The following is a 144,179-nucleotide window of genomic DNA, read 5'->3' on the forward strand; positions in this document are numbered from 1 at the left end:
TGCCACGACGTTCTAGACCGTTATTCCTCTGTGCAATGGGTATACCACTGGTGGTGGAAGAGAAAAATTTAGGCGGTAATGGATAAATGTTTAATTGCTATATACTATCAATGCGTATAAATATATTAGTTTTCCATTTATGACAGTGATGTAAAGTTCCTTCCTTAAATACATCTAAATGAAAAATATGAGTTATTTAAAGATGTTTATTAATAAGATCTCAGGTATGGTAAAAAATATGAAATTGGCATGTAGCTACTTGAGGTTAGGGAAGCACCGTCATATACTCTAGGCTATCTCCTTACTTACTCCTAGGACCATAAACTAGTCAGAGTCTCTCAAAAGTCAGGATGTCCTTGGCATGTTGGCCTTTACCTTAAGAATGTCAGGAGATGATGAGGAAATATACCTCAGGAGATTCTAGGAGATCTTTGACATAGAGAATGGTGATAAATATGAAAGAAGGAGTCACAAGGTACAACAGGGGTAGAGGAAAGGACATTGACATTTAGCAGTTGGGATATTGGAAATGTTTACTGAAAGAAGAAATCTTTACTGGGATGAGCAGGAGTTAGCCAGGTGGAGAAGAAAGGAATGAGGTAGTCTAAGCTTATTTCTTAAGCCACAGCTCCCAGTGGTGAGATTTTGGGCTTTGTCTGGGGGAGATGGGAAGAATTGAGCTATCTGTAACTTCATTCCTATTATTCAAGTGTATGTACAGCTTGATTTTTACTGATTCTCCTGCAGAGGATGGAACAGGGTGGTGATCTCCTCTATGACCAGTCTCACCCAAGGGGTGACAAGGAAATAGCAAAAGAGGTGAATCATCTAAGGGATCACCACTCACCTGAAATTAAGGAGCAGGAATGAGAAGGGATTTCTCCTTATATTTAATACATTCCAGAAATGTCTCATTTCATTGTCTGAGAGTGTCTCGCAGCAAGGAAACTATGCATTCCTAAGGGACTCGACTCAAACCTCTGCAATACTTGGAGGGGTGATGGAGGAACAAATTTTGGCAAGCAGGCTCTTCTCAGTGGGGTTTGCATCTTTCCTTATGAAGTCAGGCATGTTTGATAGAAAAGTCAATCACTGGCAGCCTTAGCTTGGAGAGAGAGGTTTGAGTTCCTTTTCAAACTTTTTCAGAATGACACAGAACAGGAGTGTCTAATAGAAATATAATGTGAGCTGCATAGATCATTATAAGTTTTTAATAAACACATAAAAGTAAAAAGAAAGAAGTGAAATTAATCTTAATAATATATTTTAACTCAATGTATATCTAAAATGTTTTAGAATAAAAACATATAAAATACTGAAATATTTTGTATTTCTTTCCATGTAAATATTTGATATCTGGGGCATATTTTCCACATACAGCCCACATCAATTAGGATGCTAAATTGTCATTGAAAATAATATTTAGATCTCATAATGTTGAAAAACTAAATTTATGTATCTAAAATGTCTTAAAGTTTTCTCAAAACTGAGTTAAATATTAGTTTAAATAAAATAATTATTGTTTTTCAATTAAGTTAAAAGAAAATAAAATTTCAGTGCCTCAGTTCCACTATCCATGTGTCAGGTACACAGCTGCACATGAGGCTAGCGGCAACTCTATCTGGATGACAGGGTAGAAGAAAAATCAAAATAAACTTTTTGGGTCATGTTTCATTCCTTTTCTTCTGTAATGACTACCAAAGCAGGAATTTCTTAGCAAGCTGGGTAATGAAAGTACCTTAGACAAAGGTTTAGAAAACCTTGCTCTAGACCAAGCTCCATTGTTGATCATGCTCTCCTGTAATTTGAGGAGAATGACAGCTGCTTCTCTGCCTTGTTGGGTTTTGCAAAAGATGCTCTGAAGATCCAGAGAAGTCCTAAGTGACAAATTTATGGGGCCTGAATGGTCTTCAGATGTCTTAACAGATGGTTCTCAAAAGCTTGTCCACAGGCCAAATGATTTTCTTCCATATTTTTGACCTTCTTTTTCATCCAAACTTTTCTTAAACAAATTGGCCAACTCTAATTCCTTCAACAATTCCCCCTTACCCTCCCCAGGTGGCTATGTTAATTTCACTATCATGGTTCTTCTCAAGTGAGCGTGTTCTTGTGTTTGTCTCTATGTTTCTTAATTGCACTATCTTGAACTGAATGCACTTAAGATAAGATGTGACAAGTGTAAGGTTGAGTAGGGCAGCCTCTAGCTTTTGTACTTGCTTGCTTTTCAATTTTTTTCTTTTTTGGTAGCCGCAGACATTTGACTCATATCAAGCTTATCAGTAACTGAAGCCCCTGTTTACCCTCTTCCTGTACTTGTTTGATTAGTTTTATTGCACTTTCTGAAATGCCTCCTTTTTTTTTTTTTTGAAAACAAAACAAAACAAAACAAACCCCTCCCTAGAAACCCCAACAGTTGGTCTTCTCTCTACACTATCGATACATTTTCTTACCCATCTTGGGCTTCCCATGTGGCTCAGCTGGTAAAGAATCCACCTGCAATGTGGGAGACCTGGGTTTGATCCCTGGGTTGGGAAGATCCCCCGGAGAAGGAAAAGGCTACCCACTCCAGTATTCTGGTCTGGAGAATTCCATGGACTGTATAGGCCATGGAGTCACAAAGAGTTGGACACGACTGAGCGACTTTCAGTCACTTTACCCATGTAAAGTTTTAAGCCATATTGTGATCAATTTAAAAAAATATTTTTAATTGGAAGGTAACTGCTTTACAATGTAGTGTTGGTTTCTGCTGTACAACGAGAAACAGTCATATTTTCTCCCTCCTATCCTCTAGATTGTTACAGAGTGCCAGACTGGGCTCCTTTTAACAGTGGGTGTAAAGTGGCTTGAGAAATCTTAGTGAAATGCCTCTCAAACTTTAGTGAACACACATCTATACTGGGGATTATGTTAAATGCTAATGCTGATTCAGGAGATCTGGGGTAGGTTCAAGACTTTACATTTCTAACAAACTCCCATGGATCACGTTTTGTACTATAAAATCTTTTAGGATCTCTGAAGGGTTTTCTTTCTCCCATATTTTCTTCATTATGTGATGAACGTGCATTTTCTTACTGTTAACCAGCTCTGAGATCCTTTACAATCTTAGCTGGGGCTTATGTGTGCAGCATTTTGAGATTCTCAGTTTCTTAAGGGAAGAAGCCATCTATACTCTTCTTCTGGGTTTTCTCATAGTCTGATAACATGAAGTGTTAATAAATGGTGCTGATTTATACTGAGTTTGTTTGGCTCTCTGGTGAGAGCTGGACAAGGCCACAGTCATGCAAAACTTACTGAGGAGGCAGGGGTAACTAACACCAAAGTGGCTGTCAGTCTCTGCAGAGTATTTTTCCAATTCGCTTTATGGCATTTTTGATTTCCTCAGTCTTAACTCATTTCATTAAAATTAAAAAGAAATAAACGCAAAACATCAATATCAGAGATTCTTTATTTTCATTTGTGTGGGGAAGAGAGGAAGGCTGAAAGAAGATGTGAAGTTTGCTGTAGATGAGGAAACAATTTGTGGAAAAGTGAATTTACTGGGTTAGAAGGTTCTGAGTTCCTCAGCGCCGTTTATACTCTCAGATGTAGACTCAAAGTGAGGTAAAAAGTGGGTGGGTTTTTTTTTTTTTTTCCTGCAGAATGGAAATTTGCCCCAGGTTTTCTTTTCTTTCCATTTTTTTCCCCTCCTTTATCATCTATAGATCTACATTTCCCCTGATGCCCCTGTCCTTCCTGCACTGTTACAGCTTCTTTTTCTCAATCTCCTTGGATTCATCTAGCCGTGCACTGCACTTGTCACACTTCTTTGAAAATCTACTGTGTGTCAAAGTGTCTTTCTAGTAATACAGATAGCCTTCACTCACTACCTTTGTTGTGGTTTCTGTAGAGTCATATAGAGCAACATTGCTTTATGGAAATGAATTTGAATCTTCAAGGGTGTGGAAAATCACATGTGTTTCACCCTTACGTGTCTGAAAGGTGCCACTGGAGTATTTTTTTGCTCTCTACTAAATCTCAGAGGGGTGCTGAGTTAAGTACCTGCCAAAGGCATGGGTTGGTAAGGAGACTCAGTTAGGCTCTGTGCACTCAAATGCAGCCAGCTGGGTTTGTGTATGAAAGGACTGGGTTTTCCCCAGGCTGCTGGTAATGATGCAAGAACAGACTTTCCCCTCCCTGGCTTCCTGGAGTAAAATGGCTGCCAACATATTTGGAACGGAACTTGCAAATGTACCAATCGCTGGAAGACAGTAACAAGGATCCTTTGACAGTTTTGTGTTCACTGTGATCACCTGGCATCCACTTCCTTCTCAGGGAAGGGTTCTGGAATATCATTAGCTGATGCAAGGTTGTGACATGGCTTGTGGCATGACATTTGCTCAGGATGCACTGTTGGCATGGGGCAGGGGGCAGTCCTATTTGGGCTGGGACTCCCTCAGGAACACGAGGTTACAGTTCTCGTGGAGCCCATCAGGCAGCAGAGAGAAACCAGACACAATGGGGAATGTTTAACAATTAAAACCAGCCCTTGCTTGTGTGGTCCTGTGTTTCAACACATCATTCTAATAAAATGGACAGCTGGGAGGAAGAATGGATTTCTGGTAGGTTATGAAGCCAAAAACCTGTTGAACATTCTTTATAAGGTAGTGGAGAAAATGTCAAAAGCCTTAAAATTTCAGGGAAGTTACTTAACAGCTCTGATTACCACAGGCCACCAGGCTGTTGGGTCATGGGATCATGGGTGCATAATGAAGAAAATAAGAGGTGGGCTGAGTTAGACTCAGAAACAATTTCAAAATGTACTAGGACTTTCTAGGAGACTAGTTCTTTTTATTTTTTAAAAAATAAAGCTTTTTTTTTTTTGCATTGAGAAATAACTATGCTCATTAAAAATACTGTAAGATGTCACTTATGAAAAATAAACAGTATGATTTCTGCTTCTACCACCCATTCATAATGTGGTATATTCTTTCAGAGTTATCCTCTATGCTTTGCACAAAAACATAATTATGTCCATATGGTAGATAAAATTTTGACTCCTTTTGAAATTTTAGCTTATCAAAGTCTATTTTCTGTTGTTTCAAAGTTGGCAGGCACAATTTGTCATGTGAGTTTTAATGACTGCTTTTGTAAGTTTGAGCCAAAAATTACTTATTCATTCCTATGATGTTAGGCTTTTTTTTGGTACTATAACTACTGAGGCCTCATGTCTTGACTATTTTGAATTAATTCCTCAAAATTAATTCTTAGGGAGGTTATTTACTTTTCTGTGATGGGCAGAGTCTAGTGGATTTATCATAGAATTCTTGTGTGATTTAAGAGCATAGTGTTGTCTAGGTCAGTGTCTACAACTATATTGTCCACCTAGTGGCACTTGAATCACCCAGGTCACTCTCTGCTCCAGCCTCACTTACAACCAGTGGGCTCAGACCTGTCTGGCTGGACTAAGAGGAAGGGATTCTGGGGATGAAAGAAACAGGAACTAATTGCTCTTCTGAGTGAAATATGCAAATTGATTGAAGAGAGCCCCTGGGACATGTGCTCAGTGAGCTGAAATCCCTGCTTTAAGTGCACTTAACAGTTAGTCTTTTGTGGGGGAATTGAGTTGGGGGGAACTGGGGGGGAGTGGGTTTGTTCAGCAGCCATGTAATCTTGGGCAAGTCTCTTAACCCCCTGAGACTCAGTTTTTCCATCTGGTACCTAACCTCTTGAAGGGTTGATGAAGCAATTAGAGGAAATGTTTGTAAAAGAATTAACATAGCACCTGGTCTAAAATGAAAACTTAATAAAAGTTAGCAAGCATCATCATCGTGATAGTTGTTGCTGTGTCTTGCTAATCTCTTTTCTCAAGGGCTTCACTCTGCCTCCCTAGTCCTTCAAATATCCCCAGGCACAGTTTCTGGAATTGGGGATGTTTCACTCCCTGATAAAGAATATTGGCATGCTTTCAAACTGTGATGCTGGAGAAGACTCTTGAGAACCCCTTGGACAGCAAGGAGATCAAACCAGAAAATTCTAAAGGAAATCAATCCTGAATATTCATTGGAAGGACTGATGCTGAAGCTGAAGCTGAAGCTCTGATACTTTGGCCACCTGATGCAAACAGCAGACTCATTGGAAAAGACCCTGATGCTGGGAAAGATTGAAGGCAGGAGGAGAAGGGTGCAACAGAGGAGAAATGGTTGGATGGCATCACCAACTCAATGAACATGAGTTTGGGCAAACTACAGGAGATGATGAAGGACAGGAGCCTGGGGTGCGAAGAGTCTGACATAACTGAGTGACTCAACAACAGTAACAAAGCTGATCTGACCACCAAACTAGCCCACCTCCAGAAAATGAACTCTCTCCAGACTGTTTCCCTTTATTTCTGCCTGCGCTTACCTGAGCTTCTCCTTTTCTTTTCTTCTGTCTGAGCTTAAGCTTTAGGTATTGCTTAAGGCAAGAACACTCAGAACTTTATGTTTAGAGAGGAGAGTATAATTATGTACTGTATGCCCTTTATCTGTGGTAAATTGGGCCTATACAAGACATACAGAGAATTGTGTTTATTAGCTTATTTAGTGTCAAGGCACCTTCTGGTTAGGTGGTAGTTGGGTAAGTCAGACCTGGGCAGTGGATGAACCAAATCACACAAATTCCCACTTGGCTGAGTTGTATAGTCTGTGCAGGCCTCAGGTATGAGTCCTGGGAAGAAATGTGGAAGAACAAATGCCACATCAGAGGAGGCTTCATGACTGGTGATTACTAGAGGTCCAGGCAAGTGAAGTGACTTGAAAATTGCTCAGTTGTGTCCGACTCTTTGTGACCCCATGGCCTATACAGTCCATGGAATTCTCCAGGCCAGAATACTGGAGTGGGTAGCCTTTCCCTTCTCCAGGGAATCTTTGTGACCCAGAAATCAATCCGGGGTCTCCTGCATTGCAGGCAGATTCTTTAACAACTTGAGCTATCAGGGAAGCCCAGAGGTCCAGGTAGGAGAAAGGCAATTGGGATGAAGAAAGCCTAACTTGGGATTTATTCGCTGAAAAGGAAACTAGGAGCCAGAGGAAAAAATGAAACAGAAATTACATAGATTTGTGCCATAATAGCAAAAAGAATTATATTAGCTAAATAATTCTAATAGCTTGCTATCTTCCAGTCCCTGTATCTATATTAAGAGATTTATAAATTTCATCCATCCAAATCTCATTTAATAGGTATTAGTATTATCTTCATTTTCCTGATGAGAAAATTGAATCTTAGAGAGATGAACTAATTTGCTCAAGGTTATAGACATGTAATTAGCAAAGCAGGGATTTGAATTTAGATGTGTTTTCCTCTAAAGCTTAGGTTCACATAGATCTGGCAGCACTGGAAAGATAGATGAAGTGGGATGGTGGCTGGGGAACTAGATGCAGAGTGACCACCAATTCAGTGACTTATGGATTCAAGAGAGAGATGAGGGGCTTCCCTGGGGGCTCCATGGTGAAAAAAAAAAATCTGCCTATCAATGCAGGAAACATGGGTTTGATCCCTGATCCAGAAAGATCCTACATGCCATGGAGCAACTAAGCCCAGGTGCCACAACTACTGAGTCTGTGTTCTAGAGTCTGGGAGCTGCAACTGCTGAGCCTCTGTGCCCTAGAGCCCATGCTCCACTTAAGAGAGTAGCCCGCACTCGCTACAACGAGAGGAAAGCCCCTACAGCAATGAAGACAGCATAGCCAAAATAAAAAAATAATACATAGAATTATGTTTAAAAAGAGAGACATGAGGGTATAGAGTAAAGGAGCTGCCGCAGGAATGGAGATGAAGATACATATACATAATCTCGTAAGACTGTGTGCTACAACAGTGGCTTCCAACTCTTGAAGAGTATCAGTTCTTTCTGGAAGTTCAGCATATTTATTTTTGAAAGTAGATTCCCACAGTATATATACCTCAGTTCAGTTCAGTTCAGTTCAGTCGCTCAGTCGTGTCCGACTCTTTGCGACCCCATGAGTCGCAGCACACCAGGCCTCCCTGTCCATCACCAACTCCCGGAGTTCACTCAGATTCACGTCCATTGAGTCAGTGATGCCATCCAGCCATCTCATCCTCTGTCGTCCCCTTCTCCTCCTGCCCCCAATCCCTCCCAGCATCAGAGTCTTTTCCAATGGGTCAGCTCTTCGCATGAGGTGGCCAAAGTATTGGAGCTTCAGCTTTAGCATCATTCCTTCCAAAGAAATCCCAGGGCTGATCTTCAGAATGGACTGGTTGGATCTCCTTGCAGTCCAAGGGACTCTCAAGAGTCTTCTACAACACCACAGGTCAAAAGCATCAATTCTTCAGCACTTAGCCTTCTTCACAGTCCAACTCTCACATCCATACATGACCACAGGAAAAACCATAGCCTTGACTAGACGGACCTCAGTCTGCAAAGTAACGTCTCTGCTTTTGAATATACTATCTACGTTGGTCATAACTTTTCTTCCAAGGAGTAAGCATCTTTTAATTTCATGGCTGCAATCACTATCTGCAGTGATTTTGGAGCTCCCCAAAATAAAGTCTGACACTGTTTCCACTGTTTCCCCATCTATTTCCCATGAAGTGATGGGACGGGATGCCATGATCTTCGTTTTCTGAATGTTGAGCTTTAAGCCAACTTTTTCGCTCTCCTCTTTCACTTTCATCAAGAGGCTTTTTAGCTCCTCTTCACTTTCTGCCATAAGGGTGGTGTCATCTGCATATCTGAGGTTATTGATATTTCTCCCGGCTATCTTGCTTCCAGCTTGTGTTTCTTCCAGTCCAGCATTTCTCATGAGGTACTCTGCATAGAAGTTAAATAAGCAGGGTGACAATATACAGCCTTGACGTACTCCTTTTCCTATTCGGAACCAGTCTGTTGTTCCATGTTGTCAGGTTGCTTCCTGACCTGCATACAGATTTCTCAAGAGGCAGGTAGGTGGTCTGGTATTCCCATCTCTTTCAGAATTTTCCAGTTTCTGGTGATCCACATAGTCAAAGGCTTTGGCATAGTCAATAAAGCAGAAGTAGATATTTTTCTGGGACTCTTGCTTTTTCCATGATCCAGTGGATGTTGGCAATTTGATCCCTGGTTCCTCTGCCTTTTCTAAAACCAGCTTGAACATCAGGGAGTTCACGGTTCACATATTGCTGAAGCCTGGCTTGGAGAATTTTGAGCATTACTTTACTAGCATGTGAGATGAGTGCAATTGTGCAGTAGTTTGAGCATTCTTTGGCATTACCTTTCTTTGGAATTGGAATGAAAACTGACCTTTTCCAGTCCTGTGGCCACTGCTAAGTTTTCCAAATTTGTTGGCATATTGAGTGCAGCACTTTCACAGCATCATCTTTCAGGATTTGAAACAGCTCAACTGGAATTCCATCACCTCCACTAGCTTTGTTCATAGTGATGCTTTCTAAGGCCCACTTGACTTCACATTCCAAGATGTCTGGCTCTAGATTAGTGATCACATCATCATGATTATCTGGGTCATGAAGATCTTTTTTGTATAGTTCTTCTGTGTATTCTTGCCACCTCTTCTTAATATCTTCTGCTTCTGTTAGGTCCATACCATTTCTGTCCTTTATTGTGCCCATCTTTGCATGAAATGTTCCCTTGGTATCTCTAATTTTCTTGAAGTGGTCTCTAGTCTTTCCCATTCTGTTGTTTGCCTCTATTTCTTTGCATTGATTGCTGAAGAAGGCTTTCTTATCTCTTCTTGCTATTCTTTGGAACTCTGCATTCAGATGCTTATATCTTTCCTTTTATCCTTTGCTTTTCGCCTCTCTTCTTTTCAGAGCTATTTGTAAGGCCTCCTCAGACAGCCATTTTGCTTTTTTGCATTTCTTTTCCATGGGGATGGTCTTCATCCCTGTCTCCTGTTAGAACCTCTGGGGCAGGACTTGATATTTTCCCAAAGTACCCTAGTTCTGAAGCTCTGCCAGGTTTAAGAAACAGAGTTCTACTGCCCTTGATTCAGATGTTTAGGGTGGAACATGAGAGATGGAGGATTCTAGGATGACATTCAAATTTCTAAATTTTGTGACTGAGTGAATTACGGGCACACTCCACCGGGCTAGGAAATAACAATGGTTTTGAAGGGTAAGATGCTGAGTTCAGTTCTGGACATGTTGAGATGTAGTAGACCTGTGGGGAGCTGGATATCAGAGTCTAAAGCTTGCAGGAGAGGTCAAGGCTGCGAATTTAGATACGGGGATCGTTGGTATTCGGAGGGTGGTTGCTGTATATCTCCAAATACCAATGACCCCATATTTGGAATATTTGGAGAATTCCATGGGCTGTATAGTCCATGGGGTTGCAAAGAGTCGGAGACGACTGAGGGCCTTTCACTTTCTGCTGTATATCTTACATGGAATTTTCAAAATATCCAAACCTCCAATTTTTTTCTCAATAATCAAATGGTCACTCTACATGTTAAGTACATTCACTTCCTGACCTGTGACTGAGTCTATTGCTTTTTAAATCTAAATAGCCACTTTTTAGCTCCTTCAGAGTCACTCACTGTTATGAGTACTCATTTGCATCATCTCATTGGATTCAAACTAACGATTTGCTAAAGTAAAATTTATTATCCCTATATTTTAGATGAAGAGATTTTGGGAAGTTGTGTAACTTGCCCAAAGTAATACAGAATCAAATAGTTGAGTCAGAATTTGAAAGATTCTTTCTGACTCCAGCTTCAGAGCTTTCTAGCTATTTCACAATAGAGCTGCTCCTAAGTCAAGCAGACAATATTCACAGTACCTTTATTTTTACAGGCTAACTCCAAATTATGTTTAAATACAGAAAAATACATTTAGAAAAAATGAGTTCAATGCTTTTGAGACACAACCATATTTAGTAAAATGAGTTTATGTGTACTTTCCTGGGGTCAGTAGCATTAAACTGATCCAAGTACCTTTTGACCTTTGCCCAGTAGCCTGTAGGGTAGTTTCCTTTGTCTGTGCACTCAGAGAAAGGGGGTAGGGAGGGGTATGGCATTGATTTTTCTGGCTCAGGAAATTCTTTTGCATGGATTGATCTTCCAGGATTTTTCCAACTTGCTTTGGGTTATATATCCAACTTTGGGCTATAAATGAAACTAAATGGGCTCTTGGTACACCCAAATTGAAACTATGTCTCAGGACTAACATTGTTTTTCTTTAGATTTGGCTAGATACAGATATCTGCCACATTGTTTCGGTAGCACTGATAAGTATGAGAAAGTGAAAGTAAAAGTGAACTCGGTTAGTTGCCTCTGACTGTTTGCCACCCCTGGTAGCCCACCAGGCTCCTCCATCCATGGGATTCTCCAGGCAAGAATACTGGAGTGGGTTGCCATTTCCTTTCCAGAGGATCTTCCTGACCCAGGGATCGAACCCAGGTCTCCCTCATTGCAGGCAGATACTTTAACCTCTGAGCAACCAGGGAAGCCCAAGTATGAGAAGACCTGGTCAAAAATATGCAGGCCATTATGAAGACTGGCAGGTTAGATTCGATACACTGAAAGAAATTACATTCTTTTCTGCAAGATGAATCATACAGCTGAAACTATGTGGTATCATCTGGGCCAACAACCATAATAATAATATTTACCCTCCAAGTGACAGATATCAAAGATAACAGCTACACCCAGATGACAACTCAGGGAAAAATAGCCCAGCTTTTTGGAATGAGAACAGAATAAATGCTAATTGAGCAATATTCTTTCCAGGGGGATCTCAGCTATGGCAACACTATTAGAGATTTAATAGTCCCCAATACACTCTGGTTACTAAAATTCAAGATAAAAGTAAATTCTACCAGTATATAAAATATGGAAATATTTGGATGATGATTAAGGAGAGAATGTCTGTCAGTTAATTAAGAGTTGGATAGCTAGAATTTGCCCTCAGATGCACAGAAGTATAAAGTAAGGGAAATCTCACCCAGCTGTGAAAAGGCAAGCTTACCAATAAGGTTGTTTTCGCCAACCCCATCCAGCCAAGTGCATTCCTATTGCCCAGGTGTGCCTGTTTATCCCCAGGTCCCAGCCACACCTACTCCCTGTTCTGGCCCCACACCAAGGAACACATAAAAAGCCCCTCCTTTGAGATCGTAGAATGTCTCGGGGTCACTATTGAATCTCCACCTACTTCCCCTTTTCCATCATGTCTAGACATGTATCCCAACCTCTCTTCTATTCCACGGCTTGGCACATAGTAGGGGTTAAATATCTGTTTGTCACCTAGATTTGGGTTTTGACTCTTGCTTTTCTATTCCTTCACATCTCAGCCTGTACCTTGGATCTCATTTCATAACCTCTTAATTTTGTTCTTTGGTATTTGGTTGCACAGACCCTCAGGAGGCAGGTTAGTTCAATGGAAAGAAGACAGGATTTAGAGTCAGAAAAGCCCAAGTTCAAATCTTGGTTCCATACTTACCAGTTCTGTAAACTCGAAGAAATCACTCCCTTACTTTTGGCCCTGCATTACCATGTGTAAAACAGATAGCCAGTGGGAATTTGCTATGTGACTCAGGGAGCTCAGACTGGTGCTCTGTGACAACCTAGAGGGGTGGGATGAGGTGGGAGGTGGGAGGGAGGTTCAAGAGGGAGGGGACGTATGTATACCTATGGCTGATTTATGTTAATGTATGGCAGAAACCAACACAATATTGTAAAGCAATTATCCTCCAATTAAAGATAAATTTAAAAAATGACTGTATTATGGAGTAATTGTTTGGATGAAAACAGAATAAATACAAAGAACTTGGGACCCTTTATGTGCTCAATCAATATGTCAATATTTGTTGAATGGCCATTTCCTGTCGCATGTCTCAGTCCAGATCCAGCTTCAGTCATTTATTTGATTCCATTCATTCTGGAGTGGGGAATAAAGCCAAGAATTATGCTTAGACTGCATTTATAACACTAGTAACTCAACTGAGATGAGTTGGAGGCTATCAGAACATCTCATTTGCTGGAGCTAAAGTTATCTGTCAGGACCAGATTAAAACATGGACAAGGCCTCTGCACAGGCAAGATAAAGATGCCCCTTCACATACTCCACGTGTAAGTTAAAGTGTAAAAAAAAAATCTAATGAATTTCAATGTTCTCATTTTCCCTCCAGGATTTCTACTCTGCAGCTTTAAAGAATATTGTATTCTTAAAAGTAATAACAATCACAGCCACTTTAAAAATTGGCCCGGCATTGCCCTTCAGGTCTTTCCTGCTCACAATAGCTGAGGCGGGTGGAATAAAGGAGGATTTTCAACCAACCAGTGTGTTTTAAATCCTTGAGATACAATTTTTTGAGAGTTTACTCTATTTGGACTCTTAAAAACAAAACAAAACTGTTAGCTTCCATTTTCTGTGTGTATCTTGTCCGTTTGGCCCAGGTTTCTATTACTTGTGACACTGAAATAAGAGTTTTCTCCAACATTAATCCTTAGACTTTCTGCATGTCCTAACTTGTTCCAGTCTTGTGTTAATGCAAGCTCATGGCAAGCAATGTGGACTGAAATTCAACAGCCATAACCCTCCTACTTCCTTGCCAAGAGAATCCCAACACTGTTCAGTTACTAAGCCCATAATCTTTTTTTTTTTTTTTTTTTTCAGATAGTGGAGTGCAGTTTATTACACTGGTGGGCCCAAGGCAGAGTCTCCTCTTACCTAAGAACCCTGACCAGCTTTTGTGAAAACCTTATATACTCCATGAAAGCCCATCATCTTTATTGGTCCCTCCTTGGCCTCAGTGGATGAGTGAGCATTAGGTTAAGGCAATCCTGATGTAATTCCTTTTCTTCCTGGTAATGTTTGATTTTATACAGGTGTAATCTTGCTTAAGAAATGTGGAGGCAAATAAGGGAACTTTTGGGTTTCTTCTGCTCTGGAAAGGGACAAAAAAAGGTTCATACTTTTCTGAATCTGGTTATTGTTGGATGAGAGCTGGTGCCATCCAGCTCTCCTGAGACGAGAAAACAAATACAAGGACAAAACTGACATGCTGAGAACGGCAGAAGAAACGATGGCGAGGACCTGGACCCCTGATGTCACCGAGTCACTGACTGAATCTGTGCTGAATCTATGCTGGAGCCGTTAGGAATTAGTTCTTATCAAGATACTTTTAGTTATGTTTCCTATTGCTGGTGTTCAGTCACTTAGTTGTGTCTGACTCTTTCGCGACCCCACGGACTGTACTCTTCTGTCCCTGGGATTCCCCAGGCAAGAATATTGGAGTGGGGTGCTGTTTCCTTCTGCAGGAGTTCTTCCCAATGCAGGGATCAAATCCGTGTCTCCTGCATTAGCAGGTAGATTCTTTACCACTGAGCCGCCTGGGAAACCCTGCATGTTTTCTATTATAAGCATTTAAAAGCATCCTAAGTAATTAATATTAAAGCCATCTCTCATAAAAATACTTTTTTTTTTTTCAGGAAAGCTTATTAGAAATTGCTATTGCTGGTTATAAGACATCCTAAACAGACCGAATTTTCTAAAAGATTGTTAATCTCTGTAAAAATAAAAGGCATGACTTGATTAGCAATTGTTTAGTCTGGTGCTCCTCAAACTGCTATTATTTACATCCCAGTCTTATGATTTTATCATATCCTTGTGTCATCTGTACTAATAAAAACATTTTTAAGTTGTTCATTTTAAGTTGTTCTTTTTAATAGTGTACTTATTTAAAAAGTAAACGTTCTTATTAACTAAAAATTGAAAACCGGGATTATTTGCCTTAAATCGAATAAAAAAAGAAATACCAAAAAAAAAAAAAATACCATGAGCTAAGTAATGTTATTAAATTCTTGTCAGATGTAGTTTCCAGTGAAGACTGAGCTGGAGGCCTGCTATTTCTGTTGAAAGGAGACACTAGGGAGTGTTACTGAAGTGGTAAAATAATCCCCATGCCAACTGGTACTATGCTCCTGCTGTAACTGGAAGCACTAAAAGAGTATGTCAACGGAGACATCCATGACTAGCTGAGTTTATCTAAATGTCAAGCTGGTGCCATCTAAAATCATCTGATATTCCACCAGTGCTCTGATTGCCCCTAAAACTGACTTGGCAGACAGCCCTCTCAAGGGCCTGGCACCCTGAGCAATACCTCCTCTGGAGATGCTCACATTAACCTTGAGGAGAGGAAAAAAGGCCTAATAATCAGCCTTTGATTGTTGTGATTATAAAAGGACATACGAAGTCAATGTTACAATGTTGTATCATACTTTATACTAAAGCAAAGACAAGTAATCATTGATTATTTTCTCTATGTCTGTTGTTTTTTACTTTTTGGAGTTAGTTGACCCATTGAGAATTTTTGGAAAATTGTGGTTCTTCTACCCAGGAAAATGCAAAACATGGTTTTCTGAATATGCCTATGAGTGAGTAAGAGTAGGAGGATAATTTAAATGCACTAAACTAGGGACTTATTCTCCTTTAAACATCTACTTTGAACAGAACTAGGTTATACTGATATTGCCTTCCAGGAGGCTTTAAGAGACAAGGCCAGGTTCTACAAAAAAGAGTATTAGCCAACTCTGTATAGTCATCCTTCTGAAATTTGGAATGCCACTGAATGTACCCAGTAAAATTATTCCTGGGCAAGCAGACTCCCAGGCCTGGGTGGAGTTCACAAGAGTTACTTTGGTAAAATAAACAAAAAATGACAGGAACTTTGGATTGCTTTTGTCTGAACTTGAGTGTCTGGATAGATCAGCAAAAGCTGCAAACCACACACCTGCTTGTCAAAGCAAAGAGAAACCCAGCAGGCACCTGTTTCTTACACCGTCAGCTGTGCAAGGCTCTCACAGGATTCTTATTTATGATGGCCCCTCAGTCCTTAAAAATACTCTCTCCTCTTTTTTCCAGCCAAATAGCTTTACCTTTAAAAGACATAGAATGAGACTGGTTGTTTGTCAGTTGTTTCATTTGCTATTATTTTCTCCCATTCAGAAGGCTGTCTTTTCACCTTGCTTATATTTTCCTTTGTTGTGCAGAAGCTTTTAATTTTAATTAGATCCCATTTGTTTACTTTTGCTTTTATTTCCAGAATTCTTGGAGGTGGATCATAGAGGATCCTGCTGTGATTTATGTTGGAGAGTGTTTTGCCTATGTTCTCCTCTAGGAGTTTTATAGTTTCCCAACAATCCCACTGCTGGGCATACACACCGAGGAAACCAGAATTGAAAGAGACACATGTACCCCAATGTGCATCGCAGCACTGTTTATAATAGCCAGGACATGGAAACAACCTAGATGTCCATCAGCAGACGAATGGATAAGAAAGCTGTGGTACATATTCACAATGGAGTATTACTCAGCCGTTAAAAAGAATACATTTGAATCAGTTCTGATGAGATGGATGAAACTGGAGCCAATTATACAGAGTGAAGTAAGCCAGAAAGAAAAACACCAATACAGTATACTAACACATATATATGGAATTTAGAAAGATGGCAATGATGACCCTGTATGCAAGACAGCAAAAAAGACACAGGTGTGTATAGCGGACTTTTGGACTCAGAGGGAGAGGGAGAGGGTGGGATGATTTGGGAGAATGGCATTGAAACATGTATACTATCATGTAAGAATCGAATCACCAGTCTATGTCCAACACAGGATACAGCATGCTTGGGGCTGGTGCATGGGGATGACCCAGAGGGATGTTGTGGGGAGGGAGGTGGAAGGGGGGTTCATGTTTGGGATCGCATGTACACCCGTGGTGGATTCATGTTAATGTATGGCAAAACCAATACAGTATTGTAAAGTAAAATAAAGTAAAAATTAAAATTAAAAAATATATATATATAAAAATAAAAGGCATAGAATGAGTAGCAAGATGAAAAAGACCATTTTAACCTCTAATTTCAAAAGATAATATTAAAACCATTTAATAGTAGGACTAAGCCATTAACTCAGATGGTAAATAATCTGCCTACAATGCATGTGACCGAGGTTCAAACCCTAGGTCAGTAAGATCCCCTGGAGAAGGATATGACAACCCACTCCAATATTCCTGCCTGGGAAATTCCGTGGACAGAGGAGCCTGGTGGGCAACAGTCCATGGGGTTGCAAAGAGTTGGGCATGACTGAATGACTAACAAGACATTAAATATATAATAAGAGAATAGTTTTTGGAACACATTTTAGTGGATTATGAAACCACAAACTAAGCTTCTTATTTTTTCCTTTAAATTTGGTATTAGATTGAGCTAATAATTCATTTCAAACATTTGTGAATGATTAAATTAAAACATATTTCTTCCAAGCATTGCAAAAAATAGGTTAAAAGTACTTGGTCTTGAAGGGTAGATCTAAGTAGTGAGGGCTATCTAATATAATTCTTTATATAACAAATGCTGGAAAAATACTAAAAAAATATGAAAGGTGAGTTTTTCATCATCTTCAAGTTAGTTGATTTATATTAACAAGGACCTGCAGTTTTCCTTTAGCTTGTAGTTTATTTAACACTTGGCCAGAGACATCTAAAAATATCGCACGTCTGAAAAATTTTTTGAGATCAGTAAAGATGAGTTCATCTGCTTCACTGAGGTGTGAACTTAATTCTGTATCTGGAAGAATTTTAGACTTCTTAATAATACCATGGAAGCTGTCACAAAGGCCATAAGTAAAATATTATGCAAATGTTATCTTTTTCTTTGAAAATTCTTTTTCTCCAAAGCCAACCAAAGCTGAACAAACTTAGGTGATGGTGTGACTTGAGCACAGAATCAGTTTGATGATGGTTACATTATCATGGTGCCTTTCTCTGTGGTCTGTGAAAATGCAAACTCTCCCCTCTCAGCTTCTTAATCTTTAGGGTGACACTATCTACACATAACTTTTGTTTACTAGTATTGGAAACTTGTTCACTGGTGAACTTTGAGAAGTGCATTAAAACAGTCTAGATGAATGTGTGAGGAATATAGTTTGAATAAAACAAGATTATCCCTTTCAGGGTTATATAAAACACAAATTCATTATCCTTCCAGTAACAATAGGTTAATATTTAATGACACCATCTATCTGGCAGGGACTAAAATTTAAGACTAGGCCGTATGAGATCCTGAAAATAGACTGCAAGTTTCTTTAAGGATATTTCAAACTGCTGGGATCGATGCCACATATGTATATATACTACTCTCTGTGTGTGTGTATACATATATATGTATATATATGCATACATACATGTATATTTGTTAAAGGAGTGTCTTGTTATTTATTTTATTCTCAAGAATAAAATTGTGAGGTATTCAAACAAATATTTTGAGTTGGCAAGCAGTGATAAATATTTCCCAATAAGTAATCCCTTTAAAGTAACAACCAATCTTAAATCTCATTAAAACTTTCACTTAGATTCTTAGGAATAATCTTGGTTCAAGGAAAATACATATGCTGATTTAATCACAGGACTGTTTTTTAGTGTGATCCCAAGACTACCAACTCAGCGTCACTTGAGAGCTTGTTTAAAGTGTAGATCTCTGGGTCTCTGGACCCCATGCCTTTTCTATTGACTAAAATTCCCGGGTGGCCCCTGCTATCTGAAATTTTAGTAAATGTCCTAAATGATCTTATGCACTAGAAGGTTGAGACTGTTGTGTTTGAGGATAGTCTCTGGGGACTCAAGTAATGTGTCTCCCTCAAGGAAGTAGCAATGTCAAGGTTTTCTGTTTCTTATAGTCCTGAAGGCAAATGGCAGTCTTTTTTTTTTTTTTTTTTTAGGTGAAGAGAGAGAATTAAGCTGGAAATATTATCACCATAATTCTTAATAATCCCCTCCCGTTCCTTATCATCACCATCCTTATAGCTGTTATCATTTATTAAGCATTTACCATATGCCAGGCACTGTGTTAATTGCCCTTCAAACATGATCTCACTTAATCTTACAATGGGTTTTATGATTGCCAGTTTACAGTAAAGGAAATGGGGGATTCATTTCATACCACTAGTACAGGACAGGGCTGAGAAATAAAGCGTATGGTTTCTAATGGTGGCTTTCAAATGGTCGTGATAACCTAAAAACAGAACTAACTGGGTGGAGGAGAGAGAGAAATGACATTTGTCAAGCACTTTCTGTCAGCCAGATATTTTGCATGTATGGTTGTATTTACTACTCTCAACAAACTGTGAGGGATCTTGTTATTATCTTCACAGTACAGATGTCAAAAACGAGAATCAACAGATTCACCCAAAGTGCCCTCTAATAGTAGATGGGCGCAGATAAAACTCTTTGTCTTTTCTCTTGCTCTCCCTCTCCACCAAACACTAGCTCTAGGTTAAGAGTCAGATTGCATAGGTTCAAAGCTCTACTCTGCCATATATTAGTTCCAGAATATTTGTTATTGACAAACAACTGAATTGCTCTGTGCCTCAGTTTCTTCATCTGTAAAATAGGGATAATAATGATATGGATGCCATATGGATTTTGTGAGGATTAAATATTTGTATAAAATGAGAACCACTTAGAACAGTGCCTCATATAAATCCAGCACCCTATAAGCATTAATTACAATTATTAAATGTTGAGAGAGGAAATTAGATGGCAAGATGGAAAATGGCCAATTTTGGGAAAACAGAAAATCAGTGGTTTCTAGGTTTTTTTCCTCCCACATATTCTAGTTGGAAAGAGTAAGTTGTACTTCATAACTTGTTGAGCAGGACTAGGGTAACCAGGGCTGGAAGAAATCCTTGCAGGGAATGGGTGGCCATGATCACAATTAAGGAAAGAGATACTTGGCAGGGGACACTGCACTGGCTTTGAGCTCTTGTTTATGAAAAGAAGGCTGAGCAGTCATTGCAAAGACTCTAGTTTGATCTATTGCTTTTACTTTAGAAGCCAACAAAATCACGATCATCACTGGAAAAATTTTGCAAATGAGGCAAAAATATATTACCCTCTATTTGTATAATGATAGGGAGCTTATGTATGTCCCTAGAATACTGTATGGTTTTGGCCTTTATACCTATAGGAGAGTTTAGATAAAGGTAAGATCTGAAGGGCAAATAAAAAAGGAGATGATTATGAGGATTCCTCATCAGACTTCAATCTGCAGACATAAAAGTTAAGAGGACAGAAAGAAATCACAAATGAAACTTATCTACAAACCAGAAATGGACTCACAGATGTAGAGAACAGACTTGTGCTTGCTTAGGGGAAGGGGAGGTAGAGGAGGAATGGGTTGGGAGTTCGAGATTAGCAGATGCATACTACTATATATAAATATATAGACAACAAGTTCCTACTGTATAGCACAGGGAACTATATTCAAAATTCTGTGATGTACCATAATGGAAAAGAATATATATATATAAATGAATGTATATATATATATGTATATATATATATATGTATAACTGAATCACTTTGCTGTACGTCAGAAATTAACGTTGTAAATCAACTACATTTCAATTAAAAAAAAGATGAATGAGATTAGATACCCTACATCCATCCATCCATCCTTAGCTAACTGTGTGCTAGGCATTGTATTAGGTACTCAGTTCAGTTCAGTTCAGTCACTCAGTCATGTCTGACTCTTAGGTACTGGAGGTGTAATAATGAGAAAGCAGTCATGCTTTCTGCTCTCACCGAGTTACAGACTAGTGTGGAGACAGATGAATGCCTATCACAGCATAGTATAGTGAGTGCTATGGAAGCAGCACTCAAACCCATGATCTATATACAAGTGGCCTTTCCAAAACTTAAATCTGATTTTGTTATTCCCTATTTGAAATCCTGCAGTGGCTCACAGTCCTGGGTTCAAGGTGAAATCCAAGATCTATTGCACGACCTCACAGGATCTTTCATTGTCTGCCTCTTGCCATTTCTCCATCATCATCTAATCTCTCACCCTGATGTTGGCCCTGTCTCCCTCTTCTTCCATCCATTCACAGGGAACTATCTGGAGTTATTTAAAGACCTTGTTATTTCAAGACTTAAAGACTTAATAGTTTTTGCCACTGACTTAATACTTTTTGTGACCTCTGCCCTCCTCCATCTGGCCATTTCCAGCTCACTCATTAGATTATTCTACTATTATGGCTCAAGCACCAAATAGTAAATATAGCATGCCAGTATCTTTATGGTTTGTTGAGAAATTGGCTGTTAATGGGCTTTACCTGATTGCTCTAACAACCCTCCCTACTCCCCTGCCCCACCCCTTGTTAGAGTTCATGTCTTTGCTCTCTGGCTTCCATAGCTCCCTGCATTTTCCTTTGCCTTGCTGGGTTTGCAGCGTTTGTGGCCAGTACAGTGCAGAGAGCTGACTCAGGTTTCCACTTTTCTCGGCTCATGCGGTCAGACACAGTGCTGTGCTCCCATCTCAGGCCATCAGGAGTTTCTGTGCTCTTCCCCTGCTCATTCTTAATCCTGCTAACTCTTTTTGCCTTGTGTATACATGATGATGGGGTCAAAGTGACAGTAATCTACCGGGCATGAGATGGTGAATCGGCTGTCTGTACTGACTGAATCACTGGGCAGCTCCTGATGAATCTGTTTTCCTGCCTACTGGGTAGCTTCAGTAAAGGCAGTGGGCAGATAGGGACCTGGGAATGGGGAACATAGTGGTTAAATTGGGGCCATTCATATGAGAGTTTAAACTTCTCAGGTCATCAGCTCAGGTACAGATGCCTGAGAAAAAAGTCAGAGAAAGGGAGAGAGGACATGGGTAATCTGGGCCATAATTAAACTTGCCAACAAAATGAAGGCCTATATATCCACATTTTATAACCTTGTACTTATAATCTTATCATTTATGTGATCAGCAAAACGGAAAGAACTACTTCCAAAGCCCAAACCACCTCCTTGTACTGCCATCTCTTGATTTCTAAACAGACATTGCCTTCAAAAAAAAAATGCAAATCTTGTTCCATATCTGAACCAGAGTCCTAAAACGGAAACGGTTTGCAAATACAAAAGTAATCTTTTCATTTAAAAGTGAAGGCTCTCTAGGGAGCGTTATCAGTCATTGGTGAAAAACCAGTAGGACACAGCAGTACTGAAGACTTAGTAGTCTGCTGTATGCAGATTTCTTCTGATTTCCAGGTGAGACCTTTGCAAATTGTTGCGATATTCCCCCCGCAGTTGGTCTTTCATTGTTTTCGTCAGTAGTTTCTTTGTAGTTCCCTTTTGAAGGAGGTGAGGCTGTGAGTCAAAACTTTAACCTTTTGCTTATAGTTCAGAATTGTGATGTGAAGAATAAAGTCTGTCTTTCAACCTACCTGTCTACTTGATTGGACTTCTTCTGAGCAAACTTAGAAGTTCACAAAGCCCCTTTAGTTATTAAGTGAATAAAGCAACATTCAGAACAGTGTGTGTTTGTGTATATATGTGCCTCTTTACACATATATTAAAAACACAGTCCCTTGTATGTCAAAAAGAAGGGGAAATAATATTCAGTTTTATTGCTTTTGTGTGTGTTAATAATAAAATATGGGATAAAGTAAAATAATAAAAATACAGGAAAGATTTAAAAGAAACTATTAAAGGCACTTACTGACAGGGGTTGGAAGTAATGATATCACAAGAACTGGGTGTGTATGCATTTTATTTAATCACACTGATTTCTGGAACATGGTGTATACCACTTTCTTCAAAACTGAAGTAAAATAACGGGAAAGCAAAGTCCTTTCAGTACTAAAACACATTAGTGGTGTGTTTGTTTTCAGGGGATGTTACATCTGTTCAGCAGTGTAGAGTGTTCCAATCACTCTAAAAAAAGTTGCTGTGTTCAGAGTGCCAACCCCATGCTGGTGCCTTCAGGTGCTTGCTTCATTTAATCTCTTCAGCAGTCCTTCTAGGAAGCTACTAATGTGCATGTTTTTGCACGAAGAAACCAAGCCTTGAAAACATTAACTGACCAAACTGAGATCAGAAAGTTTAGGTATCAGAACCTATAACCAGCATCTTGTGATTTCAGACCCGGTGTCTGTCCCCTACACTGAACTGACCACACCTCCACTATTGCAGTTGTGATGATTATATCCAGGGTCCAAAGTACAAATCTATTCAGTAAACATGTATTCAGTGCTGACCATGGACTAGGCAGAGTGGCAACCCCTTGTGATTCAAGAAAAACAAGAGGAGTGAAGATAGACAAGGAAACAATGGAGCCTAGTACGAGGCAAAAAGTGCTTTCAATGGAGTTAAGCACAGAGGGTGGCATCCCAGAAAGAACTTTTGATTGAACTGTGGAAGCTCATGGCAGTTTTCCCAGAGATGAGTCTTGGAGGACGCAGGGTATTTAGTCAGGAGGAAAGGGGTCAAGTGTCCTCCAGGCAGAGGGAACAACATGTAAAAAAACACACAGTTTTGAAAGAGCACTACCTCTTTGAGGAATTCAATAGTCAATAGTTGGGCATGCCTAGAGCATAGAATGGTGGAGAGAAATTAGGCCAGAAAAGGAATGAATCTTATAAGTCGCACTAACATATTTGAACTTCATCCTGTAGCAGTGGGAGACCATAAAGAATTTTTAATAAAGGAGTGAAAAGATTAAACCCAGAGCTTAGAAAAATCACTCTGACAGGAGCCTATAAATTGATTTTCTGTTTTAAAATTTTTATTTGTTTATTTTTGGCTTTGCTGGGTCACTATTGCTGTGCACAGGCTTTCTCGCAGTGAGCAGGGGCTACTCTTTGTCATGGTGTGTGAGCTTCTCATTGTGGTGGCTTCTTTTGTTGCAGAGCATGGGTTCTAACCCATGTGTAGGCTCAGAGGTTGTGGTGCACAGGCTTTTGTTCCTCTGAGGCATGTGGAGTCTTCCAGGACCAGGGATTGAACCCATGTCCCCTGCATTGGCAGTCACATTCTTATCCACTGTAGCGCCAGGGAAGTCCTATAAATTGATTTTTAACTTCTGAAAATTGAAGTACAATTGATTCACAATATTGTGTTAATTTCAGTTGTACAACAAAGTGATTCAGTTATGCACATACATATATGTATACATCTATATTTGGGGGTTTCCATGATAGTTTATTATAAGATGTGGAATACAGTTCTCTGTGCTATGTAATAAATCCTTGTTGTTTATCTAGAGGCTATGAAGTGAAGGGCAGCCAGGTATGATGTTGGAGAACTGGTTGAGAGAAAGTTATATATTTTATTGTTTCTGCATATATGTATATAGTTAATCATGTTTTCTGACATTGGGATGCATCCTACAGTCAATGGTATGTCATAATTTAATTGGCAGTTTTATTTTCTCTCTTACTGGCCCCCAAACACCAATATGTCTTACCACTGATGGGTCTCAAGTTAGATGAAATATACTGGTCTAGGCAAGAGGTAATTAAGGGTCCTACCCATTTTCCTGGCTATGGGATAGTAAAGAGGGGAAATAATTGAGTGATATTTAGATTTTGATGTGGTGCTAATTATTTATCAAGTAAAAAAAGAAATGTGCCGAACACTACAAGTTGTGGAATAAAAGGTAGGGGTGTGTGTGTGTGTGTGTGTGTGTGTGTGTGTGTGTGTGTCTGTGTGTGTGCTGGGGGTAGAATACACACACACACACATTTCTGGAGATGCATAAAATGTCTCAAGAATGATGCACAAGAAACTAGCAACATTGCTTCCAGAGAGAGGCATTGGGTGGCTGAAGGACAACAGAAGAAAAACTTTCCACTGTGTTCCATTTTATACATGTATTTTGAAGTATAATATATGTATTATGCTCTTGAAAGATTAAAAAAAGAAGGTGCTTGATAGGAGAAATTGATGAATTTATTGACAGAATGGGATATGAAATAAAGGAGAGAGAATGTTTTATATTTTATGTTTTATTCTTTTAATGATTCTCTAGGCTTACTTTTTAAAACAACTTTATTGAAATATGACTTATATACCATAAATTTATCCATTTTAAGTGAACAATCCAATGATTTCTAATAAGCTTACTGAGGTGTGTAATCATTCCGACAATAGTTTTAGAACATTTTCATCCTTACACTCATTTAATTAGTCCCCATTCCCATCCCAGCTCCAGACAGCCACTCATGTCTGTTTTTAAGGTTTTACCTTTTTTGGGCATCTCCTATAAGTGGAATCAGATAATACAGGGTGTTCTGTGTCTGGCTCTTTTCACTTAGCATAATGTTTTTTAGGTTTATAAATGTTACCATGTCTTTCAGATGTACTTCATTCTTTTTTTGTGGCTGAATAATACGCTATCATGTGATATACCACACTTTGTTTATCCACTCACCAGTGTGTAGGTGCGAAGTCCCTTCAGTGGTGTCTGACTCTTTGCGACCCTGTGGACCATAGCCCATCATGTTCCTCGGTCCCTGGGATTCTCCAGGCAAGTATACTGGAGTGGATTGCCAAGCCCTCCTCCAGGAGATCATCCTGACCCAGGGATCGAGCCTGCATCTCTTACAGCTCTTGCATGGGCAGGCTGGTTCTTTACCACCAGTGCCACCTGGGAAGCCCCATTCACCAGCAGACGGACATTTTGGTTGTTTCTATTTTGGGGCTATTATTAATAAAGCTATTTTGAACACTCATATTCAAGTCTTTGTGTGAGAGTATTGTTTCACTTCTCTTGGGTAGACACCCAGGAATAGAATTGCTGTGTTGAGTGGAAAATTAATATTTAACTTGTAAGAAACTATCAAATTGCTTTCCAGAGAGGCTGTATCATTTTACATCCTCATCAACAACGTATGAGGTTTCTAGCTTCTTCACATCTTCGTCAATACTTGTCATTGTCTATCTTTTTGACAGACACGATCCTAATGGGTGTGAAGTGATACCTCATTATGTGTTTGATCTGCATTTCCCTAATGACTAATGATTATTGAGAACATTTTCACATGCTTGTAGGCTGTTTATATACATCTTCTTTTATGAAATGTCCATTTAAATCTTTTGCTCATTTTAGAACTGAGTTGTCTTCTTTTTGAGCTGTTAGCATTCTTTGTACCCTTAACTTTAATTTGACTAAAGATCCTTGTCTGCCGGTAAGGAGACTCATTTCTCTATCCATTCCTGAAAATCTTAAATTCCTATACCTTCTAGAGGGCACTTCGAGAATTTCCCCTATTTATTTTTAGATTATTTCCAAGAGAACACAGGGATCATTCATGAAAACTGGTCACAACTCTTTCTCACTGCAGACTCAATAAGAATTATAATATAAATTTTTGTATTACTTTCATTTTGGTAATGCTTCCAAAGCTCTTAACTGTCTTCATAATCATTTTCACAGTCAGACTGAATTTAATCTAGTTGAGCTATGTCTTCCTTTGCTGTGCTCCAGAGGACACTGACTGTATGGAATTAGGAAACAGATTGCTCTAGAGATGTGATAAATGATCACAGAAGTAGCTACCTTTAGTAAATTAAATATAGAGGCCGTGTCAATGTTAAGCTATATTTCAGTTTTATATCTCATGCTTTATCTGACTTATTAATCCATTTAGTAAAATATATTTTAATGCTCTGTGATAAAACAATCACCGAAGAAGCCTTTTGATTTTTAATTCCCCGTGATGAATAATTTTTTTCTTTTATTTTTCCTTCTGAAGTAATTACACATTGCAGAGTCTCTACCACTAATTCTCTTAAAATCTTTCTCTCTCTCACATATCTCCTAGGTTTCACATGGTCAGGGGTATAAAAATTCCTCTGCCTACACCAAGGGTGGGAGAAATTTTGAATGCAAGTGGCCTAGGCTGGTAGGCCAGATTCAGCAGGAGAAAAAAAGGTCCTGCTCTTAGATTTGTCTTAACTGGTCTGTGGCACATGCTTTAAATACTGTAAGGGTCAATTGGCTCCAGAGGCAGCAACTGGCCACTTGTAGTTATAATTCAGACCTAAAGCATATTTGGTTGGGCCCACAGAGAGCAGTTTGCCTGTTTGATTTTTGAACCAACCTTTAAAATGCAGGAGATTTAAAATAAAAAAGGCAATAAAAATGAGAAGATCTGGCCATACTGGGCTTATTTTCACATACTACCAACTGGATGGATCTGAGTGATGTGCTGTACTTCTTTTGGCTAGGACTTTTGTTCTCGGTTTCCCTGCAGACTACTTGCACTTTCTCTTGTTTCCCTGCTTTGAGACAAAAGTTCTAGGGGCTGCTAAAAGAGAGTTGGACTGTGAAGAAAGCCGAGCACTGAAGAACTGATGCTTTTGAACTGTGGTGTTGGAGAAGACGCTTGAGAGTCCCTTGGACTGCAAGGAGATCCAACCAGTCCTTTCTAAAGGATATCAGCCCTGGGTGTTCATTGGAAGGACTGATGTTAAAGCTGAAACTCCAATACTTTGGACACCTCATGCGAAGAGTTGACTCACTGGAAAAGACTCTGATGCTGGGAGGGATTGAGGGCAGGAGGAGAAGGGGACGACAGAGGATGAGATGGCTGGATGGCATCATCGACTCGATGGACATGGGTTTGGGTGAACTCCAGGAGTTGGTGATGGACAGGGAGGCCTGGCGTGCTGCAGTTCATGGGGTTGCAAGAGTCAGACATGACTGAGCGACTGAACTGAACTGAACTGAAAACTAGAATTTCCCCAACTAGACTGCTTGCTCATTTCATTATTTGTATGATTCCTATAAGGCATTTGTGTTTGTAAATGTATTTGTTTTCTATGGATGCTATAACAAATAACTGCAAACTTGTTTCCTTTAAAACAACATAAATGTATTCACAGTTCTGCAGGCGGAAAAACTGAGATCAGAGATGTTAGCAGGGCGCATGCTCCCAGTGGAGGCTCTGGAGGACCTTTTCCTCACCTCCTCCAGCTTCTGGCGGCTCCAGGAGATTCCTGGCTTGTGGCTGCCCCTCCTCTTCTGCCTCCATCTCTGTAGAGCCTACCCTCATCTCCCTGTGTCTCTTTTCTGTATGTTTCTTACAAGGATAGTTGTCATTGGATGAAAGGACTGCCTGTATCACCCAGGGCAATCTCATCTCTAGAGCTTAACTTTTTCCAAAAGAGCTCATATTCCCAGGTTCCGGGGATTAGGATGTGGTCATATCTTTTCAGGGATTATAAATACCACTACGGTAATCAAACTAGAAGATCCTGGAGGACATTCAAACAGGATGGGGAGTTAAGGCTGGTGCCATCTATCAGGATAAAGAAATGGAATGAGAACAAGACTGTAGAGAGCATTTCTGCCTCAGGTCTCAATGTAACGAGGGAATCAGACAGACTTAAATCTGGGGTACCTACCCTTCAGCAAGTTGAATTGGCAGACTCTAAGTTTCAGAGATTCATCAATTTCACCTTGGCTTAACTATACTAGTTTAATTGTCTGCTTGACCTTGGCAGTGATGATGTTAGCTAGGTGATGATCTACTATCTGTGTAAGCTTTCAGTTGCCTAAAACTATAACTCATTGAAAGCGAAGTGAAGTGAAGGGAAATGAATCCTCTCAGTCGTGTCTGACTCTTTGCGACCCCATGGACTGTAGCCTACCAGGCTTCTCCGTCCATGGGATTCTCCAGGCAAGAATACTGGAGTGGGTTACCATTTCCTTCTCCAGGGGATCTTCCCCACCCAGGGATCGAACCCGGGTCTCCTGCATTGGAGGCAGACGCTTTAACCTCTGAGCCACCAGGGAAGCCCCAACTCATTGAAAAGGTAAAACAAATATGATGAATATTTTAATTAACTTACAACCAAGTCTCTTTTTTTCCTGCTCAGCAGAAAGATGGTGGGAGAATAGATGTGAAACTAGGTAATACATAAAAATATGTACTCATAGACTAGTTCCTGGGGGGCAGGCAGCTCTGCCACATCTCATGAGCACCAGAAAGCCAATCCTTGCAGAAGGCTCCTAGTTGTCTAATTTCTTGGGGTCATAGAAAGTTAGAGTATAAAGGGCTTCAGGGATAGTTCTGGAGGCTTCAGTTGAAACAGTCAGAAATATGGGGAAAATTGAGGCAGATTAAATGTGAGGAGTACAAACTGCACACAATCTGTCTAGGATCTAGAATTTTTTCTAGTGCCTATTTACAGATTTCTTGGTATTTCACTTCTAGAAAATACTTGTATGAGTGTGTGTTAAAGAGGGATGCCTGGGAAACCATACTTAGTCTCCCCAACATCCAGACCATCACTGGGCAGTTATATTGAAATGCCCAGACACACATAGCTGGGAGAGTTTAGCATTCTCCTGCAGAGAGTTGGTGGGGGTTTTCTTAGCTGGAGCATGGTAACCAGGGCAGCGAGAAGCCCTGGAGGCTGGTCAGAGGCTAACCCAAACAGCTTTGCTTAATTCTGGGCTACTGCTGGGGGCTGGGGGGAGCGGCTGGCAGAGAGAGGCGTCTGACATTCTTGCCTGCTGACATCAAGCTGCAAAACTGCTGCCCTCTGGTGAGTCAACGGCAAAAGGCCCACATCGTTCGAGATCAGCTGCCCAATCAGAGAAGATGGTGCCACACCTCAGAAATCTTTCCAACCCTCAGCATTCTGCAGCCTTCAAATAGTTCCTTCCAGAGAAAGAATGCAGAAATGATTAAACTCATAAGCAGCATAGAATCTACAATAATAATAAGATAAACTCCATGTTTACTTTTAAAGTAATTTAGGACAGCCAGCACCCTGGTTTTCACTCATTTTAAAAATATTTAAACTTTTCCTTTTATGCTGAGGCAAGAGGGCATACTGAAGGACCCACTGGGGCTTTGAGGTCTTTTGGATATTAACATTGAGATGTGCTGGAATGACATTGACATCCTTGGCTGGCACTGTGGGAACTCAGCCAGTGTATCTAGATTTTTAGCATTAGAGTTAGAATTTTATGTATACATTTGTATATATGTAAATTCTATGGTGAAAATGAAAATTAAGTGTAGACTGTCTCTTCTCATCTTATTTTTTAAAAAGTCATTTATTTTATTCATTTGGTTGCATTGGGTCTTAGTTAAGGCTTGTGGGATCTTAGTTTTCCAACCAGGGATAGACCCTGTATCCCCTGCACTGCAAGGGGGATTGTTAACCCCTGGACTACCAGGCAAGTCCCCTCTTCTCATCTTATTAATCAAGTTTGTGTTGCTGTTTGGTAATTTCTCTCAATTTCTCTCTGTTGAGCAGAAGTCAGTGGGGAAATACATGCACGAGGCCAGAGGTGAATTATTTGCTTAGTGCAGCACAAACCTGCTTGTTGGCTAAGAGCAGAGTCCCTTCCACAGTGTTGCCACCATATGGCACTGGCATATTGTGGAGTCCATAAAAGGGACTGACATTGTAAAAGATTAACAGGTTTTATTTGGCAAGGTCAGGTATCTGGATGGCATGCTATAAAATGGTTAGAAGAGGGAAGGGAATCTGTAGCTGGAGGCCGCCTGAGATTTTGGCACTGGCTTTCCTTACAGTCCTGCCATCTGATTTGGATTTCAGGGGTAAAAAGTTTTACTTAGTCAAGTGAGGATGCTCTCTGCATGGCCGTGGTACTACAGCGACACTAGGAAGAGAAAGAAGAACTGGACTGGAAGAAAAGCATGCAGTCAGCACTGGGACTGCTTCCCACAGGGTGGGAGATCTCTATCAATTTTTCCTCTCTGACATGTGGACAAAAAGAGTTGAAGGGAGGCTAGATTAGACATACTCACTCATTTGTTCATTCATTTATTCAATTAATAAAAATATTTCTTGCATATCCTAGGTGGCAAGCATGAGAATACACTGTTCTTATTCAAAAGAGGAAGCAGAGAAAGAAATAGATAATTACAATTAAATACATTTAGTTCTCGAATAACAGCAACATGTATTGAACTCATGTATTAAATACCAGGAACTTTGCTTGGAGCTATAAACCCTTATAACACCAATATAGGGGTTTGGTCATTACTTCCTTTTGGAGGATCAAAGGTTGAAGAGATTAACTCCTACAGCTTGGAAGCAGTGAACCAAAAAATTTAAGCTTAGATACTTTGACTTGACACTTGGTCCTTAACCACACATTTCCAGATTTGGGGAAAGATGACTAAAACTACAACAAAACTACCCTACAATGACTCTTGAAAGCAAAATAACTCTCTAAATGAGGATATAGGTGGGCTGGCTGGGGCATTAGGGGCCAGTGGTGATTAGTAGGCAGAGGCAGCTGCATATCTGAAGGCCATGGGAGGTGTGTTGTCAGGGGAAATGAAAACGATTAAATAGTGTTGGAGGTTTCTGTGGGTGATCTGGTTTTTTTATTGGTGCATAACAAAACATTCCCAAACTTAGTGTCTGAAATAATCACGATCACTTATTTAGTTCACAGATCTGCAAGTTGGTCAGGGTTTGGTGGGGACAGCCCCTTTATAGTCTATGCAGTGATTGCTGGGGCTGCTTCAAGTATGCCTGAACAACTAGGGCTTCTTATGAATTTTTATCTCTCTGTGATCTCTTCACATAGTGTCTCAGACACAGCAGCTTCAAGGAACTGAACTTACATGGAAGCCTAGGGCTCTAAGGTGCATGCTCCAAAAGAGACTGCCAGACAGAAGGCATGTTGCCTTTTATGACCTAGTCTCAGAAATCATATAGCCTGACTTATCCCAGAACTCATTAGTGGAGGCAGTCAAAAGATCCTGCCCAGGTTCAAGTGGAGGGGACACAGATTATAGGTTTTACTGGACAAATAGCAAGGTTCTGGAAAAGCTAGGGACAGAAGTACTGTTGCATACTTTTTTCTTTTAGGGGGAGGTGGTGGGGTGGAAATAGAATAGGATAAAATGCAGCATCAGTTCAGTTCAGTTCAGTTCAGTTCAGTCGCTCAGTCGTGTCTGAGTCTTTGTGACCCCATGAATTGCAGCACACCAGGCCTCCCTGTCCATCACCAACTCCTGGAGTTCACTCAAACTCACGTCCATCAAATCGGTGTTGCCATCCAGCCATTTCATCCTCTGTCATCCCCTTCTCCTCCTGCCCCCAATCCCTCCCAGCATCAGAGTCTTTTCCAATGAGTCAACTCTTCGCATGAGGTGGCCAAAGTACTGGAGTTTCAGCTTTAGCATCAGTCCTTCCAAAGAACACCCAGGACTGATCTCCTTTAGAATGGACTGGTTGGATCTCCTTGCAGTCCAAGGGACTCTCAAGAGTCTTATCCAACACCACAGTTCAAAAGCATCAATTCTTCGGCACTCAGCTTTCTTCACAGTCCAACTCTCACATCCATACATGACCACTGGAAAAACTAGATGGACCTTTGCTGGCAAAGTAATGTCTCTGCTTTTTAATATGCTATCCAAGTTGGTCATAACTTTCCTTCCAAGGAGTAAGTGTCTTTTAATTTCATGGCTGCAATCACCATCTGCAGTGATTTTGGAGCCCCCCAAAATAAAGTTTGACACTGTTTCCACTGTTTCCCCATCTATTTCCCATGAAGTGAAGGCAGCATAGTTGGTCCTAAAGAATAGAGTTGGATTATGATGGGCTTGGATTCAGCGATGGACTTCACACTTATTAGGTGGGTAATTTTGGCCAAGGTGCTTAACTTTCTTGAGTCTCAGTTTTCTTATCTGTAAAATGAGGAAGCTAGGACTGATCTTACAGAATTGCTAATGATTAAGAATATATGTAAATCCTTTGGCATTGGGGATTGGCACATATTTCATAAGACCTGTGATTACTGATGGGCTAGTAGCAAGAGAGATAATTGCCGAGGGAGAAGGGGTCAAGTGGGGGGTAGGGTTTCATAACTAATAGTAAGCTGGTGAAATTATAATAGTACTAATAGCCAAAAGTTACTAAAAACTAGCCACAGTGCTAAGCTCTTTCAAAGGCATATCTCACTGAATCGTCACAACAAATCTATGGTGAAGGACGTTTGTGACCCCGTTTTATAGATGAAGATATTCAGGACCAAAGAGGTTAAGTAATGTTCCTAAGTTGGTAAGTAGCAGTGACAGAATATGAATGAAGGTGATTGCGTTACCAAAGCCTATACCAAGACAGCTGGGATTTTAACCTGAAGGCTATTGGAAGCTACTAAAAATTTGTAAACTGGGCAGTCCTGTGGTCAAAGTTGCTCCATAGACGTCAGTGTGGAAAACAGGGAGGAACATTTAACAGATGATTGCTTTAGTCCAGGTGAGAAATACTGAGACATGTAACATATTGAAGATAAAATAGTGTGGGAGACATGAGAAGTGGAGGAGGGCCCATGAAGGTAGTGGCAGTCAGCCTTGATTTTTGATTGGATGTGAAAAGAAGGAGAGGGAATTTCTGTCATCATTCGTCAGCCCTGGGTGCAGGCACTGGCATGTGGGTTATTACTCAGGGCTCTAAGTAGAGAAAGAAAACAACCCCCCGGGTGCCTTCTAACCTAAAGCATATTTCCTAAGTCCTTCCACTCTCAGTCTAGACTGAAAACAAACAAAACAGACTCCTCTTGAAGCTCTCAGATCTCTCACCTTGCAATTCTGGCTTTCAAACTCCACGCCAAGCTTCCTTTCCCACACCCTAAACCCTTGTACTGGGGATTACAATGATCGTTTGTGTGTACTAGGTGATTGTTCCTTCCACATCAGGGGCCTTGGGAGGATGACCTAAGGCTGCTTTCTCCTGTCCTTACTTCCTCTACCCAGTGCTGTAACCACACATGCAATCAGCTGGTTCTTATAAAGGATGCTGACCAGTGCTGTGATGTTGTCTTCAGGAAGCAGGGGGATCTCCAAACAAGGTACTTACTGACTGTGTCATTTAGCTTCATGCGAATTTCCTTTAGAGGGACAATATGTGCTTTGAAAGGCAGAGGCAGAATATGTGTCATTAGATAAGGCATTCCAGGTCTCTGATTAAGGACTTTTATCTGTTGCTGGGTCAAGGTCTGAGAAATAAACTGGCCCTTGACGAAAACTAAAACAAGTGAAGAAACCAACAGACAACCCCCGAAACCTAGTTTTTCTGTATGGAAAATATGTCTTTTCAAATTACTTCCTTAAAATTGGAATAATTTTTGAGATTAAAAATATTGCCATGATCTTTTGTGATAGATGTATTTACTCTTATTTACTTGTTTGTGTCTCATCCTTCTGTTTCCTTTATAATAGGATTAATTTCTGAAAAGTGACTTTATTCTGATGCTACATTTTGAATAAATTACTGCCTCTCTCAATGAACAATGGAGGCTGGCATTTGACTGAATAGCTTTTGTCCACTGACTGGTACATTTAGGTATAGTGGGAGCTCCATTTAACTCAGTGTTCCTGACAATAAATCACTTGAGGAGAGAGGATTGCTCTCATTGTTTGAACACTTGTCTATGCACGTTGCTTGGTCATTCACTAGATAGTTATTAAGTCTGACATTTGTTGTCAGTCTCCAAAGGCGTAAGCTAGCACAGCTGTACCAGTGCATGAGGTCACTAGCTGCACACACAGTTTGGTCACGGTCTTACTTTAGGATCTCAAATCTCTTCCCTTAATAATCAAGCAGGCTTAAACTTGGCTTTGCCCACTAAATTATTCCTTTCACGAAATCATCCACTGTACCTCAATTACAATTTAATGTTTTTTTTTTTTAATTTATAAAGAACAACAACAACAAAAAAGCGAGCTATTTTATGATTTAGAAACTTCCCCTAAATGGGAGTTTCCAATGAAACATTAAATTGGTGAATGGCAACGAGTAAACAACTAATGAATCCCACTTTCTTGTTAGGACAGTATGAAAGTATGTTATTATGAGCCCTGTAGAGTGGGAACAGATTAGAATATAAAAGTTAGAGAAGGGTCTAGTTTCTGCTTAGAGGTCTTTTTGATTGTTTAATAAAAAGCTCCCAAACCATCAAACATCAGACAACAAAAGGCACATTTTGATAATCTAAGCTATTTTCCCATTAATTAAACCTTATGTTTAGGGGATTACTTTTCTTTTGTCCCAGAAGGAAACCTCTTGCTTGGGACAGCTTCAACAATTTAACCACATTTTCCAAGCATATAGGGCAAATTAGAGGCAATCATTCATCGGTTATAAAGATAAGCCAGGGAATGGGAATACTTCTGTAGGTCACGTCACCTGATAGAAACTTTGGACTGATCCTTTCCTGGTTCGAGAGTTCAACCATAAGACCTACTTTCCCTATCAGCTGGCTCAAGCTGATAAGGTCCTGAAGTAAGCAAGATTTTTTATGACTTTTATTTAATTGTCCGTGTGATAAAGGGTTGGGGGTTAGTCTGCATAGAGTTACTTCTCATTGGTCTGTTTTTCTTTTGAATAAATCACGGTCTCCCTGATTGGACAAGTTACAAGGAGTTTGAGTAAATACTTTTCATCAAATTTCTAGTAGCCAGTACAGAGCCTTTATCCTTAACAGGCTTCCTGTAAGTACTATTGAAGAAAATAATTATAAACTTAGCCTTAGACTGTTGATTGGTTAGGGACAAACATAATTCAAGAGCAGAATAAGTAACAGCAAGTATTGTATTGTAAATGCCCATCAAGTGGATTAGCTGCAGGTGATGGAAACAAGGGTAAAGTTGAAGGTGCCAGAGCTCACTGAAATTGCATTTGAGATGTTATCTGCTATTAGAATGAGCTGAGTCTGTCTTTTCCCAGGAATCTGACTCAAAAGAAGTTCATAAAGAGGTGTTACCCCAAAGCGGTATGCTAGGCCTATAACCTAGGGAAGTTTCAATGGATTCCAGTCCTGTGCTCCTTTGAAAGGAACTAGGTGTTTCTGATCTCTTTTAGCTTCTCTTCTATTCCCATCCTCCTACCATCTTCCCTTCTATTTGGTCTGGTGAACATCAATAGTAGAATGTTTTTGGCAGCTTCCGTCTTTGTGTTCTAGATCTGAGTGTGTCACAAACTTATTGTTGACCTTGAGGAAGTCAATTAACGTCCCTGAGCTTTAGCTTCTTCAGCTGTGCAACAAATAACTGGATGAGATGATGGTCAAGGTGCTTTACTAATTCTATGATTTTATTATTCTTTGACTAGACACCAGTTAGAATACCTTAAGTTCAATCCTTAATCCTCTAATAAGATGCAGATATTAATCAATCACTTTTTCTTTAAAGATTGGGCTTAATTCTCTGGTATTAGATAACTAAACACCTCATATTCATTAGTATAGATATCCATTAGGCACCTGATGTTTAACCAAGTAGGATGCTCACCTGTGGCTGAGAATCTAAGATTCCCTCTGGTATAATCCCTTGGGTTTAGTGAAGGTTAAAAGCCATCAAGTTTCATTTTCTAAGAGGACTGTGGTTCTAACATAGATGTTCAAGCACTTTGGAATATAATAGTATAAACAGATGAAAACACACTTTTTGGTATTTTCTTCTAAGTGGTAAAAACATCTCCATGTCATAACATCATTATGGCTCCTATCACTTATTGAGAGCTTATTATATGCTAGACACTGCTGCTAAATGTCTATGAGCTTGTTTAGTTCTCAAAATGTGGTGAAAGTGAAAGTCGCTTAGTCGTGTCTGACTCTTTGCCATCCCATGGACTATAGCCTGCCAGGCTCCTCTGTCCATGGAATTCTCCAGGCAAGAATATTGGAGTGGGTAAGCTGTTCCCTTATTCCAAGGATCTTCAAAGCCCAGGGATTGAACCCAGATCTCCCACATTGCAGGCAGATTCTTTACTGTCTGAGCCACTTTATAATTATTATTTTTGTTTTGAAATGATCATGTATATATGATTATCATAAATACACACAATTTGTAGAATAATTAGAAAGCAAATACCCTGTAAACATTTCTTAGTTTAAAAAATATAACTTTATCAGTCCTTAGATGTCCTTGTGCGCCCTCTCCACTCACATTCCCTTCTTACCTCCAAAAGCAACCACTATCCTGGATTTTGTGTAAATCATTACCTTGCTTTTCTTTAGTTTTCCATCCCTGTATGTATCCCTAGATTTAGCTGTTCTTGTTTTAGAACTTGATGGAAATGGACTCCTATAGAATGTATTCTTCTAGAATGTACTAGTTTCTCAATATCTTATTTTGAGGTTTATCATTATTGATGTACAAAGCTTTTATTCATTGTTACTGTTGAATAATATTCCACTGGATGACTTTGCTACAATAATTTATTCTACTGTTGGTAGATATTTGAATTGTTTTCATTTTATTTATTTTTTGGCATTATGAACAATGTGGCTTTGAATATTCTTATACATTCCTGGTGTGTATAAGTACATACATACATATACATACTCACATATATATGTGTGTATATGTGTATGTGTCTGTCTTTGAATACACTTAGAACACACTAGAAAACCAATGCCCACAGTCACCAAACAACTCATTAAAGGTCAGAGTGATGAGGACAAAATCGGAACCAGAAAATTGTTGTCAGAGTTTGTGTCCTTAGCCATAACACTCCATGGATCCCCACTTTAAGGCCTTGGGGAATTTAAATCACTTGCTCAAAGAGCAGAGACTCAACAAAGTTCAACCTAACTAATGCTTTTCATTATTTCTATATCATCTAAACCACATATTATGATTCATATGTGAAACTAACCAGTCACAGATGAATGAAATTATATTGGGTTGGCCAAAAAGTTCGTTTGGGTTTTGCTGTTATATTGTATGGAATGCCCTGGATGAACTTTTTGGCCAGCTCAATACTCAGCACCCTTATCTCTCCTTTACAAGTGATCAGATGTCAAAATGTAAAAATATAATTTCTTATTATCTGTATGTATTTGACATGAAGTTATTATAGCATTTTTCTGTTAAGAATATGAATAGAGATGAAAAGAAAAGCAGGTTTTTTAGCGGAATAGTTCTCCCTCTGTCTGTCTCAGCCTGCCAAATCTCTTTAGCAATATGTAGCACTTGTAAACATTTAGGTTCACTGTCAGTTAAAGATATTCAAAAGTAGATGTACTAGATAAGGGAGACGTGCATCTAATAAATGTTTATGATGTGACACTGACAGAATATAGGCTGCCATAATCAAGAGAGCAGCAATTACTTAAAAGTTCTTTTATATGTGCAAAGCATTTGGGAAGGAGTATTTGGTGTGGTGAGCAAAAACAACCGAGTAAGTACGGCAGCTGGTGACATGAAAGGAATCAAACTGTAAGCCCTGCTGAATCATCAGTGTCCTGGAGACACTTGAATGAGTTTCTTTGCTAGAAGTTTTTCCCACCACATGATGATAAATGTTCTCAAGGAAAAATGAAATGAAGTTCTGTGAGTCATATCTCTCTTGGTTGCAAATGACTGAACTCATCTTGAACTTGTTTAGGTAAAATGAGAAATGTTGATTCATGGAATGTCATGAAGACTTGAACACTTAAGACTTGAACACCATGGGAACTTCAGGGATGCAGATGGATGGTCCGGAAAAACTGAAATATCTGGTCAAAACTTCCTGGGGACTTTCTTTCCAAAAGCTCCTGCTTCTGCTTCTCTCTCTGCGATGGCTCCCTTCTCTTTCCCTGGAGACTAGCTTCTTCTGTGTGGCAAGAAACACTGCTATCACACTTCCTGAGTCCTACATCCTGCAACTTCTACTATGGGTGATGGATTCAATTACACTTTCTCCGGTGAAAAGTTAAAAATTGCAAGGGGAGGGAGGTTTTGTCCACTTCTAGACCAGTTTACTGTTCTCTGGGGAAGGGAGGATGGAGTTATCGATGAACATGGATATTTTCTCAGAACCACTTGGTTTGACTGGGGGAAGAGCATTTCCAAAAGAATGGGAGTAAAGTTTATAGAGAGAGGTACAGTGGACAGATAAAATAATAGTTTTTCACTAGTTTAAACAATCCCCATGATATTTTTTTCAGTATTTTATAAAGAGGGTAAAAAAGGCTCCCAAACTATGACAACAAATTTAATCTTATCATATTTTCTCTTTGAATTATTTTATATATAATCTACCTGAAATGTTTTCAAACAAACAATAAACCTGAGGAAATGGGTGTTCTGTCTTCTTGAAAATGAGTTCTGAGGCAAAGAATTAACTTTCTGATTTATGCTTTCTAATTATGCAAAACCCTCTAGCTACAAACATAGTAAGCAAGACACTGCAAAGCAAAAAAAAAAAAGAAAAAAAAAGTTATTTTAAAAGGCTCCAGCCCACATATATCAGCTTAACTATCCATGTTTCCAAAAGACAGTGAAATCTCTTTAAATTCTCAAATTGGTTTTGGTCTTAATGTAGCATCAGGTATACAAATTAATAACTTCAGACCTTGATTGTTACCTCCACTCCCACCATCCAGTCCTCTGAGAAGCAGGTGCTAAGGTGAGGTTAGACATGCAAGAGATTTGCTGAAGGAGGCCTTGTGGGAGAAAACGAGGTGGGAGCTGGTGGCGGCTGGGAGGGCTGACAGAGCGCAATGCAGGACTGATCCCTGTGAAGGAGCGAGGCAGGGAAGGCAAGGAAGAAAGGCCTGAAGAGTTCAATTCTGAGAAAGTTTTGGCAAGGCTACCTGGAGTACTTAAGCTAAAGTTGCCCGTCAGAGGAATCCTGCATCTTCCAGGAATGGGCCTGCCTTAGCAGCACTGCTGTGCTTAGTCATGGCTGGGGGCAGCCACAGAAAGCATGGCCTCAGAACAAATGTGGTGATGAATTTCAGAGGGCAGTAGTTGGAACCATCAGTCTACTGTGTTTCCTGCAGTGGCTACCATAATTACTATCCTAGCAATCCGTTTTCTGGTACATCCATGGGATAAGGTTCTCCTCTTTCATCCCTTCAAATGCTAGCTCATTGAAAGGCTAGGTCATTCAAATTCATGTGGCATCTCTGACTGACTGAATACTTTCCATTCATCACATTTTATTCTATTTAAAAATACTTTTACTAATTAACCCAATTCACCATTGTCATCCTGGTTGCTTCTTCTGTCTCCTTATAAGTATTATTGTAAGGCATGCACCGTAGCCTGGATCCTAAACCTCTAATCTTCAGTGAGCAACAAGAAGTGACTACAGATTTCTAACAAACACATCATTCCCTGGAGTTCACTCAAACTCATGTCCATCGAGTCAGTGATGCCATCCAGCCATCTCATCCTCCGTTGTCCCCTTCTCCTCCTGCCCCCAGTCCCTCCCAGCATCAGGGTCTTTCCCAGTGAGTCAACTCTTCACATGAGGTGGCCAAAGTATTGGAGTTTCAGCTTTAGCATCAGTCCTTCCAATGAACACCCAGGGTTGATCTCCTTTAGAATGGACTGGTTGTATCTCTTTGCAGTCAAAGGGACTCTCAAGAGTCTTCTCCAACACCGTAGTTCAAAAGCATCAGTTCTTCAGTGCTCAGCTTTCTTCACAGTCCAACTCTCACATCCATACATGACCACTGGAAAAACCATAGCCTTGACTAGATGGATCTTTGTTGGCAAAGTAATGTTTCTAACAGGGAGGCCTGGTGTGCTGCGATTCATGGGGTAGCAAAGAGTTGGACACGACTGAACAATTGAACTGAACTGAATTGAACAAATACATCAGACACAAAATTTCATTAGTATGAATTTGGATTTGGACCCCAAGTTCTTTTGGGATTTTCTTAATGGACAAAATGGATAACTAATCTGAGTCACAAGGACTCCTTTTTGCCTGTGGTCTGACATTGACCTGGGAGAAGACTTACATTCTATTATCTATGATTCCTTTAGTTTGGTTCCTTTAAGTGGAGGGAAGAGCAGGAAAGCTATCCCTTAGAGTGACTATATATTGCACAAGTTAAAAGGAAGCACTATTAACATTGCCAGGACAACAGTCATAACCAGGATGGTTCTGAGAAAATTGGATTAAAAGCTCACTCTAAGGTCTCTCTTCTCAAGAGTGGAGGAGACTTGAAACTCTTATCTCACCAAGCACATGGTAAGAAAGAGAGCAGTGTGATAATTTAAGAGAAATGTCTGAAAAGAGAGATGCAGAAAGAAAGAATTTTTGGTCATTTTTTCCTTCTCAAGATATGACACTTCTTGGAACTCCCAGTTCACAGAGGTGATTTTGTTCCGGAGCTCTTCCTTGTTGGGGCAAAGATGGGAATAGGTGGGTGGGCCATCAAGGCGTGGGTGGGGGCTGTGCTCCTTTCAAGGCTTTTCCAGTGTCGTTTCTAAGTGATTATCATCTTGGACCATATGTACTTGGGGATTCTTGGTTGTTTTCCAGGGTAAACAGGACACATCTTCTTGAAAGGCACTTTTTTTCCCCCAGTAATTTGAGGGGAAATTTCTTTTATATTAAACCAAACCCAGATATATACTAGTGGATTAGAATGTGAAATTCATCTGGATTTTAAAAATAAATCATGAGACTTCAAAGATGTATTGTCCTTAGGGGCCACTTTATACTCCTGTTTAGATCTTCCTCTAAGTATTATTATTCACTATTCTAAGCTATTATATCTTATCAGAAAAGTTTGAAAAGACCTACCCAAGAAATTGGAATGTGTCTTCAACATTCTCTTAGCTCTTTTGTCTCTTTCCAAAATTGGATGACATTGGACAGCACCAGCTTCCTACTGTTTTGACAGCCATTTGAGGATATCATTGTAATTGATAATTCAGTCCAGATTATCTAATGTGTAACAAGATTCAAGGCAGCCAGAATGCCCCAGGATAGATGTTGTAAGTAGGTGTGGAGATGAGCCACGATTTAGTCCTTCAAGAGTATTTATTGAGTGCCTATGTACCGGCAGCTCTTCTGGAAAGTGTGACAGAGCAGGGAACAAGCCAGATAAAGGGCTTCTTCCCACACAGTATAACAAACCTGAGAGAGAACAAAAATTGGTAAAAAACTAATACATAAGAAAATAAAGCATTCCAATAGCTTTAACCGATGGGGTGAAAATAAAGTAGATAAGTGTTCTAGCCTCTATGGTGTATACAGTGACAGCTTCTCTGAGAGAGTGACATTTGATATTAGACCTAAATAAAGAGAAATAAGCAGTCAGTCCGACGAAAATGAGAGAAGAGTCATTCAGGAAGTAGCAATGGTGAGTGCAAAGAACTGGAGACAACTGGACCCTTTGGAGCAACAGAGAGGAAGCCTGCATGTGGGGCACAGTGGATGAAGGGGAGCTTGGTTGCAGAGAAGGGCTGGGGCTCAGTCAAACAGAAAACAGTTTGGCTAACATTCTAACTACATTGAGAATTTACTGGAAGGCCTTAGCTGGGGAATGTCATCACTGTCCAAATTACCCAAATAGTAAAACCATCTCTTCCTGAATTACTTGGCCAAAAAGGATATTATGGCTATGGATATGCATGACGATTAAGTGGAACATGGAAGAAGGGCCTCCAATTAAAACTGACCTCACTTCAACATGATAGGAAGATGAAATGATAGCTAGCAATGTTTAAAGGATGTAAAGATGACTTTCAATAATGAATAAAATGTTAAATTTTATTATGGAGAAGAATGTCATGTATGTTATACAATCCAAAAGGAATTCTCATTCAAAATAACTGAAAAAAAGTCTAGGATGTTTATAACAATGAGCCTTTTAAGATAAATGGAAAATTCGCATATCTAGAGCCTGACTTCTAAAGAGCTCAGACTTCATTGTATATAATATGTTAGGAAATTTTGTTTATTTATAATTTAACCCACTTGAGTCAAAATCACAAGGAAGTTTAAGGAATCTGGGTAACATTTAAAATGACCACTTAAGTAGATTCAAAGTTGAGCGTATCATCACACTGTTTCTTTGATATGATCACCCCTCCTCCCCATGATTTTAAATATGAGGAGGGGGTGAACTCTAACCTGAACTCTAACCTGCAATCATATTTCCAAGGAAAGAGAAGTGAGATGGGAAAAACAAAAACAAAAATCACCAACTTATTTAGAAACTCATGAAAGGCAGAATAGAGTTTGCATATATCAGACCAATTTGCCTCGGCGTGTGAATCATTTAACAGGAAAAAACAGACTGACTCAGCTTGAGTGAGCTCTTTCTGTCTCCGCTGAGGTCCTCCCTTAGTGTGGCCCCTGTCACTCTCTTCAAACCTTGCTTCCCTCCTCCTTTCTCACTGGAGAGAAACAGGAAGTGTTGTTTATTAATAAGCCTGACCAGGGTCACACCCAAGGCAATATCAGGGCTTTACCTCTCCTGGGCTTGGGGAGAGGTTCAAAGATCAGGGACATGCTCCTGGTTAGAATGAGAGGGAAGGCCAGACTCCAAAAAATAAACTCACAACTGGGACCTTAGCTAAGTCCAGTGACTTAGAGTCACTCTGCCTATGAGACAGCTCACCGGTTCCTCCCAACCCTCTGGTGACACTTAATCCCTTCTAACAGAGAGATGGCTGATGCCTCAACAGAGAAGCAGCTTGCCTAAGCCCATGGGGGGAGCAGCTCTTGGATCTAGACTTTCTGACTCCTACAGTTGTGTCATCTCCCATTTATCACTGCTCCTCGGGAGACCTTTACAGCACAGAGGAAAGCTGCCCAGCGTGGGGTCTCCTAGCTCGCTTGTCATGAGCTGTTCTTTTCCCTTGCCCTTTCAGTTGTACCTCATGGCTACCTTCGGTCAGCTCCTGGACTGGGGTCATCTCTGTCTGACATAGGTTGAGCCACATTAAACTTGAATGTGGCGGGTGAGCGAGAGAGAGAGAATGCCTGACATTTTATGGCAAGTTCCCTACCTCACCCCACCCCAACTCCTTCTCAACAGGGAGAAAGTACCATAAGAACATTATTGCTCTGAGGGGCATAACAAACTCAATGGGTATTTTCTAGCCTGAAAAATCTTAGCGATGTCAAAAAGCCACTTGAGACAACAAGGCACCAACTCTTCTGTCCTCATTCCTTATCAGCCCTTTGGCTTTGGGAAGAGGAACTTTCTGAAAGAGGAATCTTTGTGGAGAAGAAAAGGAGGGGAAGGTGTGTGCACTCTAGGCTCTGAAACAAGTCAGTGACAAGTTGTTCCATAGACTTACAACTTTCCCCTCATCTTTCTAGCAGTTGTACATCTCATTGTCAGAGACATAGTAGAAAAGTAATGGTTAAGTATATAATGCAATCCCTGAAGTACGTTGACCATCACATAGCTCCAACCATACTAAAATTGGCATTGTGATTCCAACTCAACTGTGGTCTGTGATCCAACAGGTAAGTGACCTCACTGAGAAAATTCACTGGTCACGGTGGCTTTGGCTTTCTTGGCATATATGAATTGTTATGTTCATTTTCTTCACACCAAATACTTAGTACAGAGTTAAGTGGATTGGGAAATCCCATGAAAACCATTAACCTCAACAGTTCCAGTTTACAGGCACATCTGACCGTTGTGATCAGTAACTTGCTTTGAGAAAGCATGGGCACTGGAGTCAGGTTGCCGGGGGTGGGGTGGGTGTGAATCCTCAGGCTACCACAGTTATACTCTATGACAATGGGAAAGTTACATAAAATTTCTTTGCCTCAGTTTGCTCATTAAACATGGGCATAATTGTGCAAACCTCATAGTATTATTGTGAGGTTCAAGTGCAAAATAATTAGTGCCCCCTGCCTGGTACTGTTAAAATGACCCCAAAGATAATGCAGATATTATCTTAACACATAATTGCAATTTTGCTTGCTCAAGGCCAGGTATCTTAACTTAATAGAATTTTCCAAACAAAATGAAGTCTCCAGGATATCAAGACCATAGCTTTGTTGCTCCCTCATTTTTACGCTACTGCTTTTAAACAGGCCAGCAAATCCCAGCTGATGACTCAAGGCTTTTCAGCAGGTATACTTATGCTGACCTCACCCTCATGTGCCCTCAGGCTTTCACTTATAAAATCGTGGGAGCAAAGAAGTGTGTTGGTGAGAAATAAATGAGGAAGAACAAGGACAAAAAAAAGTGTCATGAGTTTATTCACTGGCAATATTTATTATACAGTGATCATTCATCAGATGTATTTGCTCTCTGTTCAACTGTAAATATGGGAGAAATACCATTGCTCAACAGCTGTCTTGGTCTCTTACCAGGATTTGTGAGGTACAGGTGTCTCAGGGTGCCTTCAAAATACAGTGCCATTCTTGCACTGAAGCTTTCATGATGGGTGCCAGACTGAATTAGTCATGATTGAAAGACAGCGCCATCTTTAGACTAGTTGCTCAAAATATAATAAATTCCCTTACAGCATCATGTTCTTGGGACCTTTACCCAGCAGAGCTTTTTAGTGGGCTTAAGATTTAGCAAAAGAATTAAAATGATAACCAGTATTTCAGTCTCTGTGGGCTTCAAGTCTCAGTGGGGCAGCATGAACGTTAGCATCAGCTCAAGCTTTGGGCTCAGTCAGACTTCCATTCAAATCCTGGTTGAAATTTGCTATATGGCCTTGGCACTGATATTGAACTCTGGGAGGATATTATCTCAGAAATATGGGCAATAAAACCTTCTCCTTAAGAGCTAGTGAGAACTCAGTGAGATTGACAAAATGATCTATATTGTAGGTGTTCAACAAATATGAATGTCTTTGTTTTATTCCTTCCCTATCTCTTTCTTCTTAGTCAGGTAGTGCCATTTGAGAGTCCAGCTTTTACAGGCCTAAGTTATTTTGTTACAGCAAGTCAGACCCTGGAGGAGGCACAAGCTATTTGAGAACTTTGAAGCTTTTTGCTGAATGAAGGCCAGAGCCCAGAATCAGTATTTGTACTTTGCAGTACATGGGTCAGCAAATCAGGTTCTTTGAGATTATGGGGGATCCTAATGAGTGTTTCTCAGTGAAAATATGAAGCCTATGGAAGTGCTTCTTTGGATGTCAAGGGCTCTGGATTGTGTGGTATTATCACTACTGTCACGACTTATGTTTTCCTTCTCATTCTGCAGGTTAGGAATGGAGATCTAGAAAGACAAAAATTGATTTTCCTGAACATATATATCATTCTCATCCTCTTTCTAGCAGCAAATATAGTGCTTGCCTAGTGCCAACTACTGATCTAGACCCTTTATATGTATCACCAGTAACTCTGGTAAATGGTAATCTTCATAACAAACTTATGAGGTGGTTACTATTATCCCATCTTACAGATGAAGAAGCAGAAGCACAGAGAGGTCCCAATGGCTGTCAAGTGGCTGGGATTTGAACCTTAGCAGTCTGATTCCAGAGTAATTAGTTTGACAACATGGCGCTAGTGGTAAAGAACCCACCTGCCAATGCAGAAGATGTTAGAGATGTGGGCCTGATCACTGGGTCAGGAAGACCCCTTGGAGGAGGGCGTGGCAACCCACTCCAGTATTCTTGCCTGGAGAATCCCATGGACAGAGAAGCCTGGCAGACTATAGTCCATAAGGTCGCAAAGAGTTGGACACGACTGAAGTGCCTTAGCTCACAGTGTATTTGGTATGTGTATGTGTATGGTGTTCAAACACACACTTAAAAATAAATACGGGCTCAGATGATGAATACTGTTTTCTTGTATGTTTCCTTTTTTTTTTTTTTTGGCTTGTGAGATCTTAGATCCCCAACCAAGGATCCAACACACACCTCCTGCAACCGAAGCAGAGTACTAACCACTTGATTTCAACAGAATTCCCTCTTTGAGTCTTTTTTCACTTCACAGCACATTCTAGTTTACTACTTCACTTTTTCAAAAGTTTTTTTTTTTAATGTGGATCATTTTTTTAAGAGTCTTTATTGAATTTGTTGCAATATATATATGGATGTCCTCAGTCATGTTTGACTCTGAGACCCCATGGACTGTAGCCCATCAGGCTCCTCTGTCTGTAGTATTTCCCAGGCAAGAATACTGGAATGGGCTGCCATTCCCTGCTCCAGGGGAATTTCCAGATCCAGGGATCGAACCTACGTTTCTTGTGTCACCTGCATTAGCAAATGGGTTCTTTACCACTGCACCATCTGGGGAGCCCCTTGTTATAATATTACTTCTGTCTTATGTTCTGGCTGAGAGGCTTGTGGGACAGGGATTGAACCTGCATCTGCTGCATCAGAAGGCAAAGTCTTAACCACTGGACCATCGTGGAAGCCCTTATTACTTGACTTTTGAGAATGTTTTAAAGATTAAAACGATTCACATTAAATGTATTGGTTACATAAAAAGAGGAAATAGCTGCTAAAGTCAACCAAATTAATTTAGAGATAGCTTTGAGATATTTTCCTATGAGGCTGATGATGGCAGAGGTGAAGAGTAGATAGAAGGTTTGTTCCAAAAGAATTACAAGACATATCTTCTACAGTCTAATTCAGCAGAGAAATGAAAACAAAGTAAAGTCCAGTTGAAGTTCTCTTCCAGTTGAAGAAAAGTGAATTTACACTGAACAGGCAAGAGTTTCAGGTGAGAGATGGGACTGGAGGAGGCCTCAAGAGGTGGGAGAGGCTAAAGAGTTGGCATGTGCTAATTTTAAGTAGACTGAGGACCCAGAAATAGTGTCAGATGAGAAGTGGATAAAGAAATCCCCAAAGCCCAAGCCTGCTTAGGTTAGAGAAGAAAAGAATCAGTGAGATACAAAGGTTTACTTTTAATATTTTATGGTTGTCATGTGGCAAGGGGATTAGATTATCTGTGTTGCTCTAAGGGACAGAAGTAGGGAAAATGTATGCAAGTAGAAGGTGGAAGATTTAAAATCAAAATGGAGAAGAACCTTTCAATATCAACTATAATATAGTATGATAACAGCAAGGGCAAAAAGGATTACTTTTGCAATCATGTTACTCTTGATCCATAGATAGATATATAAACAGAGACAGGATTACTGGTTACACTGTAGAGGGAGATAAACCAAACTGCATAACAATAAATACTTTATCATATTCCCATTTTATATACGTTCTGAATATTCATTGGAAGTCCTGATGCTGACATGCCAATACTTTGGCCACCTGATGTGAAGAACTAACTCACTGTGGAAAAGACCCTGATGCTGGGAAAGACTGAAGGCAGGAAGAGAAGGGGATGACAGAGGATGTGATGGTTAGATGGCATCACTGACTCAATGGACATGAGTTTGAGCAAGCCCTGGGAGATGGTGAAGGACAGAGAAGCCTGGTGTGCTGCAGTCCATGGGGTCGCAAAGAGTTGGACATGATTGAATGACTGAACTGATATGTATCATAAGCATGTAAAAATACACCAAACTCAAACACTTGCCTTATATAATCATTTTTCTCATTTTTAATGATCATATATTAAATAAAAATTTAGAACATCATAGAATAATTTTTTTTTTTACATTTAGGAAATCTTAGGAAGGTTAATTACATTTCAGTTCAGTTCAGTCGCTCAGTTGTGTCCAACTCTTTGTGATCCCATGGACTGCAGCACACTAGGCCTCCCTGTCCATCACCAACTCCTAAACTCATGTCCACTGAGTCAGTGATGCCATCTAACCAGCTCATCCTCTGTCTTCCCCTTCTCCTCCTGCCTTCAATCTTTCCCAGCATCAGGGTCTTTTCAAATGAGTCAGCTCTTTGCACCAGATGGCCAAAGTATAGGAGTTTCAGCTTCAACATCAGTCCTTCCAATGAACACCCAGGACTGATCTTCTTTAGGATGGACTGGTTAGATCTCCTTGCAGTCCAAGGGACTCTCAAGAGTCTTCTCCAACACCACAATTCAAAAGCATCAATTGTTTAGTGCTCAGCTTTCTTTATAGTCCAACTTTCACATCCATACATGACTACTGGAAAAACCATAGCTTTCACTAGATGGACCTTTGTTGGTGAAGTAATGTCTCTGATTTTTAATATGCTGTCTAGGTTGGTGATAATTTTCCTTCCAAGGAAAATTCCAATGGATGTTTGCAATTTGACCTCTGGTTCCTCTGCCTTTTCTAAATCCAGCTTGAACATTTGGAAGTTCATGGTTCATGTATTGCTGAAGCCCGGCTTGGAGAATTTTGAGCATTACTTTACCAGCATGTGAGATGAGTGCAATTGTGTGGTAGTTTGAGCATTCTTTGGCATTGCATTTCTTTGGAATTAGAATGAAAATTGACCTTTTCCAGTCTTGTGGCCACTGCTGAGTTTTCCAGATTTGCTAGCATATTGAGTGCGGCACTTTCACAGCATCATCTTTTAGGATTTGAAATAGCTCAACTGGAATTCCATCACCTCCACTGGCTTTGTTCATAGTTATGCTTCCTAAGGCCCACTTGACTTCACATTCCAGGATGTCTGGCTCTAGGTGAGTGTGTGATCACACCATTGTGATTATCTGGGTCGTGAAGATCTTTTTCTTCAGATAGAGATTCAGAAGATACAGTTCTTCTGTGTATTCTTGCCATCTGTTCTTAATATCTTCTGCTTCTGTTAGCTCCACACAATTTCTGTCCTTTATTGAGCCCATCTTTGCATGAAATGTTCCCTTAGTATCTCTAATTTTCTTGAAGAGATCTCTAGTTTTTCCCATTCTATTGTTTTCCTCTATTTCTTTGTACTGATCACTGAGGAAGGCTTTCTTATCTCTCCTTGCTGTTCTTTGGAACTCTGCATTCAAATGAGTATATCTTTCCTTTTCTCCTTTGCTTTTCACTCCTCTTCTTTTCACAGCTATTTGTAAGGCCTCCTCAGACAGCCATTTTGCTTTTTTGCATTTCTTTTTCTTGGGGATGTTCTTGGTCCCTGTCACTTACTGAAGTCTTAACTAAATGCCAAGATTTGACTTCATCTCTGACTTAAAGTCTAATCTTTTTTTTTTTTTCAGGAAACCACAATCTTACCTTTTATGGAATTAAGAAGGGAAAACGTAGACAAGATGTGGAGGTAGTAGGTATGCAATATGTTGTAGGCACTTAGGAACGTTCCAACAGCAAATAGCAGATTTGGGGAGTATAACAAGAGAGTGATAAAGGAGACAGTTAAGTCAGTTGGAACTGAACTGTGACAAAGCAGGGCTGCTGGTGTCTGAGCAGCAGGGTATGATCATCCTAGCAGGCTGCAGATGTGAAATCAAGATAGAGTGTGGCCTTCCTCCTTTATTTTAAAGTCCTTATAAGAAACGAAAATGTCCACCAGCCAATATTATGCTTATTAGTGTCTTCCCTGATAGCTCAGTTGGTAAAGAATCTGCCTGCAATGCAGGAGACCTCATTTTGATTCATGGGTCAGGAAGGCCTGCTGGAGAAGGGATAGGCTACCCACTCCAATATTCTTGGGCTTCTCTTGTGGCTCAGCTGGTAAGACTTGGGTTCGATCTCTGGGTTGGGAACATCCCCTGGAGCAGGGAAAGGCTACCCACTCCAGTATTTTGGCCTGGAGAATTCCATGGACTGTATAGGCTGAGGGGTCGCAAAGAGTCAGATACAACTGAGCAGCTTTCGCTTTGTATCTTTTAAGCTATTTTGTTTTTTAGTAACTTTTTATCCTTTAAAAATATTTATTCTTTTGAAACAAAAGAATGCTTTCTCTCTTCTTTTTCGATGTTAATTAGAAGTCATATTTGTTATGTGGGAGTAGACGTGGTCCTGGCTACTTGGGTCCAGGGTGGAATCTAGCTATGTTAGGGTCAGAAGTGGTCTTAGCTGAGCTAGAATCTGATACCACTATTTACATAACAACTGTGGTCTGCCTCCAAGGTAGAGTGAGGTGTTTTACAATCATCAGCTTTATGAGTTGCAGCTATAAAATAATCAATCTTTTAAAGCAAACATACCACAATGTCTACATCCAAAAGCAACTTGTCCTTCAGAGCAGTGACACATATATTGGCATAAAATATTTAAACTCTTCACTGGAAACATCCTTTGGGCCCACTTTCTCTCTTTTTACCTCTCTCTCTCTATCTCTCTCTGTTACACACGCACAGTATTTTAAGGTATACTTCATTTTTAACCAAAATGTTTTATCTTGCCTGATAACCAGTTTTATGTCCCAGAGGACTGGCTGTGAATGCCTCTGGCTATTAGAAAAATCAAATCCATCATTAAAAGACTATTACCACCAGAGAGGGAAAAGGTAATGTGGTGCTGACTACAGAGACCATATCCAAAGAAAAGCTGCAAAGATATTTGTAATATTGGTAGTACCCTTAGTATAAGAATATAGCCTTTTTAGATGCTGGCTTAAAACTCAACATTCAAAAAACTAAGATCATGGCATCTAGTCCCATCACTTCATGGCAAATAGATAGGGAAACAATGGAAACAGTGACACACTTTATTTTTCTGGGCTCCAAAATCACTGCAAATGGTGACTGCTGCCATGAAATTAAAAGATGCTTGCTCCTTGGAAGAAAAGCTATGACCAACCTAGACAGCATATTAAAAAGCAGAGACATTACTTTACCAACAAAGATCTGTCTAATGAAAGCAATGATTTTTCTAGTAGTCATGTATGGATGTGAGAATTGGACCATAAAGAAGGCTGAGCCCTGAAGAATTGATGCTTTTGAACTGTGATATTTGAGAGTCCTTTGGACTGCAAGGAGATCCAACCAGTCCATCCTAAAGGAAATCAGTCCTGAGTATTCATTGGAAGGACTGATGCTGAAGGTGAAGCTCCAATACTTTAGCCACCTGATGCAAAGAGCTGACTCATTAGAAAAGACTCTGAAGCTGAAAAAGATTGAAGGCAGGAAAAGGGAATGACAGAGGATGAAACAGTTGGATGGCATCACCGATGCAATGGACATGAGTTTGAGCAAGTCCTGGGAGATGGTGAAGGACAGGGAAGCCTGGCGTGCTGCAGTCCATGGGGTCATGAAAAGTCAGACATGACTGAATGACTGCACAACAACAAAGATGCTATTTTGAAGGATATATTTAAAGGTATAATTATTCAAATATTTATAAAATGAAAACTAATCAAATTCAGTTCATAGTCCAACTTGTTTAGGGCAATTTTCATGGTATCATTTCATTCCTAATCTATGATCACTACCCTCTTGTTGCTTCTCTCACTGAAAACACGATCAATAATTCCACATCAAGAGGTAAGGAAGATCTATGGTAAATCTGTGTTGATGAAGATATGAAAAAATAGTCACATTTATACACTCACTGTAGGAAGTGTGTATTCGAAAAACTTTGGAAGGATAAGCTGAGGATATCAAAATTCAAAGTGCACTTACTGTTCTATTCAACAATTGTGATTTGAGCCTTATGTTTCTATAGATATGTTCAAAAATATACAGATATATATGCAAATTAAGTTCATTGCAGTATTGTTTGTATTCAGGAAATATTAAGAACAAACCAAATGTCTATCAGTAGGGACATTGATCAATACATTATGGTATATCTGAAGAATAGAATAATACACAACAATGGAAATAGTTAAATAGTTTGTATATGCAGATCTATAAGACATATTGTTAAAAAGCCAAGAGAAAACTATTTATATTTCTCAATTGAGGAAAAACCACATACATGTATGTCTATATTCATGATAAATATCTGGAAGTGTACATAAGAAAACGTGAAGGGAATTACTTTGGGGGAATAAAATAAGAGGTCTATTATAGGTGAGAAAATAACTTTTTACTGTATACTCTCTTGTATGTTTAATTTTATTTAATCATGTGCATTATTCTTTTCAAAATGATAAAAACAATTTTAAAAGATGAAATATACACTGGAGGAACGTATTGATGAAGGTACAGTTGAGAACAAGATTTAATCTTCTTTCAAAAGTGGAGAACTAAATTTTGATTCTTATTTTTGGGTGTACTTTGGTGGAGGGGAAGATGTGAGTTCTGGGAGGTAGTGAAAACAGTGATCAAATCAGAATGTGAAAGAAGTGTCATAGCTTTTTATTTGAAGGTGAAGTGCTGAGCCTAGAATAATGATATTTTGTGTCAAGTCTTTCACATTGTCTGATCTCTTCTATTTTAAACACCAAACAAGAAATTCTTATTTTTGGACACTTGACCAATTATTAGCTTTTTGGTACTAAACATTTTCTTTAAAAGTAAGTGTGCCTGGGACTTTGTCACATAGTAAATCTTATGGATGAATTAGTTTCATTAAATTACCTCCCTCTCTTACAGTTGGTTTAGTGGGATATTTCTAAACTAAGATATAATATAAAAAAATTTCTGACTCCTATAAATTTTATTGGCTCAGTACATATTTTGTTATATAGGAAGAACTTCTTGCTTACAAACTTGGTATTGTTTTATAATATGTCATTGTTTACTTCCAGTGTAGTATAATTATTATTATTTTTGTTACTATCATTCCTTATGGAGTATCTAGTGTGTTTTAAACCTTGGTTTAAGTGTTTTATCCGAAGCATTTCTAAACCTAACAGCAATTTGGAGGGCATGGTCTATCCATTTTATAGATGAGAAAACTGAAGGTCAGAGAGGCTAATTAAAGGAATAAGCAGGAAGTTCAAGTTTTTACTTTCTTCCAGATAACTGGAGGCATAAAGCAATGAATCAGATTCCAGAGTGACAGAGGGCAGCATTTGTTTGGCTCATAGGCTGCAAAGTGTGAAACCTGGGGAGACCTACAGACTCTGGAGGAGAACTATGTTTGAGAGCTGGGAAGACTGAATGGTCTGCTTGTCATTAGACACAGCTAGAGAGAGGCAGATATATAGCTACTAGACTGAATTGAGAGATACCATGGAAGGGAGGAAGAGGATCCTGAGAGATTTCTGGAAGTGCTAAGAGTTACAGCCAACAGGGAGACAGGATAGGATAAGATAGGGCAGACCTCTTCAGGATGTAGAGTATGGCTGGTACATTGTCCTTTTTCCTTACTCTTCATTATTCTTTGAATATTATTTTACCTAGGTTAGATGCTAAAGACTTCTTGTTGCTTTGTAAGGCTAATTACAAACACTAAAATTTCATTTTTTTACATGTAATTTCTAGAGGAATGTAAGATTTCCAGTGTTCCATGGTTCTCCATATTTCCCTGCCCTCATTGATTTATAATATGATTTGAAATTATTGCCCCTTTTAGAGTTTCAAGAGAGAAACGGTACTCAAGGTACTTGGAAAAGAGCCATCTCTAGGTAACAAAGAGCTACCCTTTCTAGTTTCAAGTTCAGAGATGGAAAACTATCCAATTTTCATAGGTATCATATTGGAGCTGAGCTGACTTTAAAAGTAAACGATTTTCTCTTTCATCTATAATAAATAATGGTGCTTTGAGCAATGCACGTTTACTGGTAACAAATTCCACCAATGGGTGTGGTGAACAGTTGAGCATATGTGGACTGTGCAGCTTCTGCTATTGTCTGCAGCATTTCCTCTTTGTCTCAGAGGGCTCATGCTTTCTCAGGCCAGGGCAGTGGCAGGTCCAGATAAATGTCTGGGTTTTCTTACTCCAAGGCTGAGGTGGTGGGGGTGGTTGGGTGGTGGGGGTGGTTGTGGAGCTGTCTTTCTGGCATGGATTCCATTGTGGGGAAAGTCTATCTTTAAAAGAAATAGTAAACTGGGGCAACCAGTCTCATCAGTTAAATGATTTCCTTGCTGATATGAGGTGAGGAAAAGATGAATAGCTTTTGGGGACAGAAACTGTGAGGATATAAGGGAAGAAGAAAAATGAGAAGATAACATTGAGAAAATGAGATAGATGAAGTGCAAAGGTAGATATTTCCCTTTTTCAATTTGGAATGCAGACAGTGACATAATCTTTTTTCCAAATCAATAAAGCCCTAGTGTCTGTTCTGCTCTGGGAGCACCAATGATTTTATTGAGCCCCCCAAAATAAAGATAGTCAACTTACATAAGTGTTCCAAATCTCATCTTGCAGTGAGAGGCCTGAAAAGTTATACTATCCAGAGTCAATATTTGCAGTGTGTGCCTAAGGGGTGGTGCTCTTGAAGAGCATTAAGGCCTGTCTTGGTCACCTTATGTTATGTTTCTCTGTGAATGTTGTGTCCTGGCACCAGCTTACCTGATTTTTCTTAACAAAACTACAGGCCATCTTTGAGAAATATTCAACCTAAATAATGGAAAAAATACACTCATTTGCAACATTTAATTTATGTATAGCAAAGTCAGCATCCACCACAAAATGCTTTGAATACTAACAATACCTTGTCCTTTGATTCACTCCACTAGGATGATGAAAAATGTGGTTGGGGAATGGTTGGTCAGTTGTTCTGGGTGTGGGTTTGCTTCTTCCCATCATTTGGAATTTGATTCACCTGCTGAATTGTGTCAGTGTCAAGGGTGCTGGGTCATATCTTGCACTGTCCAGGTTTTAGGGGTCACTTTCTTGAATCAATGCTGATTTTTCCATGTAGCATTCTGTCTCCTTTGACAATTGTTCCAAATGTATCTTCTCAAATATAGACTCTTCAGCTGTACTCCAATGTATTGTGCAGGTTATTTCTTATCTTAGCTTTGAATTGTCTAGATAAGTGATATGCTGGAGGTGAGATTCCTGTTATTCAAAGGTGATTTGCAAACTGTCTGGATCAATGTGCCTGCACAGGTTGACTGTGACTGGGTCTATATTGGGAAGGGCTTTGGAGATACCTGTGACTTTTGATGGAAGGAAGTTTCCTACTGAGAATCACCTAATCTTAAATCTCTTTAGTCTGTTCTGAGTCCCATGTTGCCTCCCAGAGTGCTCAGCCTTACTGAATACTGTCCTTCTACTACTTTGTAAAGATTTTGCCATTTTTAAAGCCATATAAATGTGTAATCTCTCTCTTAAACACACAGTGATGAATGATGAATGACCAGTGGAAATTCATGAAGAAATAAATTCTTTTTTTTTTTTTTTTGGTAAAAAGTCTTTTCCTTTATTGTCAATGTCTGATATTTGGCATTCAAAACTCCTCATATGTGTGCAGTTAGCCTCAGAACCTTCCTTGGTTTTTATTTATTTTTATTTTTACTTTATTTTACTTTACAATACTGTATTGGTTTTGCCATACATTGACATGAATCCACCATGGGTGTACATGAGTTCCCAATCCTGAACCCCCCTCCCACCTCCCACCCCATATAATCTCTCTGGGTCATCCCCATGCACCAGCCCCAAGCATCCTGTATCCTGTATCAAACATAGACTGGCAATTCATTTCTTACATGATAGTATACATGTTTCAATGCCATTCTCTCAAATCATCCCACCCTCTCCCTCTCCCTCAGAGTCCAAAAGTCCGTTCTATACATCTGTGTCTCTTTTGCTGTCTTGCATACAGGGTTATCATTACCATCTTTCTAAATTCCATATATATATGTTAGTATACTGTATTGGTGTTTTTCTTTCTGGCTTACTTCACTCTGTATAATCGGCTCTAGTTTCATCCATCTCATTAGAACTGATTCAAATGTATTCTTTTTAATGGCTGAGTAATACTCCATTGTGTATATGTACCACAGCTTTCTTATCCATTCATCTGCTCATGGACATCTAGGTTGTTTCCATGTCCTGGCTATTATAAACAGTGCTGCAATGAACATTGGGGTACATGTGTCTCTTTCATTTCTGGTTTCCTGGGTGTGTATGCCCAGGAGTGGGATTGCTGGGTCATAAGGCAGTTCTATTTGCAATTTTTAAAGAAATCTCCACACTGTTCTCCATAGTGGCTGTACTAGTTTGCATTCCCACCAACAGTGTAAGAGGGTTCCCTTTTCTCCACACCCTCTCCAGCATTCATTGCTTGCAGACTTTTGGATCACAGCCATTTCAATGAATATAGTAAAATTGCAGGATATAAAATCAACACACAGAAATCCCTTGCATTCCTATACACTAATAATGAGAAAGCAGAAAAAGAAATTAAGGAAACAATTCCATTCACCATTGAAATGAAAAGAATAAAATACTTAGGAATATATCTACCTAAAGAAACTAAAGACCTATATATAGAAAACTATTAAACACTGATGAAAGAAATCAAAAAGGACACTAATAGATGGAGAAATATACCATGTTCATGGATCGGAAGAATCAATATAGTGAAAATGATTATACTACCCAAAGCAATCTACAGAGTCAATGCAAACCCTATCAAGCTACCAGCGGTATTTTTCACAGAACTAGAGCAAATAATTTCAAGATTTGTATGGAAACACAAAAAAACCTCAAATAGCCAAAGCAATCTTGAAAAAGAAGAATGGAACTGGAGGAATCAACTTGCCTGACTTCAGGCTCTACTACAAAGCCACAGTCATCAAGACAGTATGGTACTGGCACAAAGACCGAAATATAGATCAATGGAACAAAATAGAAAGCCCAGGGATAAATCCACACACCTATGGACACCTTATCTTCGACAAAGGAGGCAAGAATATACAATGGAGTAAAGGCAATCTCTTTAACAAGTGGTGCTGGGAAAACTGGTCAACCACTTGTAAAAGAATGAAACTAGAAATAAATTCTTAAGAACTTCCTAAATGCCAAGAACAGTTTACCTGCATCCTCTAATTTACCAACTTTAAAATATAGATATATCTTTTAAAAATCAATTAATTAATTTTAATTGGAGGTTAATTACTTTACAATATTGTGGTGGTTTGGCCATACATAGACATGAATCTGCCATGGGTGTACTTGTGTTCCCCCATCCCAAATCCCCTCCCACCTCCCTCCCATCCCATCCTTCAGGGTTGTCCCAGTGCACCAGGCTTTCAGTGCCCTGTTTTGTGCATCGAGCTTGGACATGTCATCTATTTCACAAATGCTAATATACATGTTTCAATGCTATTCTCTCAAATCATCCCACACTCACCTTCTTCCACAGAATCCAAGAGTCTGTTCTTTATATCTGTGTCTCTTTTGCTGTCATGTGTATAGGATCATCTTTACCATCATTCTAAATTCCATATATATATGAGTTAATATACTGTATTGGTGTTTTACTTTCTGGCTTACTTTACTCTGTATAATAGGCTCCAGTTTCAGCCACCTCATTAGAACTGACTCAAATGTTCTTGTTAATAGCTGAGTAATCTTCATGCTTACTCCTTGAAAAGAAAATTATGACCAGCCTAGATGGCATATTCAAAAGCAGAGACATTACTTTGCCAACAAAGATCCATCTAGTCAGGGCTATGTTTTTTCCAGTAGTCACGTATGGATGTGAGAGTTGGACTGTGAAGAAAGCTGAGAGCTGAAGAATTGATGGTTTTGAACTGTGGTGTTGGAGAAGACTCTTGAGAGTCCCTTGGACTGCAAGGAGGTCCAACCAGTCCATTCTGAAGGAGATCAATCCTGGGTGTTCTTTGGAAGGAATGATGCTAAAGCTGACTCCAGTACTTTGGCCACCTCATGTGAAGAGTTGACTCATTGGAAAAGACTGTGATGCTGGGAGGGATTGGGGGCAGGAGGAGAAGGGGACGACAGAGGATGAGATGGCTAGATGGCATCACCGACTCCATGGACGTGAGTCTGAGTGAATTCCGGGAACTGGTGATGGACAGGGAGGCCTGGTGTGCTGCAGTTCATGGGGTTGCAAAGAATTGGACATGACTGAGCGACTGAAATGAACTGAACTGAACTGAATATTCCATTTTCTATATGTACAACAGCTTACTTATCGATTCAATTGCCAAAGGACATCTAGGTTGTTTCCATATCCTAGCTATTGTAAACAGTGCTGTGATGAACATTGGGGTACACATGTCTCTTTCATTTCTGGTTTCCTCAGTGTGTATGCCCAGCAGTGGGATTGCTGGGTTGTATGGTAGTTCTTCTTCTTTTTTTTTAATCTAAGTTTTATTTATTTATTTATTTTACTTTACAATATTGTATTGGTTTTGCCATACATTGACATGAATCCACCATGTGTGTACATGTGTTCCCCATCCTGAACCCCCTTCCCACCTCCCTCCCCATCTCATTCCTCTGGGTCATCCCAGTGCACCAGCCCTGAACACCCTGTCTCATGCATCAAACCTGGACTGGTGATTCATTTCACATATGGTAATATACAATTTTCAATGCCATTCTCCCAAATCATTCCACCCTCACCCTCTCCCACAGAGTCCAAAAGACTGTTCTATACATCTGTGTCTCTTTTGCTGTCTCGCATGCAGGGTTATCATTACCATCTTTCTAAATTCCATATATATGTGTTAGTATACTGTATTGGTGTTTTTCTTTCTAACTTACTTCACTCTATATAATGGGCTCCAGTTTCATCCACCTCATTAGAACTGATTCAAATGTATTCTTTTTAATGGCTGAGTAATACTCCTTTGTGTATATGTACCACAGTTTTCTTATTCATTCAACTGCCAATGGACATCTAGGTTGCATCCATGTCCTAGCTATTGTAAACAGTGCTGTGATGAACATTGGGGTACACGTGTCTCTTTCACTTCTGTTTTCCTCGGTGTGTATGCCCAGCAGTGGGATTGCTGGGTCGTATGGCAGTTCTATTTCCAGTTTCTTAAGGAGTCTTCACACTGTTCTCCATAGTGGCTGTACTAGTTTGCATTCCCACCAACAGTGTAAGAGGGTTCCCTTTCTCCACACCCTCTCTAGCATTTACTGTTTGTAGACTTTTGGATAGCAGCCATTCTGATCAGTGTGAGATGGTACCTCATTGTGGTTTTGATTTGCATTTCTCTGATAATGAGTGATGTTGAGCATCTTTCCATGTGTTTATTAGCCATCTGTATGTCTTCTTTGGAGAAATGTCTGTTTTGCACTTTGGGACATTTTTTGACTGGGTCATTAATTTTTCTCGTATTGAACTGCATGAGCTGCTTGTATATTTTTGAGATTAATTATTTGTCAGTTGCTTCACTTGCTATTATTTTCTCCCATTCTAAAGGCTGTCTTTTCACCTTGCTTATAGTTTCCTTCATTGTGCAAAAGCTTTTAAGTTTAATTAGTTCCCATTTATTTATTTTTGCTTCTATTTCCATTACTCTGGGAGGTAGGCCTTGCTGTGATTTATGTTGGAGAGTGTTTTGCCTATGTTTTCCTCTAGGAGATTTTTAGTGGTCTTGCATTTAGATCCTTAATCCATTTTGAGTTTATTTTTGTGTATGGTGTTAGAAAGTGTTCTAGTTTCATTCTTTTACAGGTGGTTGACCAGCTTTCCCAGCACCACTTGTTAAAGAGATTGTGTTTTCTCCATTGTATATTTTTGCATGCTTTCTCAAAGATATGGTGTCCGTAGATGTGTGGATTTATCTCTGGGTTTTCTATTTTGTTCCATTGATCTATATTTCTGTCTTTGTGCCAGTACCATACTGTTTTGATGACTGTGTAGTATAGTCTGGAGTCAGGGAGGTTGATTCCTCCAGTTCCATTCTTCTTTCTCAGTATTGCTCTGGCTATTCAAAGTTCTTTGTATTTCCACACAAAGTGTGAAATTATTTGTTCTGGTTCTGTGAAAAACACTATTTGTAGCTTGATAGGGATTGCATGGAATCTATAGATTTCTTTGAGTCAGGTCAGTTCAGTTCAGTCACTCAGTTGTGTCTGACTCTTTGCGACCCCATGGACTGCATGCCAGGGCTCCTGTCTATCACCAACTCCTAGAGTTTACCCAAACTCACGTCCATTGAGTCAGTGATGCCATCCAACCATCTCATCCTCTGTTGTCCCCATCTCCTCCTGCCTTCAATCTTTCCCAGCATTAGGGTCTTTTCAAATGAGTTAGCACTTCGCATCAGGTGGCCAAAATATTGGACTCTCAGCTTCAACATCAGGCCTTCCACTGAACACTCAGGACTGATCTCCTTTAAGATGGACTGGTTGGATCTCCTTTCAGCCCAAGGGATTCTCAAGAGACTTCTCCATCATCACAGTTCAAAAGCATCAGTTCTTCAGCACAGCTTTCTTTATAGTCGAACTCTCACATCCATACAAGATTACTGGAAAAATCATAGCTTTGACTAGACAGACCTTTGTTGGCAAAGTGATGTCTCTGCTTTTCAATATGCTGTCTGGGTTGGTCATAACTTTTCTTCCAAGGAACAAGCGTCTTTTAATGTCATGGCTGCAATCACCATCTGCAGTGATTTTGGAGCCCCCCAAAATAAAGTCATCCACTGTTTCCACTCTTTCCCCATCTATTTGCCATGAACTGATGGGACCAGATGCCATGATCTTCGTTTTCTGAATGTTGAGTTTTAAGCCAACTTTTTCACTCTCCTCTTTTGCTTTCATCAAGATGCTCTTTAGTTCTTCACTTTTTGCCATAAGCATGGTGGCATCTACATATCTGAGGTTATTGATATTTCTCCCGGCAATCTTCATTCCATCTTGTGCTTCATCCAGCCTGGCGTTTCTCATGATGTACTCTGCATATAAGTTAAATAAGCAGGGTGACAATATATAGCCTTGATGTACTCCTTTTCCTATTTGGAACCAGTCTGTTGTTCCATACCAAGTTCTAACTGTTGTTTTCTGACCTGCATATAGATTTCTCAAGAGGAGGTCAGGTGGTCTGATATTCTTATCTCTTTTAGAATTTTCCACAGTTTATTGTGATCCACACAGTCAAAGGCTTTGGCATAGTCAGTAAAGCAGAAATAGATGTTTTTCTGGAACTCTCTTGCTTTTTCCATGATCCAGCAGATGTTGGCAATTTGATCTCTGGTTCCTCTGTGTTTTCTAAAACCAGATTGTACATCTGGAAGTTCATGGTTCACGTATTGCTGAAGCCTGGCTTGAACAGAATTTTGAGCATTACTTTACTAGCATGTGAGATGAGTGCAATTGTGTGGTAGTTTGAGCATTCTTTGGCATTGCCTTTCTTTGGGATTGGAATGAAAACTGACCTTTTCCATTCTGTGGCCACTGCTGAGTTTTCCAGATTTGCTGGCATATTGAGCACAGCACTTTCACAGCATCATCTTTTAGGATTTGAAATAGCTCAACTGGAATTCCATCACCTCCACTAGCTTTGTTCATAATGATGCTCCCTAAGGCCCACTTGACTTCACATTCCAGGATGTCTGGCTCTCAGTGAGTGATCACAACATTGTGATTATCTGGGTTGTGAAGATCTTTTTGTATAGTTCTTCTGGTTATTCTTGCCACCTCTTCTTAATATCTTCTGATTCTGTTAGTTCCCTACCATTTCTGTCCTTTATTGAGCCCATCTTTGGGTGAAATGTTCCCTTGGTATGTCTCATTTTCTTGAAGAGATCTCTAGTCTTTCCCATCCTATTGTTTTCATCTATTTCTTTGCACTGATCACTGAGGAAGGCTTTCTTATCTCTCCTTGCTATTCTTTGGAACTCTGCATTCAAATGGGTATATCTTTCCTTTTCTCCTTTGCTTTTTGCTTCTCTTCTTTTCACAGCTATTTGTAAGGCCTCCTCAGATAGCCATTTTGCTTTTTTGCATTTCTTTTCCATGGGAATGGTCTTGATCCCTGTCTCCTGTACAATGTCATGAACCTCTGTCCATAGTTCATCAGGCACTCTGTCTATCAGATCTAGGCCCTTAAATCTATTTCTCACTTCCACTGTATGATCATAAGGGATTTGATTGAGGTCATACCTGAATGGTCTAGTGGTTTTCCCCACTTTCTTCAGTTTAAGTCTGAATTTGGCAATAAGGAGTTCATGATCTGAGCCACAGTCAGCTCCTGGTCTTGTTTTTGCTGACTGTATAGAGTTTCTCCATCTTTGGCTGCAAAGACTATAATCAATCTGATTTTGGTGTTGACCATCTGGTGATGTCCATGTGTAGAACCTTCTCTTGTGTTGTTGGAAGAGGGTATTTGGTAGGACTAGTACATTCTCTCGGCAAGATACTATTAGCCTTGCCCTGCTTCATTCTGTACTCCAAGGCCAAATTTGCCTGTTACCCCAGGTGTTTCTTGACTTTCTACTTTTACATTCCAGTCCTCTATAATGAAAAGGACATCTTTTTTTGGGGATTAGTTCTAAAAGGTCTTGTAGGTCTTCATAGAACCATTAAACTTCTGCCTCTTGTTACTGGTTGGGGCATAGACTTGGATTACTGTGATATTGAATGGTTTGCCTTGGAAATGAACAGAGATCATTCTGTCATTTTTGAGACTGCATCCATGTACTGCATTTCAGACTCTTTTGTTGACTATGATGGCTACTCCATTTCTTCTAAGGGATTCTTGCCCACAGTAGTAGATATAATGGTCATCTGAGTAAAGTTCACCCATTCCAGTCCATTTTAATTTGCTGATTCCTAAAATGTCAAGGTTCACTCTTGCCATCTCCTGTTTGACCACTCCAATTTGCTTTGATTCATGGACCTAACATTCCATATTCCTATGCAATATTGCTCGTACAGCATTGGAACTTGCTTCTATCACCAGTCACATCCACAGCTGGGTGTTGTTTTTGCTTTGGGTCCCTCTCTTCATTCTTTCTGGAGTTATTCTCCTTTGATCTCCTGTAGCATATTGGGCACTTACCTGGGGAGTTCATCTTTCAGTGTCCTATCTTTTGGCTTTTCATACTGTTCATGGGTATGTTGCTTTGGATAGTATACTCATTTTCACTATATTGATTCTTCCGATCCATGAACATGGTATATTTCTCCATTTATTTGTGTCATCTCTGATTTTTTTTCATCAGTGTTTTATAGTTTTCTATATATAGGTATTTTGTTTCTTTAGGTAGATTCATTCCTAAATATTTTATTCTTTTCATTGCAATGGCGAATGGGATTGTTTCCTTAATTTCTCTTTCTGTTTTCTCATTGTTAGTGTATAGAAATGCAAGGGATTTCTGTGTATTAATGTTATATCCTGCAACTTTGCTATATTCATTGATTAGCTCTAGTAATTTTCTGGTGGTGTCTTTAGGGTTTTCTATGTAGAATATCATTTCATCTGCAAACAGTGAGAGTTTTATGTCTTCTTTTCCAGTCTGGATTCCTTTTGTTTCTTTTTCTTCTCTGATTGTTGTGGCTAAATCTTCCAGAACTATGTTGAATAGTAGTGGTGAGAGTGAGCACCCTTGTCTTGTTCCTGACTTTGCTGGAAATGCTTTCAATTTTTCACCATTGAGGATAATGTTTGCTGTGCATTTATCATATATGGCATTTATTATGTTGAGGTATGTTCCTTCTATACCTGCTTTCTGGAGAGTTTTTATCAAAAATGTGTGTTGAATTTTGTCAAAGGCTTTCTTTACACCTATTGACATAATCATATGGTTTTATCTTTCAGTTTGTTAATGTGGTGTATCACATTGACTGATTTGCAAATATTGAAGAATTCTTGCATTCCTGTGATAAAGCCCACTTGATCATGATGTATGATCTTTTTAATATGTTGTTGAATTCTGTTTGCTAGAATTTTGTTCAGGAGTTTTGCATCTATGTTCATCAGTGATATTGGCCTCTGGTTTTCTTTTCTTGTGGCATCTTTGTCTGATTTGGTATTAGGGTGATGGTGGCCTCACAGTCTTGAATATTCACTGGAAGTACTGATGTTGAAGCTGAAACTCTGATACTCTGGCCGCCTTGTGCAAAGAACTGACTCATTTGAAAAAACCCTGATGCTGGGAAAGATTGAAGGTGGGAGAAGGGGATGACAGAGGATGAGATGGTTGGATGGCATCACTGACTCAATGGACATGAGTCTGAGTAAACTCTGGGAGTTGGTGATGGACAGGGAGGCCCGGTGTGCTGCAGTCCATGGGGTCACAAAGAGTCAGACACGACTGAATGACTGAACTGATAGAATGAGTTTGGGAGTTTACCCTCCTCTGCAATTTTTTGCAATGTTTGTGTAAGATAGGTGTTAGCTTTTCTCTAAATTTTTGGTAGAATTCACCTGTGCAGCCATCTGGTCCTGGGCTTTTGTTTGTTGGAAGATTTTTGATTACAGTTTTGATTTCCATGTTTTTGATAGGTTAAATATAGTCATATCTTATCTTAGATACAAGGCAACTTAGGTTCTTAAATGTGAAGTAACTTGCCAATACTATAGAAAGGTGCAGAACCAGGTTGGGGCCTGCTATGTCTGACACCTGAGAGCCCATACTCTTAATTATTCTCTGTGCTGGACTTTAGTTAATGTGGAACTGTTCAGTGATTGCATTAAATTCGTGATGCTGCTTTCATCATAGTAAAAGCAATAATAATCACACAACACACACAGCATGACAATTTGCAGTGGCTTCTGGCCAAAGTCACTGATTCAGAGTCAGAACCTCACATTCGTATTGTGTTTTTTACTTCATCAAACCCAAATAAGTAAAGTTTCAATATCTGAGGAAAACCAAAGTGATCTTTATTTAACATATAACATAGAAAATTCTTAATTTCATATATTTCAATCAGTCTCTGTGCCCATTATACTTTATGCTTTAGAAAGTGGAGAATTTAAAAATCCTTTTGAGAATTTCTCCAAGGATAAGAGATGATTAGGTATTCCTTTCCAAGGCAGCAGCTTCTTAGTGAGAAAGCGGAGATGAGAATTCAGGTCCTTAACAGAGAGCTCATTGTCCTTTCTAAACACCAAAGAATCTCATGAAGAATCTGTCTAAAGATATGTGTTCCTCATCTATTAATAGCCCTTCTATTACTAATGTTCAGTGACTGGATATGCTTGGCTCTTGCTGGTATTTTGGAGAACTGAAAATATTTTCAAAGTTATATCCAGAAAGTGTTTCTCTTCAGTGTTTCTCAAATATGTTATGTGGTAAGCAACTGAAACCGTGGCAGGCAGGAAGGAAATAAACATGAAGAATCTATTATTTGCCAGATGTATCAGAATGTCCTTTACATATAATCACTTTGTGAGGCTGATATTAATTCTATTTTACAAGGGATAAAAAGTCTGAGAAATTAGTCATTTCCTGTAAATTATATGGACAGAAGGATTTGAATCTAGTCTGTCTGCCACCAAAGTCTTCACACTTTTCTTTACCTGGCCTCCATCTTGGTTGAAAATTAAATATACAGCTTTTCATGTCTGGATCACCTCAACAAAACAATTGGGTACTCTCTCACTGAAGTAGCTTGCACTAAAAATAAATATCCTTCTTTGTCCCATGAGCTTCCCCAAGTTTAAGAAAGCAACTCAGGATCTCTGCTAAACCTGAGTGTTTCCTAGAGTAATCTGAACTCAGAGGCTCTTGTTCAGATAACCTTTTCCCCCTTTCTGAGACTGTCCCACTGATCTCTTATAAAATTTTGAAGTTTTATATGACGGAGATTTTCAAGCATACACTAAAGTAGAGGAAATAACATTGTGAAAAACCTGGGTATGTTGACCTGGCTCCAATATTATCTGCCCTGATTTTATGCTCTGTATAATACTGCCATAAATTATGGTGTGTCTGTCTCTGGTGGTTAGCCTCAGGTTCTTACCCCAGTACAAGATGAATATTTTTCCTTCCAATACCAAGTCTTAATGGTGACTAGCACCAACATTTTAAAAAGCACAATATGTGAGATAACAATAACTCAGCTATCAGAATAAGATACAGTAACGATGTAAATATTTCACCTTGAAAAGAAAGCAAAGTCAGAGAAGTGTGTAAAGACTAAAAATTAGGAGCATGAAAACAAAAGATCATTTGGAGCCATTCTGTTCCCATGAGTGTATGTATATCGGTTTCATCGAAGGTTGGGAAGGACAGTAAAAGGGCACAATGATCAGGTTAAGACCACTGATTACCTGAGAGACATAATTATCTTTGGTTACATGGAGTGTCTGTCTGCATTGGGTACTATAGCTTCTCCGCCCTGAGAGAAATAGAGACTCAGGAAAGAAATTTGTTACATTATTTTTCAATTATCCACCAAAATGCTTGGGAGCATTGGACTATGAAAGATGGAAGATAATAAAAAGCATTTGTATTCAACTTTGGAATGTACTGCTGTACTTACAATTGTCTAGGGGGTGTGTCTATCTGGCAAGTCCCTTCACAGAACAGGAGGCCATTCTGTTACAGCTAGGGCCTGTGGGAGCTGTTTTCTTGTTTCCTTTAGCTACATGTCTCTCTTTGACTCTCTCTGTCCTATTTCTGTCTGTCTGTCACTCTCGTGTTACCTTAGTAACAGGGTTTTAAAAGGTCCTAGTCCTATAAACATAGCTTTCAAATATTAATATTAATAAAGTTTCAACTAAATAAATGAGATTTGGTGAGTTAAGCTTGCATTTTCCAAGTCAAGTCTGTCTTCACACAATTACTAGGGGATGACAACCCACTCCAGTATTCTTGCCTGGAGAATTCCATGGACAAAGGAGTCTGGTGGGCTACAGTCCATGGGGTAACTAACACGCTTTAGACACCATGACCATCCCGGACCATTTTCTACGTACACAGGGGTTCCGGTTCTATCAACAGTGTCCCTCTGATTTGGTTCTCACATGATAGTAAGTGTATTTCCCCCGCTGTTTCATCTGCTGACCTCTTCCACCCTGGTACTGGGAAGGTTTTTCTCCAGATATTGCCCTCATAATAAATTCTGGTAAATGAAGATAAGGTTTTCTCTAAGAAAATTGTCCTGTGTTTGCTAATGATCTCAATCCTGAATCCCATAAATGGCTAGTGCACAATTGTAAATTAAATAAAGTGAACCAAACAGTAAAAGTCTTTAACTTGGATGGGAAAGACTTCCCGCAAGGACCTGTCAGAGAAGAGTTAATGCAGCAGCTGGGGCTACTGTCGAAAGAAAACACTCTGCGCACATTGTCATGAATTTGCAAGCAAAGGCTATTGAGTTTCTCAGCGCTTTCAAAGCACTCTTATATGGACAGCCATGTGACAGTGAACTCCTTCCCATTGGGCACTATCACAACTTTTCCAAAGATGCTAATCCATCTAAGGATGTTTAGCAACCAGGTGGAACTATGTTAGGCATCTCCGTGGAGGTTTGTAGTTCAGTTCACCTAGTAAGAAAAGTGGCCCCTAACAAGGAAAGGTTATGCATCTCTTTTTGGATTCCTGCTGCTATACTTTACAAGAACCAGACTGTAAATTGAAACAGTCATGAAGATCCACCTCTTAAATGCCCAGAGGACAGATAAAGAATTTTAAGAAGAAAAAACACAAATTGCTTCAGTCACTTAATTGGAAATATTGTCTCTATTTCCTCACTAGACTTTGTGAAAGTAAACGATCATTTGTATGATTTCTAATATTTTAGCATTCAGTTACTTTGAACCCTTTTATTTTACCCTAGCTGGGTTCCCTGGTGGCTCAGATGGTAAAGAATCTGCCTGCAATGCAAGAAACCTAAGTTTGATCCCTGCATCATGAAGATCCTCTGGTGAAGGGAATGGAAACCCACTCTAGTATTCTTGCCTGGAGAATCCCATAGGCAGAGGTGCCTGGCAGGCTACAGTCCATAGGGTTGCAAAGAGTCAGACATGACTGAGCAACTAACACACTAAGAACAATAGCCTGGGGCTTTCCAGGTGGCTCAGTGGTAAAGAATCTGCCTGCCAATGCAGGAGAAGCGGGTTCGAGCTCTGCCTCAGGAATATCCCCTAAAGAAGGAAATGGCAATCCACTCCAGTATTCTTACCTGGGAAACCCCATGGACAGAGGAGTCTAGCAGGCTATAGTCCATGGGCTAGCGAAGAATTGGACACAACTTAGTGACTAAGTAACAGCAGCAAGAACAATTGCCTAGTACATTGCATGAGTGAGTGAGTGAAGTCGCTCAGTCGTGTCCAACTCTTTGCGACCCCATGGACTGTAGCCTACCAGGCTCCTCTGTTCATGGGATTTTCCAGGCAATAGTCCTGGAGTGGATTGCCATTTCCTTCTCCAGGGGATCTTCCCAACCCAGGGATCGAACCTGGGTCTCCCGCATTGTAGACAGACGCTTTACCGTCTGAGCCACCAAGGAAGTCACAGTGCATTGCATAGGTGTCTATATTTATGCACTCCAAGCTGGAAGGAAAACAACTTGTCTTAACTTGCTTCTAAATTCAAAAAGCTTACCCCAAACAAATCAGTCCTGTATTTCACTTGTGTAGACCTGGCATGCTTTTATCTGAGGACTCAATCTATTAAAAAAGCAAAGCACAAGACTTACACATACAGTGATTTCCCCACCCCAAATCAACTGGTGCTGTTCTCATTTCAGTGCTTCTATTCCTTCGCCAATAAGTGTATGCGATCTGTGGGAGCATTTGTTCAGATTTCAGTTCAAGCAATGCAGTCACCATACTTACAGGATGATACAAAACAATATGAATTACTTTGCCTTTGCACTGAAGAGAATTGCCTTTGTGTTGGTGAAATAATAAAAAAGACAACAATAATAATCAGTATTGATTTGTTTTCTACCAGCACTGTACTGAATGTTTGCTTTATTTACTTTCATTACCTTATTTTATCTTCACAGTATGCCCATTAGGTGTTAATAAATTGTTATAATCTTTACTTTGTAGGTAGGGGCATTGAAGCTTACTGGGATCAGTTAACTTGATTCCCAGTAGTTAGGGCAGAGCTGGAATTTGAGTATAGGCAGAATAGCTCCAGAGCTCAAATCTTACACATACCCACAGAACAACTTCTGAAAGTAGGATGCTCAATCACTCAGTCATGTCTAACTCTTTGCCACCCCATGGACTGAAGTCCGCCAGGCTCCTCTGTCCAAGGAAATTTTCAGACAAGAATACTGGGGTAGGTTACCATTTCCTCCTCCAGGGGACCTTCCTGACCCAGAAACTGAACCTGAGTCTCCTGCAACTCCTGCATTGGCAGGTGGATTCTTTACCACTGAGCAACCCGGGAAACCTCTGAATGTAGATCAAGGCAAAACATCTTTGAGTAGAGGAGAAGCATGTGAGAGTGAAGCTGTAGTGCTTATGTGACATAGACATAAATAAGGTTGATTGGGGTTAATCAGAATGGGCTCAGTGTGCAAGATCAGTGAAGGAGGTAAAGGTCATGGGAAATTAGTGGTAGAGAGGAGAGGAAGGGTAGTCAGGGGTAAGTTAGATAAAGGTGGAGGGCCTTCAAGGTCTAAGAAAGAAGGTGGGGACAAGAGATGACAATAGAAACATCTCTAGGCTACTAGTTAGTTTAAGAGAAATAGTGGTCTATTGCTTTACTTTTTAGTAGTAACATTCACACCATATTGACTTGTGAGAATCTATATGAAACATATAATCTATATAATATATTGTTTTTGTTCCACCTCTGTGATAGGTTGGAGCTGGGTTCTAACTTTCTTTTTTGTTTTTTAAAAGATTTTTTAATTTACTGTTGGGCTGTGCTAGGTCCTCACTGCTGTGCACAGGCTTTCTCCAGTTGCAAATAGTGAGGACTGCTCTTCGTTGTGGTGTATGGGCTTCTCATTGTGGTGGCTTCTTTTGTCATCTAGTGGAGCATGGACCCTAGAGTGCCTGGGCTTCAGTAGTTGCATCACATGGGCTCAGTAGCGGCTTGCAGGCTCTAGAGAACTGGCTCAGTAGTTGAGGTGCATGGTCTTAGCTGCTGTCAGACGGGATCTTCCCAGACCAGAGGTCGAACCCATGCTCCTGCACTGGACCACCAGGGGAGTTCTGGATCTAAATTTCTTTCCTGATGTTCTGATCTGAGAAGTTTTCTTCCTATTATACTTTTCTTCTAGACATCTGAAACTTACTGAAGAAAGTGAAATATTCCTATGCTTTTGACTTTGACGACTAATATTAATTGCCATTCTAAAAAGTGACAACTTTTCCTTTTTTCAAAGTCTTGTTTGAAAGCACATTAGGCATGTGTATAAAGATAATGACCATGAAAGTATGAATGTGTCCTCTATAGTTAGTCCTATGATATTTTACCATTTAACATGTACTTGACCTTCAGTAAAGGGGTTTATCTGTTATGGTTTTATTAGAGTAGATAACTTATCTTTTGTTTCAGGTACATTTTTTCTTGGTGCCAGGGTAGTTGATACTAAGGCAAAATGTTAATACTTAAAAAAGTCTAAGTAGGAAAGAATAATCTTTGCAAGAAGGAAATGTGGTATATAATTATATTTAGAGTTGAATCATATTTTAAAATATATTCCATAATATAAACCTAGCACATAAAAAAATCACTTTACCAAACTCTTTAATAATAGCTGCTTGTCCTTAAAATCTTGGACTATACCACAGAGGACAGATTATTATGCTTTTAATTGTAGAGCCTTCTGATCATATGAATTCTTTTCATGTTTCATTGTAGTCCTATAAAACATTATACTTCAAAGGAAAAATGCTATGAATTTATAGTGCTTTTAGAATTCTAAAATCTGTTTCCTATTTCGTTGATTAAGACAGAAGAGCATTGATTGTGAATAAAGAACATGCTATGTTGAAAAGAAAATTAAGAATTCTGATGTTTCTCTGCCAGATAGCACAAAAACTAAGAACACCACAGGAATTTTTCAACATTATTAACCTCCTGACAATGTGTGGGTCGTATAAAGGACAAATGAATGTTTTGGAGGGACTGAGAATGCCAATTTTAACAGACTGTCCAATGACTGTAGATAAATATTTGTGTTCCTGGGGATTATTTGATTTTTATCAAAGCAAATTGAATTGGAAACATGGCATGTATTAAGTCATTGGTACTTATTGTCTAATTCTTTTTCCCATAGAAATTTCTATGCACTGAAAGAGCACTAAGTCATCAGTTAGACATACCATGTAATGATCCTTATCATATCCAGACAAAATAAAAGCCTTTTAAGAAGCTACTTCACAAGACAACTGCATAGCTTTCCTCACAGGAACTTGTTAAACAAATAATGATTATTAAAGCTATTGGGTCAATCGCTTACACCAGTTTAACAAGAACAATTCCAAGATGTCTAGCCTATTCCACATTCCATGTGACTAACTATGGTATCCAGAGCTTGGAAAATATCCAGGCAACTCACAGTAGCTTTTCTTAAATGCTTTGTAGACACCGGATTTTAAGGAAAGTAGTAAAATTAGGTTTACAGAGGAGAGTCTTCAAGGCATACCTACTGTCAATGCTATAAATGGTCTCAACTGTATCAAAAAGTTGTTTTAAAGCACCCAAAGCTGAAAATGTTGCAGATTTAGCTCCTATCTATATCAGAGTTGGCAAGTGCATAAACCCTAATTGCTGATGTGGAGGTTTATTGTATCCAGTGAGATGAGTACATGGGAGTTTTGCACAAGCCTCTAATAGAGAGAGTACTGTGAGCTGGAATGACTAGCTTTTAAAAATGTGCCACATTAACCCTTTGCTTATTTTTACAGTCATGCCACGAGCAGGGTAGAAACAGAAGAAGGAAGATTTAGAGTTGAAAGACAACAGATGAGAAAGACAGGAAATCAGTCCTTGTCTAAGGAGGATTTGGGCAGCTTTGGGGTCATTCTGTATTTGTACTCTAAAACAGTAGGAACAGCAGTTATTATAATAACGTGAGAGGTCAAGTTCAGAAATAGTAAGTGAGAAGACCAATTGATTGTTCTTGAAAACAGAATCTGGAACACAAAACTTTGAAGCTAAGTTAAATGCCCAAGATAAGAGACTTCAGAATACTGTGTCAGTGTTCTAAATCCAGGCAAAAAAATCTAGGTCACAGAACCACAGGCCTAGGACATCAGCACTAATAGGCAACACTGTCAAGTGTTTCTACATTTCCTGCTTAGAGTCCAAACTTATGAAGAGTTTGAAAGATCTGAGCCCAGAGTTCTCTTTTTTCATTTAATTCATATTTATTAGACACTTATTGCATATTAGGCACTGTATGAGCAGCAGAGACTATTACTGAACTAGGCGGACATGCTATCTCTTTTTAAAGGAGACACCCAATAAATCAGGAAATGTAGAAATGGACAAATGACTGTAGAAGAAAATAAGGGGCATGATAAGTTTGAGAATGGAAGGAAGTTGTTTTAGATAGGATGGCCAGAGAAAACATCTCCAAAAAGTAGTATTGGAGAGTGAGAGTGAAGTTTGAGAATGAGCCAACTTCTGAGGAACTGGAAGAACCTAGTGGAATGTCCTGGAGGCTAAAAATTAAGAGGTCTCGGCATACTGAAGGAACCAAAAGAGGTGGGTTTGGAGGATAGTGAGCACAGGAGAGATGGTGTGAGATGAAGGGATAGAAAAGTTGACAAGAGCTAGCCCATACGGTTAGAAGAGAAAAGCTTTTTGCTAGAATAAGGCATGTGCCCAGTAGTCTAAGAACTAACTTGAGATAATATGCTATTTTTATAAACTAAAAGATAGATCATGAGGGATTGAATATTCTGCCTAAGCAGCCCATACATTACAAAGAGTTTAATAAGGAACTTTCTAAACGCAGAGAAGCTATACGGGGCAGACCGTTGGTACTGGATCGTGGTGTTCAAGTGAGTTTCTGAAGAGCCTGGGGTTAAAAATCAACTTCAGGGCAAAACACTGCCATCCAAAAGAGTGGTGGTGGAAGCCAGAGGTTTTTTTCTTTGGATGATGAAACTGTTCTACAAAAGACAGTAGGGCAGGATGGTGAGTCACTCAGCGTGGGCTGGTGTGAGGCAGAGCATTATGTGGCTAAACCTGAAAGGCATATGAATAGGGGGACAAAGGAAGGACAGAAAATCTGCTCTTCATGCTTCTGCCGTTTACTGGGAAAACACACTCTAAAAGTAGCTGCTGGTGTCAGAATGAAGAGACGTGTGAAGCCAACCTGACCCTAATCTGACTGTAAGCAAGCCTTGGAGATCCCCAGAGAACCTGCCGACTTGTGAGCAAGTAAAATGCTTTCTAATGTAGGTCACTGAGATTTGTGGTGGGTGTCACCCAGCACTATCACAGTGGGAACTTCATTAATAACAGGTTGATGGTCCAGCCAGAGGAAAACACACATTGTCTGTAATCCAGTAATTCATAGCAATCTAGTGTTCCTACTAAATTAGCCTGCTATTCATCCGTGCATTCATCACAAATTCATCATGTATTTAATACGGAAAACAGAACAAGAACAGCAGCAAAACTCAGACAGACTATGGCGTCTGCCTTTGCAAAGAAACTATTTCTAGTGAAGGAAGTGGACAAAAACAAGTAAATTTAAACCTAATCTAGTGAGAAACTCTTATAATAGCACACATGTCCTTCTGAGAGAGAATAATAGATGGGGTGAAGGACAGGAGATGACGACCTTGGTGGTGGCAGGGTGGGGCTCTGTGGGGTGATGGTGGAGCTGAGCAAGCACATCTTTCTCTCGCTTGAATGGTGTCAGATAATGGTTTCATTTTTTTTTTTCATTTTTCTAAATGTATGTAGTGTCAGCCCAACCGTGTGGCTTTGCTCTAGTCTAACTAGCTGTCCATGGTTTGCATTCTGTGTGTTCAGAGCTACTGAGCTGTTTTGCAAGTTTGTAGAGAAAGGCTGAAAAAGGCTTCATTTTCCCTTTTCCAAAGGGAGCAATTTCTTACTCTCACTAGAACAACAAACTTAGGTCCTAGGCTGTGAATGAAATTTGATTTCTCTCAGGTGAGAAGTATTCTGTATATGGCAAGTCCAGAGAAAAATGTGATTTTAGCAATACTGCAGGGACTGTGGTCAGCATGGAGCTCATAAAGGCCTTTGTTTTTCATGTTTTCCTTGGCCCCGTGAGAAGCCTGGAGCAGCTCACACACCCATCTGTATCCATATTAGTGGGACTGAAAAGTGCTGACACAGGATTGCAGATCAGGGCCTCTGGCTTGCCAGGGTAAACTTGTGTAATATACTGTACATCCCTCTGAACAACAGTGGTTCTTTTGTCACTTAAACAAGGCTATTAGAACATGAGTCATTAAAAGAACTTTAGAAAAATAGGCAACATGTTCCAATATTGTAGCTTTCAGTTCAGTTCAGTCGCTCAGTCGTGTCCGACTCTTTGCAACCCCATGAATCGCAACACGCCAGGCCTCCCTGTCCATCACCAACTCCCGGAGTTCACTCCGACTCACGTCCATTGAGTCAGTGATGCCATCCAGCCATCTTATCCTCTGTCGTCCCCTTCTCCTCCTGCCCCCAATCCCTCCCAGCGTCAGAGTCTTTTCCAATGAGTCAACTCTTCAATCCCCATAAAGTATCAGAAGCTCCGGAAGAGGTGAAGCATTTTCATGAGTAACTAATAGTGGATTTGGAATCCTAATCTGAATTGATTAGAAGCAAGTAATATTTTAAAATATAATTTCTAAATGTCAAAGAAGCCCATTATTATGGAGAACTGGATGAAGATTAACCAGAATATTTTTTGAATGTACATAAATAACACGAATAAGAATACTTTCAAATCTTAAACTGGTCTGGGAAATTCTAGCTTACTGATTAAATACAAACTCAAATAAATGGCTTTAGGGTTTTTCTTATTTTTAATACATGCAAAAGTGGTGTTGTAGGAATGAGGAAGGGAAAAAGTCCTTATTCCGCCTTTTGAGAAATATTCTGATTAATATTTTAATGCTGTTTCTGCTAACATTTTTTTTTTAATCACAAATGCTTTTTTACATAGTTGAATTCATCAGTTCAGTTCAGTCACTCAGTCATGTCCAACTCTTTGTGACCCCATGAACTGTAGCATGCAAGGCATCCCTGTCCATCACCAACTCCTGAAGGTTACTCAAACTCATGTCCCTCACGTTGGTGATGCCATCCAACCATCTCATCCTCTGTCGTCCCCTTCTCCTCCTGCCTTCAATCTTTCCCAGCATCAGGGTCTTTTCAATGAGTTGGTTCTTTGCATCAGGTGGCCAAAGTATTGGAGTTTTAGCTTTAGCATCAGTCCTTCCAATGAATATTCAGGACTGATTGCCTTTAGGATGGACTGGTTGGATCTCCTCACAGTCCAAGGGACTCTCAAAAGAGTCTTCCCAACACCACAGTTCAAAAGCATCAGTCTTCAGCACTCAGCTTTTTTTCTAGTCCAACTCTCACATCCATACATGACTACTGGAAAAACCATAGCTCTGACTAGACGGACCTTAGTTGGCAAAGTAATGTCTCTGCTTTTGAATATGCTATCTAGGTTGGTCATAACTTTTCTTCCAAGGAGCAAACATCTTTTAATTTCATGGCTGCAGTCACTATCTGCTGTGGTTTTGGAGCCCCTCCAAATAAAGTCTGTCACTGTTTCCATTGTTTCCCCATCTATTATCCATGAAGTGATGGGACCAGATGCCATGATCATAGTTTTCCGAATGTTGAGTCTTAAGCCAACTTTTTCACTCTCCTTTTTCACTTTCATCAAGAGGCTCTTTAGTTCTTCACTTTCTGCCATAAGGGTGGTGTCATCTGTGTAACTGAGGTTATTGGTATTTCTCCCCACAATCTTGATTCCAGCTTGTGCTTCATCCAGCCCGGCATTTCTCATGATGTACTCTGCATATAAGTTAAATAAACAGGGTGACAATATACAGCCTTGATACACTCCTTTCCTGATTTGAAACCAGTCTGTTGTTCCATGTCCAATTCTAACTGTTGCTTCCTGACCTGCATATAGGTTTTTCAAGAGGCAGGTCAGGTGGTCTGGTATTCCCATCTCTTTCAGAATTTTCCATAGTTTATTGTGATCCACACAGTCAAAGGCTTTGGCATAGGCCTAAGGAATCCTAAATTGATACTACATTGTTGGCATGTTGCAATTACCTAAATCACTCTAGATTTTTTCACAAACTGAAAAGATAAATAAAAGAGAATTTTAAAATATACAAATTTCCACTACCAGAACAAATATATATATAAGAAAAAGGATTCTAAGTCTCAGATAATAACTCCACTTGTTTCAATGAGTCAATATATAAAGAAATTCTTCTTCAAAGAATTATAATGTCTCCTTGAAGTCAATTTAATGAGATTTTGTCAATAGTTATAAAAAACCTTTTTTAAAATAAAATTTGGGTGTTTATTTAAGTAATTTTAAACATGATACTGATTTCACATCACAATAAAATGAGCCTAATGAAAAAAATTTCTTTTAATGGAAATTGATTTATATTTAAACTTATCAAATGTCTTTTCAGTGTGTGCTGAAATAGATTTTTAAAATCTATTTTTATAGATCTATTTTTAAGATCTATTTTTATAAATAGATTTTTTAAGGAAAAATTTTGGGCTTGCAGAAAAATTGCAATAATAGTACAAAGAGTTCCTATAAACCCCACACTCAATTTCTTGATTATTAATATCTTACATTAAAATTGTATGTTGATTACAATTAATGAACCAATATTAGTACATTATCATTATAGTCTTTATTTTATTTGCTTTCTCTAGTTTTTACCTGATACTGTTTTTGTTTCAGGATCGCATCCAGAATGACACATTACATTTAGCTGTCAAGTCTCTGGCTTTTCTTGGCTGTAACAGTTTCTCAGACTTCCCTTGATTTTGATGACTTTGACAGTTTTTATAAAGGAACATTGATTGGATATTTTATATGAAGCCCCTCTATTAGAATTGGCCTTTTTTTTTTTTTTTCCAAAGTTGGGCTGAGTTTATGGAATTTGGGAGGAAGATCACAGAAATAAATTACCATTGTCATCGCGTAGTGTCAAGGGTACATACTATCAAATGACGTATCATTGTTGATATTGATCCTGACTACCCGCTGGGGTCATGCTTGTCATGTTTGTTCATTGTCAAGCTACTCTTTTTTCCCTCTTTCCATATTGTATCTTTATAAAGAAGTTTCTATGTGTAGTTCACACTGAAGGAATGGGGGGAAAAGTCAACCTCACAGAAATAGAAAGGCAAAAAAACAGTTGTCAGGGGTTGGAGGATGGGGACACAGAGATTGATGAAAGAGTATAAACTTTCAGTTATGAGTAAAATTTGAGACTCTAATGTAAAACATTGTGACTATGGTTGTTAGTATTAAATTGTATAACTGAAATTTGATATCAGAATAGAACTTAAATGTTCTCACCAAAATCAGAAAATGATAAATATTTGAGGTGTTGGATATATTAATTATCTAAAGGGGGGAATCCTTTCTCTCTCTCTCTCTCTATATATATACACACATACATATATATATATATGTATTGAATCACCATAATGTACACTTTAAATATCTTACAATTTAAGATGCCAATTATACCCTAAAAAAGATGAAATTAAAAAAACTCAAAACATTAAAAAATAAATAAAAAGGAATATGGAGTTATTTTCCTTCTTCTTGAGGATGGAGTACTTAACATAAATTATTTGGAATTCTTTTTCATGGAATATTTTTTTCTGCTTTGGCATTTATTTATTTATTCAATCATTTCTTTATATCAGTATGTACTTATGAATATTTATTACATTTTGGGTTATAACCTAACACTTCTATTTATTTTGTAGCTCAAATTGTTCCAGATTTGGCTACTGGGAGCTCTTTCAGTTGACTCCAGTATTTCTTTGACATACCTCTGTCAATATAGGGCTTTTTGCTTGTTTGTTTTGTTTTTTAGAGAACGTTCTTAATTTCTGGCACAACAAGAAGCTCCAAGCTAATCTTGCATATTTGCTGCCTTAGGAATAGAATCAGCCATTTCTTCATGGAGCACCAATTTCCTTATAATTAGTTTCCTTTTATTAGAAAGCAAGATCTGATCACTAGACATGGTTATTGCTACTGGGTGCAGTTGCTTCTAGGACCCCTCAGCTGACAGGGGAAGGTAATGCATGTGTACCTACTAAGCTGTATAACACACATATATAAATATTTCTATATGTAACCCACTGGTATCAAAAGCGACCTAAACATAAGTTCATATGTACATTTCCAACTCTAATCCATTACCCTTTGTATGTTTTAGTTTCCTGCAACAATGGGAAACCTTGCTCCCATCATCTGCCAATTACACCATGCATGTATCAGAGCTGTTAACCCAAGATCCTTGTGGAAAATTTATCAAGTAGCATAGAGTGTTTATGTGCAATAGCCTTCATTTCAAGTCTTAAAGACTCCACTCATTCCAAAGTTATTTGGTCTGTTCACTAACTTCTAATTCTTATTCTACTGCATTTTCTATTAAGATTTACTTCCTGTTCATGCTTGCTAGTCTTGAAATTGACATGATGATAAAGAGAACAGGTGGTATCCATGAGAGATTTTCAAATTTCTTGAGGCCATAAAGTATGTATATGGACATATTTATAATAAAGCCTTACTTAAGCAGAAAGTTGACATTAGATTGCAGATAACAAGTGATATGAAAAATGTTTATGTAGAGTGAATCCTACCAATATGAGCAAGAAGTAAGGTTGGTTGGAAGTTGTAGGCTTCATAATAAAATATTTCTGTTCCTTTAAATTTGTTATCAGCAAAATGAGTGCAATTTCTCTACCATTAATTTTCTGCCAAGGCTATTGCTTATATTACATGTTATAATGTAAAGATACATGTGGGATTTAGTCTCAGAAATCGGGTAATACAAATATCAAAACAAATATCACAGACATCTCATGCTAAGTTATATTATGAAATGTTCCACAGAATTCCAATCAACAAACAGTTTGATTATCAGTGAAGTGTCTGGCTTTCCTGAAGTAGTCCTCCCATTAAAAATGTTAATAAGAGTAATACAACATTATAAATCAATTATATTTCAATAAAATTTTTAAGAAGTTAATTAAAAAATATGTGATTCTGAGATAGCACATTTCAAAATCATTCCCTCAAATTTCCTATCATCTCATATTGAAATATAAAAATGACACAGAGATAATAATTTAGAAAATGAAAGTGAAAAATCATATCAATTCTTCCTCTACCCACCTCCTTGGATATAACCACAGTGAACACACGAGTTAATCTTTTTCTGTCTATATACCATGACTGGCCTCATGAACTCGCCTAAATTTGAAACCACATTGATTCCATCAACAAACTATTACTATTAAATGACCTGTAACAGCTAAAAGCTGATACTTTGTTATAATATTTTTGATCAAATTATCAGTGTGAAGTTTTTCTCAACTCTGATTCGTTATCTCAAATCACTCACTAATTCTTGCCTTCTCCCATCCCCACTGACACTACACAACTAGCTATAGGTTATGACTCCAGAATTGTCTCCTGTCCTTCATCATCCCATTCTCTTCCTACTTCATCCTCCTCAGTATCTCCAGTGTAATCTTCCTGCAATACAGACTTAATTATGTCTCTTCTACTTAAAAGTCTTTGATATTTGCTATGTTTTACCAAATTCAGTCCAAATTCCCTGAGAAGCTTTTAAGGCTGTACCAGAGGCTTTAGAACCCTAATTCACATCTTCTCAGCCTCACCTTGGATTCCAGCCTGGATGAAATTGGCATTTTGGCTTTGACTCATTTCAACAGAATCTCATTTCAAATGGACACAATGTGTTTTTCACTTTTTGCTCTAGGACTTCTCCAGTGCCATAGCTGGGAATGGGATTCTGCTTGTTTGAGCTCACTCATGGAGCCCCAAAATTTAAGAAAGTGAACTCTGAGGGAAATCCTCAATCCCTGAGGGATGAAATCAGCTCTGAGACATTTTGAGACGGTGTTTCTTAGAGGCCAGAATTAAGCCAGAGGGTCTCAAAGCTGTGATATCAAAGTACACCTTTCTTGAGACTTTTCCTCCTTCCCCCATTCTCTCTGGTTCCCCATTTGTGCTGTGGAATTATCTCCTGGACAGAGGCTTTGATTTTTGGTAGAATCAAAGCTAAGACATATATTATTAGATTCTCATTGGCGGTAAATTAGGATGAGAAGATGTCAGAAACTGAAGCTTTGGGCAATTTGATATAGCTAAAGCATCAGCAACGTGTAGATGAATCATTAGCGTTTTCTGGTGTTCACATGCCCAGTGATAATGGTGAATGGAAATTTTAGCAACCATGGCCCGAAATTAGCCAAGGGCTGAAGATAGCCAAGGGCTCAACCTGCTCAGGGATGAAGGTAGGCATTGTTCCACGGGGATAGAAACCTAGACATATAGGTCTTATAACTTCAAGATCAGTTTCAGCAGCGAAGAGTACAGCTTATTACATTAATCTTTATCTATAATCTCCTTGTGGAGATTACGGCTGGCCACCACCTTGAAGACTTAGAGGCAGATAGGACTTTTTACAGGGTATAGATGTATCTGAGTGGTACAAAGGATACAGATTGCTTCTGAATTCCTGACTCACTTGGTCTTAGTCTCATCTCTGACGTCAACACACATGTAGTGATAGTTTGGCTTACTCGTGCTGACATCTTCTTTCAAGTACTGGATGTTTGTACTTTTGCCTTCAGGTTTTCTAGTGGCACAGTTGCCTCCGGGAAGCCCTCTGTTCGATCAGGCATGCTGAGTCTGGAAGTATATAGGAATTTATTTAACCCAAAGTAGATCTCAATTAATGAGGAATATGAGCTATAGACAAAATCAATCCTCAGGTACACAGTTCCAAAAGATATTCTACATCCTCTTTGGACGATTCCATGCTGGTTTGAGTGCCAGTTGCTTGCAACAGTAATTTGAATAATGCATCTGTGTTTGCTTTTTGCACTGTTCCTCACTCCTGCTCCCTATATACATGTTTTCACCTGAGGCACTACCATTGGGAAAACTCAAGCTAAAAAAAAGAGTCCTTAAATCCCAATATGGCTCTATCCTCTATTTTCTACCCTTCTTGAAGACCTAAACATCTTGACAGGATAGCATAACCGTGTGTTTCCTTTTTTAATCTAAGAAATAGTGAAAATGGACATCAATTATTTTTTTTCTTTAAAGAAGTGGCTGTATGTTTGATTTTGTGAAATACAATACATTATTTTTAATACTTGCTATTTCCTGGAATCTAAATCATGGACTATACCATAAATAACATTTATGGTGAAGAAACTGAGGATCAGATCTGAAGACTAATTGTTCAAGGATACTATGGTACTGCAACCAGTTTTTCCTTTCATGGTTTTGCTCTCTTAATAATATTAGATTGTTTCATCAATTATTAAATGAATCCTCAAGTCAGACTTACCCCAGAGTCACCTGACCCTTATTAACTATCTTTTTTGTCAGTTGTACAAACTTGCCATTTTATTCTGTTAACCAAAGCTCTTATAATTCACAAAAGATTTGGGGGGCAGCTGCCATTGAGTTCAGCCTTTTACCTACATTCCTTCTACACAGGCCCAACTAAACACTGGATCAGTTTAGTTCAGTTCAGTTCAGTAGCTCAACTGTGTCAGACTCTTTGTGACCCCATGGACTGCAGCATGCCAGACTTCCCTGTCCATTACCAACTCCCGGAGTTTACACAAACTCATGTCCGCTGAGTCGGTGATACCATCCAACTACCTCATCCTCTGTCGTTCTCTTCTCCTCCCGCCTTCAATCTTTCCCAGCATCAGGGTCTATTCAAATGAGTCAGTTTTTCACATCAGGTAGCCAAATTATTGGAGTTTCAGCTTCAGCATCAGTCCTTTCAATGAATATTCAGGACTGATTGCCTTTAGGATGGACTGGTTGGATCTCCTTGCAGTCCAAGGGACTCTCAAGAGTCTTCTCCAACACCACAGTTCAAAAGCATCAATTCTTCAGCACTCAGCTTTCTTTATAGTCCAACTCTCACATCCATACATGACTACTGGAAAAACCATAGCTTTGACTAGACGGACCTTTGTTGGCAAAGCAAGGTCTGCTTTTTAATATGCTGTCTAAGTTGGTCATAACTTTTCTTCCAAGGAGCAAGTGTCTTTTAATTTCATAGCTGCAGTCACCATCTGCAGTGATTTTGAGCCCCCCAAAATAAAGTCTGTCACTGTTTCCACTGTTTCCCCATCTATGAGCCATGAAGTGATGGGACCAGATGCCATGATTGTAGTTTTCTGAATGTTGAGTTTTAAGCCAACTTTTTCACTGTCCTCTAAAAGCAACAGTTAGAACCGGACATGTAATAACAGACTGGCTCCAAATTGGGAAAGGAGCACGTCAAGGCTGTATATTATTGTCACCTTGTTTATTTAACTTATATGCAGAGTACATCATGAGAAATACTGGGCTGGATGAAGCACAAGCTGGAATCAAGATTTCTGGGAGAAAGATCAATAACCTCAGATATGCAGATCACACCACACTTATGTCAGAAAGTGAAGAAGAACTAAAGAGCCTCTTGATGAAATCACAGAAACACTGGATAGTATCAGGTACTCTCTCCTAGGTGCTCTGGCCCAGATAGTGGAAGATGGTAGCTGGTAGAAGCTGTGGCAATTTACCCACAGTTCCCGCTCCTCCAGATCACCTGCTGGGTGACTCCACCATTCTGGCTTCTTCAGGGTCAACCCTCCCCTGAGGTCTAGCTCTCTCAATTGACCCCATAAATTTATATATTGGGTTGACCTAAAAGTTTGTTTGGGTTTTTCCATAAGCTGTTGGATTTCCAACCCAATATATATACAGTATAGGTAGATCCAGGAATCATCTACACAAGATCTTTTTCATTCTAATTAATAAGTTGTGTGTCTCGTAATGATCTGCTTGTGGGTAAGGATTGAATGGTAAAGTTTTGACTCTTTAGAACCTAGCAGAGTGCTTCAGGACTTAGTAATCAATCATTTAATTCTACTAGATAAAGGAAATTCCTCAAATCATGAACTTTATATCAACACCATCAAAGTTATAATGATAAGCTAGCTCATTCTAGGCATGTTCTGGGTAATGACACTAAAGGAGTAATTTTAAAACTTGGAATAAACATAATACAATTATACATTATAGTTATAATGATGCATGTATATGTAATTAGGAGCAAGAACAAAAAGTTAAAATAAGCTGTTTTAGTACTGTAAGGTTAATGAATAATTTTTAATTTCTTTTTCTTTTTAAAACATTATTTTCGAAGGATATGTGAAATGAATACAAGGTTGGAGGAAAAAAACTTGGAAAAAAATGATAGATGAGTATGACAATAACTAAAAGCTGTAATAAAGAGAGTTAGAAATCAAGTGGTTTCTGGTTTACAGAATCTGAAAAGAGCCTTGTTGGTTGGTTTATGAAGGATGATGACCATCTCCATTAGGGACCAGATTAGAGGCATAGGTTTAGGTTACAGCATGAGGGATTTAGATAAGAGAAAAGGAAAAATCTTCAGACAGTGAGATTTGATAGACACTGGAATGTGTAACTGGGGAAGCTTGTGGAATTTCCTTCTCTAGAGGTTTTTTTAAAAATAGAACAGCATCTCATCTGCTTGAAGGATGGACTCTATTTGACCTTTCAGAGTATCCACTGAACCCAGAAGGTACACACACCTTAGAGAAGAACGTGAGCTTGAATTATCCTGGGTAGCTTGGAAAATAAAAACAGGGTGAATAAATTTCGTGTTTAATTTGATTTATCTATATCATATATGTAAATGACAACAGCCATAGTTCTTTATTTTTCCTGTCAGTTGAATATTTTAACTTTTAAGGCCTGGAGTTTAGGGCTTAAGAAAAAATATTGTAGGGAGGGAAAGAAGAACTCATCTTACTTTAGAGCCTGTTTTTATAGGGAATAGGTAAGGAGAAAAAAACATTTTGGATATTTTGATTTTGAGTTCACTCCCTATTTTAAATAATTTTTTGAAAAAACATCAACCTTTCTGTTGGCTTAAATATTTTTAGTGTAAAATTTAAAAATATAACTTAGTCTTCATGTTTCTCTTAATGATTTTGGCAGAACTAGTATTCCAAACTGGAAGAGGTTCTCTGTATTTAATTTCCTCTCCGGAAGTTTACCTTCAGAAGTCCAAGTGTGAGGTCAAGCCTTGGGTTGCCGGAAATGTAATGTCCTTTACTGTCTGAGCACCCAGACAGCAGTTAATGAAACATCCCACTTTGCAGACATTGGTAAGGATTAAAGTGCTTTACTGTTTCCTCTTATTTTGTGATTTCTATATTCAGTCTTCGAAGATTCAAATATAGTTATATGTAAGTAAGAGCTATATTCTTACTTATGTTCTCTATATTCAGCTATAACTGCAGATTTCCAGTTACAGGTGACATTCCTCTTTTCCTTCCTAAAAGCCAAAATGTTCTGCAGGTCAAAAAGAATGTAAATTGTAGAACTCATTATCTACCTCAAGCAAAAACAATTCCAGGGTATTCTAAACTTGATTTCTTTCTGACTCTGTTTTGTTGATCTGAGGACACTTACAGTTTAAAGCAGTGAACCATTTTCTCATATTTGTAGAGCTCTTCATATTTGTCAGACTGCTTACTCACTTAATATCTAATCTGATCTTAATAAGAACTTCATGAATGTCATGATCTTATAGATAAGAAGATGGAGTCTCAATAAGGGGATGTAACTTGCCCAAGATCACAAAACTTGCAAATGCAGAGTTGGAATACTTCTGATTTCAAAGCCTGTGTCTTTTCCATTGTATCACACTATGCTGTCTGTGAAAAATCTTTGCTTTCCTGGGGCTTTATTTTTTCACTATTGATGAGCTCTTTCCCTCTGATTTATTCTGAACCAAATTATACTGAGACTATTACATAATGTTATTATTACCAAATAGAAAATCATGCTATCACTCTCATGGAATAAAACATCACAGGTTAAAAAAAATTTTTTTTTGCCAGTCCACATGTAAGTCATGTAAATTCTGATGGAAATTACAACCTGTTCTAATTCATATTAGCTATGGATTATTAAGCAGCATTTGCTTTTATTACAGAACTTACTTTATTATGTCAGTCTCTAACAGCGTTGAACACAATTTCTAGATCCCCAGCTCTCTGTCCTGGGTGTCTTCAGGGTACACTGGCTTTATATTTCCTTCTCTAACATTTCGGAAGTTTGTTTAATACTGACTCAGAGGAAACATTCTAGCTGAGTCTTCACATGGTCTTGTTTACAGCTCCGGAGTGCACATAATAGATAAGCTACTGATTTCCACAAGACCCCCCGCACTTCCTGGGTGTGTGGGTGTGTGTGCTTGCGCCTGTGAATTAAGATTGTGCAATCTCCCGGGTAGCTGCATCAAGTTGCAAAGCCATTTCACATCTCTTCAACATTTCTCTAGCAAGCCTAATTTCATAAACCAAAAACCATTGTATTTCATAGGAGGTGTGCTGGTAACTGATAATTAACACTGCAAACCCCATGAGTTTACAACAAGATCAAACCTGATATTGAGGCAAAGAATAGAGAAATTTGCCTAAGGAAATATTGTGAAATAAAGTTGCAAATGGCCATAGATGAACAATGTTCCATCTGCGGAACTTCTTTCCTTGATCATAATTATAACCACTACTTATAGGGAGCCTAGTTATATGGCAAGGACTTTGTTAGGTCAGTATCATTTTATTTGATTCTAATGCTAACCCTGAAAGATAAATATAGCTAATGCAATTTTATGGAAGATGACCAGAGAATTCAAATAATGTGTCCTATGTTGCCCTGATCTCTCTTTGGTTCCTTTTTTGATGTTACTCTGGATGAAGTTTAATTGTAGGTTACATAAGGTTTACCAGAATTTATTAGAAGAACTGCCTCTGTATATTAAGGGGTTTGGGCTAAAGATGTTTGGGAAATGATGGTAGTGGCCTGAGAATAGATCCATTAAACTCTTGAATATTTCAGAGAAGGTGGATCTAAGGCAGAAAAGTCACACAGAGCTCAGACCATTTTCATGTGGAGATAGACAATGTGTACATGGCTGTGCATATAACCTGTCTTGGGCATAGTTCTAAAGTGATTAAATCCATCATGAACAAGTCCCAAACATTAAAAATCCAGAAGCAGATTTTCTTTAACCAATAACTGAGAAACCTTTATTATCTCAAGATTGTGCTCACCAAATTTAGGCATTTTCTGTGACTCTTAGTTTCTAAAAGCCATCATAATTTTTTCCCTTTGTTTTCTCTTTCCAGCTGCTGCTGCTTCTGAATTATGAGGCTTGCCATGCTTCACTTCTTCAGTGGATAGCTTTATTTCTGCAAAGTGCATAGAATGAAGTTGTAGACTGCAGGCACTGAAAGACCTAAATGAATGTGTAAGAATGACCACAAGGCACCAGGCGTGGGTGTATTTATCCGTTTGTCTCATTACTAAGAGGTTTTAGTTCCAAAAAATATCCGGAAGGATTTAGTTTTGGGGAAGTGGGGAGGGAGAAGGAGTGGAGCAAGATTTTTAAATTTTTAAACAATTTATTTGAGCTTCCTATTGATACATTCTATTTTCTTTACATCAGAATCAGAATTTTTTAAGGGACTTTTACAGATTTTCAAACCAGTGTCCATAGGCACTAGAGAGTTGATTTTGGAAGTTTTTAGTATGTTAACAAAAGGGCATTTTATTTCAAAGAAAATGGGAAATTGCAAAGTTTAAGTTATTAAAACAACAATTAAGACATTTTATGGCCCAGAAACAAGCTGGTCTTGGTGGCACATGCTCTGCCCCGCTTGTAAGCTGATTCGTTTACATATGGCAGGCCAAAAAGTTTGCTTTACATTGCATCATACAGAAAAACCCGAACAAACTTTTTGGCTCACTCAATATTCTAGCTGATATTTTCCTTGCCAAGGAGGTCGTGTGTTTTTCATTGACAGAGGAAAAATAAAGCCACTTTCTCTCTTTGCAGAGCCAGCGTAGGACAGTGGTAAAAATATTCAGTTCTAGAGTCAGACTGCTGGGGTTAAAATCAAAGCTCGGCCTCTATCAAATTCTGTGGCCTTGGCAAGTTAGTTAACCTCTCTGTGCTACTTTCATTTTTGTTATTAAAACAGGGATGATAATAAAATGATCTATCTTATGGGGTTGTTATGAAGATTAAAATGAAAGAATCATGATAAGCATTTGATACATGAGATCAATATTTGTAATTTTTCAAAATTTACATATAGTCATATTCACCTTTTTCTGGTGTACAGTCCTATGAATTTTAATACATGCATATTATAATCACCAACACAACAGGAAGCAGAATAATTTCAATACCCAAAGAATTCACTTATGCTGCCTCTTTCTAGTCAGATGCTAGTGACACTCCCCTCTCTCCTCTAGATCCTAACCCCTGGCTACAACTGATGTGTCTTATGTCCCTGTGGTTTTACCCTTTCTCAAAATGTCATATAAATGGGATTATAGTGTATGTGACCTTTTGAGACTGACATTTTTCATTTAGCATGATGCCTTTGTGGTACAATCTGATTTATACAGAATCTTAACTGAAGGGCTGATTTCATGGAAAAAGGATTAGATGAGAAGTTTTTTTTTTTTTTTTTTAAAGATCATTAAAGGGAAGAAAAGCTCAGATTAATCTTATCCAAAGGAGAGTTTGGCTTAGTATGAGAAAGGAAATTTTCAGGGTTATCAAAATAGGATACACCTTTAAGAAGTGATTCTTTCCCTGCTATTAGTGTCTAGAGACCTAAGTCAAAAAGCCACTTGGAAGGCCTGGTGTAGAAATATATGAGTCAAATATGAATTAACTGAGAAGAAGGTGTGTTTGTGTATGGAGGCTTGGAATGGGGTAAGGTGTTGGAAGGTAACAAACAATCCCAAATAACCAGTGAATGTAATTATACTAGCTCTGTATCTTACAGGTACAAATTAACTATTGTTTAGTACAGAGGGGACTTGGACCTTAATCACTTCTACGGCACAGAGAAGTAATCTTAACCAGGATTAGAAGAGAGAATGCAGTGGGGTGGGTAGGGGAAATAGCAAGACTGAAGGAAGAAAAAGAGCTCAAATGGAGGCTGAACAGATAAAGTGGCAGTTGGTGAGGCTGCAGTTGTAGGTCAGTGTATTGATCAACTGGTGCCAGGGGTAGCAATTATCATCATATGCTACAAATATCATGTGCCTTCTAATTTACACAGACACGCAAACACATATTATGCATATAGATGTGTTTTTAATTTGATCTATCTCTATTCTATAAATCAGCTAACTTGCCCCTAGAAAATGTAATGTTTACCGTATTAACTACAGTTTTCTGGGCATATACCAGGGTGGCTCAGATGGTAAAGCGTCTGTCTACAATGCGGGAGACCTGGGTTCGATCCCTGGGTTGGGAAGATCCCCTGAAGAAGGAAATGGCAATCCATTCCAGGACTATTGCCTGGAAAACCCCATGGACAGAACAGCCCATGGGGTCGCATAGAGTCGGACATGACTGAGCGACTTCACTTCACTAATTTAACCCTTGAGTCAAGACTCTGTGGGAGAAATTACTTTTCCATTGATAGATGAGGAAATTGAGGTTCTGAGATGTGAAGTGACTTACCCAGGGAAATAGAGATAGTGAATGAAGGCAGAGTCAGATTTGTTGTGTCTGTTTAGAGCTTTGCCTTTGCTTGGCTTTTTCTTTACTCTGCTTTCACATGATGAGAGTGGTTGGACTTGGAATCTATTTGAAAATCCATGATCTATTTTTAAATATGAGGTGACATAATATCTTATATTTCAGTGTATTCTATAATGACACTTTCTCTTTGAATGTTTGTTGTTATTTTTTAGTGGTGATGATACCGTTCAACCATAGTTACCAATTGAGCTTAGTGACCAACCTAGATAGTATATTCAAAAGCAGAGACATTACTTTGCCGACTAAGGTCCGTCTAGTCAAGGCTATGGTTTTTCCTGTGGTCATGTATGGATGTGAGAGTTGGACTGTGAAGAAGGCTGAGCGCCGAAGAATTGATGCTTTTGAACTGTGGTGTTGGAGAAGACTCTTGAGATTCCCTTGGACTGCAAGGAGATCCAACCAGTCCATTCTGAAGGAGATCAGCCCTGGGATTTCTTTGGAAGGATTGATGCTGAAGCTGAAACTCCAGTACTTTGGCCACCTCATGCGAAGAGTTGACTCATTGGAAAAGACTGATGCTGGGAGGGATTGGGGGCAGTAGGAGAAGGGGACGACCAAGTATGAGATGGCTGGATGGCATCACTGACTCGATGGACGTGAGTCTGAGTGAACTCTGGGTGTTGGTGATGGACAGGCAGGCCTGGAGTGCTGTGATTCATGGGGTCACAAAGAGTCAGACACGACTGAGCGACTGAACTGAACTGAACTGAACTGAAGAAGTTTAGGAAAGGAACAATAAACTATGGAAAAGTCTGAGAATCAGAAGACCTAAGCTAAAACTCCAGTTCTGTTCTTTATAGCTGCCTGAGCTCTCTCAGGTTTGAGTTCTTTGGTGAATTTAAAGTGACAACACAGGGATTCCCTGGCGGTTCAGTGGTGAAGAATCCATCAGCCAATGTAGGAGACACAGGTTCGATCTCTGTTCTGAGAAGATCCCACACGCCTCAGAGAAACTAAGGTCGTGTACCACAACTATTGAGTCTGTGCTCTAGAACTTGGGAGCTACAACTACTGAGCCCATGTGCCACAACTAGAGAGAAGCCGGCATGCCCCAGAGCCCGTGTTCTGCAACAAGAGAAGCCAATACAATGAGAAGTCTGCACACCACAGCTGGAGAGAGAGTAGCCCCTGCTCGCCACAACTAGAGAAGAGCTGGAGCAGCAATGAAGACCCAGTGCAGCCAAAAATAAATAAATAGAAAATGTTAAATTGTGATAATACCAATTTCCCAGGGTTATTATCTGATTTAATAGAGGAAACGTATGGGTAAATGTGTAGCTATGCTATTCACGTGGTAGGCATTTAATAGGAGTTTGAGAAATTAGAGGAAAATATAAAGGACTTTTAATTTCAAGACTTAAAGCATAAGAAGAAAAGACTTATTTATTTGAATTATAGTCAGTTTGGGGCTCTGGTCTATGCTTGGTGATTGTAGAGTAGACTATACATGACTATTTTGTTTATATTCAACTAAATTTTATGCATATAAGTATAAATCTACTATCGTTAGATCAACAAGGTATACATTGAATGAATTAAATTTAAGTATGGGATGGTATATAGATTTCCATGATAGTTCACACCTAAAGATATATAAACTTTACACCAATCTTCTCTCCTTTTAATTGTGCTCATATTGAAACTAATAAATACCTAGGGAGATTTCATTACTAAATGTGAAAAAAAGCCAAGCTGGGCTGAGAATTTAATTGTACTGCTTTAGTACAGTATATATGTTTTTCACTTAAACCTCTTCTCTCTGATTTGAAAGATATGTAAATATGAGTAGTCAAGAAATCTATATTCCACTAGAATTCAATGCTCATAAAATTTACTGGTGGTGGCTGTATGAGACTATTATTCACTTTAGGACTGGCATTTTTCACCTTTCTAGTAGCACTTTTTATGCTATTCATTTGAAGTTCAGTTCTATTCACCAAGTATATTTATTGAAAGCTTGCTCCTACTCATGTTCTACATGCTAGAACTTGTTGACACAAGGGAGGAAGCCAGGCACACCAAGCGAGGACAGAAGTTTGGAAAGCCAGCTAGAAACCAGTGCCCGGCTGGTCAAGAGAAGACAGCCAGCGTGGGTATAATTGGGGGTTGATGATTTTGAGAGCAGGGCTGTCAGCTGTAGGTAGCCACAGAGTTGTTAACGTAGGAGGAGGGAGGGCAAGCCCTCCAAAGTACTGCTGGAAACCTGGCAGCTTCCCCAAGTCCCAGATGTTTCATCCTTCCTTGCTGCACTAAGGCAAGGACTGTGGTTGTCTCCATCTTTTTAAAGGCACAGACCACAGCTTCCGATACCAAAGAGAGTTTATGCAGAGCTCGCTTGTTGGAAGTATTTTTAAAGATCATTTTAAGCACAGTATCTGACCTATTTGTTTACAGCTGTGGTGGGGATTTTTTTCCTCTTCTACTTAGAATGCCTCAATATGCAGGTACAGCCAAGTCTGTAAGTAGGTGCCAAGAGGCACTAAGTAATGAAGCTAGATTTTCATCTATCCTGCACTTCAGTCAAATTGACCATGCCAGATTGAAATTAATTGAAAATGTTTAATTCCATTAATGATGCAGAATTTCCAAGAGCCAAAGAAAGTTTTTTTGTGTGTTTTTTTAAACCCACTTCAGCATAACTGGCAGATTGAATAATACCCATCTGTATTAAAAGTGGACATCTTTACTGCAGAAATTACTGAAAAAGACATGTCAAGTATCTTCAGCATCTTCCCAATGAAATCATTGTTACTTTTTTTTTTTTAAAGTATTCTGGACATTGTCAACATTTAATTTAAAAATACACTGCGTTTTATATTTTATAAGGATGTCTCACATGGTATAGATGTTTTTATGTTCATTTTGCAATGGAGGAGACAGAATCAGAGAAATTAAGTGCTTCGTCCAAGAACACACAACCAGTGAATAAATAAAACCAGACTGTGATTCTTTGTATACTCACTCCAGAGTCTTTGCTCTCTTTTATATAGTACACAGGCTTTGTGTTCAGTTCAGTTCAATTGCTCAGTCATGTCCGACTCTGTGACCCCATGAATCTCAGCACACCAGGCCTCCCTGTCCATCACCAACTCCCGGAGTTCACTCAGACTCACATCCATCGAGTCAGTGATGCCATCCAGCCATCTCATACTTGGTCGTCCCTTTCTCCTCCTGCCCTCAATCTCTCCCAGCATCACAGTCTTTTCCAATGAGTCAACTCTTCGCATGAGGTGGCCAAAGTACTGGAGTTTCACCTTTAGCATCATTCCCTCCAAAGAAATCCCAGGGTTGATCTCCTTCAGAATGGACTGGTTGGATCTCCTTGCAGTCCAAGGGACTCTCAAGAGTCTTCTCCAACACCACAGTTCAAAAGCATCAATTCTTTGGCGCTCAGCCTTCTTCACAGTCCAACTCTCACATCCATATGATATAGATGATATACTCTATCTGATAAAAAATTTACTCTATACATTATATGCTCTCTTCTTGTTTTTCTCATTTCTTATCTAGTTAGTTTAACAAGTCTATTCACCAGGTACAAAGTCATAATAATATGGTATAGGCGCAAAATTCAACAGTAAGAGGAAGCCATGTTATCAAGAGAACCAGGAACATATGAGAGTACTCTGTGAAGAGACTTATTATGTGTCAGATGGTATATTAAAAGAAAAAAATTTTAATGAAAAAGAAAAAAAATGATTGGCTTATTATTTGGGAAACAATAAAGTAAGCCTATAAGTCATGCACCAAGGTGAAATCTAGATAAATTAAAAATTTTAAAAAGTAAAGTCATTAAAATAAAAATATGAGAAAGTGAATCTACCTCGTCTTAGGGAGGACAAGAATTTTTAAGCTTGAACATAATGAGAGAAAGCATAGACCAAAGTCTATAGATTTGATTACATAAAAAATTTATTTCTAAATATTTAAAACATAAAATAAAAATCAAATAGAGGAGAAATATTTGGCATCAGATTAAGAAGAGCTGTTATTTAAAAACACCTTACAATCAAAGAACAAAAATCACTAAGGCTTAAATAAAAAATGGACAAAGAATATAACCAGACAATTCAGTGAAGAAAAAATACATGACTAATTACAATTAAAAGAGTTCAACCCATTCCTTGAGAAAACATTAAATGAAATAATATACCCTTATCTATCAAAATAGAATGAATGTTTTAAAATATATATTCAATTTGGTGATGGTCTGGTGAGATGGACACATACATCTTAGTGCAGTTAATAAACTGGTACAGACTTTCTGGAGAGCACTTAAAATTTTTTTCTGAGAACCTCAAAGAAGCTCGTGCCTTTGACCCCATAGTTCTCTTCCTAGGAATATATTCTGTGGTTCCAGTAAAAATTTCAAAGCTACACATGCAAAAAGATTTTTATATCAATATTCTAGGAATTTTTTTATGATGGAAAATTTTATACCAACATCGAGAAAACATTACAACAAATCTCTATGTACCCCTCATCCAGCTTCAACAGTTGGTGAGATTTTCCCAGTCTTGTTTCATCTATTTCTGCTCTATTTCTGTCCCTGGTTTTCTTTATTTCTCTTTCTCCAGGAGTATTTTAAAGCAACTCCTAGAAATCTTATTTTATTTGTAAATACATGAATATGATAAAATCTTTAAAAATTATTCAAAGGTTGTTATTAAGTCTAGAGAACTGAACAGGTTTTATGCTAAAATTTCTTCATTGTTCCAAGAATGTTTTTCTCCTGTTTTCTTCACATTTGAATCCAAAAGAGGTCTGCACAATGCATGTGTTGACATTATGTCTCATAAGTTTCTTCTAATGTATAACAGTTGACCCCTTCCTCTTTCCTCTTTATTTGGATAAATAAATTAGGTTATCTGTCCTGTAGAATGTCCCTCATTCTAGATTTAGCTGTTGTTTGCTTCATGGTTTCATTCATTTTTTTCTAGCCCACTTATTTCCTGTAAAGTTGTACTTAGGGTGAGGCTTATTAGAGACAGGCTCATTTTTATTTTTATTTTTTGGCAAGAGTACTGTATGTGTGGTGTTTTGTACTTCCTGCTGTATCATGCATAAAATTTCTGGTTGCCCCACTTTTACTGAAGATTAATAGGTTCTGGTGAGGCCCCCCTCCCTTTATTTTTATCAGTTTCCTTATTGACTTTATACATAGTTGTTAGTTATAACTTTCATTAATGATCATTGCCTACATTCATTATTTCATTAGATTTTTTAATCAAAGTATAGTTTTTTTACAATATTAGTTTCAAGTATACAACACAGTGATTCAGTATTTTAAAGAATATATTCCATTAAAAGTTATTACAAAATAAAAAGGTTAAAAAAAGTTATTACAAGATAATGACTATAATTCCCTAAATACAACAGATCCTTGTTGTTTATCTATTTTATATATGGTAGTTTGTATCTTAATTCCATACCACTAATTTGCCTCTCCCCTTTAGTAACTATTTTGTTTTCTAAAGATATATGTACCCATATGTTCTTTAGAATACAAAATCATGTTTTTCTAATTCTGCCAGTTCTTTTGCATTAATTAACTATAATTTTCTACAAAGATAAACCTCTCTTTTTCAACAATTTGGTTACTCTAAGAAAATTCATGCAGGATGGGTATGATACATGCTTGATTCTTTCTCTTATTTATCAGTTTTCAGAGTAATGTGTTAATGCTCTTGCTACTTCTATTAATTGGTTTATAATAGTGCAGTCTAGAAACAACATGAATGTCCAGCAGTAGAAGATATCCTGTGATATATGTGTGCTATAAATACTGTGCAATCTTTAAATGTAAAATAATGTTTAATAATATAGATGAAATATTAAATGAAAAAAGACATAGAAATATACATGTAGCATGATCCAAATATCTATATTATATACATTGAAAAGTCCTAATTCAGTCTCAGATATTAACATGATTACCATAGGACAGTGAGTTTTAGGGTCTTAAAATATCTATATTTATTTTCCATAGAACTTCCTATGAAATACTTTTATCATGGTAGGGGAGTTTGAAGGAGAATTGATACATGTTTATGAATGGCTAATAACTGTGGAAAATTCTGAGAGAGATGGGAATACCAGACCACCTGACCTGCCTCTTGAGAAATCTGTATGCAGGTCAGGAAGCAACAGTTAGAACTGGACATGGAACAACAGACTGGGTCCAAATAGGAAAAGGAGTACGTCAAGGCTGTATATTGTCACTCTGCTTATTTAACTTCTATGCAGAGTACATCATGAGAAATGCTGGGCCGGAAGAAGCACAAGCTGGAATCAAGATTTCTGGGAGAAATATCAGTAACCTCAGATATGTAGATGACACCACCCTTATGGCAGAAAGTGAAGAGGAACTGAAAAGCCTCTTGATGAAAGTGAAAGAGGAGAGTGAAAAAGTTGGCTTAAAGCTCAACACTCAGAAAATGATGATCATGGCATCTGGTCCCATCACTTCATGGGAAATAGATGGGAAAACAGTGGAAACAGTGTCAGACTTTATTTTTTGGGCTCCAAAATCATGCAGATGGTGACTGCAGCCATGAAATTAAAAGACACTTACTCCTTGGAAGGAAAGCTATGATCAACCTAGATAGCATATTCAAAAGCAGAGATATTACTTTGCCGACTAAGGTCCATCTAGTCAAGGTTATGGTTTTTCCAGTAGTCACGTATGGATGTAAGAGTTGGACTATGAAGAAGGCTGAGTGCCGAAGAATTGATGCTTTTGAACTGTGGTGTTCAAGAAGACTCTTGAGAGTCCCATGGACTGCAAGGAGATCCAACCAGTCCATTCTGAAGGAGATCAGTCCTGGGATTTCTTTGGAGCGAATGATGCTAAAGGTGAAAGTCCAGTACTTTGGCCACCTCATGCGAAGAGATGACTCACTGGAAAAGACACTGATGCTGGGTGGGATTGGGGGCAGGAGGAGAAGGGCATGACAGAGGATGAGATGGCTGGATGGCATCACTGACTCGATGGACGTGAGTCTGAGTGAACTGCAGGAGCTGGTGATGGACAGGGAGGCCTGGCGTGCTGAGATTCATGGGGTCGCAAAGAGTCGGACATGACTGAGCGACTGAACTGAAGACCCTTTGCTGTTCACCTGAAACTATCACAACTTTGCTAATAGGCTAGACTCCAATACAAAATAAAAAGTTCATATATATATATACATATATAGTCAGACTTAAAGAAAATGTGAATTTATTTAAAGGAAAGGTCTCTGGGAAAGTCATACTTGAAGAAAATTATGGGTGGTGATCTTAGTTCTGGCTTTGACTTCTATTGTAACTTTGGATCTTCCTTCCTACATCTAAATGAGTCTTGATGGAGCTAACCAAACAATTGTAGGGATTCTAAATGTGTTAAGTTCTGTAGACTCCTTTTCCTGTTAAACATAACACTCTCTGTTGACTCACATAATCAGTAGAAAGAGGTCTATTAAAGTTGAGTCATGTTCAACTCAATTTGATCAGTTCAGAAAACAGCCAAACTGAATTTCCTGTTTTTGTTTCTTGCACATGGGGTGTGTGTGTGTGTGTGTGTGTGTGTGTGTGTGTGTGTGTGTGGTGTGTATGTGTGTCTTTTTATCAACTGGTCCAGTGGTCTGTATCAGATGAACAAATGGACCGCAGTCTCAAGATTGCATTTCTCGTCAAGGCCTGTTTAACATATAAAATTTGTTTGTTGCTTAGTTTCAAGATGAGTGAAAGGGAGCAGACACCCTAGCTTTGATTTTGACAAGTTCCCAGTGATCCCCTAGAAAGTACTTGTTTCTATGGGGACCTCCCTGAGACCTAGTTTCTACTTCTGTAAAATGGGGATTAGATGGTTTGACTCATAGGATTATTTCCAGCACAATGTACGTAAAACTCTTGGCACAGTCCTCAGCAATAAGCAGGTGCGCAACAATGCTAGTTTACTCTTCTCTCTTCTCAAAGAGAAAGTGAAGCAGTCTTTCCCCTTATACTATATTCTAATATTAGAGAGCAGATCCTGGGGTCAGGCTCTCTAGATTCAAGTCCAGCTCCACTCTTGGCTTTGGGCAAGTGCTATGAATGCAAGTTTTGTCCCTCAGTTTTCTTATATGAAAATATAGATAATAACACTTCCTATTTATAGCCTGCTATGCATATCAAGTGAGTTAGTTAGAGTGCTTAGAATGTTTTCTGCCCCAGACTAGGAACCATATGGTATAAATTTTTATCTTTATTTTCTGCCTAAAGGAATGAAATTTCCAAGCCCAAAGTTTAAGGCATTTCCCCTTTGGATGACGCGTGAGATACACTGACCACTTCTTACTTTTTACTTCTCTTTTACTAGGTCTTACATAGACCTTCTTCCTTCTGTTGACATATTTAATACAGTCACACAATCCAGAGTTTACATAATCAGGTCAAGGTTTCCTCCTGTGATTATAATTGATTAGAATTGTGTGAGGTGTATCCCCCTTTTCTTGTTCTTTTCCTCACCGCTCTTGTGATGGTAGTGGCGGTGGTGGGCACCATCATGTGTATGTGCTGGGACCCTGAAGTGTAGTGGCACAAGCACCCTGTTGGACTTTCATGCAGCCCAACTTTCTACACACTCATTTTATCACTAATCTTTTGTTGGGAGATTTCTACAGATTTCTGCTTCTGTTATGGGACATTTTATTACTGTCTCAAAAGGTAAACAGTGTACAAAGCTTAGTGGGGGGTGGGAATGGAATAACCCAAGTTCTTTCCAACATGTTGACAATAGAGGATTACTAGGTTTAGGACTTGGATGCTGAATAACTCAGACACAGAGACAAATCACATGGCCAGATTACTCAGGAATAGGACAGCTTAAGTAGTGCACAGGAACCTCAGATACCAAATGGGGACATTATTCTCAGATTGTAGGGACTGTGTCAGAAAACGTTTCCCACTCACACTGAAGAAAATAACAACAGAGCCAAAGTAGAGGTGCCCTCTATGGCAGTAACCAAAGAGATCATTTTTAAATGTGTTGCTAATAGGACCGAGGGGCATCCCGGGTGGCTCAGTGGTAAAGAATCTGCCTGTCAATGTAGGAGTTGTGGGTTCAATCCCTGGGTTGGGAAGATCCCCTGGAGAAGGAAATGGTAACCCACTCCAGTATTCTTACCTGGGAAATCCCATGGACAGAGCAGTCTGGTGGGCTACAGTCCATAGGGTTGCAAAAGGATCAGAAACCACTGAGCAACTAAACAACAACAAATGAGACCAAGGTGTCTTCTCTATTTATAGGCACCAGAGTGTTTTTCAAATTGCATCAAAGTGACCAGGTGCATCAAAGTATACACTAGGAAAACAGGACAGTAAGTATTGCATCACATCTAGGGAAATGTTGTACTGTGAAAACAGCTCGAGTTATAGAAAGGAAGTTTGAAGAAATGAATGCCAATGGCTAAAACCTTCTCACTAGGCAGCCAGCAGTCCTCAGAGTAGAAAAGTAAGCTGATATGGAGGGTAGACCCCAGTTGTCTGGGCAGAAATATCTAGTATGGGCTAGAACAATCTGCTCAGACACTTTTCTGAAACTATTAAAAGCATCTATTCCCAGCTGTTTTAGTTCTGTGCTCACAAGGGCACAGACTAGGGCATTCTTTTTCCCACTGACTGTCCACGCCCAGGAGAAGAAAGTGATTTGGTTATTTTGTGAGATGAACCTTCTGTCTGGGGGCAGAAAACACAGGGCCTTGTGGGCCATGCTAAAGATTTCCGGGGTTGGAAAGCCATTTGTGGGTTTTAAATAAGGAAGTGAGAGAAAATGTGGTGCTATTTATAGATTTATAAAATATGAAATCAGAAAAAAATCATCTATTTTAGCTATTTAAATTTAAGAGTCACTTGACTTCCATTCATAAAACTTTGGAAACACTCTAAGATAGTGCATTAGTCAGGGTTCTCCAGAGAAGCAGACCAATAGGATATATAAATATATATAAAACGTATTTCACATTAAGATTATATATGTTTAAAATTTATACATTTAAATATGTATATATTCAATTAAATATTTACATATATGTGTATGTATGTGTGTATATATATATATAACTGGATTGGCTCTCGTGATTGTGAGGAGCAAGCCAGCAGTCTGGAAATTGAGATAAGAGTTGAAGTTATAACTTTGAATCTGAATTTTACCGAGCAGCAGTATGGAGATTCAGGAGGGTTTCTGTGTTGCTGTCTTGAAGAGAAGTCCTTTCCTTCAGTCCTTGCTCTTAAGGCTCTCAGCTGATTGGACAAAACTCACTCACATTATGAGGGTAACTTGTTTTACTCAAGGCCTACTGATGAAATGTTAAGCTTCCCTCATAGCTCAGTTGGTAAAGAATCCGCCTGCAATGCAGGAGACCCCAGTGTGATTCCTGGGTCGGGAAGAGCTGCTGGAGAAGGGATAGGCTACCCACTCCAGTATTTTTGGGCTTCCCTGGTGACTCAGCTGATAAAGAATCCACCTGCAATGTGGGAGACCTGGGTTCAATCCCTGGATTGGGAAGGCCCCTTGGAAAAGGGAAAGGCTACCCCCTCCAGTATTCTGGTCTGAGAATTCCATGGACTGTGTAGATCATGGGGTTGTAAAGAGTCGAAACGACTTTCACTTTCACACTTAAAATGGCTTCACAGCAAAATCTAGACTGATGTTCGGCCAGAAAGCTGTGCCGGTTGTAGCTCAGTTGGTAAAGAATCTGCGTGCAATGTGGGAGACCCCAGTTTGATTCCTCTGTTGGGAAGATACCCTGGAGAAAGGATAGGCTACCCACCCCAGTATGCTTGGGCTTACTTGGGGTGGCTCAGTTCGTAAAGAATCCGCCTGCTATGCAGGAGATCTGGGTTCAGCCCTTGGGTTGGGAAGATCCCCTGGAGAAGGAAAATGTTACCCACTTCAGTATCCCGGCCTGGAGAATTCCATGGACTGTATAGTCCATGTGGGTCACAAAGAGTTGGACATAACTGAGCAACTTTCACTTCAATTTGGCCAAAATCTAGGCCAGGTTGACACATAAAATTAACCATTGCAGATAGTAAAGGTTTATGATGTTACCCTTAGTTTAGAAGTGATTTTATTAGCCCAGGTAAGTCAACTGACCATTTTGCTTTAGGCTTGCAATCAGTTAAGAGAGAGGACCACTCTTGTTATCTGCTTCACACTTGGAAGGGGAGGCATAAGGTAACAGGAGTATTTTACAGCCCCCTAGAAATCCAAGGTGATAATTACTGCTGTTTGAACACTTTCCTTTTTGTCCTATATCACACAATCCTTTTATTGACAACTTTGTGATAAGGGCTAATGACTTTTAGCTTCGTCACTGACATTGTGGAAACCTACTAGTTGATGTTTTGTTAATTAATTGGATCGAACCCTGGTCTCCTGCATTGCAGACAGATGCTTTACCATCTGAGCCACCAGGGAAGCCTTAATTAATTTGAATTTTCCATGTTAAAATGAATGTCTCTACTTCTAGTGAACAATTGTTTCCTTCTAAGGAGGAAATATTTACAATACATAATGATTGTGTTTACAGAAAATGAAAAATGATACTGGGATGGGTTGTGGCAGATTGTTAACAATCCTGCTTGGTGACATAAAAGGGAGAACTTCCTTCCTATTTTCTAGTTTTGAAAGTCTTGCCCTGTACATCTTGGAGCCATGGTGGAAATACACCAACAACAGAGAAACAAAGATACAGTCCTGAGCTCATTACATATCATATACAGTTGACCAAAAAATTCTAGTTTCTTGGAAAAATTGACTCATTACTTAGTTACATTAAATTTAAAGGTTACTTGCAATTAATTATTTAAAAAAAAAGTCATAACAGTTCTAAGAATCTTCCATAACTTTTCTTTTAAACTCTGACCTTAAAACTTTAATTTATTTCAGGTTTTAACAAAACAAATACTGCCAAGTATGTTATCAATTGCTAGTGTTCAATGCTAATAAACATGAGTTTGGGTTTTAAGGGCCATATTTTAGACTACATCTCATGGTTTTAGACTATATCTCTAAGCCTTTGAAATATATCCTTACTTACTAAGGGAACCTGGTAAGAGGTATAGCTAAATCAATATACACATAAGCTCCTATGAGAAAACCATTCAGAATTGTAGGTTGTTGGGGTATGGTAATGGATAAATTACATCATTGCCTGGTCAGGGATGGATGGATGTGAAGGACCAGAATCTTTCTTTCTGTATCTTATTTATTTTTTAAATGAGATTTTGAGTTTTTTTAAAAAACCAACTAGCCAGGAATAAATTTATTGCTGCACATGTCAAAGCACACAATAAAGTTTATCACCCTTGTTTGCTACATTACTCACAGATTCTAAAGACTGAAAACTGAACTTTTAACTAATTTGATGCATCATCTAATTCTGAATTTAATCATCTATATGCAGGATTCATGCAAATTAATATTCTTCCTTTGTTTCTGGGATCTAAGCCATAATGGTTCTACTGAAACTTTATTGCATGGTGAAATGGAAACTTTTTGTGAGTCTAAGACTTGCAGGAGAACTCCCTATGTGACAAGTACTGAGGACAAATATTCAAAGCAGCCCCCTGCCTGCAAGGAGTTCATAATGTCATGGGGGTCAAAGATAAAGCAACACTTGTAAGATATTTTGATCAATGGGATAGAAAAGATTTGCCCAGAATTGGGTTTTCTCCTGTACCATTTCTCACAACACCCAGAAATACTTTATTATGGACCCTGTGGGTTTTGCTGACTCAGACTTCCTTACTCCTTCTCTTACAGGACCCCAACTTTCCCTGGTAAATCCTGCCTCCCAGTACAACCTGTCATTTGAAACTATCATTCAAGGTGACTGGACTCTTTTAACCAAGGGGGCAAGTATGTGAAACAAGGTAGGCTAACTCACACTCTCTCTTAGGACTTTGAATTTTTGAGAGTATTTTGGGCATGTCCTAAAGAGACTATCCAACCAGCCAAATGACGGGTCTTGCCTTCCCTACCTTCTCTGTTCTGCAAGAAGCTAATTATTCAAGTTTCCTTTGATTCTATGAGCTATTTCATCCCATATCTTGCCAATAAACTCATTAAAAAATGTGGTTTATGCTGTTTAAAAACCAAAGAATTCTTGACATGGTATCATTTAATATGAACAGTTCTCTCCGGCCCTCCTTAGTTTTCTCCTACCTTTATCCTCTCCTCATATAAATTTTACTCTTTTTTTTTGTCATTCTTTACATCTTCCTCTAGGGCATAGCGATTGCCATCTGAGGAAGATCCAGGGCTCAACTGAGGCAGGCCTGCATTTTCCCGTATTACAGTAATCACAATGGGTGGGCATTTGAAGAGCTATAATTTGAGCATCAGTTGTTCAGTTGCTAAGTCGTGTCTGACTCTTTGCCACCCCGTTGACTGAAGCATATGTACCTTAATTCATTATTACAGCAAGCCTATGTAATAGCATTATAGTTATTTAGAGAAGCAGAGTTCAAGCAAGTTAAGGAACTGGTCCAAGTTTACACAGCAGAAATATATCAGAGCTCTAATTTGAACCCATATCTACCTGACTTCAAAACTCAGTATTTCATTGAGGCTTCTCTGCTACCCTCCTCCAAGTCATCACAAGTTTGATAACTTGCACATATTACTGTAACTTAAAACTGGTATATGAATACTATGTCATATAGATGTAATTACTAAATGGGATAATGCACAGAAAGCCTTTAGATTTTACAAGTGGTCAAAAAATGTGAGTGCTTTCTAGTTCAATTCCAAATTCAATATGTAAATCTGAATCTCAGGGACCATGGGAATTCAAAATCTTAGTTGAATCTGTCATTTCCAACTATGCCTAACAAACTTCTCACCAGAGTGTAGCTGTGGAAAAACGCTGAATTCTATTCCCCCCCACCCTTTTTTTTTTTCTATCCTCACACCATTCCAAATCCTGGAAGAAATGCTACCAAACAGTGAAATGCCTATAGTAGGACATCAATGGCAAAGACTGTTCGTGAATTCAAAGTCTAAGTAAGTGGATAGTAGTCTTCTGCACATTTGCTTCTAAGATTACATATTTGCCTATTTGTGTTTCACATGTCATTTGTCAGTTTGATAAATATATTTTGACAATAGTTTAGAATATACCTAAATTTCAATGTCTAAGGTTTTATAACCTTATAGGTAACTTTTAGTTTGGCAGCTCAAAATAGCATCCCCTTTGTCTCATACTGTTGCTATGAGGGTTAAATAAAACAATATATGGCAATTGCTGTACCTTGAACAGAGTAAGCCGTCAAGAAGTGTTAGCTATACTTACTATGACTCTCCTTGCATTTATAATATTTTGAAGATAATTGATGCCTACCAAATGTTTGCTGAGTTGAACAGAGTCATTAGGCTACAAGGAGAACATGTTTCATGGAAAAGTGAATAGCTGAAAAGAAAGGATTTCAAGTTACACAATGTTTGAATGCAAACTGGGGAAAAAGAAGTAAAATTCTCATTAAACAAAAAAAATCTGGTCAACTTTTCTAGTGTGATATTTGGTTGCAATGTTAAAAATTATTGACTCAAATGAAACTTTTGGTTTTAGCTTCAGGTTTAAGTTTTACTCATTTTCCTGATTACCAGGAAGCAATATCTGAACTTAGTGGGTGAGAGGAAAGTCATACCTTTGAAATGCACCAAATTCTAAAGGTGCTTCATTGTCCCCACAACTGTAAATGAAGCCCACATCCTTTCCTTCTGGCCAAGGTGATGGTAAAAAACACCCTAGAAAATACATATCATCAGAATTTATTTTATAAGTTCTTGTCAAAGTGATATGGCTGTGAGAATCACTGGTTTAGAGCTGATAGATGAGCCTTCCTAAGTCTGTAGCCTTGGGAGCATCAGATACCCATGTTCCTCTCTACTGGGTTGTGGTCAGAGTGGCTGGGGGAGGGGCCTGAGAGTAGAGAGGCTAGAAAAACTAGGAATGGTGGCGCACAATTTATTAGAACAAGGCAAAGGCAGAGGGGAATAACTCAAAGCATGATAAAACAAAGTGTGTTGAGAGAAGTCGAAGGAGCAAACAAGGAGGGAACTTACAAATGTCAAGACCTATGGAGGTACAGGCAAGGCTGGGTCATAGAGTCAAGAGTTCAGAGCTGAGTAAGGATCATAAGGATGTGGAAGAATCAAACAAGCTTGATGGTCTCTGATTCCATTGTATCTGCAGATCATGCATGGCAAATCTGCCACTGAAACAGACTAACTAATTTAAGAGACTCCAGGATAGGGCTCTCTACTAACAAAGACAAGGGCTTGCCATACATAAGCAGAAATTTCATACCACTTTGGAAGTGATGAGAGATTTTCTTGAGCAAGTTTTCATCTTTTATAATAATATATTTCTATCTGCCTTATATCCCAAATCTGTGGTAGAAGACCAAAATTGAAATAACACCAGAGAAATATCATTCCATTCTATCTTAATGATCTCTCAAACTTTGTCCCCAACTCTGGCAATGAAAAATGTTACAGGATATAGCATAGTAGGAGCAGCTTTTAGATGATACTTTTTTGCATACTGACATTGACCACAGTTGTGTGAATAGATCTTTACTTCTATTTGTAACTGATGGGAATACTGACTTATTTAAAAACATATAGCTTTAAAAAATCTATAACAATTTAATAAATATACAGTATACTATATAAAATATACTTTTCATAAATGTTATATATTTAAAATATAAGATATGTACATACATTTATATTTGTTGTTGTTCAGTTGCTAAGTTGTGTCTGAGTCTTTGTGACCCCATGGTCACAGCAGCACGCCAGGACTGCAGCACACCAGCCATCCCTGTCCTTCACTATCTCCCAGAGTTTGCTCAAATCCATTTCTATTGAGTTGGTGATGCTATCTAACCATCTCATCCTCTGTCATCCCCTTCTCCTTTAACCTTCAATCTTCCCCAGCATCAGGGTCTTTTCCAATGCATCACTCTTCACATCAGGTGGCCCAAATATTGGAGCATTAGCTTCATCATCAATCCTTCCAATGAATATTTAGATTTGATTTCCTTTAGGACTGACTGGTTGAATCTCCTTGCAGTCCAAGGGACTCTCAAGAGTCTTCTCCAGCACCATGATTTTCGAACTCAGTCTTCTTTATGGTCCAGCTGTCACATCTGCATGTGACTATTGGAAAAACCAAAGCTTTGACTATATGGACATTTGTCAGCAAAAGGATGTCCCTGTTTTTGAATACACTGTCTAGCTTTGTCATAGTTTTTTTCCAAGGAGTAAATGTCTTTTAAGTTCATAGCTGCCATTACCATCTGCAGTGATTTTGGAGCCCAAGAAAATAAAAGCTGTCACTGCTTCCACTTTTGCCTTCTATTTGTCATGAAGTGATGGGATCAGATGCCATGTCTTCGTTTTCTGAATGTTGACTTTTAAACTAGCATTTTTCCTCTCCTCGTTCACCCTCATAAAGAGGCTCTTTAGTTCCTTTTTACTTTCTGCCATTAGAGTGTTATCATCTGCATATCTGAGGTTGTTGATATTTCTCTTGGAAATCCTAATTCCAGTTTGTGATTCATCTAGCCTGGCATTTTGAATGATGTACTCTGCATAGGCACTAAATAAAGTGATAATATACAGCCTTGAAGTACTCCTTTCCCAATTTTGTACCAGTCGGTTGTTCCATGCCCAATTCTAACTGTTGCTTCTTTACCTGCATACAGGTTTCTCAGGAAGCAGGTAAGGTGGTCTGGTATTCCTATCTGTTTAAGAATTTTTCATAGCTTGTTGTGATCCACACAGTCAAATGAAGTCAATGAAGCAGAAGTAGATTGTTTTCTGAAATTCCCTTGCTATCTCTATGCTGCTGCTGCTGCTAAGTCACTTCAGTCCTGTCCGACTCTGTGCGACCGCATAGACAGCAGCCCGCCAGGCTCCCTCGTCCGTGGGATTTTCCAGGCAAGAGTACTGGAGTGGGTTGCTATTGCCTTCTCTGCTATCTCTATGAGCCAACACTATACGTAAAAATATAAAAATATGATAAGCAGCATTAAGATATACTGAGATTTAAAAAATGATTTTCACTGTGGTTCTTGACCCACTTCTAGCACTCATTCAGTGACATGAACTGTTATTAAGAAGGAGAATAATGTGTGAGAGGTCCAAACAAAGGGAGATAACTCAAAAGCCAGAGATGTTTGACATTTTAACAAGATGTACGTGTTAAAATAGAATACTGTGAAAAAAATTCTACTGCTTAGAAGGTGTCATTCTGTATGATTTCTCTAGGACAGTGTTTTTCTCTGTCTAAAATATGTTTATCGGTAGCTGCTAAAACGATTCCACTGACATTTAAAAAAACTTTTTATTGTGAAAAATCTAAAGCATACAGAAAAGAAGAGAATAAGTATAATAAATTATCCAGCTTCAAGAATTATCAATATTTTTCTCATCTTGTTTCATTTAAACCCTTATTTTTTTTTGAGGGAGGGGCTAGTATTTAAGCAAATTCCAGACATTGTTTCATTTTATTCATACACACTTCATTATGCATTGCTAGTTGAAAGAGTATGTTTTATGTACCAACCATGTCATTATCTCAATTTACAAAATTAACAATTTTAACTTTCAACCCATATTCAGATTTGCTTATTTCACATATATTTAAACAACATATGTCACTTATTATAATTAGGCAAAAATGTGAGAAGTTATTGGAAATTATAATAGACTTATTTGAAGAAACATATCTAGTAATAATATTTTGATAATGATAATGTTGGTGGTGATAATGACAGACATGATCTATTACAGGGAAAATAATTATTATTTTGAGATTAAGTTGCAAAATGTTTACTTTTAATTGCATATTATTTTAGAAAGTCAATTTATAGGTTTTACTTTTTAATTTTTATATAATTTATTTAATTTGATTTCCTATAATAGAATTACGGTGTTCAAGAGTATGAATGCTTGTAAGATTTTTAAAATCCATTCCCCAATTATCCCCCAGAAATTGTTTTCCAATTCAATTTCTAGAATCTGAGTACTTATTTTAATTCAACTTCATTAGTATAAAATATAACATGTAAGTTTTAATAAAATGATATATGAAATATTGCATCTTTCCTTTAGCTTTTTGTGAGAATGATATCTTTCAATTTTTTTTTTCAAATTTTTCTATCTATAATTGTAATTCTTTGCTTGGCATGATTCTGGACCAACTTTCTATTTCAGGGCTTATCTTACTGATTTGTAAAAACTTTGTCTATAGTAAAGACATAAACTTCTTGAGTACCTTATGTTGTTAAATATTTTCTTCTAATTTCATTTGTTTTTTTCCAATGAAGTTTTAAATTTTTACCATCAAACCTATCAGTATTTTTTATTGTTATTTCTTTAGAAGTTTTACTCAGAAAGTCCTCCCCATCCTAAGATAATGTATATTTAAATTTGCTTCATGTTGATTTATGATTTTTAAAAAATGCTTACTTTATTATTTCTTCTGAATAATTTTAAGAGTATGGTGTATGGAAGGCGCTGACAGGACTTCCAATCATTTCATCTCCATAGCATATAAAAAGTAACATTTCCTTTCCTTACTGATTTTTTTTAACTAAGCTTTTATGTCCACTGTGGCTCATAATGGTGTATTGATTTACAAGTGAATGGGTTGTCTACATATTTTTTCCCTAGCAGACTGTTGAAGGACCTTTTTGTAGTCTTCCTTTGTACCTTTTACATTGCTTTGAGTGTGGTAGTCAATAAAATTTGTTGCATGAAATAAACAATTAATGAGTCATTAATATATCTGGGAAAGTATTAACTCTAAGATAAATGAATGTCTGTTTTGACTGGTTTAAATATTTAACTTTTGGAAAAAAAAAAAAAGAGCACTGGACCTGCAGGGAGCTTTAACAAACCCTCCAGTTGATGATTCTTTCCTTTAACTTAAGTAATGCAGTCACTTTCCTAGTCAGAACATCAGTTTCTCATGGTCCCTAGGATCAGGATTAATATGTGGATTCAAAGCATTTGAATTCAACATTCTTTTGAAACAACCGTGATGCAGCTGAGCTGTTATCTCTCAAACCCTAGTAACCTACAGACATTTTTTACAAAACACCTTTGAAGACTGCATTATATCTTGTCAATCCAGCAGGATTTCCATATATGCCAGCCAGTTCTGGGACATCTCAACAACATTCTCCTAAGAATTGGCTTCCGGGGACACACACATCCTAACTCCACTATAAACTCCATCCTCACGGGGACTAGATCTTCCACTGGTTTTGCAACCTCCTGCAGCGTTGCATTCGAGTGGCGAATACTGACGCTTGCTCCATGACTGAATGAACCCGCACCTTGCTGCGCTCCTCCCCTCGGAGCCACTGAGCGGATCGGGCCTTGCGGTCACCTGCCAGTCTCCTGGAGGCTGCGGAGTCCCGCAGCGTCGCCAGTCTCTGACACTCGGTGGCTGCCTGACTTCACTAAGCTCTGCAGGCTCGCCGGCCTCAGTCCGGGGCTAAACGCCCCGCCGAGGGCTGGGCACCCGCTCGCAAGGCTCGGAGATAGACCCTTTTCCCGACTTCTTCCCCATTCTCGCCCTTTCCCCGCTGCCCTTTGCAGCATTGTAAGACCGGATTGAGAACGTCTTTTTGTTTCGTTACTTCATTAAGTAAACGTCTTTGCTTACCGAGCAGCCCTGGTGTTTGGCCTTCAGTTTCCTTTCAGTAAAACGAGGGGACTGAAGTAGATGGGCGTTTTCAAAATGTGGTTGAGTTCCTAGGAATGAAAAAGTGCTTCTGGGGCCGCTGTTTAAAAACAATCTCAACCAAAATATAACAACAGAACACTTCTCTTCCCCCGTAACCCAGTCTCAAAAAATCCAACAGCAAAAACCCCCTTGTAAAATCGCTGAGGCAGATAACCCTCCACTGTTTTTTCACAGCTAACATGTTATACTTTAAATTTTCTTCATTTTCTTTACAACACATTGGTTTTTCATCTGTAATGATTTTCATAAATTCAGAATGTTACATCAATAATTTCTTCATATAAATGTAATAAATTGTATGCCTTATATCCACTAGCTGATTAAAACAGCTTATGTCAAAAATCATCACCACACAACTTCTGCTTCAGAGAAAATTCTAGAATCTAAACCAAAGGGTTTTAGACCTAGGCCAAAGGGTTTTAGACCTAGGTGTGCCACTGTTTTGTCTTGAGCAATTCATTTGAGCAACCTTACTTTTGATCTCTGAAGAATGAGCTAGGACCTGAATGACATCCAAGTCTCTTTCCTGTTTTGAATTCTCAGGACATCCATGCTTGCTGAACCGTTGGCAAGCTTATTATAGTCAACTTGATTATAGTGAGATCCTCAAATGAATATAGGTTTAACAGCCTAGGATAGTGCCTTGGCTTCCACTTTCAGATTTTTTCCTCCCTGTTGGGGCTTTGGCCACTCCATTCTTCATTGACCTTACCAATAGGAAGCAGGATGAGTCATTTGTTGATGGGTTAGGGGTGGGGGATGGGGGGGGGGGGATGGGGGGGTATATGTGTTTCACAAGGCTGGCTGCTGAGAGCATCTGAACCTGGGTCCCAGGAAGGAACCCATGGCCATACCTCATTACAAGGTTTTCATTACAAGAAAATCAGGCTAAGATCTTATACTTCTTTATAAGAAGCCACTCTTCAAAATGTATTGGTCTACTAAGACTGCTAACTATTTTTGACAAAGAAAAGTTTGGTGCCAAAAAGTTAAAGTCAAGTGAGGTAGGATGCAAAACAGGAGGTTGCTTGGGGTGAACAAAAGGTGTATGGCTGGAATCTTCTTATAGGGTCAACTTTCTTGGACTAAAAGAAATGTTCACCTAGTATTGTCAAGGAGGTCAGGAAAAGTGTTAGTGACAAACTTTTGGTTTAACCCACAAATCTGAGATCTTCCTGAATAACTTCTACCTAATCTAGGAAAAGTCTATCAAAAAAAAAAAGATAGATGTGTCTTTCACACTAAGATTACTCAATTTACAAGTTAATGTCCTAAATAGTTTCTTTGGTGACAAAGGTGTAGACAGTATACTGTGTCTCAGCATACTGACATTTCTGTTATTCCCAAACCCAGTAATTATACTCCAATAATTTTTTTTTAAAGAGTTCAAAATGTGTCTACTGTCTTCCACCCTTTGCTTTATACTTTGCCTAAGACTGTGATCATCTCAAGTGTCAAATACTAATATGCCAAATACTGTGATCATAACTAAAAGTTCTCTCCTTACCATCTCATTCTTATAATGTTATGATTTTTTTGAAATAATAGAGTTCACTTGTTTTAGTTTTTTTCTCCTTATCCTTTTAAAAATATGTATGTTCATTCTTTGAGTACGTAGAAAATTAATGTAAGTCAAAACTAAAGTCAAAACTAAAGTCAAGTCAAGTCAAGTCAAAACTAAAAAAAAAAAAAACCCAGAAATTCACTGGGATATACCACTGCCTTGCATATCCCTTCCACTCTGTTTCCCTCACCCCTTGTAGGTAACCAATTTCATTATTTTTAGGTTTCTCCTTTTTGTTTCTTTTTGTGAAGTATGCAGGCATATGTACCATTTCTTGCATCCTTGTCTTTTGTTACACCAAAGTAGCATACTATATATCCTCTAATACTTTATACTGTCAGTCACTTTACAATATCTTTGGGCGATTGCTTCACGTGAGATCAGAGATCTTTCTTATGGCTTCATGGAATTTAGAGAGTAGCAATGAGCCAGAGATTTAGAGAGAAATAGAGAGGGAGAGAGAGAGAAAGGAGAGGGACAGGGATACTGTTGTATGGGGTACAGACATGGGAGAGAGATATGTATAGAAAACATTTTTTGGAAGTTTTTCTCTGGGTTGTGAGGTGTGGTGGTGGTGGTTTAGTCTCTAAGTCATACCTGACTCTTTGTGACCCCATGGACTATATAGCCTGCCAGGCTCCTGTGTTCATGGGATACTCCAGGCGAGAATACTGGAGTGGGTTGCCATTTCCTTCTCCAGGTGATCTTCCCAACCCAGGAATTGAACCTGGGTCTCCTGTATTGCAGGAGGATTCTTTGCCAGCTGAGCTATGAGGGAAGCTGGAGCTGTGAGGTGTAATTCACTCTATTTCTCTATCCTCTAAGAAAATTTTCAGAAAAGGTCACTTTGTTGTTTTACTGGATATGTCATTTTGCTAAAACACCTTTGAAAATGTAACAAGAGCTTAATTTTACTTGAGTTTCAGGAGAGGATCAATGATATTATACAGGGGGTCATTTAAAAGTCCTGTTTCAACTGTGGCTAATGGCATAGATTCTTCAAGACCTGGTTCGATTATAGGAAAAGAGGTGGAGGAGCCCAAAGCCCTGTGCTCTGGGAATTTGAAGGCTCATCCCAGACAGTATTAGCTAAGTGAGCAGAGCTGCAGAGTCAGAACGGCAAAGCATACATATTTTGGTAAGAGCCTGGGATCCAGAGGGTTAGATGCTGATGTCAGGGCTGGGTTATTATGCCAGAATCTGAGAACTGGAGACGAAAGGAGGCCCAAACCTTTCAAGAGTAAAGAGTGTGGGGTTGGAGGGGCTGGAGGGGGTGGGGACAACTCAGGATGATCTTCCAGTTAGAAGTGCTCCTATTCATAGCTTCTTTTGAAGTTCTGGTTGGGGTGTTTAATGAACCTGAGATACAGTCATGAAGAACTCCAATGACTATGATAGAATCCATAGAAAAGGTCCAGAGAGGGAGCTGAAGTGGGTAAAATATCAGCGTGAAGATAAAATATTTGAACTTTATATTTTATGAAGAATCTAAGATGGAATGAGATAAAGCAACCTTGTCAAATTATAAGATACCCAAACTCAGTCTTATGTTGAAACCTCTGAAAACTAAATAATATTTTAAATGTCAGGTGCTGCTGCTGCTGCTGTTGTTGCTGCTGCTAAGTCGCTTCAGTCGTGTCTGATTCTGTGCGACACCATAGACGGCAGCCCACCAGGCTCCCCCATCCCTGGGATTCTCCAGGCAAGAACACTGGAGTGGGTTAAATGTCAGGTAGTAAATGCTAATGATTTACTTCCTCAAGAGGTGGAAAATTTGCTTTATTTCTGGTGTAAATTCTTAGACGAGTGATTTGAAAACAACTAAAAGAAAGTAAGGACATTCAAATATTCTTGTTTTCTTTTTTAGTAAGATAGGAGGTAAGTGCGTATAGCTTGATAAATTGCAAAACAAATCTTTCACTTCTTCTTTCTTCACTCCTTTCCTCTTTCACTATTAAAACTGTGACAAACATTTACATTAAAACTTGAAAGCCCAAACAAAAATATACTTAGTAAAATTTGTCCAAGGACTATTTTTAGGGGGCAATTTTAGAGTTAAAAAATGCAAAGGGAATTCATTTTAATTTAAATTTGCAGATGGTCATAAGATTTTTTTTTTTCCTGAGTTTGTTTTGCGGTATTATTCTAACCTTGCTTATGCCACCTTTGGCTGTCACATGAAGCCTAGGGACTTCTCTAAACAGTGATTTTTTAAAAGCAAGTAGGATAAAATACAATAGACTATAAAAGAACCCAAGTCTATTAAAATTTAATTATCAAAATATAAACATTATGATATAGTAATATATACATTTTAAAATTAATACATTAAGTAACAGGGAAATATATAGGTCTATCACAATGAGTAATATGATTCTGTGAGATGAAAATAAATAATATTTTGTGATATATGAAATAGTGATTGTGTGATATAAAAGTATCTGGGATTTATATTGATAAAAAAAGTCAAAGTTATTACTATCGATACTGTGGTTTGTTGTTTACACTCTGAAAGCCATGCTAAATCATAGTTAATGCAAATAAATATGTAAATTCTTTCTAATTCAAGTTTGCAGACTCTCTGAATTCTTTGAGTTATGACCCCAGTTAAGAACCCTTGCTCTAAGTCCATTATACAGAGTGAAGCAAGTCAGAAAGAGAAAAACAAATATTGTATATTAATGCATATAATGGAATCTAGAAAGACGGTACTGATGAACATTTTGCAGGGTGGCAATGGAGACGCAGACACAGAGAACAGACTTGCAGACACAGCAGGGGAAGGAGAGGGTGGGACGAATGGAGAGAGCAGCTCTGAAACATACATGTTACCATACGTAAAACAGAGGGCCAGTGGGAATCTGCTGTATGTCACAGGGAGCGCAGACTTGGTGCTCTGTGCCAACCTGGAGGGGTGGGAAGGGGTGGGAGGTGAGAGGGAGGTTCAAGGGAGAGGGGGACATATGTATTAAAATACCTATGGCTGATTCATGCTGATGTATGGCAGAAACCAGCACAATATTATAAAGCAATTAATATTAAAAATAAATAAGTTGAAAAAGAACCCTTGCTCTAAAAAATCATTATATTTCATTTCTCAATGAAAAATGTATGGATCACACTTCCACATTCACTGCAGTATTATTCAAAATAGTCAAGATACAGAAATAAACAATATGTCTATCAACAGATGAATGGACATACATACATACATATTTTATATACATAAACATACATATTTTATATGCTTAAAATATTACTCAGTCATAAAAAAGAGGGCGAAATCTTGCCATCTATGATAACATGGATGAATCTGGAGGAATTATGCTGACTGAAATGAGCTTGTCACAGAAAGACAAATACTATTGGATTCCGCTTACATGAGAAATCTAAAAGTCAAATGCATAGAAGCAGAAAATATCGTAGTGGTTTCCAGGGACAGGGGCTGGGATGGGGAAAATGGGCAGTTACTGTTCAATGTGTAGCAAGTTTCAGTTAAGAAATTTGTGTAAGTTCTAAAAATCTGCTGTACAACATCGTGTGTGTGCCCTCAGTCATGTCCGACTCTTTACGACTCCTTGGACTGCGGCCCATCAGGTTCCTCTGTCCATGGGGTTTTCCAGGCAAGAATATGGGAGTGGGTGCCCACTCCCTTCTCGGGAATCTTCCTGACCCAGGGATGGAACCAGTGTCTCTTGTGTCCCCTGCAGTGGCAGGCGGATTCTTTACCACAGCCCTACCCGGGAAGCTCCATAAAATAGTAACTGTAGCTAACAGTACAGTACTATGCCCTTCAAAATTAGTTAAGAGAGTAGAGCTCATGTTAAGAGTTCTCACCACAAAAAAAGAAAAAAGAAGAGTGGAAAAGCACACAAGAAAATGTTAGGAGGTGTTGGATGTATCTATTCCCTTGATTGTGGTGACAAAGTCATGGGTGTTGCCCATCTCCAAACTCTTCAAACTGTACAACATTAAGTACGTGCAGTTTTTTGTATATAGATTATATCTTAATAAAGCTGTTGAAAAGAATAATTCTAAAAAAATATAGATCAATGATACAAGCTTAAAGTAAACATTTCCCCATGTGCTGTCTGTTCATGTCCCCCGGTGCATTTCTGATTTTTAAATGATTGTATTTTTCATTTCTAGGAATTTCATTTTTCAAAAATCTGTCTGGTAATTAAAGTCTCATTTCCTTTTATATATTTCTGTACTTAATTATTTCTTTAAAGTGTTTATCACACATTCATATTTTGACTACTTGTTAAATTAAAATTTATGATTTCTACTGACTTTTATTTGTAGTGCCTGGTTTTACTGTGTGCAAACACCATATGCCTTGCTATCTTATTTGTGGGAATGTTTTGAGGCCTGAATTTAAAGTACTTTCCCCTAGAAAGAATTTATATTTACTTCTGTCAGGTGTGGGTGGATGGGGAGGATCGAGGAGAGCTATCACCAATCCAGAAATCTCATAAATTAAATATTCAGTTTTATTTTTATTTTTAAGCTGCAAACAATATTATGAACCTTTGTGAGTGCAGGATTATGACTAGTAACCTTCTGGGGAGATACATATTTTATCACTCAGATTTAACAGTGAGACAGGAAATATCTTAATGCTCCTCTGAAGGTGATTTTGAGAATCCTGGATTTAGATTTTTGCCTCCACCTTGCTAGTTCTTTGATCGTGGATCAGAGAAGAAGATGCCCAAAACACAAATGCTGTCTCAAGCACCTGCGTCCCTCTTTGCATATATGTTTTCTCATCGTTTCTGGCCTCTGAGGATGTCCCTGGCTTTTTTGCATACTCAGAAATGCATTGTGTGTGCTTGTTCAGTCATGTCCCACTCTTTGCAACCCCAAGGACTGTAGCCTGCCAGGCTCCTCTGTCCGTGGGATTTCCCAGGCAGGAATACTGCAGTGGGTTGCCATTTCCTTCTCCGGGGATCTTCCCGACCCAGGGATTGAACCCGTGCCTCTTGAGTCTGCTGCATTGGCAGTCAGATTCTTTACCCCTAGCACCACCTAATGCAGAAATGCATTAGTTAAAAAAAAAATTATAAGCCTGTGTGCAGGTGCACAGGTGTGACTGTGTCTGTGTCTGCGAGACACTCTACACAGAGAGGATTTCTTTGGACACTGACACCTAGAACACTGTATCGTCAGGTCTAGTACTGCCAAAAATCCAGATTTTAAACTTGTTTAATCTTTACGATAATACAATGAGATAGCTCTTATGTGCCCCTTTGTTATAAATGTAGAAAAGAGAAGCAACACGAGCAGGCTAACCTTCTACATTAATACAGCAAGTCAGTGGCAGAACTGAGATTAAAAACTGTATTGGCCAGGCCACCAAAATTCATGTTCTTTCCTTTTTGCTGCCCTGGATTTTATCCTGTGCCTTGACATAGCATTATATTAGAATGTTAGGTCCATTATGGAAGGAGCTATAGGTTCGATCCCTTAGTCAGGAAGGTCTCCTGGAGAAGGGCTACAGTACAAAGGGTCTCAAAGAATTGGACATAACTGAGCGACTAAGCACATAAAATTCATAATGGTGATTTTTGAGGCTGTGTAACTTTCTAATGAGGGGATTGATTTGGGACAGTGCATTTTAAACTTTATACTAGGATATTGTACTATCTGTCTTCAAAGTGCAAAAACGCTCAGAAACTGGCCAATTATTTTCTTTTCTTTACTGCCTCTGTCCTATATTGCTCTAATCCTTTTAAGTGTTTTTTCCTTTGCTTTTTTTTCTTTTCTTTTCCCAGCAAGTTACATCACAACATCTCTGCATTATGACTCTCCACCTTGGGCTGGTGGGCTCCCTGCTCCTGGTTTTGAGGGCTCTGGAGGTGGTTTCCCTTTCATCTCCTGCACTATTCTTTGTAGAGATTAGTCACAACAGCAACGTGATCTCAGGCATTCCTTCTGCTGTGCAGCTGACCGTGAAGCAAAGTAAAAGGGCAAACTATGTATAAGTCAAAACGGCTACAGGTGCAGAGGACAGATAAGAGTTTAGTTTTGTCCAGGCTGGACACAGAATTGAGCTTCATAGGCTCGTTTTAGATTTAAGATGTTAATACACACAGAAAACGATACCTAAGTGTTTATATTCAAGGAACAGATTGCTGATTAGTCATAGGTTTGGTTTTTTGTTTTTTTTTTTTGCTTCCGTTTTCACTTCCTTTCTTGCTTCTCTTGCAAGCCCATATTAATTATTTTTTATTTCTGTAACAAAAGCCCCCAAATATGTATCTATGCTCCCAGCACTTTGCAAGCACAGAGTGTATGCAAAGTAATAATACAGGGAATCCACCATGGAAAATGGGAGGACATACTGTTTGAAATATCCAGAAACAAGAGCTGGTTCTATGGTGTTTTTGTCCAATACATATTTCATGACAGGTTTGACTCTTCATTTGATATTTAAGAACCATGTATTACTTGGGGAGAATTTTGTTACTGATTCAGATTTTCTGCTTTGGAACCTTAAGCTGTTATGGCAGATGTTGAATTTTTTTATAAACCTTGAATAATATACAGTATCTGCATTGAGGCTGATGAAGGCAGTGCATTTGAGAAAATTGGTTTTTCTGTAAGGAAACAACCCACTATCATCCTGACCCCAGGCAATGAGTTTCCAGATGCATTTAGGAAATATAGTAATCCTTGCTTCCTATTATCTCTGAGTATGACAAACTAGAGTTGAATAAATATTTATTGAAAACCCACAGAGAAGAGTCTCCCAGTGTCTGCATTAGGTCTGATATAAAACTGGCTGTAACAGAGGAAAAGAACCATTAGAAGAGACAGGAGTAAGCTCATAGTAACAAGAGATTTTAGGAGTCTGTGATGGCTATAGTCATAGAAATATCTCAGGGTATAGTGGGGAAGCAAGTTGGTGGACTATTTTTGAAAGGGCCTGGGATACTTGGCTGGACGTGGCAAGTTACACATGACCAACACTATCAGGCACTGGCTTTTCATCCAATGAGTCAGTGTCAGGTGAGACTCTGATGCAGTGAGAATGCTGTGCCAGCAAACATGTGCAGCCCTGAAGGGCGGTCTCCATCTGATCTTTGTTTGTGACATGATCAGAGTAAGTAGTCTGAACGGTGGTAATCCCTAGAGTTTTTAAGCAGAGTTCTGTTCAGCAAGTTTTCTCCTTTAAGGTGTGAGGAGCTGTAAGAGCCCACACCTGTCCAAACCCACAACCTATTCCCGAATCACAAAACATTCCCACTTATTTCTTATGGTGCTTCAAATGGAGTACAAAGGCCATGTGGGTATTTTTTTCTCTCGTTTTTGGAAACGATGTCTACTGAGGGTAGGGAGTATGGTTTCTTAGGTCCTTTGACCACTTTGTTTCAAATTGGGGTTGAAATCACTCAGAACTTTTAAGACAATGCAAATGTCTATTATTTGAAAAACAAATGATGAGTTGGGAAGAAGTTCTTTATCTATACCACTGTCATCTTTTTAAGCTTCTTATTAAGGATCTAGCGATTATAGTATTTAACTCTTGGAGGCCATCAGTGACAGGGCCTAGATCTGTGATTTTCAAATTAGGTACTGTTTAGGTGGGAACAGGGATATAGTGGTGTCAGTTAGGGACTGGACACAATAAATCCTAAAATCTTTAATTTGTATCTTATTTATTATTTAAACAAATATGTCGTTAGCAGTTATTCTGTGTGTGTGTATAGGGGGGCGGTTAGTGCTAATTTGCATCAAGAGAATTTATTGTATTTATAATAAGGTGGTCTCTGTTTACTGTCCCCATTTTACAGATGGCACCTCAGAGTCTGAGCAACTTACTATAGCTAGTCAAGTGGCAGAGCCTGGACTGAAAAGGGGAGTCTGATGCTTCTCCCATTGCACTAAGCTTCTTCCATGAATGTCAAGGGCAGCTGGATGATGGCATTCTTTTCAAACTCTAATCAAGGTGACTCTTTAGTAATCGGGGTTGTTGTGTGTAGTATTTTTGTTTGCGTTGTATCCTTCCTCTACAGGAAAAAGGAAAGATGACACATCTACACGGCTGCAGAGCACAAGTACCTTGACCTGTAAAGACATCTGCAAATATTCTGATCACTTTATAAACTATCTTAAGTAAGTGTGTGTGTGTGTGTGTGTGTGTGTTTAAAGTTTGGGTTGCTTTTCTGGATCAAGTTTTTAACAACTGTCACTGTTAAAAAAATGTCTGTCATTGTTGACATTGATTTTACTTAAAAATTTTTTTTGGAAGAACCAGAACTTTCCAATTTGGGGGTGGTAGTATTTGTTGATTAATTATTATGTACCAGGCACTGCTACATGTATTCTTTTTAAGCTGTCACTACAACCCAGTGATAAAAGAACTATTATTATCTTAATATTATAGAGAAGAATACTGAAGCACAGAAAAGTGATCTGCTCAAGGTGATGCAGCTAGCAGATAGGAAACTGGGGTTTGAACTTGGGCTGACTGGCTCCAGAGACTTGTGTTTAACCACAGCTTTGTAATATGCTCTGTTTTGGCACTTGACTGATGAGTGTGTGACCCTTCTTAGGTCAGTTAATAGTTGTGGTCTTCAGATTCCTTATTAGCACTAGCTAACTTATTCACTTAGCAGTACTCTTTGTTTACATACACATCTAACAATAACATTACCATCCTCACTTTACATATAGGGAAATTAGAATTTGGAGGGTTCAAGTAACTGCTACAGGTGGCCTATCTGAGATTCAAACCCATTTTAAGGGCTTATGCAGACTTAAAATTCTATACATTGAATCTTTTATTTGTTTTAAATTTCAAAGTGAAACTGATAACATGTTTGTTCTATAAAGCAGTTAGTGACAGTTCTTCCAAGATATGACCATCATCTACAAATGGTTGCAAATGTTTGGGAACCACTGACATAGATAACAGCAGTCTTAACAATGAAACACTGTGCTATTAATATTATATTATTGTTTTTTGAGAAGTCACATGTAGCAAGCAGGATGTTGCCGGACATGTTAGGCAAGCTGTTGCTAACCCAGAAGACTAAAAGGGATTAAATTCTCATTATTACTCATAGTTAGTCCCCAAATATCTGTGTATGTTCAGTTTCTTCAGTTTGGCAGGAAGTTTTAAAGAACTAAACAGCATGCCCTTCCGCCCCTGGCATATTCATAAGCTATTTTGGGGTGAGTCATCGGAATTCTGTGGTTTGTGTATCCTGAAGGGAGAGAAGAGACACTGTATGGTTAGCATTTATTTGAAAAAGCTAGTTGGAAAAAAAAAATTATGTGATAAAAGTTCAGTGTTAGGTAAGAAATTCTTGTGGAAGGACTTTGTTTTGTTATGAAGATTCAGCTCATAGCCACATCTCTGGGACTATAACATAAATCGTATTCTTTAGCCTGTGCATATTCACAGCTTAACCTAGAGCGTGTAGAAGCCCTGATCTCACATTTAATTGGGAGTAATACGCAGAGAGTAAACAACTGGTTAAATGACTCTTCTTTTGTCCTGGGGAGTCTCTGCTTCCTAATGCTAAAGTAATGCTCTAAGTTGGATAGAATTGTAGCCATGTGAAAACAGAGAGCAAGCTGAATCTCTAGTCTGTTGGATGATAATATCACCAATATTATAGTTGTGGATTATGATTAAATAATTACAACAGCAAAAAAAAAAAAAGTGGGAAGGAATTACTTTTTCTCCTTGTAGTTACAAGGGAGCCCAAGGAGAAATTTTAGTCATTAAACACATTTTTTTGTTCTTTTTTTAAAATTTGATAAATGTATTTTATTTTTTTAAACTGTTTGTTGGGTGTTGGAGTATAGCTGACTAACAATGTTGTGATAGTTTCAGGTAAATAGCAAAGGGACTCAGCTATACATAAACATGTATCCATTCTCCCCTAAATTTCCCTCCCATTCAGGCTGCCACATAACACTGAGCAGAGTTCCATGAGCTGTAAAGTAGGTCTTTGTTGGTTATCCATTTTAAATATAGCAGAAACACATTTTTTTTTAATCAGGAAAAGAAACTGATTATTAATGGAAGAAGGAAGGAAATACAAGTTGGTTTGATATTTATGGTGTGCCAGATGCTGCAATAGGACTCCCCAGTCTCAGAAATATTATTTATATCTGGGGAAAATATTATTTTCAGAAGTTGCAGTGAGCCTATGGTCCACAGCATTAGTTGTCTGTAGGACAGGTACCAGGAAAGGAAGTGATGATATCTGACACACATACTCAATCACAGTTACCCATTTGATTATGAGACCACTATTTGATCCTTAAAATGGTTTAGATGGAACATAAGTAGTGTATTACACAGCATTGAAACACATAATGAGTAAGGCCTTCTTTTTAATTTCCTCTCACTTTTCTGATTACATCAAATAGGAAATTTCATTTTGACATTAGTGAGATTTGAAATCTCAGAGCAGGCAACCACATTTCCCTAGACTTGAATAACTACTTACTCCAAGCACTTCTTTGTACAGTTACATTTTATTTATAGCAAGTGAAATTGTTTCTTTTTTTTTAATCTACATGGAGAAGTTTAAAATTTATCCATGTGAAAGAGTGAGTTGATTTTAAAAATATTAGCTAAATAATAATACATATGGTGAGCTGAATGGGCAATGGGGAATTGACCTGAAGAGGTTACACAGCATATAAAACTTTATAACTTTGGTAACAGGCAGATGGTTTCACAAATGAATACAGAAAACATAGCTTGCTCCCTGCTGGTCCACAGTAGTCCTCCTCAAAGTGTGGTCCATAGATCAGTGATTGAGAACATTTTATCCACCTGGAGGGGATAAGTACAGAAATTGCAAGTAATCATTTAGAAACTTTTATAGCTTATTGACATTACATTGACATCCAACTGCATGACCTATTTTCTAGTAACTTATTTTTATTGCATTTTATTATATTTTCCCTGTATTTTACAAAAGTATTCATCTGGAACAGATTAGAAAATAAACCCAATAGTTTGAGAAGCACTGATGAGAAGATATGTTTAGAACAAGTAAGTGGCAGCCTAAGCAATTATGATAAAGGACTATGTGTTGGTGAACTGTACATGACCGTCATGGAATCTGGAATTGGAGTAAAGAGGCTAAGATAATAAGTATATCTGAAAGGTATAGGACTGTCTCAATCTTTTCATGGTTGTATCCCCAGGGTCCAGAACAGGTTCTGGTATATATTAATAGTGAGCACTCTGTATATTTGGTGAATGAATGAATGAGTGAATGAGCTGTGGTGTTTTGCAGGCAGGTCTAATGGAATCACCAAGAGTATGCTCGATTACAATGCAGTCCTAGTTCATTGTGCTTTTTCAGGCATCGTACAATACCCTCTAGTTCCTTTTGTTCTGATTATAGAAACACCAAGACAACTTCTGCATATTAGTTGGGTTGCCAATATACACTGAATTCAAGTAGGATTAATTTAAAATAATTTAAAATTCTGGGCTGTATACCATAACAGATAGGATAGGTTGGGTTATGTTTCTGTAATAAACAACCTCACTATCTCAGTGTCTTGATCCAGCAATTATTTTTTTTTTCTTTCACACACCTGCACTCAACAAAGGTTGTTATAGGGCATGGTCATTGCAAGTCACCAAAACCTGTACATCCGCAATAACCAAGCAGAGGAAGTGGCAAATCACACCCTGTTTCTTAGAGCTTCAGCATGAAAGTGACACATTTCACTTCATTTTCTGTTTTTTAGCTAAAATACTGAGCATGGCTAACATCAGTAGGGTGGGAAACAGTCCTACCATGTACCAGGAAAGTGGAGAGCCGGAAATATTTTGTGAGGAGTGTTGATTACCAGCATATACCGTCACCTATTGTGAATTACATTAACAAGAGTTATTCTGTCTTTGATCTTCTGTGATTGTGAATGTGATTGTGTCATCTGCATTGAGGTGTGGCACTTTCAGATCCGAGGACCAAATCTTGCATGTGATGACCCTATAAAGGGAGGGTCGTTTGTATCCTCTGCCTCAGCCATCAGCTCACTTACTCTAGCAGTTCTGTTTTCTGTCCTTTCTATAATAACAAGAGTGACCTTTGTGAGAGAATACCATCTCCTTAGGTTCAGATTCTCTCTCCACCAACCAAACTTTACTGTTGAATACATCCTTTGCATCCATAAGAATGCAAGTGGTTGGCCTTAGATCTTAGCCAGGGAGATTTCTTCTAGGGAATTTTTTTTTAATGATTTTCAATAAAATTTTTTAAATAAATATTTTTGTACGAGATTTTTACACTGAGTCAGCTTCCAAAAGTCTCATCAATCTTAAGAAAATCAAGCATATCAAGTTTCTACATTTGCAAACCTGAGCAGTAGGTCCCTGGGCCTAGTGATGTGTATATTCCTTCTTTTCTTTCCTCCCTTTTCTTCCTCCCTCTTCTTCCTCCCTCCCTCCTTTCCTTCCATCCATTACCTATCTATCTATCCATCCATCCATCATCCTCCGAGGCAGGACATACCTACATATCTAGACTGGGATAGAAAGGATACTTCTGAAGTACATGAAAACTTTTAGTTTCTAATGGAATATAAAACATTTTTGCCCCTTACAAATATTTTTATATAATCTGCTTGTGAATTTACCAGGAAAGAAAAGATTGGCTTTAAAAAGATGATCTTTTTGCAGCTATTGTCAGCGTTACTTGGACTTCCAAAATTAGTGGACTCTTAATCAAGCTGGGTAAAATTTGACAGCACATTTGAAAAGCCCATGACTTTGGAAATTATAAACAGAAATAAAAATATCAATATCTGCCTCTGTCTATAGACAGATAGCAGAGGGAGATGGAAATTGAGACTTCAAAATGTGATTAGCATAAGCAGTCAAATGAGATTACTGAGATTCCCCCACAGCCATTTTGAAGAGGCCTATGCCTGTAGCTGCCCATGAACACATTAGCAGAGTAATTTTCAGATTTTTACAGGATGGTGCCAGTGGACCCAGACAAGTCTCGCAGCTGAAAGGTAATGGGGGAGGGATCTTTTATTACTCCTCAATCAGCTGTTGCACATCTAGACATGTAACTATTCATTTGTTAGCCTCTAATTTTGGAGGTTGGCTCTAGATGATAAGCCTCATAAAAAGTTAACAAGGAGATTCCTTTGATAAGGTGGTAAATCATTAAATGGAGAAATGACCAGTTGATTTATGACCTACTGGACTACTTTAGACTGTGAAAGATAAACCTCAATTTCTGTTTTGCAAGTGATATCCCCCCTGTTCCTTAAAAAAAAAAAAATTAAACATAGATTACACAAAGCAAAAAAGAGCACATTTTCCTCCAGTTTCAGAGATTCTGGCTGATTGGCGAAGCTCAAGTTCTTATCATCCTATTTACAGAGGCTGCTCTTAAGTTCTTTCAAACAGGGGCTGCATCTCTAGAGTGATCAGCCTGGTTTTGGCATAGTAGGTGCTTGGTGACAATCTTTTGACTGTGTGTACCAATTCTGGGTTAAAAATGTATAATTATATAGACAAAAAATATTGTGAAAAAGAGAAAGGATTAAGTCCCCTAAAAAAAAAGTGACACTCATCCTTCATTACTCCTGTTTCAGGATTTTGGACTTATTCCTTCCATCTGAAGTCTCTCTCAGATATTGCTTTGGCTTGTGTGTTCAGTTCTTTCAGGCTTCCTTTCAAAAGTCACTACCTTAAAGATACCTTACCCTGCCACCTTATACACCAGTATCACTCTCCCCACTGTAGCTCTGTTGTTATTTTCTTCATAAAACTGGAAACTACCTTACACATTCCTATTTATGGTTTTTCTTTGCTGTTAGAATGTGAACCCCATGGGATGGTGGGGGATGGGTAGTATGAGAAGGACTTCATGTTGTTTACAGCTCTTTTTCTTTAGTACCTAGCTGTGGGCCTACATCCTACCCAATGACTGCTTAATACATAGGCTTAAAAATGAAGAAATGGGTAAATGAAAGATGAGTCAATTAATTCATAAAACTGGAAAATGACTGTGACTCCCAAGAGCAGGATTTTTTTCTCTGAAGTTAGTTGCATGCATGCATGCTCAGTCACTTCAGTCAAGTCTGACTCTTTGCAACCCTGTGGACTGTAGCCCACCAGACTCCTCTGTCCATGGGATTCTCCAGGCAAGATAACTGGAGTGGGTTGCCATGCCCTCCTCCGGGGAATCTTCCCAACCCAGGGATCAAACCCACATGTCCCATGGCTCCTGCATTGCAGGCAGATTCTTTACCGCTGAGCCACTGGGAAGCCGCAGAGTTAGTTGATTGTATTAAAATCAGAGGTTGAAATAACTTCTTATAATCTACATTGCTATAATAGTCATATCATATAGTCTTCTCCTGTTATGAAGACAACTATTTAAAAGTTCTTTTCTTCTCACTATGTTGTAATCATATATGTATTAAAATGTATTAAAAATGATTTGATTTGGGGAGTATAAGGATCTTATAATAATGAAGTAAATTCAGATACCAAAAGCTACTTCCTGTCAGTCTGTAGCTGGGAAATGCTAATTTATTAAAAAAACTTTTTTTGCAGTCTATATTAATTCATTATTTTAAAATCAAGTCACTTTTTAGCTATAAGGCTTATCATTAGAAAATTGAGCCAACTTTATTTTAAATACTCATTTTGAATTAAAAAGACACATTTAAAACAATCAACTAAATGCTGTTGATAGGTGAAATGAAAATCTCAAACACATTTTTCAAAGCATACAGTTCTAACTAAACATAAAACAACTAAGGCTGACTCATGATCAATGTGGATATGTAAAGTATACAGACATTACTCTTTCAGAGTTTAGTTAGATATAGTAAAATAATTTCAAATGCATCACTGTGATGGATTTAGTTTGTATTTGATTGTGCTGCTGCTGTTGCTAAGTCACTTCAGTCATGTCCAACTCTGTGCGACCCCATAGATAGCAGCCCACCAGGCTCTGCCATCCCTGGGATTCTCCAGGCAAGAGTGCTGGAGTGGGTTGCCATTTCTTCCTCCAATGCATGAAAGTGAAAAGTGAAAGTGAAGTTGCTCAGTCGTGTCTGACCCTCAGCGATGCCATGGACTGCAGCTTTTCAGGCTCCTCCATCCATGAGATTTTCCAGGCAAGAGTACTGGAGTGGGGTGTCACTGCCTTCTCCATTGATTGTGCTATAGGCTGCAAATACTAAAATGTCCCCAGAAAGAAAATGTTAATTTCTTAAAGAATAAAGATGGGGACTTTTAATCATAGGAAATTGTGTGTAGTTGCTCAGTTGTGTCCAACTCTGTGTCCAACCGCATGGACTATAGCCCTCCAGACTCCTCTGTCCTTGGAGAGTCTCCAAGCAAGAGTGGGTTGCCATGCCCTCCTGCAGGGGATTCCCATCCCAGGGATCTAACCCAGGTCTCCCACACTGCAGGAGACCATCTGAGCTACCAGGGAAGCCCAAGAACACTGGAGTAGGTAGCCTATCCCTTCTCCAAGGGAACTTCCCAACCCAGGAATCAAACCAGGATCTCCTGCATTGCAGGCAGATTCTTTACCAACTGAGTTACCCAGGTAGTGATAGGTAGTTGGTGACAGCTAAAAGTTCTCAAAATAAAGTCATAAAATTTAGATTTTTTGAATATAAATAGATTTTAAAAACTTATGAAAAAATATATTTAAAAAATAACATGAAAAAAATAGACAAAATCACTTTCCAGTCCAAAAAGAATTTTTCTAACATGTTGAAGGCTCAGATTCTTGAAAGGCAGCACCTCTCCTGTTTCTTAGGAAATTTCTTTTCCATAAACAAATGGACCCCTAAAGAGTCTTTCTGAATTCCAAGTGCAAGTTCACAGAGGCACTTCTAAACTGGGCAGGACAAGAGAACTGATGGCTTTGAAGAAGAGTTGAATGTATGTTGCATGTCATATCTCACAGTGTAACTACAAACCTTTGGAAAAAAATTTGGAAAAACATTATTCAATGCAATGCCTTGGACTTTAGACATACTCAGTTAGGATAAATGAACATTACCTAGTTCTGGTATCCAATTTCCTCTTCTGACCATATAGGTACAAGATGTGAAATGCTGAGCTGATAAATCACAAGCTGAAATCGAGATTGTCAGGAGACATAGCAACAACCTCAGATATGCAGATGATACCACTCTAATGGCAGAAAGCAAAGAGGAACTAAAGAGCCTCATGATGAGGGCGAAAGAGGAGAGGGAAAAATTTGGCTTAAAACTCAAAATTCAAAAAACTAAGATCATGGCATCTGGTCCCATCACTTAATGGCAAATAGAAGGGGGAAAGTGGAAACAGTGGCAAATTTTTGACTGCAGCCATGAAATTAAAAGACACCTGCTCCTTGGAAGGAAAACTATGACAAACTTAGTGTATTAAAATGCAGAGACATCCCTTTGCCAACAAAGGTTAGTATAGTCAAAGCTATGGTTTTTCCAGTATTCATGTAGGGATATGAGAGTTGGACCACAAAGAAGGCTGAGCGCCAAAGAACTGATACTTTCAAATTGGGGTGCTAGAGAAGCAAGGAGATCAAACCAGTCAATCCTAAAGGAAATCAAGCCTGAATATTCACTGGAAGGACATACGCTGAAACTCCAATACTCTGACCACCTGATGTGAAGAGCAACTCACTGGAACAGACCCAGATGCTGGGAAAGATTGAGGGTAGGAGGAGAAGAGGGTGACAGAGGACAGGATGGTTGGATGGCACACTGACTCAATGGACATGAGTTTGAGCAAGCTCTGGGAGATGGTGAAGGACAGGGAAGCCTGGCGTGCTGCAATTCATGGGGTTGCAAAGAGTCAGACATGACTGAGTGAATGGACAACAACAATTACCATATAGGTAGGCAGTTCAGAAATAGTTGCACCAATATTTCCTTGAAAGCAGATAAAAATGGTAGAAATTATGAAGAATAAGCACACAAAGACAATATCATTCTGTGATAAAATACAACTTATAGCAGTGTTTGGCTGAGAATTGTTTAGGGATATATACAATTTTGCCATAATTTAATGAGGTGTACATAATAAGAAATTCCTGTAAGTTACTATAATTGTTATTTACACTCTCAGATCAAGTTCTTCAGGGCCTACTTGGGGAAAGATTTGATGTGATAAAGCAGGAATTGTGTGGAAGACATGCTGTGTAGACATGGTATAGCTACAAATTAGTGGAAACAGGAAATGAGTCCTTTCCCTTAAGTAGACTTAATAACCTGGGAAAGAAAATTGCTGTCTCTGATCCTCATTTGTCTTAGGTATACAGTGGGGGATTTGACAATATAGCATTTCCATGCTGTTTAAACTGCTATGACATGGAAATTCCCTGTGGCCCAGTGGTTAGGACTCTGTGCTTCCACTGCAGGGGGCACAGGTTTGATCCCTGGACTCTGATGCTGGGAGGGATTGGGGGCAGTAGGAGAAGGGGACGACAGAGGATGGGATGGCTGGATGGCATCACCGACTCGACGGATGTGAGTCTGAGTGAACTCCAGAAATTGGTGATGGACAGGGAGGCCTGGTGTGCTGGGATTCATGGGGTTGCAAAGAGTTGGACACGACTGAGCAACTGAACTGAACTGAACTGAACAGGGCTTCCCTGGTAGCTCAGTTGGTTAAGAATTCACCTGCAATGCAGGAGACCCTGGTTCCATTCCTGGGTCTGGAAGAACCACTGGAGAAGGGATAGGCCACCTATTCCAGTATTCTTGGGCTTCCCTTGTGGCTCATCTGGCAAAGAATCTTTCTGCAATGTGGGAGACCTGGGTTCAGTCCCTGGGTTGGGAAGATCCTCTGGAGAAGGGAAAGGTTAACCACTCCAGTATTCTGGCCTGGAGAATTCCATGAACTGTATAGTCCATGCGGTCACAAAGAGTTGGACACAACTGAGTGACTTTCACTTTCAGTTTCAAGACACTAAGATCTGTCATGCAGTGCAGCATGACCAAAGGCAAAAAAAAAAAAAAAAAAAAAATTACTGTGACATATGACTCACTTTCTGAATTTTCATCCAGGTGAAAATAGGTTGCTTTCTATTTTTCCTTTATTTTATAAGGTTTATTTAAGAAGAATTCACTCTACTGAGTGCATTAGAAAAAAAAAGAGCTGAAAAAGAGATACAACTAGAGGAAAGAAGCCGAGGAAGACAAAATGATCAGTTGCTGATAACATGATACTGATATTATGCCAAAGATAATAAATGAAAAGTTCTTAGAATTAGTAAAAGTTTAAACTGAATTATACAAAGTAAATATTCACAAAATGATTCCTTTCTTCTTTTATACCAATAATTAGGAAATAAAAGGTTATGGGGAGATGCCCATATACCATAGCAGCTATAAAAATAAAGCATCCTAAAATAAGCTTGTCAATAAAAATGTAGAAATGATACAAAAACTATAAAATGTTATGATGATTTATAAAAGAAAACAAGAAAAGGGACATATCATGCTCAAGTGAGAAGACTCAATGTTCTAAAAATGTGTATCTTTAATCTGTATATTAAGAGTAATGTCAATCAAAATCTCAATGGAACTCTATGGAAAATATGCCCAAATGATTATGAAGCTCATCTGGGGAAAAGAAATGGAAATAATTTCTCCTACCTGTCCTCCTGGGGAGGTGAAGATCTGGGCTGAGTGACAAGACATAGATGACAGGAAAGTGAGGAGGCAGGCTGGGGACAGAGGACTGCCATCACCTGGGTCCTGTGACCCATTCTCAAAGTGATCCAGAGCAACTCTTTATATATATATATATATATATATATATATATATATAATTTTTTTTAACTTTACAATACTGTATTGGTTTTGCCATACATTGACATGAATCCACCACAGGTGTACATGAGTTCCCAACCCTGAACTCCCCTCCCACCACTCTCCCCATATCATCTCTCTGGGTCATCCCAGTGCACCGGCCCCAAGCATCCTGTATCCTGTATCAAACCTAGACTAGCGATTTGTTTCTTACATGATAGCATACATGTTTCAATGCCATTCTCCCAAATCATCCCACCCTCTCCCTCTCCCACAGAGTCCAAAACTCTGTTCTTTACATCTGTGTCTCTATTGCTATCTCGCATACAGGGTTATCATTACCATCTTTCTAAATTCTAGATATATGTGTTAGTATACTGTATTGGTGTTTTTCTTTCTAACTTACTTCACTCTATATAATTGGCTCCAGTTTCATCCACCTCATTAGAACTGATTCAAATGTATTCTTTTTAATGGCTGAGTAATACTCCATTGTGTATATGTACCTCAGCTTTCTTATCCATTCATCTGCTGATGGACATCTAGGTTGATTCCATGTCCTGGCTATTATAAATAGTGGTGCGATGCACATTGGGGTACATGTGTCTCTTTCAGTTCTGGTTTCCTCGGTGTGTATGCCCAGTAGTGGCATTGCTGGGTCATAAGGCAGTTCTATTTCCAGTTTTTAAAGGAATCTCCACCCTGTTCTCCATAGTGGCTGTGCTAGTTTGCATTCCCACCAACAGTGTAAGAGGGTTCCATTTTCTCCATACCCTCTCCAGCATTTATTGCTTGTAGACTTTTGGATTGCAGCCATTCTGACTGGTGTGAAATGGTACCTCATTGTGGTCTTGATTTGCATTTCTCTGATAATGAGTGATGTTGAGCATCTTTTCATGTGTTTGTTAGCCATCCATATGTCTTCTTTGGAGAAATGTCTATTTAGTTCTTTGGCCTATTTTTTGATTGGGTCATTTATTTTTCTGGAATTGAGCTGCATAAGTTGCTTGTATATTTTTGAGATTAGTTGTTTGTCAGTTGCTTGATTTGCTATTATTTTCTCCCATTCAGAATGCTGTCTTTTCACCTTGCTTATAGTTTCCTTTGTTTGTGCAGAAGCTTTTAATTTTAATTAGATTCCATTGGTTTATTTTTGCTCTTATTTCCAGTATTCTGGGAGGTGGATCATAGAGGATCCTGCTGTGATGTATGTCAGAGAGTGTTTTACCTATGTTCTCCTCTAGGAGTTTTATAGTTTCTGGTCTTACATTTAGATCTTTAATCCTCAATGGTGAAAAATTGAAAGCATTTCCCTAAAGTCAGGAACAAGACAAGGGTGCCCACTTTTACTGCTACTATTCAACATAGTTCTGGAAGTTTTAGCCACAGCAATCAGAGCAGAAAAAGAAATAAAAGGAATCCAAATTGGAAAAGAAGAAGTAAAACTTTCACTGTTTGCAGATGACATGATCCTCTACATAGAAAACACTAACGACTCCACCAGAAAATTATTATAGCTAATCAATGAATATAGTAAAGTTGCAGGATATAAAATCAACACACAGAAATGCCTTGCATTCCTATACACTAATAAAAAGAAAGTAGAAAAAGAAATTGAGGAAACAATTCCATTCACCATTGCAACAAAAAGAATAAAATACTTAGGAATATATCTACCTAAAGAAACTAAAGACCTATATATAGAAAACTATAAAAAACCGATGAAAGAAATCAAAGAGGACACTAATAGATGGGGAAATATACCATGTTCATGGATCGGAAGAATCAATATAGTGAAAATGAGTATACTACCCAAAGCAATCTACAGATTCAATGCAATCCCTATCAAGCTACCAATGGTATTTTTCACAGAGCTAGAACAAATAATTTCACAATTTGTATGGAAATACAAAAACCTTGAATAGCCAAAGCAATCTTGAGAAAGAAGAATGGAACTGGAGGAATCAACCTGCCTGACTTCAGGCTCTACTACAAAGCCACAGTCATCAAGACAGTATGGTACTGGCACAAAGACAGAAATATGGATCAATGGAACAAAATAGAAAGCCCAGAGATAAATCCACACACCTGTGGACACCTTATCTTTGACAAAGGAGGCAAGAATATACAATGGAGTAAAGACAATCTCTTTAACAAGTGGTGCTGGGAAAACTGGTCAACCAGTTGTAAAAGAATGAAACTAGAACACTTTCTAACACCATTCACAAAAATAAACTCAAAATGTATTAAAGCTCTAAATGTAAGACCAGAGCAACTCTTAAACAAGACTTTGGGCATTTCTTACTGGGAAATGAGTGTATTTTAGTCATTAAACAAAGATTGATTGAACATCAGGAATTAGGGGTAGAGCAGTGAATGAAACAAAGTCTTATCCTTGGGGAACTTAGATTCTAGTTGGAGAGGCAGACAATAAACTTAGGTTTTGCTGGATGATTCGTAGGCCTTATAAGAGAGACCTGGAGACACCTACAAAGATCCTAATGAAATAGATGTTTCTTAAACTGTTTGTCTTGAAGGACCAGTTGTTTCCATTTCCAATCAGTGGCAGACAGATAATTTTGAAAATATAGAATCTTTTTGTTGGATGATGTGGTACTACCAAATTTTTGTTCTTTTCTCATTCAGAACCTTGGCACACAGTGATTTACACTGAACTCAGGGAATGTGTTTCAAATGGGATTTAGTGCTACAGACAAGTTAGTTTCTAATAGAAGTTGGCTATGGGAGTGAATCTTGCTGCATTCTTTTGTCATTTCACAGTTGTTCCTCTTCATCCACACAAGAGCACTCATGTTTCTAAAAGTGTTGGTCCTCTACCCTTCAACTTGGTCTCAGTAGCCGTGGCATGGGAGAGGGGGGCACAGTGAGCTGCCAACAGGCTGAGTTAGCTGAGCAAAGTACACAGGAGTCCAGGTTCTGAAGTGAATCTTCCTGGATTCAAATCCACTAGCTCTGTGCCATTGAATGGTGAGTGAGGTCTACTGAGAAAGAATATGGATAAAATTCTAAAAAAGAGAAAGACAAAAACAGGGGATGTGAGAGTATGTTTCCCTCCATTGTATATTGAGAAATATCATTTCCATTTTCAAAGATTCAAAAATTAATGAATGGCCTAATCTCCCATCCAAGTGCTAACTGAGTTTCTCCTAATTCCCAAGTTTCTCAAGGCTCTCAGTGAGAGCCTTGTCAAATTTTGTCAGAAGAAATTGCTGTCTACTTATAATTTTTTTTTAAATCTCTCTGAGCAAAAATTTTCTTGTCAGTGGAGATAATAATGATACACGATGGTAATCACGTTGCAGTATATAAATGTATATTTATATATGTTGTACACCGTAAACTTACACAAAGTTGTCATCTATGTCTCAATTTAAAAATTGATATATATCTTGTAGGGCTGTTGAGATCATTAAATTAATTAAAGTTTGTAGAGGTCCTAGCACCAAGCTAGGGATATTTCAAGTGCTTGATTAATGTTAGCTGTTCTCTTAGACACAAGAATTGAACAGTTGGTTATCTCTGTGTGTGTGCAGTTTGCTTCCAGTTCTAGGGTTTCTAAATTCAGGACTACTGAATTTCAGAAAAGTATTTTCTTGGTTTATTTTCCCTTCTGATTCTCATACAAAAAGAAGAGGCATGCTGGTATATGATCATTTCTATGGGTTTAGTTAACACTTAGGTTATGGATCAGACTCTGTGGACCATACTTTCTCTTTCCCTGATTGCTTGCTTTCAGAAAGACTTTAATCACAAAGATCATCTCAGTTATCCTTGAGGGAGACAGAGAAGAAGACATGTCCCTGAAGGTGTATGAGGGGAGGGTTGGTCTGAGGGGCAAGAGGCAAGTTTCTGCCTGCAGACAGGGTACGCTTACCACAGAAACCTCAGTTCTTTCTGGCCCCAAATAAAGTCATCTTTGACTCATTTTAATTTCCCTCCCCAGGCAGAAGAAAGCTTTAGTCCATGCCACTTTATCACTTAATTTGGAAATTGTTCCGACTGTCAGACACAACTATGTCTGAAGTCAAGATTAAAGCCTGCGAGTCTTTGGTGAACAACATGGAAATAAATGCTGAAAATTCCCCTACTCACCTTGAAAGGCTAATGTGGAATGAGAGATTGTCTTCTCGGTCAGTTTTATCTCTCCAGGTGTTTTGTAGAAAGCCTAAACAGTCAGTCAGTGGGTATGAGTCACCTGGCTGTGGTCAGATTAGAAATTCCTAAAACATGATATAGAAGTCCAGATCTGAGCGGAAAAACAAAGAAGGGAGCTCCCTATGGCTTCTATCACCACCTCTACCTCTTGGAAGCCTAATTTTCCTTCTTTAGTTTTGGACATGTACAGATTAGATGCTGCTTGTTTCCTAATCTTACTTTCTTCCTTCCCCTTCTGTTTCCCCCCCCCCCTTTCCTGACTTTTAAAACCAGACACTTATTTATATTGTATGTATAACGGACCATCATTAGGGAATTGATTTTTTATGTAAAAATGCTTAAAAGGGAGAAGATGAAAGAGGAGAGACAGAAGAGGTAGAGATGAGCAAGAGCAGGAGAGGAGGGAAAGTGAGGAGGATGAGGAGGATAAGCCTGCAGAGACCAATGATGAGAAGCAAAGTCTATGTTCCTTTAAAAGACGGACTGATGACGGCATACTTTGCTAAACAATAATTTTCTGTTTGCCCATTCTACAACCAAAGAAAACAAAGGCAGTTGTTGAAGTTCAACAATTTAAGTTTTAAGGTGTTTTGACCTTAAACATCTTCCAAAGCAGTTTCTATAGTCTTGAAATTGCTCAGTAGCTCAGAGCCAAGGATAAGCCGGCCCCTGGCTATTTCCTATTCTGAAGAACTCTGCAGAAGACTGTTAGATTTGGGCAAGAACAGTGTTCCCACTGAAAGTCTCCTTGGCCTGCTTTCTGAAGCAGAGTAATACAAAATCTAATTGGAAATGAAAGTCAGCAGCTGAAACGTCCTTTTCTTTACAGAACTCCGTATCATTTACAGCAGTCAGAAGTTCCTGTTTGACTAGTAAATGCCGTGCTCTCCCTTAGCACTGAGGAGTCAAAGAACCTGCATGATGTTCTTTTTTTTTTTTTTTTTCTTTTGAGTTTAGCACACAGAAAGGTTTATTGCAAGGGTTATTCAAAGGAAACAGGTGGCTTGAGTCAAGTTCATTCTTAAAGGTCCTAAAGTACTTTTGAAGTCGTGATTATTTTTACTTTGAGGACACCTAGTGGCAGTGTCCTTTAAAGGCGAACTGAGAGAAGCTGCAGGATGTAATAACAGCAGGCGAGCCTGTTTTTCTCAACGCCTTCAGACTGAAGACAAACTTGCTCTGGCCCTGGGTGACAGGCTGGCCCTTGCCACCTGCTGCAGCCAAATCCCCACCCCCACCTTTCACAGGTGGTTTATCAAACAAAATCCCCTGCCTAATTGTTTCACAAGTAGTTTTTAACGAGCTCATTGTTTATTTGCCGCTAATGACCTCTTTTTAAAGATTACAGGATGACCACAATCTGGTCAATTCACCAACTAATGGAAAGATCCTAACTGTCTGTTTTAGGCAGACATTTTGAAGAGTTTAGAAATATAACGCAAAGATCTATGTGCATGGCATTTTTTTAAAAAAAATCTCTTTACTTCTGATGGTGAAGAGCTGCTTCTCAGCTGTATTCTCAGAGTCCATGACTTCATCCCTCTTTCCTTTTCCTCATCTCTAAAATGGAGGTGAGCCGTGCTTAGGTTAGAAGGTGGGTGTGAAGATTACAAGAAATCTCGCGATAACTCGCTTAGCACCTAGTATCTGGTAGATACTAAATAATTGGTAAGATCCTTCCCTCTCTACTCATCTAACTTTACCCCTGACCTAGGGCATGGCCCTTGCTCTGGTTGTCTTCTCGACAGAAGACAGTTGTTCACTTTTGCACTATGATTCACCCCCATCTCAGTCCCAGAAACTTAAAACATCTCACCACTTTCATTCTCACTTGCAATACAGATCTAATGACTTGCACTGGATCCGTCTTACAACCCTATTCTGTTAGATGGAGATAAATCACACAAAGCTAAATCTCTATAGGCAGAGTTTCCTGTTAGTTATGGTATCCAGCATCAAAACTGACCGTTTTAACAGTAAATTCCCTGATGGTCAAGAAGAGGTGAGGTGATTAACTCTTTGCCAAGAAGCCGCTCATCCCCTCAGTTCAGTTCAGTCGCTTAGTCGTGTCCGACTCTTTGTGACCCCATGAATCGCAGCACGCCAGGCCTCCATGACCATCACCAACTCCCGGAGTTCACTCAGACTCACGTCCATCGAGTCAGTGATGCCATCCAGCCATCTCATCCTCTGTCGTCCCCTTCTCCTCCTGTCCCCAATCCCGCCCAGCATCAGAGTCTTTTCCAGGGAGTCAACTCTTCGCATGAGGTGGCCAAAAGTACTGGAGTTTCAGCTTTAGCATCATTCCTTCCAAAGAAATCCCAGGGCTGATCTCCTTCAGAATGGACTGGTTGGATCTCCTTGCAGTCCAAGGGACTCTCAAGAGTCTTCTCCAACGCCACAGTTCAAAAGCATCAATTCTTCCATGCTCAGCCTTCTTCACAGTCCAACTCTCACATCCATACATGACCACAGGAAAAACCATAGCCTTGACTAGACGGACCTTAGTTGACAAAGTAATGTCTCTGCTTTTGAATATGCTATCTAGGTTGGTCATAACTTTTCTTCCAAGGAGTAAGTGTCTTTTAATTTCATGGCTGTAGTCACCATCTGCAGTGATTTTGGAGCCCAGAAAATAAAGTCTGACACTGTTTCCACTGTTTCCCAATCTACTGGCTTAAGTTTAGACAAGATGGTTTCTACAATCCTCACTGCATTTGGTATAAAGTCCAAGCATTTTGATATGGCCTTTAAGGAGCCACAAAGCTGTCTCTACCTACCTCTTAAGCTGCATCATGAGCCACTCTTGAACTTGCTTATTACATTCCTGCCCATTAATGAAAAAAAAAAAAACTTCCATAAACCAAGTGAGCTGTTTATTGCCTTGTGAAATTAGTACATGAGTGTTCTTTCTGGACCTCTCATTCTTCTACTCTTTATCTGAATAACTCCTTCTTAGAGGTTGCTTCCCTGGAAAGTTCTTTTCTGACACTAATCTAAATTTAGTCTCTTCCTTATACTCCTCTTCTTGGCACCTATCATAATTTCTAGCTATGTGTTTATGTTTATATTTTGTTTATTGTCTGTGTTCCCACTAGAAACAGATATTCAGTGAAAATAGGGACGTGGCATTTTTATTTATTTCATTTACCTAGCAAGATATTGGCTCATGCAGAGCACTCATTATTGAATGAATGAAACCAATGCTATTAATGAGGAAAGTCCATTTATCACTTCCGCACACTAACCTGCCCTACATTTCCATCCACAAAGCATTTTTGTTCAGCAGCCTTCTGGGGATTCCCCTTTGCCTCAGAGGTTATTTTTGGCTGTTGATAGTTTCAAATGAAAAATTGTTTCCTAAGAAGAATCTCTATCTTTTTTTTTTTTTTTTTTACCATTCAGAAGATACTTTTCCCCCTTAAAATAGACAATTCAATTAATGCTCCTTACATATCTTTTTATTTAAACTTATAATAGCACAAATTCTTTTTGGACAAATTCCCATCACGACAGATAGCTTTGTGCAATGAAAAGATTTTTTCATGCCCTGAGTTTGTGGGTTGAGAAGTTATCCAAAAATCCAAGTCTGTTTCAGAATTTCATAGAATTTCATAGTTCTTTTTCTTTACATGTGGTTAAGCCTAACTTACTGGGGCTTCCCAGTTGGTGCTAGTGGTAAAGAACCCACCTGCCAGTGCAGGAGAACTAAGAGAGGCAGGTTCGATCCCTGGATGCGGAAGATCCCCTGGAGGAGGAAATGGCAACCCACTCCAGTATTCTTGCCTGCAAAATCCCATGGGCAGAGGAGCCTGGCAGTTACAGTCTATGGATTGCAAAGAGTTGGACACAACTGAAGCAACTTAGCACACACACACAGTATGAAGAGCAGTATATTTAGATCCAGCATTATAATTTTTCAAAAATTAACCAGACCTTAAGACTTGAAATCTTTATAATTAAAATATGAATCATCTTGTCTTACTTTGGCTTCCCAGAAAGCAGAATCTGAAACACAGGTTTCTGTGCCAGTAGCTTATTTGTGAAGTGATTTCAAGATTAAGACAGGGAAGGAGGGAAATCCAATGTGAGGGCATTATTGAAATTATTTTTGTGATCAATAGGGGCCTACGTTCCCCTGAAAACTCTTGAGAATCTGCAGGTTTCACCCTAGGCAACCCTTTGGGTGATTCCTTTCTACCCTCCCCCTACTTCCTAGATCACCTGGTAAATGACCACTTCTTATTTGAGGATTGACCCCAGGGGCTCAATGGCACTTCTGGGTTGTGCAGCACTGAGTCAGTGAAGGTTCTGAGACAGAAAGAAAGAAGATGCACAGGGGCTTTGATGAGCTGAGTCTGAGGTTATCAGAACTGTCTCTTGCTACTTGGCCAATATCAGAGGTGATCCAAGGGGTTGTGCTGCAGGGCACCAAAGGCTTTAAAGATATTTGTGTAATATTAAGGGGAAACCCCTTTCTTTTGTCTAAGCAAATGGGGCTATAAAAACATTTCTGATTCAAGTGGTTGGGCATCTACCAAAGTCTTTTCTATTTAAGAAACTTGACCTATAAAAAAACAACAGTGACAAGATGCTAGGTGTCTGCAGACAGCATTTATTTTGCAAGTTTTAAATCAAAATAGTGACTCAGGCTGTTTGAACAGAAGTGAGAAATGAGCAAACATGTATTTAACGCACTTGATGAGTCAAATTAAATTTAGAGTAAGAAATCAGTTTTGAAAGCCTGCCTAGTCACTGCCTGCCTGAGTTCTCCGTGATAGATGAGCAGCACCCGCAGAACAAAGCTATCTTGATGTATATTGGGTGGACATAAGAGTGTGACCTTGTCTATTGCAAAATGAATGTTTTGGGTTGATTACATTACTATGATTTTTGTGAAGCTATTGGTTTCATGCAATCATTCTTGATACTTATTTCCATTTTCTTTTTTCTATTTTTGTAGCTCAGCTTTGGAGAAATCTGAAATGCTCTTATAACACAAATCTATATTTCTATTAGCAGAAAAAGTAATATATAGAGATTCTTAGGGTCAAGTACAAAATTCTTCATTTTCTTGAATTTTGAACTATTCATTTTCTTTTCTTCCAAATGGGATTCTTTAACTCTCCTGTAAGTCTGAACTTTAGGTCCTTATAGGAAATGATTGTGCATGTTAAGAGATGTCTTGAATTTTTATATTTGGGGGAGGGAGGGGCAACTTTGTATTCTGTAGTAAGGTTGAGTCTTATGAGGTGATTCCCAGGAGAAGCAGCACAAAAACTTCATTGAATATGAAGTTGTAAAAGGCTAATATGTCTATTTGAAGTAGAGGACGTTTTTAATTTTAAGGGTATTAGTTGAGGATAATGAAGATAAGCACTTATACTCCAGAAAAGTATTTATGGCCAATGAATACTAAATAAAGTGTGGGTTCTCAGTCAGTTCAGTTCAGTTGCTCAGTCGTGTCCAAATTTTTGCTGTCTCATGAACTGCAGCACTCCAGGCTCCCCTGTCCTTCACTATTTCCCAGAGTTTGCTCAGACTCAAGTCCATCGAGTCCGTGATGCCATCCAACTATCTCATCCTCTGTCATCCCCTTCTCCTCCTGCCCCCAAACCCTCCCAGCATCAGAGTCTTTTCCAATGAGTCAACTTTTCGCATGAGGTGGCCAAAGTACTGGAGTTTCAGCTTTAGCATCATTCCTTCCAAAGAACGCCCAGGGCTGATATCATTTAGAATGGACTGGTTGGATCTCCTTGCAGTCCAAGGGACTCCCAACAGTCTTCTCCAACACCACAGTTCAAAAGCATCAATTCTTCAGTATGCAGCTTTCTTCACAGTCCAAGGAAAAAATGAAATTTCTTTATCTTTTATTTAGGAAAAATTCAAATTAACAATCCATTCAAAAGTGATTCATTGGAAAAGACCCTGATGCTGGGAAAGACTGAGGGCAGGAGGAGAAGGGGGCGACAGAGGATGAGATAGCTGGATGGCATTACTGACTCAATGGACTTGAGTTTGAGCAAACTCTGGGAAATAGTGAAGGACAGGGGAACCTGGAGTCCTGCAGTTCATGAGACAGCAAAAAGTTGGACACGACTTAGCAACTGAACAAAAACAACAAATTACAGGTTTTTTTTTTTTTTTTTTTTTGTGTGTGTGTTTTTAATTACCTATGTATTTTGAAAGAATAGCTATTTAGACAGTGTTCTGGGTGAGGAGGAGGAGAGAGAATTTTGGAGCATGGAACATCTGATGAAGAAGGCAGACTTAGTTGGCCCATTATGCTGATGGCCTTCAGAAAGCATAAGGGTACATGGAAGACCGTAAGTGTGGTGGTTTAGACATATTAGATGCCCAGCCTCACCACATGCCAGCTGTGTGAATTTGTGTAAACTACTTAATCTCCCTGGGTCTTAGTTTGTTTCTCATTTGTAAAATGTGAATAATAATAGTATCAAAAGTCTCATAGGACATTGTGCTAGTTAAATGAGATTAGTACATAGGAGATGCTTAGGACACAAGTAATCAAAAAACATTAGTATGCATCCTCTTCTTCTTCCTCCTTCTTCTTTTTCCTATTTTCTCCTCTTCTTTTCCTCCTAGACCCTTGGTGGATGGGAGACAAGGGCATACCAAGAGAGCAAGACGCATCAGAAGAAGAAGGCAGACAAAAATGAGATAGTGCCAGAGAAAGACATAGCCATGGTCTTTCTTTCACATTCTCTGTCCACCCTGTCAACCATACTCTGTCCTGATGTGAAGGAGACTGCAGGGACCACAAGGTCTCTACTTTGAGACTCTTAGTCTTATGTAACCACTGAGCCTCTGGTAACTTTGAGGAATGTAGGGAGGTTCTGGCAGCATTTTCCTTCATACTAAGGCTGAAAGGTCAAAGTGATCAGCTCTGAGGCAGCTGGTTCTCTAGACTCCCCCACAGAGTCCTTAGAGAATGGAGGCAAATGTCTGCTTGGGAGCTTTCCTGGGCATCCCTGGGCTGGCTCCCCTATAGAACATGTGTGGAGGGAGAGGGAATCTCAGCTCCCATTTGTACCTCACTTGATGACTGCCTCCCTTTTCAGTCCATAAGAATTTATACTCCACCCAAAATAGCTGCGGCCAGTAAGTGGTGAGCATTCGCTGTGAGCGAGGTGCTCTTCTAAGTGCATTCTCTGTGTTAACTCCTTTCATTCTCACAATCACCCTATGGGAAAGACATGGTTACTGGCCCAGTTTGATGAATGAGACAATCAAGGCACAAAGGGTAAAGGAGAATTGAGATTAAACGAGGTTGTTCTGGCTTCAGAATCTACTCCTTAATGACTGTGCCTCTGCCTCCTACTATAATCAGTTCCCTGAAGGCCTTCCAGTCTGTGCTTTCAAGCTATCACAAGACTGTTATTTCTGCTTGCCTTTCTCCTTGATTCTTCGTTTGGAAGTATGGAGGCAAATGTCTGCTTGCAAGCATTCCTGGGCATCTTAAAAGTAACTCTTAAAATTCAATTCAGGCTGTAAATACTGATTACACTCTATTGTATTTGATTCCTTGTTTCTCTTCTCTACCAGACTGTTAGGTCTTGTTTTTCATCCCTAGCCCATTGTACAGTGCCTGGTACAAAGTTGGGATTCAATAAGGCCAGTGGGATGAAAGACTGAATTGTGTATCGGGCTGAATTTCTTTCAGGATATGAGTGTGTAGATATATACAACAATCTATGGGTGTTATTAGAGAAGGCAATGGCACCCTACTCCAGTACTCTTGCCTGGAAAATCCCACGGACAGAGGAGACTGGAAGGCTGCAGTCCATGGGGTCGCTAAGAGTCAGACACAACTGAGTGACTTCACTTTCACTTTTCACTTTCATGCATTGGAGAAGGAAATGGCAACCCACTTTAGTGTTCTTGCCTGGAGAAGCCCATGGATGGAGGAGCCTGGTGGGCTGCCGTCTATGGGGTCGCACAGAATCGTACACGACTGAAGTGACTTAGCATGGTTGTTATAAACACTGAGGTTTGCAAGGAGCTAAAATGCTTCACATTCTCTATTTGTGGAGAAGAGGCTAATAATTCCCCAGATTGCTTTTCTAAGGAAAAGAAGAAACTGGTAGTGTATGCTCCAAATTCAGTTCCCTGTAATTTTTAATTGCTTGGCACTAGGTGGAGCCAGGGAGCCTTGCAGGGAAGCTCAAATGAAATGGTGAACTACTGTTACCAACCCTCAGATTGTGCTCAAAATAGGTTTAAAGGTAATTATTTTTTTAAGATTTGTAAACTAGTGCATTATTTGAGCCCGTATATAATGACATTCATTCTCCATTTATCTTTTGCTCTACTGGCTATTTTGTTCTTTAAATGGAAAGGTCTTACACTTCATCTCTTTCAGTTTCCCAGTGCATGCCTATGTGCTCACTCACTCAGTTGTGTCCGACTCTTGCAGCCCCAGGGATTGCAGCCTACCAGGCTCCTCTGTCCAAGGAATTTTCCAGGCAAGAATACTGGAGTGGGCTGCCATTTCCTTCCCCAGGGGATCTTCCCGACCTAGAGATCAAACCCACAGCTCCCATGTCTCCTGAACTGGCAGGTGGATTCTTTACCACTGTGTCACCTGGGAAGACTCCCACTTTCCCAATACTCAGAATCAATTTTTAATTATTTAGATGAAAGCTCTTTTTTTGTAATGAGACCAAACATCACAGATCTTTCTGTGCCTCAACCCCTAATGCAACAATTTTGCAGTCACCAAAGACCTGGCATATTGTGGGAAAAAAAAACACACACACACACAAAAACCCCAAAACCTGGACTAGCAGTTGGGAGATCTTCTTTGTTTTCTTCCTCTCTCTCCACCCTCCTCCTCTCCCTCCTTCTTCTTTTAGCCTTTCTATAGGTCAAAAACAATACCAGCAATTGCAATTGGTTCAGTCTATAGTTTGACTCTGCCTTTGACTTGCCTTGTGATCTTGGTAAGTCACCTATTCTTTTTGGGCCTTACTATTTTTATCTGTAAAACTGCAGGAATGAGTATGTGTTTGAAGGACCACTTAATTTTAATTTTTCTAATTTTGCCACCTAAATTCTGTGCTATGTTCTTGACTGGTTCTCCATGTTTTTGCCTACTATGTATTCTTGACTTATCTTAGATGTTGGTTAATTATGAGTTTTATTAAATATTAATTAGTTATGAACTGCCAGAGACCTGAAATGCGCCCTCTACATTGTTCCAAGTTATTGGTACTTTCCTGGAATAAGTTCTTTACAGGAAACAAAGTTGCTATTCAGCCTATTTAGCCCAATTAAAGGAATATAATAATAGAGATTCACATTTCATTATACTGTCATCCTAGGTTTTCCCCTTTATAATTTAGTTTGGGGAGGCAGTTGATGTGCCCTCTAATTATTTTTGCGGAATATGTGATGATCTCCATGCAGACAAGCATTCTACTCTGGAACTTTTAATCTTTCATAGTAGGATTATTACTCGGGAAAGTTGAACCAATTTTTCATAGTATCATTATTCACCTTGAGTTGGAGGTTGGACCAAATAGGTTCTAATAGCTTTCCCAAATTTCAATGTTAATAGCAATTAATAGATGGCTTTTTATACCATTTCAATCTGATACTTTATTTTCTCTTATTCTTAGCATTTGATTCAAGGCAAGTGTTTATTTTAACTTCCTAGAGTAGCCAGTATCAATATTAACCTCGGGACCAAGAAAGAATACTCAGAATTTAACTATTCTTTGGATTTATTTACTTAGTAGTAAATCAAGGTGAAATTATAGCTGGAAATGGTATTTTGAAATTGTAGTTTCTTTTATTTTGAAGAAGATTTTCATGTCCAAAATTCTTGACTGCTATTAGTGGGCCAGGTAGATCCATTTTCTACACTAAACAGGATGGAGGAAGGCAATTCTGAAACTAAACCATGATAAAATTTATCCCTGTTTCTCATTCCCCTGATGCTAAAACCTTTTTTCCTATATTTAATTGAGATGGCTTCTATTGTCAGCTAATCCATGTCTGAATTTAAATCCTGACTCTCTGCTGTGCACCTTTCTACAAGTTAACTAACCTCTCTCTACCTCATTTTCCTCATCTGTAAAAGTAGGTGATATTAGTATCTCTGTTACACAGTTGTTATGAGGATCAGGTGAGTGAATGAGCAAAGCACAATGCGCATGGTGCAATGCCTGGAAAACCTTCCACGATGTGAGATTTATGATTAATGCCAGCGACGCTGTGCTTAGGTGGTGACAGAGAGGTGATGCGTTTCCCTCTTCCTACCACCTGCATCATCAAGATATAAGATTTTTTGAGAAATAAGGAAAACGTAGGCTCTGAATAATCAAGGCAAGGATTTCCAGATCATACTTTATTTTTTGGTCAAAATTATATTTTATTTTCTCTTCTGCATTTTTAAGATTAATTTATGACTCACTTATTCATCCATGTGAATAGTAATTGAGTGGCTACTGTATTCTAGGCACTATGCTAACTGTTGTAGATACAGTGTTGAATAAGTTATATATAGTTATTGTTCTTGTGGGCCTCAGAATTACAGAGGGACAAGCAAAGAGCATCCTGGGTGCTATGAGACAGGAAGTGATGAGAGCTGACAGGAGTTATCCAACTTGGGGTGGAGCATATATGGAAGTTTTCATGGAGGAGGTGACATCCAAGTTGAGATCTTAAGGGTTAATCAGAGCTACCTGTTTGGTGAGGTGACTGCAGAACAGCCTAAGTGATGATGAAAGGGAGCAAGCCATGGTCAAAGAATTCATAGAAATTCCACAAAGCCTAAGGTTGAAATGCAAGGTTGGAGAAGAGGTGTGTGTGGTGAGAGATGAGGTTAAATGCACATTATTTTTGTGAACTGTAAGACAGAGTGAAATCTGACCAGCTGTTATCTATTCATAGCCAGGCATGAGATTCTCCTTGTAATACCTTATAGATGGCTGGCTGTTTCAAGGCAATGATTTCTGATAGAGTGTTTGATAACCATGTTGCTG

At 38.9% G+C, this 144,179-nt stretch overlaps 1 long non-coding RNA gene and 1 other non-coding gene across 2 annotated transcripts; one reads left to right on the plus strand and one right to left on the minus strand.

The window, feature by feature from the left end:
• Nucleotides 1-28,463: 28,463 nt before the first annotated feature.
• TRNAW-CCA (transfer RNA tryptophan (anticodon CCA)) lies at nucleotides 28,464-28,535 on the minus strand. The gene has a single exon. It is a non-coding gene; the product is annotated as a tRNA-Trp (tRNA).
• Nucleotides 28,536-33,380: 4,845 nt separating this feature from the next.
• LOC121818659 (uncharacterized) lies at nucleotides 33,381-101,952 on the plus strand. The gene is made up of 3 exons (XR_006058680.2): nucleotides 33,381-33,587; nucleotides 86,411-86,532; nucleotides 101,639-101,952. It is a non-coding gene; the product is annotated as an uncharacterized LOC121818659 (long non-coding RNA).
• Nucleotides 101,953-144,179: the final 42,227 nt, after the last annotated feature.

This window comes from Ovis aries, chromosome 2 (genome assembly GCF_016772045.2).
Source record: "Ovis aries strain OAR_USU_Benz2616 breed Rambouillet chromosome 2, ARS-UI_Ramb_v3.0, whole genome shotgun sequence".
Classification (NCBI taxonomy): Eukaryota; Metazoa; Chordata; class Mammalia; order Artiodactyla; family Bovidae; genus Ovis; species Ovis aries.